The sequence below is a fragment of the Ranitomeya imitator genome, chromosome 1 (assembly GCF_032444005.1).
Source record: "Ranitomeya imitator isolate aRanImi1 chromosome 1, aRanImi1.pri, whole genome shotgun sequence".
In the NCBI taxonomy this organism is placed as follows: Eukaryota; Metazoa; Chordata; class Amphibia; order Anura; family Dendrobatidae; genus Ranitomeya; species Ranitomeya imitator.
This window is the reverse complement of record NC_091282.1, coordinates 981,517,826-981,662,004: the sequence shown is the minus strand read 5'-3', so window position 1 is coordinate 981,662,004 and position 144,179 is coordinate 981,517,826. Positions and strand designations below refer to the sequence as shown.

At 44.5% G+C, this 144,179-nt stretch overlaps 1 protein-coding gene across 2 annotated transcripts; it reads left to right on the top strand.

Annotated features, from left to right (window-relative positions):
• The first annotated feature begins 38,549 nt into the window (after positions 1-38,549).
• Positions 38,550-104,752, top strand: ANXA5 (annexin A5). 2 transcript variants are annotated; one of them, XM_069743882.1, is made up of 13 exons: positions 38,550-38,670; positions 44,254-44,286; positions 64,179-64,263; positions 64,947-65,041; positions 73,717-73,830; positions 83,510-83,600; positions 83,819-83,898; positions 87,259-87,315; positions 87,420-87,513; positions 92,165-92,260; positions 99,354-99,412; positions 102,257-102,379; positions 104,041-104,752. In XM_069743882.1, the coding sequence occupies exons 2-13, from the start codon at positions 44,278-44,280 to the stop codon at positions 104,101-104,103; spliced, it is 966 nt and encodes a 321-aa protein (XP_069599983.1). In that variant the 5' UTR covers positions 38,550-38,670; positions 44,254-44,277; the 3' UTR covers positions 104,104-104,752. The 2 variants fall into 2 exon arrangements, with proteins under 2 accessions (XP_069599983.1, XP_069599984.1); XM_069743883.1 differs by lacking the exon at positions 44,254-44,286 and having other exon boundaries at positions 38,562-38,670.
• The last annotated feature ends 39,427 nt before the right edge of the window (positions 104,753-144,179 follow it).

Here is a 144,179-nt window from a genome sequence, read left to right as displayed (position 1 = left end):
GTAGGGATGTGATGAGGAGGACCAGGATTTGGAGAGATATCACCACCAATGAGAAGGAGCAGAGAAAATGTTAGCAGGTGGGAGCAGGAGAGGGCATGAGGTGGCTGTCTGTGTTTGGTGACAGAGGATTGTATGTTGAGAAACAGTTCAGATGAGATGAGATGGATGGGGAGGATTGAAGAAGAGATGAACAGTTCCTTACTAGGTGTAGGGATTAGGGGAGTTTGCAGAAAGTGAAGGATTATAGGGGTGAGAGTGAAAACAAGCAGAAACATTGTCTACAGTGACTGTGTCCAGTTACCTTCAGTTCCCTTCTGGTTCAATTCTGGTTTTAAATCTACAGTAATCTTCACACTTTTAGGACACATGTCCTAGAAGTCATGTGAACTTAGCTTTATTGAAGCATATACAGTAGATAGATTAGCTAGATTGAAGAACGATGATCGTTATGGGCGATTTATTTACTAATGTAAAGAGACTTAAGAATTATGTTTTTCTATTTTTTTTTCTACACTCATACGATTTTACACATTAAATAATCATAGTTCTTGCTGTTTTTACTAAAAATATGCATGTAAGTCACATATTCCATGGGTGGAGAAGGTCAAAAGAATGCTTATATCCAAGTAAGGATCCATAGCAAATTATGAACTACTTTGGAATTTCCTTATTTCTACTTTTTCTCAGATTATACATAAAGGCAAGGAACACCCTTACAATAGAGGAACTCAAATAAAGTCATGAGTCACGGCAAGTGAGTCAGAGTCACATTTTCTCCTTTGACTTCAAAATTAGTTAATTGTGGATGAACCTACTTAAAAAAAGTAAAAAAAAAAATAAAAATTTAAATTAATAAATACTTTTCTCGCAATTCCTATTACTGTGACCAGTGGTAGCTATGGAGAATGTAAATATATATATATATATATATGTATATATATATATATATATATATTTTTTTTTTTTCTGTAAGGCAGTGATCGGGGTCATATGTGAGGGTCGCTATGTGTCCCCCAGGTGTGCACACATGCATATTGAGGCCATGGGTGTGCAGTGCAGTCACAGGTATAGCTGAGATTGCAATGCAGAATAAAAGAGAGTGTTGGTCTTGAGCAAGCTATTTGTCCAATGCAGATTTAGGAAAACCTGTCATGGGCTTTTATTTTTTTAAACAGACTACAGGAAGGTAGTGGGGTGGTCCGTTTCCTCTCCATCCGGGTTTTCCATGTGGCCTACAGCCACAGGTTCCTTGTAAAAACCCCTGCAGCAGAGGGTTGGGTGTGTCAGTTTGGTTTTTGCAAGAGTGCAGAGCAGAAGGCTCTGCCATAGCGTCAGCCTGTGTGAAGCTACACAGAGCCAAAAGCAGAGCCAAAAGTCCTGGCACCTTCACTCAGCGTTCACCGCGGTGCAGTCACCCACAGTAACCGGTCCCTGACTATCTTGTTTCCTGGCTGCGATCCGGAGGATCCTATTTACTTTTCTATTTGTGAGTATGCTGACCATTAAAAGAGACTTTGTTTTTGAACTTTCCTGGGTCACCGCCTGTCTGTAACACTGCACCAACCCCGCTGTATTACATATGGTGGAGAATGCGGGCGCTGCAGCGGTAGCAGCAGGAGCATCAGCAACAGCAAGAGGCACTGCAGTTGCAGCAGCAGCAGCTGGAGCATTAGCAACGGCAGCAGGAGCTACATAATCAGTGACAGCAGCAGACAACTAACCTGTTGATGCAGAAGATCGTGGCTCTACAAGAGACATCCACACCAGTAACCACGTTCTGTTCAGAGACCCTGTACAATGTCCGATCAGCGCTGAGGAAGATGAGTCCTGTGGATGACATGGAGGCTTTCCTCAGCGTTTTTGAGCGCACTGCAGAGCGGGAGAGCTTGGCGGTCACCCAGTGGGCTGAAGTGGTGGCCCCCCTTCCTGATGGGAGATGCCCAGAAGGCCTACCAGGACCTCAGTTGGCACGATGCACTGGACTATGAGAAGCTGAGAGGTGAGATCCTTGCCTGACTGGGGGTTAACACATGTGTACATGCACAACGGATATTCCAGTGGTCTTTTGTGGAGTCACGTCCCACCAGGTCTCAGGCATATGACTTGCTGCAGCTAGTAAAAAAATTGGCTCCAACCTGAGACCTTAACTTCTTTCCAGATGGTAGAGAGGGTGGTGGTCGATTGGCTGGTGAGGGCTCTGCCAGCAGCCATACAGCGTTGGGTGAGGCAAGGGGACCCGGACACTCCGGACCAAGTGGTTGGACTGGTTGTGCGGAACACAGCCACTCAGGACTTTATACGGAGCACTGCTCCACTTTGGCTGTCACGCAAGGCCCTGCCAGCCCAGGCGTTGGGAAAAGTCCACAGCCCACCACTGGGGCCAAACAGGACTGAGCCCATACTGAGGGAGTATCCCAAAGGGAGAGTGACAACCGACCCGTGTCCCTTAAATTGGCCCCAAGGTCCACTTGTGCTACAGTTATTAAGTGTTGGCGGTGCTAAGCGCTCGGACATATGGCTGCCAACTTCCCCCTGACAGCTGAACCCATGGACTGTGGGTATACTCACTGAGTGTCTATGTACGCCCAGCCCGTCTGCACCACAACTACAGGCAACGCCGGCAGCAAGCCTCAACTGTGCCAGGTACTCGTCAACGGGTACCAGACGGAGGCTCTCTTACACTCAGGGAACTTAGTGACTCTGTTTCATGGGTCCCTTGTTGCTGGAGACAACCTCAATGAACGGAAAGTGGGGGTGGTGTGTATCCATGGGGAAATCCGAGTACCCAACCGCGGTGGTTGCTTTTTCCACATCGTGTGGAGAAATCAAACGTGGTGGGAGTGGTGAAGACACTTCCATATGGGACTGTGTTGGGAAGAGACTTGCCTCTGTTCTGGTCCTTGTGGGAGACCCGGTCAACCCTCCCAAGGTAAATGTTTGTCCGGGCTCGGAACCCGGAGATCCCGAGTTGGAGATACTTGCCGTAGGGGGTCGCCAACATAGGGACAGAATGTAACCCCAATAGGCTCCCCCTAGAAGTATTGTCAGGAGAGGTCAAGGAGACCCCACCGATCCCCAAGCTGAAAGTGTCCCCTGGTAAGTTCAGGACAGCTCAGCTCCAGGATCCCACCCTGGTCCGGGCACGAGAAAGGGTGATGGAAATGAATGGAGTAGCTCAGCAACCAGGTGCTGAGACAGTTTTTATACTGGGTAGATAAAGTCCGGGATGACGTGGTGCCCCAATCCTACCTTCGGGTGGTGCTCGACATGGCTCACACTCACATGCTAGGAGGGCATTTGGGGGCCAAAATGATGCAGAAGCGCATTCTGCAGCATTTTTTTTTGGCCTTGGGTCTACGCACAGGTCCAGAGGTACTGTGACACGTGTCTGTTCTGCCAACTATCCTTACCCACCGCAAACTACCGAAGTACATTGGTACCTCTGCCCATCATTGAGGTACCATTTGAACGGATAGCAATGGATCTGTTAGGCCCCATAGTGAAATAAGCCCGGGGCCATCAACATATTTTGGTAACATAGTTAGCAAGGCCGAAAAAAAGACATTTGTCCATCCATTTCAGCCTATATTCCATCAGAATAAATCCCCATAAATCCCTTCTAAAGAACCTAATAACTGTACGATACAATATTGTTACGCTCCAGGAAGATATCCAGGCCTCTCTTGAACCCCTTGACTGAGTTCGCCATCACCACCTTCTCAGGCAAGGAATTCCAGATTCTCACTGCCCTAACAGTAATCTTTATTTTTATATAGCGCTAACATATTCCGCAGCGCTTTTCAGTTTTGCACACATTATCATCGCTGTCCCCAATGGGGCTCACAATCTAAATTCCCTATCACTAAGTCTTTGCAATGTGGGAGGAAACCCACGCAAACACGGAGAGAACATACAAACTCTTTGCAGATGTTGACTTTGGTGGGGATTGAACCCTGGACTCCAGCGCTGCAAGGCTGCAGTGCTATCCACTGAGCCACCGTGCACAGTAAAGAACCCTCTTCTATGTTGGTGGAAAAACCTTCTCTCCTCCAGATGCAGGGAATTTCCCCTTGTGACCGTCACCTTCCTTGGTATAAACAGATCCCCGGAGAGATATTTGTATTGTCCCCTTATATACTTATATATGGTTTTTAGATCTTTTTTCTAGACTAAATAATCCTAATTTTGTTAATCTCCCTGGGTATTGTAGTTCACCCATCCCCTTTATTAATTTTGTTGCCCTCATTTGTACTCGCTTTAGTTCCATTATATCCTTCCTGATCACCGGTGCATAAAACTGTACACAGTACTCCATTTGCGGTCTAACCAGGGATTTGTATAGAGGCAGTATAATGCTCTCATCATGTCTATCCAGCCCTCTTTTAATCCACCCCATGATCCTGTTTGCCTTGGCATCCGCTGCCTGGCACTGGCTGCTCCAGGTAAGTTTATCATTAACTAGGATCCCCAAGTCCTTCTCCATGTCAGATTTACCCAGTGGTTTCCCGTTCAGTGTGTAATGGTGATATTGATACCTTCTTGCCATGTGTATAACCTTACATTTATCATTGTTAAACCGCATCTGCCACCTTTCGGCCCAAGTTTCCAACTTATCCAGATCCATCTGCAGCAGAATACTATGGTATCTTCTCTTGTATTGACTGCTTTACATACTTTTGTATCATCTGCATATATTGATGTTCTACCAGATCGTTAATAAATATGTTGAAGAGAATAGGTCCCAACACCATATCTATAATATAACGCTGGGAGCGTCACTCTGTCCGAAGCCTCTATAGACTGCGCAAGCGCAAGCGCCGGCGCAGTCTGGGCCTCACAGAGCGACGCTCCCGGGAGATCGCGGTGTGCGTTCACACTGAACGCACACCGCGATCTCCACCACAGAAGCAGGGACCGCCAGGAGGGTGAGTATCGGCCTATATTCACCTGTCCCCGTTCCATCGCTGAGCGGCGCCATCTTCCCGGTCTTCGGCCTGTGACCTTCAGTTCAGAGGGCGCGGTGACGCGCTTAATGCGCGCCGGCGCCGCCCTCTGACTGAACAGGCACAGCCAGGAGACCGGGAAGATGGCGCCGCTCAGCGCTGGAACGCCGGACAGGTGAGTATAGGAAGTGCTGGGGGGCCTGAGCTGGCGGGCGATACCGGCACCTGACCCCCACAGCGCGCCGGTGTCCCCGCCTGCTCAGGCCCCCCAGCACTCGGTGCCGAGTGGGTCAGAGGCAGTATGGGAACGCAGGATGGAGCAGCACATAAGGATGGGGACGCAGGATGGAGCAGCGCATGACAGGATGGGGACGCAGGATGGAGCAGCACATACCAGGATGGAGACAATATACCAATATAAATGCTCGCCACCCGGGCGTAGAACGGGTTCAATAGCTAGTACCATTTATAACCACCCTCTGCTTTCTATCACTAAGCCAGTTACTTGCCCATTTAAACACATTTTCCCCCAGATCCAGCATTCTCATTTTGTGTTCCAACCTCTTGTGTGGCACGGTTTCAAAAGCTTTGGAAAAATCAAGATATACCACGTCCAATGACTCACCTTGGTCCAGTCTATAGATTACCTCTTCATAAAAACTGATTAGATTAGTTTGACAGGAGAGATTTCTCATAAACCCATGCTGATATGGAGTTAAACAGTTATTCTCATTGAGATAATCCAGAATAACATCCCTCAGAAACCCTTCAAATATTTCCCCAACAATAGAGGTTAGACTTATTGGCCTATAATTTTCAGGTTTACTTTTAGAGCCCTTTTTGAATATTGGTACCACATTTGCTATGCACCTGTCCTGTGGAAGAGACCCCGTCGCTATAGAGTCCCTAAATATAAGAAATAATGGTTTGTCTATTACATTACTTAGTTCTCTTAGTACTCGTGGGTGTATGCCATCTTACCTCTTCTTGGGTTAGATTGGTGACTCTTAATATAGGGTTTTCTTTGTCTCTCGGTATTTCACCTAGTATTTTTATTTTCCACTGTGAATACCGTGGAGAAGAAGGTGTTTAATATATTAGCTTTTTCCTCATCATCTACAACCATTTTTTCATCACAATTTTTTAATGGTCCTACACTTTCACTTTTAATTCTTTTACTATATATATAGTTGAAGAACAGTTTGGGATTAGTTTTACTCTCCTTAGCAAAGTGCTTCTTTGTTTCCTTTTTGGCAGCTTTAATTAGTTTTTTAGATAAAGTATTTTTCTCCTTATAGTTTTTTAGAGCTTCAACGGTGCCATCCTGCTTTAGTTTAAATGCTTTCTTTTTACTGTTAATTGCCCCTCTTACTCTTTGTTTAGCCTTATTGGGTTTTTCCTATTTCATGTCCTTTTATTCCCACAAGGTATAAGGTACAAGGTATATTTATTTCCACAAGGTCATAGTGGACCACGCCACACGGTACCCAGAGGTGATACCTCTCTGCCACACCTCAGCCAAGCTAATAGGCCGAAAAGCTATTTGCCATGTTTTGTCGCCTTGGGCTACCAAAGGAGATCCTTACAGATCAGTGGACTCCTTTTATGTCCAAGGTGACCCGGGAGCTATGTAAGCTGCTTCGGATTGAACAGCTACGTACGTCGGTGTACCACCCACACACTGACAGGTTGGTGGAGAGACTTAACAAGACTCTCAAAGCCATGCTCAAAAAGGTGGTCACCAAGGATGGGATTGGGATATGTTACTGCCCTATCTGTTCAGGCACCCGAGGGGACTACTGGATGTAGCCAAGGAAACGTGGGAACAGGAGCCCACTCCGCATAAGAGTGTCATCGAGCATGTGGCAAGCTTGTAGAACCGGATTGCGACAGTACAGCCCATAGTAAAGGATCATCTGCTGGATGCCCAGGCCGTGCAGAGCCGCACGTACAATAAATGAGCCACGGTCAGGACCTTTAAAGAAAGGGATCGGGTGTTGGAACTAGTACCCACCCCAGAGAGTAAGCTCATGGCCAAGTGTCAGGGGCCATTTGAGATACGGGGGAAGGTGGGAGAAGTGAATTATAGGGTGTACCAACCCAGCAAAAGGAAACCAAAGCAGCTGTATCATGATAACCTGCTAAAAGCCTGGAAGGAACGGGAATTTTTGGTCACAAAGGTGACTCTGGTTATACCAACAGGGAACTCTCTGGCCCCGGCCAGGGATGTGGCCAGGTATGGGGTTAAAATAAATGATGCCCTCATAAAACAGCAGCAACGGGAGGCTCGCGCTCTGGTGCAGCGGAGTACGGACATAATCTCAGAGCTGCCGGGCCGTACCTCGGTGATACAGCATCACATTCTCACCGAGCCCTGAGTAAGGGTACAGATGAAACCGTACAGAGTGCCAGAAGCCCGGAGGCAAGCCATTGCAGTCGAAGTTAAGCAAATGCTCCAGTTAAGAGCCATCAAGGAGTCCCATAGTGAGTGGGCTAGCCCCATAGTACTGATTCCAAAGCCAGATGGATCATTACGTTTTTTAAAACAATTTCAGAAAATTAAATGAGGTGTTAAAATTTGACCTCTATCCAATGCCCCGGGTGGATGAGCTAATTGAGAGACTGGGGGAGGCCCAGTACTTCACCACGCTCGATCTCACCAAAGGTTACTAGCAGGTCCCATTAACAGCATCACCAGAGGGTCACTATCAGTATGTCGTCTTGCCTTTTGGGTTACATGGTGCTCTGGCAACATTCCAGAGGCTGATGGGCATTGTGTTAGAGCCTCATCGGAGAGACGCGTCGGCATATTTAGATGACATAGTCATCTTCAGTGCGGATTTTAATACCCACTTGTCCCAGGTACAAGCAGTGTTGGAGTCTCTCAGAATTATGGGGTTAACAGCAAACCCAAAGAAAGGCGCAATAGGACTCACTTAAGCCCAGTACTTAGGGTATGCAATCAGCTGCAGGGTTATCAAACCCGAAGTAAACAAGATTAACATCATCCAAAACTGGCCCAAGCTGTTAAGTACCCCTAACTGACCTGCTAAAAGGTGAAAAGTCGGTGATGGTCCGGTGGAATCCTCAGGCGGAGGAAACATTCCAGTCCATGAAGTCGGCGTTGTGTGGACAGCCGGTCCTCATCAGCCCCAACTTCAAGGAAACATTTATCGTGCAGACAGATGCCTCAGAGGTAGTTCTAGGAATGGTGCTGTCACCTACTTGAGCAGGAAACTGACCCTGGCAGAGAAAAATTTATAGCATAGTGGAGAAGTGTTTGGCGATTAAGTGGGCCTTGGCGTCCCTACGCTACTATTTGCTCGGGCGTCAGCATCGTTGTGTCCCCCAGGATGTGCACACATGCATATTGAGGCTGTGGGAGTGCACTGCAGTCTCAGGCATAGCTTTGATTGCAATGCAGAGTAAGGCTGGGGTCAGACGAGTGTATTGCATCCGATGTGAGAGCATCGGATGCGATATGCTAATGACTATCAGCTCCTGCTCTGCTGCTAGCGAGAGCCGAGTGTCATGCGTCTGTGCTCCGAGCCTCTCGCACAGAAAGGATCGGAGCACAGCTGCATAGGAGGCGGAGAAATGAATTTCTTCATCTCCTCCATTGCCGAGGTCAGCGTATATCGCACATCACTCGGATGATATCTGAGTGATGTGCGTTGTCTCACTCGCACCCATAGACTTATATGGGTGCGGGTGAGCAGAGACTCGGCTGAGTGTCGGTGCGATTCACTCGCACGTTTTAAACAGCCAAGATAATAAACGATGGGAGCTGCCCATAGATGCCCCAAGATTGCCTTGCGCAGGTGTGTACTACGGAGGACAGAGAATGAACTTAAATCCAATATTGCGGCCATTATGCAGCCAGCGGGTAAGGAAAGGGTGAATCAAACACTCGAAAACTCCGCCCATATGACCCAAAACCAGTCCTGCCAAATTCAGGTGACAGGTTCCCTTTAACCTCTTAGGCTATGTGCACACGTAGTCTGGGTCCACTGCGGATTTTTCCGCAGCGGATTCCAGCAGATTTGATAAATCCGCAGTGGAAAACCGCTGCGGATTTATCGCGGATTTACCGCGGTTTTCCTGCGGTTTCCACTGCGGATTTACAACTGCGGTTTTCCATAAGGACAGTTGTAAATCCGCTGCGGAAAACGCACAAAAGAAGTGACATGCTGCGGAATGTAAACCGCTGCGTTTCTGCACGTTTTTTTTCCGCAGCATGTGCACAGCGTTTTTTGTTTCCCATATGTTTGCATTGAACTGTAAACGCATGGGAAACTGCTGCGGATCCGCAGCTGCGGAAACACTGCAGATCCGCAGCAAAATCCGCATCGTGTGCACATAGCCTTAGGGTATGTGCACACGTTGTGGATTTCCTGCGGATCCGCAGCATTTTTTGCAGTGCAGAAACGCTGCAGATCCGCAAGTGATTTACAGTACAATGTAAATCAATGGCAAAAAAAAAAACGCTGTGCTGATGTTGCGGAAAATTCCGTGCGGAAACGCTGCTGATTAAAAGAAGTAGCATGTCACTTCTTTTTTGCGGATCTGCAGCGTTTTTGTACCCATTCCATTATAGAAATCCGCAGGGGTAAAAAACGCAGTAAATCCGCAAAAAATCCACAGCAATTCCGCACCAAAACCGCACAAAAAACAAATCCACACCTGCGTTTTCTGCCTAGAGATGCAGAATCTGCACCAGAAATTCCTTAGCCTAATCCGCAACGTGTGCACATAGCCATAGCGATTTTGGAAACATGAAGCAGTTAAAAGTCCCTCAAAAGCCGGAATATATGAACAACAATTCATAGAAACATACAAGTTCATCCACGTTTTTTTAGCACTTTTCAGGCAGGTTTCAGAGAAGACCCACCTTAAAAAAACGTGGTGCCCATACCCTCATATTTCTTGGTGGGGAGTTACTGTATTTTTAGCTTACAATATGCATCCTGATTCCGGTGACCATTACCCATAACGGACTCAAGTTAGTCTGCAGTTAGACTTTAGCTATTAGTTAGCTATGAGATTTTCATGTATGGTGAATTATACATAGAGTGGATATTGTTTCGGTAAAATTTTGTTCAGGACTTTGAGATGTTTATTTTGACTACTTGTGGTCCTGGGTTATTCACGTAAATCGCTTATTTATGTCACACATAATCAACCGTACTCAATTGTACATAAGTTCAATTTGAAAAGAGGTACCCTGGACCACTAGTACTCAAAATGACCTGCTCAATGTCCTGAATAATATTTGCCTAAATAATGATCAACTCTATGTGTAGTTCAGAAGTTATTCACGGAAATCGCTTATGTCGCGCAATCAAACGTACTCAATCGTACATAAATTCAATTTGAAAAGAGGCACCCTTGACCACTAGTACTCAAAATGACCAGCTCAATGTCCTGAATAATATTTGCCTAAAAAATGATCAACTCTCTGTGTAGTTCAGAAGTTATTCACATAAATCGCTTATGTGGCACATAATCAAACATACTCAATCGTGCATAAATTCAATTTGAAAAGAGGCACCCTGGACCACTAGTGCTCAAAATGACCAGCTAAATGTCCTGAATAATATATGCCAAAAAAGTTATCAACTCTATGTGTAGTTCAGAAGTTATTCACGTAAAACGCTTATGTCGAGCATAATAAAACGTACTCAATCGTACATAAATTCAATTTGAAAAGAGGCACCCTGGACCACTAGTACTCAAAATGACCAGCTCAATGTCCTGAAAAATATTTGCCTAAAAAATCATCAACTCTATGTGTAGTTCAGAAGTTATTCGCGTAAATCGCTTATGTCACGCAATCAAACGTACTCAATTGTACATAAGTTCAATTTGAAAAGAGGTACCCTGGGCCACTAGTACTCAAAATGACCAGCTCAATGTCCTGAATAATATTTGCCTAAAAAATTATCAACTCTATGTATAGTTCAGAAGTTATTCACGTAAATCGCTTATGTCACGCAATCAAACGTACTAATCAAACATACTCAATCGTACATAAATTCAATTTGAAAAGAGGTACCCTGGACCACTAGTGCTCAAAATGACCAGCTAAATGTCCTGAATAATATTTGCCAAAAAATAATGAACTCTATGTGCAGTTCAGAAGCTATTCACGTAAATCGCTTATTATGTCGCACATAGTCAAACGTTCTCAATCGTGCATAAGTTCAATTTGAAAAGAGGCACCCTGGACCACTAGTACTCAAAATGAACATCTGAATGTCCTGAATAATATATGCCCCAAAAATTATCAACTCTATGTGTAGTTCAGAAGTAATTCACGTAAATCGCTTATGTCGCGCAAAATCAAACGTAATCAATCGTACATAAGTTCAATTTGAAAAGAGGTACCCTTGACCACTAGTACTCAAAATGACTAGCTCAATGTCCTGAATAATATTTGCCAAAAAAATTATCAATAGTGATGAGCGAGCACTAAAATGCTCAGGTGCTCCTTGCTCGGGTTAAGCAAATTGGAATACTCGGGTACTCGGCCAGAACAACCAGTCCAATGTAAGTCTATGGGAGACCCGAATATTTTTACCGCGATCCACACCGGGGGTCCTTTAAAGGTCTAAAAACATCTGAAAATGATGGGAACACTGCTCAAATGACACAGGGACCTCATGGGGATCGCCCCTGGAAGCATTCCTGAATCCTAGTTCACAGCTTTAATCAATTTTTTCTGAGATTCATGCCATTTTTCCCACTGCCACAAAAAAACACATTAATATGTCAAGCAGAGGCGTAGCTAGGGGTTCAGCTCAGGGGGGGCCAAACATGTGAGTGGGCCCCTAACAGGCGGACATATCATTAGTGCAAACTATGTGGCAGCACATGGGCCCAAGAGTTAAGGGGGCCCTTTTCTACCTCTAAATAAGGTGCAATTTTGTATTTTTAGAAGTTCTTGGGGTGCAAAGGGCCCATATATTGTTCTTGCACATAGGCCCTTTTCTGTCTGTGTCCACAGACAAAATAAATCTCTATACAATAACCAGCACTGATATTACCGCCATACGGTAATACCATATAGTGGCAGAGACCAGTCCTGCATGACATAGAGAGATCTCAGCATAGTTATAGATGGTGACTTACAGAGGACTTTCTCCCGGTGGAGCCATTCACTTTTCCCTGACAAACTGTGTATACTATTACTTCAACATTTTTCAGTCACCGCTCTTTGCATAGAGAGCGGCGACTGTAACTGATGCCCCGGGACTGACTGACAGCCGGTACAGCACTAACTGCCACCCAGTAGTTAGACTTCAATGCTTCATAAGTGCCTACTTAATATTTAGGAGTCCCCCTATGTACAGTAATAATGGCCCCAGCTTCGCTGATGAGAGCAAGAGGTCATGTGACGATTTTCTTCTATTGAGAGAAGTCAAACTTGTCTAGTCAACACGTGCAAATAGCAAACACATGAGCGCCTGATCACACCAGTGGTCTTGGGGTCTCATGACGGCAGGTGCACCCCATCATGATTTGGCAGTCTGTAGAGTGACTGCAGACAATTATCCCAAGCCTTTAATAACTTAAAGGGAACCTGTCACCCCCCCAGGGCCTATTAAGGTAAAAGAGCCACCTTCTTCAGCACTAAGGCTGCATTCTGTGAAGGTGGCTCTTATGTTTTTGATCCGTAATAACACTGAAATATTCACTTTTATAAATTGTGCGCCATACCTGTATTGAGTCTGGGGGTACGTTTTCTCCCCCTGACTCAGCCGCCTCGCAGCCGTTCATCATCCCACCGAGCACCGCCTCCTTTCTGTCTTGTGCCGTCACCGGCACTCTGCAATTTCTCGGTCATGCGCCGTGCGCGCTGCCTTGGAACTTATATCAAGTGATGTAAGTAGATTGCACCTGTGCACAGCGCCAGATTCCCAGCCCCGCAGTGTGAATAAATCATAACACACTGCAGGGCGGGATCTCGGGCCTCCGCTACACACAATATCAGTACATCAGCTGATGGGAGTTCCAGGGCAGCGCACACGGCGCATACCCGAAAAATGAGAGCCCAGGCATCTGCGCCCGGTGGGATGATGGACGGCTGGGAGGCGGTTGTGTCCGGGGACAAAAGACATACCCCCCAGACTCAATACAAGTATGGCACGCAATTTATAAAAGTGAATATTTCAGCGTTATTAGGGATCAAAAACATAAGAGCCACCTGTATTACTAAAATAAAGCGCTTTGAAACTTTTCAAAAATACCTATCTTTGTCCATGGAGGCAGGTCTGAAGCCTCCTCTGTGAAGCGCCCAACTGCCGTCAGTCATCTCTTCTGGGGCGATGGTCGCCGCCCCCTGCGCGCTGTTCTTCTTAAATCCGGCGCCTGCGCCGTGCGTGCCTTCCTGGGGCAGGCGCATTGAGAATTGGCAGTCATAGCTCAATGCCGGGTTCCTGACGGCGCCTGTGCGGGCAGTGCGGCCACCCTGTTACTGAATCCCCGCCCCGCACTGTGTTATGCATTATGCACAGTGCGGGGCTGGGATTCCTGGGCAGATTCCTGCACAGACCGACGCTGGAAGGCGGGGAACCTGGGGAAGGGTCTGACAAGTGCAGTGCGCATGCCCAGGAATCCCAGCCCCGCACTGTGCATAATGCATAACAGGGTGGCCGCACTGCCCGCACAGGCGCAGTCAGGAACCCGGCATCTGAGCTATGACTGCCAATTCTCAATGCGCCTGCCCCAGGCAGGCACGCACAGCGCAGGCGCCGGATTTAAGAAGAACAGCGCGCAGGGGGGCGGCGACCATCGCCCCAGAAGAGATGAGAGACGGCAGTTGGGCGCTTCATAGAGGAGGCTTCATACCCGCCTCCGTGGACAAAGATAGGTATTTTTGAAAAGTTTCAAAGCGCTTTATTTTAGTAATACATGAACACAAAACTAAAAGAGCCACCTTGTTAGAATGCAGCATTACTGCTGCACAAGGTGGCTCTTTTAGTTTATAACGGCTGGAGGGGGGTGACAGAGCTCTTTAAACAGTATAATAATCATCAGCCCCCCAGTGCCCCCTCACCCACGTCAGCCCTCATAATACCCTCAAACTCTCCCATTCACCCCCACAGTGCCCTGTCTCCCTCCCACAATACCACCACCCTCTCTCATTTACCCCCACAGTGCCCTGTCCCCCTGCACACCCACAATAATCCCCATCGTTTCACATTTACCCCCACAGTGCCCTGTCCTCCTCTCCCACTTCAGCCCCTACAATACCACAATCCTCTCACATTCACCCCCACAGTGACCATGAAATGCCTAAACCGAATTACTCTAATAAATTCCATCCCCACTTACTGATGAAGTTTTCAGGCAGCCAGTGATGAGAACCAGGAAGTGTCCAGAGAGATGCAAGGAGGGCACTAGGACCCAGCGTGCCTCAGCCAAACCAAGCGTGCACAGCCAGAAAGTAACTGCATCTGCTGCTGCCAGCAAGGAAGAGACTCCTCGGGTGAGACCACATCGCACTCTGCACGGAGGGGGGCTCTGCAGCCGACATTGTGCTGCTCTCTCCCTGACACCTCAGACTCGGCAGTGGATCTCCTGGTGGGCCCCTTCAGGTTACTGGGCCCGGGGCAATGGCCCCCTCTGCCCCCCCAGTAGCTATGCTACTGATGTCAAGGTACATCCTTTGCAGGTGAATGACTTGCCTGTAAAGCCAAATATTTAACTCCAAGTTCAGACGCAGCGTTTTTGAAGCATTTTTCAACTTTAACATTGCTTTCAACCACTACAAATGCATTCACTGGGAAATGTCATTGTAACATTTAACAACCCTAGCTGGCCATGTGGTGTGTGTGACACATAAGCAGACCCATCTTGTTTCATTTATGAAGGAAGGACTCTTAAAGTCACAGAGCCTATTTTTACTGGTGCATCAGGTGGCATTAATCTTCTTAAAGGGCCATTATTAAACTGTGGGTCTCCTAAGTTGTTGTAGCCTACGCTGTGAGTGGATGAGCTGCCAAAAATTACGATGCACAACCATAAGATGTCCAGGGGGGGATGCCTGAAAAAGTGTTGTATTGAATTCAATGCCTGCCCTGCTACCAATTCATATGCACCCCAATTAGCCTTTGAGCCCATATACTGGATGGGCCCAGGAAAATCCACTTCACAATATGCATTTTGTACTCCGTACTCTTTTGTTTTAGACATTAGCAGCAAAGCCAGCCCTGCTGCATAGTCAGTCATATGCACCCCATTACGCCTTCGAACCCACATACTGGATGGGCCCATGAAAATCCACTCGTATTTTTTAATGGTATGATTTGTCCCTCTTTGCACAATTATTTACAGGAGAATTTTGCAATTTTATTTGACATGTTTTTAACACTAAGGTTCAGAGATGGCTTTAAAAAAGGCATATACTTGCAATACAACGCAATTTTATTGCAAACTACAAAATTCAAGGAATAGTATGATTGAATAGTGTGAGTACGTACACTTTTGTATATGTTAACATACAAAGGTTAATAAGTACATGTAAGGATTACATAAATATAATGATTAAATATGAAGATTACATACAGTATACTTAGATCATCACCAAGAGGCTTTTAAACATCATCTGTCTGGAATATCAGAGAAGAAACACCAAGACAGAGAACCCCTGGGAGATTACCGACACTGCTGGGGCATCCCCAATTATGCAGGTATCAGCAGACTGTACAAGTACTGGTACCCCAGTTTTGGCATCTGTCTTAGTCATGTTTCTCTGGTCTTATATAGTGATTTACGCTATGTAGTAACTCTAGTTAGGCCTTTAAGTGGCTACTTTTCAAGGTTTGATGAAACTGAGATTTCATGGAGTCATCAGATGAGGGGCCGTAAACCCCTTGAAAATAAAAGCCACACGGATTTAGATCAAACCACCACAGGCATATTTTCAGTAAACCTTAATGTTTTACAATGACAAACAGCAAACACATAGAGACTTAGAACTGTTTGTGACGTGAATAAACAAACATTTATCAAGATTGTGTCACTATGAGCATTGTCTCACATCTGTAAATGTTTTACAAGAAATGCAGCTATGTGATTGTCTGAATGCATTCGGTATACAGTATTTCAATTTTGTTTACAAATCGCCATTTGTATATTCGCCATTTGTACATTTGAGGCAGCCAAAGTTATGGCTCTCAAGGAGAGAAACTAATATAGTGGGAAAAAGCTATATTTTTAATGAACTACTGAGCCAAACTAACAGCATTGTTTTATCAAATTTATATGAAGTGTATTGTGTCCAATGTTAGCAACCAGGCAACACAACAAGGAGCTTTTCAAGTGAGCTCTTTAAGGTACACAAATGTTATGAACTCTTTGCCAACAAGGATGTGGTTTCACCAATGTGGGGTACCTTTTTTAAAAATATACTATTGCCATCACAGCCCCCCTTGCCCAAACTTCACCGGCCTATAACAGTACAAAGCATGTTCACCATGGTGATCTAGTGGCAGTTAAAGAAGAGACATTGCAGGATACAGAGTTAAGAATTAGGCCCAATGAAGTGGTGTGTGTCTCTGAGACTTGTAATGCAGTACATGATCTCCCAAACAATTCTCCAATGGTGGTACCTTTTTTAAAAATAGGCTAGTGCCATCGCAGGCCCCTTGCCCAAACTTCACTGGCCTATAACAATACAAAGCACATTCACCCTGGTCATCTAGTGGCAGTTAAAGGACACATTGCAGGAGACAGAGTTAAGAAGTAGGCCCAATGTAATGTCATGCCCAATTCCCCAATGTGGGGTCCTTTTTTAAAAAATTAAAACAGTGCAATCCAGCCCCCTTGCCCAAAATTCACCATACAGAGCACGTTCACCCTGGTGATCTAGTGGCAGTTAAAGGACACATTGCAGGATACAGACTTAAGAAGTAGGCCCAATGTAATGTAATGCCCAATTCTCCAATGTGGGGTCCTGTTTTTACTAAATAAAATAGTGCCTTCACAGCCTCCGTGCCCAAAATTCACCTGCCTATAACAGTACAGAGCACGTTCACCCTGGTCATCTAGTGGTTCTGGATGATGAGGATGAGGAGGAGGAGGATAACAACAAACAGACAAAATCTGGAAGCGTATACCCATGTGTGGTTGTGAAGAGGTGCATGAGAATGCACCTCCCCAAAAGAGAGAATGTATTTGAGGTTATGTTTCGCTGTTTTCACTTGATGGTGTACAGAAGTCTTTCCCAATCCAGCCCTTGTTCATTTTTATAAGAGTCAGCCTGTCAGCATTTTTAATTTACAGGAGGATGCACTTATCTGTTATAATTCCACCAGCGGCACTAAAAACCCGCTCTGACAGAACGCTAGCAGCAGGGCAGGCCAGGACCTCCAAGCCGTAGAGAGCCAGTTCATGCCACGTGTCCAGCTTGTATACCCAATAATTAAAAGGCACAGAGGAATCACGGAGGACGTTTGTACGATCTGCAAGGTACTCCCTCACCATCTTCACATTCATTGCACTTCTTGTGACAGCACCCCTTGCCTCTGTGCCATCACGATGGGAGGGTCTGAGAAAACTGTCCCAGAACTTTGCCATTGTTCCCCTGCCTGAGCTGGATTGCACTTCTGTCTCTCTCGCTTGGACTCCTTGGTTGTACAATAAACTCTGACGTCTGCTGCCAGCGTTCTCACATGGGAATTTTCTAAGTAATTCCGCTACAAGGGCCCTGTGGTACTGCAACATTTAAATACACCTCTCTGCCTGTGGTAGAAGAGATTGAAAGTTCTCCTTGTGGCGTGGGTCTAGAAGTGTCACCAACCAGTAATGAGTGTCACCCAAAATTTTTATAATGCGAGGGTCACGTGAAACGCAGCGCAACATAAAGTCAGCCATGCGTGCCAGACTGCTAACAGGCAAGACTTCCGTGTCCTCACCAACAGGATGACTGACCATGCTGTCCTCCTCATCCTCATCCTCCCTGTTCTCAGGTCATCCCCGCTGAACAGACGGTATGACAGCTGTTTTTGTAGTACCGTCTATGCGCATGAAAGTAGCTCCTGTTCTTCCCCCTCCTCATTGACTACCAATCCACGATGAGAAGACATGAGGCTGGGCTGAGTGTAATCCCCCTGTATGCTTCCTTGCTCCATGTCCTGATGCTCTGTCTGCAATGCATTCTCTTTAATTGTAAGCAGAGAGGTTTTCAGAATGCTGAGAAGCGGGATGGTGACGCTAATTATGGTGTCATTGCCGCTCTCCTTCTTGGTGCAGTCCTCAAAGTTTTGGAGAATGGTACATATGTCGGACATCCATGTCCACTCCTGAGGTCTTATGTATGGAGTCTGAACAGAATATCGACGGCCTTATTGATGTTGGTAGTTGTAACGGGGTCTACCAAGCTGGGGTACCTCTTTCAGTACCACCCTCGTGTTTCAGGAGGTCCACTCTGCTTTGGCTGGAGTCTGAATGAAGGACGCTGGCTGGAATTGCTTGGTTACTTGGGCGCATATAAAAGATCACTGCTTCTCCACGTATTTCCAGTCTGACAACACTTTACTCACAGGACACAGAATATATCACACAGATACAGAGGGCGGGCCAATAGAAAAGCGGCAGGCCAGACATACATTACAATAGCCGCAGGTGGCTGGAGCCTGCCGATATTTACTGTGGGAATTACAAAGGTGGGGGGCGGACAAAAAGGGGAATATCGTGACCCCACTGCCCAGGGGCGCAGCCTGTGGGCTGATGCATTAGGGACATGCATCTCACATGGAACCTATTATACATACATATAACTGCACATATTCTGGGTGCTGAGTGGTTCCGTAACACGTAACACGGCTCCCCTTTTCAGTGACTCGATCGGCATACACTGATCCTTAACGGATCGGTTTGGGGATAACCGAAGTTTATGGGGTTGGTACAAGTTCCGTTTGTCGACTTAGTCCATCGGCGTTACCCTTTTGTTTGCTGGGTCTGTAGTGGATGGTGAAGTTGTAGGGCTAAACTATACCGCAGCAATCTGGCGTTGTCTCCGAAGACCCGATTAAGCCAGACTAGGGGATTATGGTCCGTTAGGAGGGAAAACTGTCGTCCATACAAATATACAAATATGGTTGCAACTTTTTGAGTGCCCATACTAGCGCCAGGCACTCCTTCTCGATGGCCGCATAGCTTACTTCACGGGGCAGTAGTTTCCGACTCAGGTAAGCTACCGGGTGTTCTTGGCCGTCCGGCCGACTTGGCTCAGTACTGCCCCCAATCCAAACATAGAAACATCTGTGTGAACAAGGAAACGTTTAGTTGGATCGGGTGCGGCCAATACAGGGGTATTGGTGAGGGCGTCCTTTAGTTGGCGGAAGGCTTCCTCACATTCTGGGGTCCAGGTTACCTGGCGGGGTTGGTTCTTACGGGTAAGATCAGTGAGGGGCTTGGCTACGCTGCTGTAATTGGCAACGAATTTCCTGTAATACCCCACTGTCCCTAGAAACGCCATGACCTGGGTTTAGTGCGTGGGGTGGGCCATTTGGCTATGGCCTCAATCTTGGCTGGTTCTGGTCGCTGTTTCCCACTTCCCACCCAATTACCTAAATACTGAACCTCTGCTTTACCCACGTGACACTTGTTTGGGTTCAGGGTGATTCCAGCCTTGTGGATCCTGTCCAATACTGTCTCTAGGTGATTTAGATGCTCTTCCCATGTCGCACTGTAGATGGCTATGTCGTCCAGGTAGGCACAAGCATAGTCCTGGAGACCATCCAGAAGCCGGTCAGCCAGCCTCTGGAAGGTCGCCGGGGCATTCTTCATCCCGAATGGCATAACTCGAAACTGGAATAAGCCGAACGGGGTGACAAATGCCGACTTGGGAATAGCGTCAGGACTAAGGGGAATCTGCCAGTAGCCTTTGCATAGATCGATGGTGGTCAAATACTTTGCCCCCTCCAGCCGGTCTAACAACTCATCCACACGCTGCATGGGATATGCATCCGTCACTGTTTTCTCATTGAGCTTATGATAGTCTACACAAAACCGTGTAGTCCCATCCTTCTTGGGCACTAACACTACGGGGGATGCCCAGGGACTATCTGACTCTTCAATGACCCCTAAATGCAACATCTCTTGTATCTCTTGTCGCATCCCCTCTTGTACAGACTCAGGGAAACGGAAGGGGTTTTGTCGCAGGGGGGTCTGATCCTGCGTATCAACCTTGTGTTGTGCCAGGCGAGTGTACCCTGGTCTCCCCGAAAACATCCTCTGTCGCTGCCTCAACAACTTCTCTGCTTGCTGTCTCTCCCGGGGGCCTAGGTCTTCACCCAAGTGTACCTAGTCCCATGTTTTAGACTGAGTCCTTTCCCCTAAGACATCCGGCAAGGGAAGTCCGGCTAAATCCTCTGCTTCAGGTGCACAGATGGTGACTACCTCTTCAGGGCGCTCCCGGTAGGGCTTCAGCATATTCACGTGGAACATGCGGATATCCCTGGGGTCATCACAATCGGCAACATTATAGGTTGTGTCGGCTATTTTCCCCACTACCTGGTAGGGCGCCTGCCATGCAGCTTGGAACTTGTTCTGCCTAGTGGACTCTAACACCAGGACCTTCGGTCCTGTTTCCAAGGTGCGCTCTCTGGCCCTCCAATCGTACGATACGCGCTGGCGCCACTGGGTCACCTGCATGTTCTCACGTACAGCCTGGGTCAGCTCCTGTAGGCGGTCCCGGAATTCCAGCACATAGGGTACAATAGGTACCCCTTCTATGAGGCCCTCCCCTTCCAAGTGTTCTAGCACTAAGTCTAGGGGTCCCCTTACCCTTCTCCCGTATACCAGCTCGAACAGGGAGAACATCGTGGATTCTTGGGGCACCTCCCAATAGGCAAACAGGAGGTGTGGCAAGAATTTCTCCCAGTCCCTGTAGGTCCTGGTAAAAGTCCCAATGAGTTGTTTTAACTTCCTTTTAAAGCGTTCACACAACCCATTGGTTTGCGGGTGGTACGGGGCGCTTCTAATGGACTTTACGCCGCACAGCTTCCACAGTTGGTTGGTCATCTCTGCTGTAAACTGGGTACCCTGGTCAGAGATAATCTCCCGGGGAAATCCAACCCGTGAGAAAACCTGGAACAGAGCGGCCGCCACCGTCTCTGCCAGTATGTTAGGTAACGCAACCGCCTCTGGATACCGTGTGGCATAATCTACCACTGTCAATATATACCTTTTCCCTGATGGACTGGGTTAGGCTAACGGCCCTATCAGATCGACCGCTACTCGGCTAAATGGTTCCTCCACAATGGGGAGGGGGTGTAATTTGGCCTTGCATCGATCTCCCCTCTTGCCAATGCGCTGGCAACTGTCACAGGTCTAGCAGTACTGACGAACATCATAGGTTACCTGTTATGATCTGGTGGTTTAGGAGCAACATGGGACGAGCTCTGAAGGAGGTGGTACCTGCACTGACCGCAGTCCCTAGAGGTAGCCGTGGGAAGCTCCTGTCACTCCCTAGGCACCTCGTCACAGCCTGAGAATTAACTACCCCTAAAGATAGAAACAGGAAAACTATCTTGCCTCAGAGAATATCCCCAAAGAATAGATAGCCCCCCACAAATAATGACTGTGAGTGGAGAGGGAAAAGACATACACAGAATGAAACCAGGATGTAGCACAGGAGGCCAGTCTAGCTAGATAGATATGACAGGATAGAATACTGTGCGGTCAGTATTAAAAACTACAAAAATACACACAGAGTTTACAAAAATCTCCACACCTGACTAAAGGTGTGGATGGTAAATCTGCTTCCCAGAGCTTCCAGCTTAACTGAATTAATCCATACTGACAAGCTGGACAAAACATAGAATGCGCAGAACGAATAAGTCCACAACAAGTGGACAGAAAAGAGCAAAGCAAGGACTTATCTTTGCTGAACTGGTCAGGATATCAGGGAAATCCAAGAGAGATGTGAATCCAACCAGGAACCATTGACAAGTGGCACTGGCTGAAGGGAAGAGCCAGGCATAAATGGCCGAGCAGAAAGACAATCAGTGGAAGCAGCTGCAGACTGCTAAATCCAAGGAGCAGCCATTCCACTTAAAACCACCAGAGGGAGCCCAAGAGCAGAACTCACAAAAGTGCCAACTACAACCACCGGAGGGAGCCCAAGAGCGGAATTCACAACAGTACCCCCCCCTTGAGGAGGGGTCACCGAACCCTCACCAGAGCCCCCAGGCCGATCAGGATGAGCCAAGTGAAAAGCACGAATCAAATCGGCGGCATGGACATCGGAGGCAACAACCCAAGAATTATCCTCCTGGCCATAACCCTTCCACTTGACAAGATACTGAAGCCTCCGCCTCGAAAAACGAGAATCCAAAATTTTCTCAACGTCATATTCCAACTCTCCCTCAACCAACACCGGGGCAGGAGGATCAACCGAGGGAACAACGGGCACCACATATCTCCGCAACAAAGATCTATGGAAAACATTATGAATGGCAAAAGAGGCTGGAAGAGCCAAACGAAAAGACACCGGATTGATAATTTCAGAAATCTTACAAGGACCAATAAACCGAGGCTTAAACTTAGGGGAAGAAACCTTCATAGGAACATGACGAGAAGACAACCAAACCAAATCCCCCACACGAAGCCGGGGACCAACACACCGACGACGGTTAGCAAAACGTTGAGCCTTTTCCTGAGACAACGTCAAATTGTCCACCACATGAGTCCAAATCTGCTGCAGCCTGTCCACCACAGAATCCACACCAGGACAATCAGAAGGCTCAACCTGCCCCGAAGAAAAACGAGGATGAAAACCAAAATTACAAAAGAAAGGTGAAACCAAAGTAGCCGAACTAGCCCTATTATTAAGGGCAAACTCAGCCAATGGCAAGAAAGCCACCCAATCATCCTGATCAGCAGACACAAAGCATCTCAAATAGGTTTCCAAGGTCTGATTAGTTCGCTCAGTTTTTCCATTAGTCTGAGGATGAAACGCCGAAGAAAAAGACAAATCAATGCCCATCCTAGCACAAAAGGCCCGCCAAAATCTAGAGACAAACTGAGAACCTCTGTCAGACACAATATTCTCCGGAATGCCATGCAAACGAACCACATGCTGAAAAAAACAATGGAACCAAATCTGAGGAGGAAGGCAACTTAGGCAAAGGTACCAGATGCACCATTTTAGAGAACCGGTCACAAACAACCCAGATAACATCTTCTGGGAAACAGGAAGATCTGAAATAAAATCCATGGAAATATGCGTCCAGGGCCTCTCAGGGACCGGCTAAGGGAAAAGCAACCCACTAGCGCGGGAACAGCAAGGCTTGGCCCGGGCGCAAGTCCCACAGGACTGCACAAAAGCACGCACATCGCGCGACAAGGAAGGCCACCAAAAGGACCTAGCAACCAAATCTCTGGTACCAAAAATCCCAGGATGACCAGCCAACACTAAACAATGAACCTCAGAAATTACCTTACTTGTCCATCTATCAGGAACAAACAGCTTCCCCACAGGACAGCGGCCAGGCTTATCAGCCTGAAATTCCCGAAGCACCCGCCGCAAATCAGGGGAGATGGCAGAAAGAATCACCCCTTCCTTAAGAATGCCAACCGGCTCAAGGACTCCAGGAGAATCAGGCAAAAACCTCCTAGAGAGGGCATCAGCCTTAACATTCTTAGATCCCGGAAGATACGAGACCACAAAATCAAAACGGGAGAAAAACAGGGACCATCGAGCCTGTCTAGGATTCAGCCGCTTGGCCGACTCGAGGTAAATCAGATTCTTATGATCAGTCAAGACCACAACGCGGTGCTTAGCTCCCACAAGCCAATGTCGCCACTCCTCAAACGCAACAACTCCCGATTGCCGACATCATAATTGCGTTCCGCAGGCGAAAACTTTCTGGAAAAAAAAGCACACGGTTTCATCAAAGAACCATCAGAATCCCTCTGAGACAAAACGGCCCCTGCCCCAATCTCAGAAGCGTCAACCTCAACCTGAAAAGGAAGACAAACATCCAGCTGACGCAATACAAGGGCGGAAGTAAATCGGCGTTTAAGCTCCCGAAAGGCCTCAACAGCCGCAGAGGACCAATTCGTCACATCAGAGCCTTTCTTCGTCAAATCAGTAAGGGGCTTAACCACACTGGAAAAGTTGGCAATGAAACGGCGATAGAAATTAGCAAAGCCCAAAAATTTTTGAAGGCTCTTCACAGATGTGGGTTGAATCCAGTCATGAATAGCTTGGACCTTAACAGGATCCATTTCCATAGACGAGGGAGAAAAAATAAAACCCAAAAAAGAGACCTTCTGAACTCCGAATAGGCACTTAGACCCCTTCACAAATAAAGCATTATCACGAAGGATCTGGAATACCATCCTGACCTGCTTCACATGAGACTCCCAATCATCGGAAAAAATCAAAATATCATCCAAATATACAACCATGAATTTATCAAGATAATTGCGGAAAATATCATGCAAGAAAGATTGGAATACAGATGGAGCATTAGAGAGCCCGAATGGCATCACGAGGTATTCAAAATGGCCTTCGGGCGTATTAAATGCAGTTTTCCATTCGTCACCCTGTTTAATACGAACAAGATTATATGCCCCTCGAAGGTCAATCTTAGTAAACCACCTAGCCCCCTTAATCTGAGCAAACAAATCAGAAAGCAAAGGCAAGGGGTATTGGAATTTGACCGTGATCTTATTAAGAAGACAATAATCTATACAGGGTCTCAAGGAGCCATCCTTCTTAGCAACAAAAAAGAAACCCGCTCCCAATAGTGATGAAGACGGCCGAATATGCCCTTTCTCCAAAGATTCCTTAACATAACTCCGCATGGCGGCATGCTCTGGCACAGACAGATTGAAAAGTCGGCCCTTAGGGGACTTACAACCTGGAATCAAGTTAATAGCACAATCACAGTCCCTATGTGGAGGAAGGGAATTGGACTTGGGCTCATCAAATACATCCTGGAAATCCGACAAAAACTCAGGGACCTCAGAAGAGGGGGAAGAGGAAATTGACATCAAAGGAACGTCACTATGTACCCCTTGACAACCCCAACTAGTCACAGACATAGTTTTCCAATCCAGCACCGGATTATGTTCCTGTAACCATGGAAAACCCAGTACAACAACATCATGCAGGTTATGGAACACCAGAAAACGGCAATCTTCCTGATGTGCTGGAGCCATGTACATGGTCATCTGCGTCCAGTACTGAGGTTTATCCTTGGCCAATGGTGTAGCATCAATGCCCCTCAAAGGAATAGGGCTCTGCAAAGGCTGCTGTCACGCCCGCACATACTTACCCATCTTCTTCCATCCAGCGGCGCACTCGCGATCCCGTTCCTCGCCGCTCTGCTGCTTCTTTCTCTGGCTCCCGGCGTCCAGCGTCTTTGCGCATGCGCGGTCGCGTCTCCTCCAGCGCTGAGCCCTCTGGGAGGTCGCGACCCGATAGCTCCGCCCCAACATGGCGGCGCCCATCGGCTATTTCTTCCCGGCGTCTTCCTAGGTAAGACGCCTTTGCTTTGTAGGTGCACTGTCTGCCGTCAGTGTCCCTATGCCCTAGGCTCCCCTGTACCAGTGTCTTTTCTCAGCCCAGTCTTTACTTTGTCTCAGTATCCTGCCAGTCCGTGTTCCTGCTGTGTCCTGCCTGTCCGTGTTCCTGCTGTGTCCTGCCTGTCCGTGTTCCTGCTGTATCCTGCCAGTCCGTGTTCCTGCTGTGTCCTGCCAGCCCGTGTTCCTGCTGTATCCTGCCTGTCCGTGTTCCTGCTGTATCCTGCCAGTCCGTGTTCCTGCTGTATCCTACCAGTCCGTGTTCCTGCTGTATCCTGCCAGTCCGTGTTCCTGCTGTGTCCTGCCAGTCCGTGTTCCTGCTGTACCCTGCCAGTCCGTGTTCCTGCTGTGTTCTGCCGTTCCGTGTTCCAGTCATTTTCAGTTAAGTCTTGTTTTCCTATTATTCCCTGCCATCCTTATAGCCTGTGGTTTCCTTCTTTATCTTGGGTCGCCCCTTTGGCTCTAGCTGTTGTGTCTCCATTCCCTCGAGGTCCTGCTCCTAACACTCCCTGTATAGGGGGTGATTACATCTGGTCCGCTCGACCTCGGGGGCTCTAGAGTCACGACCCAGAGGGTCCACTCTCGGATTTCTGCCCGAGTACTTACAGTAAGCAAAGGCCATGGACCCCGCTGGGGCCTCTGCTGCGCAGAAAGAGCTACTCTTTTTGCGAGAGAATCAGTCCCGCATGATGTCTTTCATGAAAGCTATGGATTCTCGCTTGTCCACGCTCCAGTCCTCCGATCCTGGCAACGCCGCTCTACTCGTTGGCTTGCAGCAAGAGTTAGCTCAGCAGCGTGACACCCAGGCCCCTATACTTAGTTATATGTCTTCTATTGACGACCGGCTGCTTTCCATCCAGACAGCCGCTTCTACGTCTGCTCCTGCGTCCCACCCTCCACCCCGCTTGGCTAAACCGCCTCGGTACAATGGGGATCCTAAGTCCTGCCGAGGATTTCTAAACCAATGCCGTCTTCACTTCACTTCACTTCACTTCGGTCCAAAGTTGCGTTTTTGATTTCCCATCTGGAGGGTGACGCCTTGGCATGGGTTAACCCACTCTGGGAGAGAGACGATCCCCTAGTCTCCCGGTTGTCTGAATTTTTGGAGACTTTCCGTCTTGTCTTTGACGAACCTGGACGTCTGGCCTCTACAACTGAAGCTCTATTTTCTCTCCATCAGGGATTGTTATCCGTAGGCCAGTACGCTATTCAGTTCCGCACCCTCTCCTCTGACTTGGGCTGGAACAATGAGGCGTTGGTGGGTGCTTTCTGGCGGGGGCTCTCTGGGCGCATAAAAGATGAGTTAGCTGGTCGGGACACCCCTACTGTTTTGGAGGAATTAATTTCCTTAGCTACCCGTATTGACCTTCGGTTCCAAGAAAGCGCCCGCGAGCGGAGATCTCTTCGCCCTTCTTCTGCCACCCGTAAGCCACTCAGTCCTCAGCCTAGAACCTCCTCTCAGGCGTCCGCACCAGAACCTATGCAAGTGGACCGTCTTAAAATGTCCGAACAACGTCGTAAAGAGAGGCGCACTCAGGGGTTATGTTTTTACTGCGGAAGTTCTGCTCATTTATTGCGCTCTTGCCCTGAATGTCCGGAAAACTCCTCCGCCTAGGTCAGGTAAGAGAGGCCTCCCTAGGTGTATGTGATTCCTCTCAACCCCTTACTTTGTCCGTTCTTTTGCATATTGCGGGCAAGGGCATTTCTCTAGATGCGTATGTGGATTCGGGCGCAGCAGGGAATTTTATCAGGTTGGAAGAGGTTTTGAAATTCTCCATTCCAGTCAAAACCTTAGAGGCTCCTGTGGTTCTTGCATCTGTGGATGGTAAACCTTTACAAGAGACCATTACTCAAGTAACACTTGAGGTGGAACTTCAAGTTGGGGCTCTGCACAAGGAGAGAATTGCATTTTATGTTTTAGCGGGTCTGTCTCATCCTATGCTCTTAGGTTTTCCTTGGTTACGGTTCCACGAGCCCGTTTTAGATTGGCGCAATGGCAATATCTTGCGCTGGGGTGAGCTTTGTCGGGAATGTTGTCTGCTGCCGGTGCGTCCTGTGGGGTCTTCCTCTAATTCTTCTCCTTCCTCTTCTCTTCCCGCTTTACCCTGTGTCTACAGCGCTTTTTCTGATGTCTTCAACAAGAAGGAGGCTGAGGGCCTTCCGCCTCACCGTCTCTATGATTGTCCCTTAGATCTCGTGCCAGGAACTAATCCGCCCAGGGGCAGAATCTATCCTCTCTCTCCTGCTGAGACTCAAGCTATGTCTGAGTACATTCAAGAAAATCTTGCTAAAGGATTCATTCGCAAGTCTTCTTCACCGGCTGGAGCAGGGTTTTTTTTCGTGAAGAAGAAAGACGGTTCTCTCCGCCCCTGCATTGATTATCGAGGCTTAAACAACATCACGATGAAGAACAAATATCCTCTGCCACTCATTCCGGAACTCTTCGACCGTCTGCGGGGTGCGCAAATTTTTACCAAATTAGATCTACGTGGCGCATACAATCTGGTTCGTATTCGTGCAGGCGACGAGTGGAAGACTGCCTTCAATACTCGTGACGGTCACTACGAATACTTGGTTATGCCGTTTGGTCTCTGCAACGCCCCCGCGGTTTTCCAGGAATTTGTGAACGATGTATTTCGGGATCTTCTCTACTCCTCAGTCGTGGTTTACCTTGACGACATTCTCATCTTTTCTCCGGATCTCTCCACTCACAGGCGAGATGTCCGCCGAGTTCTGCAAAGGCTAAGAGAGAATCATCTGTTCGCTAAGATTGAGAAGTGCGTCTTTGAACAATCTTCTCTTCCCTTCCTTGGGTATATTGTCTCAAGATCTGGCTTAGAGATGGATCCAGAGAAGGTTTCGGCTGTCCTGAATTGGCCTCGTCCTCTTGGAACAAAAGCAATCCAACATTTTCTTGGCTTTGCCAATTACTATAGACAATTTATTCCTCATTTTTCTTCCATGACCAAGCCTATCTCTGCCCTAGTTCGCAAGGGAGTCAATTCCGGTCTTTGGACCCCTGAGGCTGAAGAGTCCTTTCTGTCCCTTAAACAAAGTTTCGCTATGGCCCCTGTGCTTCATCGTCCTGATGCTAATAGACCGTTTGTCCTTGAGGTCGACGCATCCTCTATTGGAGCTGGAGCAGTACTTTTGCTAAGATCTTCGTCCGGACGTTTGGTGACCTGTGGTTTCTTTTCTAAAACTTTTTCCGCTCCTGAGCGTAACTACTCTATAGGGGATAAGGAACTATTGGCTATCAAGCTAGCCTTGGAGGAATGGCGTTATCTTCTTGAGGGGTCTCTTCATCCATTCACCATTTACACAGACCACAAGAATCTGGCCTATATTCAGTCAACCCAAAGACTAAATCCACGACAAGCCAGATGGTCTTTATTCTTCGGACGATTTGAGTTTGAGCTTCATTTCCGACCCGGAAATAAGAATGTCAAAGCAGATGCTCTTTCGAGATCCTTTCAGCCTCAGGACATTGAGGATTCTCCGGCTCACATCATTGATCCTACGAAGATCGTCACTCTTGCTCCTCTAAGAGTGATTTCAACTCCTCCTGGCAAGACTCTTGTGGCTAATCAAGACAAGGAGAGAGTTCTACGTTGGGGTCACTCCTCCAAAATTGCAGGACATGTAGGAGTCAAGAAAACACTTTCTCTTATCTCTCGGCACTACTGGTGGCCATCTCTCCGACAAGACGTCACCAAATTCATCGCTTCTTGTCCTTCTTGTGCTAAAAATAAAGTTCCTAGGCAGCCTCCTTCCGGTCTCCTGCATCCTCTGCCTGTACCTTCCGTTCCTTGGAGTTTTATAGCTATGGACTTCATCACTGATCTACCTTGTTCCTCGAATTGTTCTGTCATCTTGGTTGTTGTAGATCGGTTCTCTAAAATGGCTCGCTTCATCGCATTGCCTGGTCTGCCTTCCGCTCCTGAGTTGGCAAAGATCTTTTTACACCAAGTCTTCTGTCTTCATGGTTTCCCACATCATATCGTCTCTGACCGTGGAGTACAATTTACCTCACGTTTTTGGAGAGCTCTCTGCAGTCTATTAAAGGTTAACTTGGACTTCTCTTCCGCCTATCACCCTCAGTCCAACGGACAAGTGGAGCGAGTTAATCAAGTTCTGACTACATATCTGCGACATTTCTCCAATGCACACCAAGATGACTGGGTCTCTCTTCTCCCCTGGGCTGAATTCTCTTACAACAATCTTCCCAGCGAGTCTTCCTCCAAATCTCCCTTTTTTGTAGTCTATGGTCAACATCCGAACATTCCTCTTCCTGTTTCTCTCTCCTCGGGGGTACCGGCAGCGGATTTCTTGTCCCGGGAATTCTCTACAATTTGGAATGAGACCAAAGTGGCTCTTGAGAAAGCTAGCCTTAATATGAAAAAGTTTGCTGACAAGAAGCGTTTGGATGCTCCGCCATATTCTCCGGGTGATAAAGTTTGGCTCTCCTCTCGCTATATCAACTTAAAATTCCCTCTTGCAAACTGGGTCCTCGCTATATTGGTCCGTTTCCTATCTTGAGTCGCATTAATGATGTCTCTTATAAGTTGAAGCTACCTGCCTCTTTGCGCATTCCCAATGCCTTCCATGTGTCTCTTCTCAAACCCGCAGTCTTTAATCGTTTTCACTCCGCTACCTATCCCTCTCCTCAGCTCTGTACTTCTGATGGAATCTTTAACGTTAAAGATATTCTTGCCAAAAAGGTAGTTAGGGGTAAAACTTATTTTTTGATTGATTGGGAGGGATTTGGTCCTGAGGAGAGGTCCTGGGAGCCTCGAGAGAACATCAATGCTCCCCTTATCATGAAAAGATTCCTTTCTAGCCTTAAAAAAAGGGGGACTAAGGAGGGGGGTACTGTCACGCCCGCACATACTTACCCATCTTCTTCCATCCAGCGGCGCACTCGCGATCCCGTTCCTCGCCGCTCTGCTGCTTCTTTCTCTGGCTCCCGGCATACAGCGTCTTTGCGCATGCGCGGTCGCGTCTCCTCCAGCGCTGAGCCCTCTGGGAGGTCGCGACCCGATAGCTCCGCCCCAACATGGCGGCGCCCATCGGCTATTTCTTCCCGGCGTCTTCCTAGGTAAGACGCCTTTGCTTTGTAGGTGCACTGTCTGCCGTCAGTGTCCCTATGCCCTAGGCTCCCCTGTACCAGTGTCTTTTCTCAGCCTAGTCTTTACTTTGTCTCAGTATCCTGCCAGTCCGTGTTCCTGCTGTGTCCTGCCTGTCCGTGTTCCTGCTGTGTCCTGCCTGTCCGTGTTCCTGCTGTATCCTGCCAGTCCGTGTTCCTGCTGTGTCCTGCCAGCCCGTGTTCCTGCTGTATCCTGCCTGTCCGTGTTCCTGCTGTATCCTGCCAGTCCGTGTTCCTGCTGTTTCCTGCCAGTCCGTGTTCCTGCTGTATCCTGCCAGTCCGTGTTCCTGCTGTGTCCTGCCAGTCCGTGTTCCTGCTGTACCCTGCCAGTCCGTGTTCCTGCTGTGTTCTGCCGTTCCGTGTTCCAGTCATTTTCAGTTAAGTCTTGTTTTCCTATTATTCCCTGCCATCCTTATAGCCTGTGGTTTCCTTCTTTATCTTGGGTCGCCCCTTTGGCTCTAGCTGTTGTGTCTCCATTCCCTCGAGGTCCTGCTCCTAACACTCCCTGTATAGGGGGTGATTCCATCTGGTCCACTCGACCTCGGGGGCTCTAGAGTCACGACCCAGAGGGTCCACTCTCGGATTTCTGCCCGAGTACTTACAGCTGCAAGGAAAAACCACAGCGCCTGGCGAATTCTAAGTCCATTAAGTTCAGGGCAGCGCCTGAATCCACAAATGCCATGACAGAAAAGGACGACAACGAGCAAATCAGGGTCACAGATAAAAGAAATTTAGGCTGTACAGTACTAATGGTAACAGACCTAGCGACCCTCCTAGTACGCCTAGGGCAATCAGAAATAACATGAGCAGAATCACCACAGTAAAAACACAGCCTATTCTGACGTCTGAATTCCTGCCGTTCAGTTCTAGTCAAAATCCTATCACATTGCATAGGCTCAGGACTCTGCTCAGAGGACACTGCCATATGGTGCACAGCTTTGCGCTCGCGCAGACGCCGATCAATCTGAATGGCTAGAGACATAGATTCGCTCAAACCAGCAGGCGTAGGGAAGCCCACCATAACATCTTTAAGGGCTTCAGAAAGACCTTTTCTGAAAATAGCAGCCAGAGCATCCTCATTCCATTTAGTGAGCACAGACCATTTCCTAAATTTCTGGCAGTATAATTCTGCCGCTTCCTGACCTTGACACAGGGCCAACAGGGTTTTTTCTGCATGATCCACAGAATTAGGTTCGTCATACAATAATCCAAGCGCTTGAAAAAATGCGTCTACATTCAGCAATGCCAGATCCCCTCATTCAAGGGAGAATGCCCAGTCCTGAGGGTCACCACACAGCAAGGACATGATGATTTTAACTTGCTGAATGGGATCATCAGAAGAACGGGGTTTCAAAAAAACAATTTGCAGTTATTTTTAAAGTTCAAAAACTTGGATCTGTCCCCAAAAAACAAATCAGGAGTAGGAATTTTAGGCTCCAAAGCCGGAGTCTGGACAACATAATCTTGGATACTCTGTACTCTTGCAGCAAGTTGATCCACACGAGAAAACAAACCCTGAACATCCATGCCAGAGCATAAATCCTGAACCACCCAAAGATCAAGAGGAAAAAAAAGACAAAACAGCACAGAAAAAAAAATGGCTCAGAATTTTTTTCTCCTTCTTTTGAGATGCATTTAATTCATTTGTGGCCACTTGTACTGTTATGATCTGGTGGTTTAGGAGCAACATGGGACGAGCTCTGAAGGAGGTGGTACCTGTACTGACCGCAGTCCCTAGAAGTAGCCGTGGGATGCTCCTGTCACTCCCTAGGCACCTCGTCACAGCCTGAGAATTAACTACCCCTAAAGATAGAAACAGGAAAACTATCTTGCCTCAAAGAAAATCCCCAAAGAATAGATAGCCCCCCACAAATAATGACTGTGAGTGGAGAGGGAAAAGACATACACAGAATGAAACCAGGATGTAGCACAGGAGGCCAGTCTAGCTAGATAGATAGGACAGGATACTGTGCGGTCAGTATTAAAAACTACAAAAATCCACACAGAGTTTACAAAAATCTCCACACCTGACTAAAGGTGTGGATGGTAAATCTGCTTCCCAGAGCTTCCAGCTTAACTGAATTAATCCATACTGACAAGCTGGACAAAACATAGAATGCACAGAACGAATAAGTCCACAACAAGTGGACAGAAAAGAGCAAAGCAAGGACTTATCTTTGCTGAACTGGTCAGGATATCAGGGAAATCCAAGAGAGATGTGAATCCAACCAGGAACCATTGACAAGTGGCACTGGCTGAAGGGAAGAGCCAGGCATAAATGGCCGAGCAGAAAGACAATCAGTGGAAGCAGCTGCAGACTGCTAAATCCAAGGAGCAGCCATTCCACTTAAAACCACCGGAGGGAGCCCAAGAGCAGAACTCACAAAAGTGCCACCTACAACCACCGGAGGGAGCCCAAGAGCGGAATTCACAACAGTTACCCTCGGCCAAAAGAAGTTTTGTGCCAGACGATGCCTGGTGCGACTGACGCCGAAGTGCCCGGCCAAGGGTATGTCATGAGAGATTCGCAGTAACTCCTGCCTATACTTCTTGGGAACTATCAGCTGTCGTTTTATAGTAGGGCTTGTCCCTGTGTGGTGCTGCTCTGTGATCCAGTAGAAGAGTCCCTCCTTCCATACAAACTGTTCTCTTTCCAGTACCACTCTCTCCTCCTGTGCCTTCCCGCAATATCCCTCCAATGAAGGATCCTCAAGTAACTCCCTCTTAAATTCATCTGGGGTGGCCCAAGAAATGTGTCTGGCTATGGGAATATGTGTAGGGCTGGGATGTCTTACCTGGGCCTCCTCTGAGTGTGATTCCGCCTCCGCAGCTTGAGCTTGTCTTCGGGTGGTCACAGGATATGTCTCAGCCAGAGAGGCAACCGAGAAGGCAGACAACATGGGCCCCAAGTCATTTCCCAGCAAGACGTCTGCAGGCAAATCCTCCATCAAGCCGACCTCAACAAGGCCATCCCCGACTCCCCAGTTCAGGTGAATCCTGGCAGTGGGCAGTCGATGTATAGCTCCCCCTGCTACACGGACTGCTACTGTCCGGTCCGTCTTCTCTTGGTCCCGGACAAGATGAGGCTTCACAAGGGTTAAAGTTGCCCCGGAATCTCTTAGTCCCTGCATACGTTTCCCATTAACCCACACGACCTATCGATGCTATTGTCGATTATCTGCCCAGGCTGCCTGCACGGGGTCTACTTCATGCAGCACTTCCTCCATCTCTTCCACCCCTTGGTTAGTCGTAGCCCCCAATGTCGAGTCAGCTTCGCCTTGGTAGCAGTGTACAGCAGCCCGGCTGAAGATAACTGTTCCCACCTTTGGCAACTGGGTATGCTGAGTCCGTTTGGGACATTGTCTTTGCAGGTGGCCCAGCTGACGGCAGGTGTGGCTTCGCGCCCCAGGGGGACTGTGGTAGGCCGGGTTTCTAGCTGGTCCCCCTACAATCTTCGGTGGTTTGGGGCCCTCCAGGTCCATGGGCGAACCCCTAGTGACCATCTTTGATCCGGACAATTGAGGCCTCCTGGCATCATGATGTTCATCGGCCAGACGAGCGGCTTCCTCAAGAGTCGTTGGCCGCCTGTCCCGAAGCCATTCCTGTGTCTCGGGGGTTAGTCCATTAAAGAATCGTTCTAACAAGAAGAGCTGGAGGACGTCCTCCTTAGTGGTTGCTTGGCTCCCTTGTACCCCCTGTAGCAGTGACCGCCGTAATTTACAGGCCCATTCAGCGTGGGTGTCGGTTACGCATTCTATAAGTCCGCTGAACTTTTGGTGGTATGCATCTGGTGTCAGCGCATACCGGGCCAAGATCACTTCTTTGATCCACTCATAGTCCATACAGTCCTCATCAGGTACCGTGCAAAAGGCGTCCGCTGCCCGGCCTGTCAGCTTGCTGGCCAGAATCTGAACCCGTTCCTCCGGCTTCACTTGATGCAGGGCACATTGCCGCTCAAAGTCCTGCAGAAAGCCATCAATGTCTTCCTCTGCCTCTCCCAACTGTCGGAAGGCATTATACTGGATCTTTTTGTGGCTTACTGTTGAAGGTACCTGGTTGAAGGCCAGAGCTCCCCCTGCTCGCTGACTCTCCTCTCTCCACTCTGCCATCTCCATCTTGGCCAGCTCCGCTTTGGTCCGCTCTGCCATCTCCATCTTGGCTAGCTCTATCCTGGTCCGCTCGGCCATCTTTTCCTTCAGATCAGTACGCACATCAGCCATCACCTCTCGTATGATCTCTACTGCAGGTTTTGGGCCATAGAACGCCAGTCTGTTCTTTACCTCCCTCTGGAATTCAGTCTCCTCCATGTTCACATTGGGGGCGCGCTGCACTGTCATGTTCCATGATGGCTGTTATCAAATCTACTTTTGCTTTGTTGCTGGCGATCAACCCTCGGGCTTCCACCAGATCTTTTAATGTAGTCCTCTTTAACTTCTGGTAGTTGTTTTCCATTCATTCCTTTCCTCATGTAGAAGGGGTATCATATCCCGATGTCTGCCACCAGTGTAACGGGGTCTACCAAGCTGGGGTACCTCTTTCAGTACCACCCTCGTGTTTCAGGAGGTCCACTCTGCTTTGGCTGGAGTCTGAATGAAGGACGCTGGCTGGAATTGCTTGGTTACATGGGCGCATGTAAAAGATCACTGCTTCTCCATGTATTTCCAGTCTGACAACACTTTACTCACAGGACACAGATTATATCACACGGATACAGAGGGCGGGCTAAAGAAAAGCGGCAGGCCAGACATACATTACAATAGCCGCAGGTGGCTGGAGCCTGCCGATATTTACTGTGGGAATTACAAAGGTGGGGGGCGGACAAAAAGGGGAATATCGTGTCCCCTCTGCCCAGGGGCGCAGCCTGTAGGCTGATGCATTAGGGACATGCATCTCACATGGAACCTATTATACACACATATAACTGCACAACATATTCTGGGTGCTGAGTGGTTCCGTAAGGCTACGTTCACATTAGCGTTGCGCCGCCCTGCGTCGGCGACGCAACGCGCGACGCATGTTAAAACGCGCGCAAACGCGCGCAAAAACGCGCGCGTTTTGCGACGCGTGCGTCGTTTTTGACAAAAATCGGACGCACAGAAAATGCAACTTGTTGCATTTTCTTGCGTCCGACGCTAGCGTCGGAAACGACGCACGTGGCGAAAAACGCCACCCAAAAAACGCACGCGTCCCCTATGTTAAACATAGGGGCGCGTCGCCGCTGCGTCGCCGCTGCGTCGCCGACGCAACAGCGGCGCAACGCTAATGTGAACGTAGCCTAACACGTAACAATAGTCAACAACTGCCCTCTTCTGCTCACAAAGCCTTTCCAACATAAGCAGCGTAGAGTTCCAGCACGTGGGGACATCAAACACCAGCCGGTGAGCTGGAAGTGGCAAATGCTGCTGAAGCACGGCAAGGGCGGCTGAAGCTGTAGCTGACTTTCTAAAATGGGCAGACAGACGGCGTACTTTCACTAGCAGATCCGGCAGCTCTGGGTAGCTTTTCAGAAAACGTTGAACCACGAGGTTAAGCACATGGGCCACGCAAGGTACGTGTGTGAACTCACCTTGCCTCAGAGCCGCCACCAGCTTACGGCCATTGTCACACATGACCATGCCTGGCTGTTGGTTCAGCGGTGTCATCCAAACATCTGACTGCTCTTTCAGCGCTGTCCATAACTCTTCTGCATTGTGCGGTCTGTCACCTATGCAGATTAGCTTCAGCACAGCCTGTTGCCGCTTGGTTGAGGCAGTGCTGCAGTGCTTCCAGCTTCTGATTGATGTGTTGATTTCAGATATGGAGGATGAAGAGGAGGAGGAGGAGGTGCAGGAGCTGTTGACTGTGGGGGCAACCCTGATTGACGTAGGGCCAGCAATCCTCGGCGTGGGGAGGATGTGTTCCATCCCAAGGTCCGACTGGGTCCCGGCTTCCACTACTTTAACCCAGTGTACCGTCATTGAGATGTACCGTCCCTTCCCACAAGCACTTGTCCATGTGTCCGTGGTTAGGTGGACTTTCCCTGTAACAGCATTGTTGAGGGCACGGGTAATGTTGTGGTACACATGCTGGTGTAATGCCGGTACGGCACACCGGGAGATATAGTGGCGACTGGGGGCCGAGTACCTTGGGACGGCCGCCGCCATTAGGTTGTGGAAGCCTCTGTCTCAACAAGCCTAAAAGGCAGCATTTCTAGCGCAAGCAGAAGAGAAATATTAGAATTTAGGACTGTGGCCTGTGGGGCGTTGGCTGAGTATTTCCTTTTGCGTTCCAAAGACTGGGTTATAGACAACTGAAGGCTGTGCTGGGACAAGGACGTGGACGGTCTTGATGATGGTGATGGGTCTCTAAAGTCCGCCAAAAATGCTGGGTGGAGACACCAGTTACCGTCAAATAGTCCCGGAAATGCTCGGTGCTCGCCGAATACACTGAGCATAGTGATACTCGGGCGAGTAAGGAGTAGTGGCGAGCACGTTCGCTCATCACTACTTATGTACGATTGAGTACGTTTGATTATGCGCGACATAAGCGATTTACGTGAATAACTTCTGAACTACACATGGAGTTGATAATTTTTTTTGAAAATATTATTCAGGACATTGAGCTGGTCATTTTGAGTACTAGTGGTCAAGGGTACCTCTTTTCAAATTGAACATATGTACAATTGAGTACGTTTGATTATGTGCGACATAAATAAGCGATTTACGTGAATAACCCAGGACCACAAGTAGTCAAAATAAACATCTCAAATTTACCCAAACAATATCCACTCTATGTATAATTCACCATAAATGAAAATCTCATAGCTAACTAATAGCTAAAGTCTAACTGCAGACTAACTTGAGTCCGGTATTACCTATAAGGGATCACTCACATGGCTGAGTGCTGTGCAGTGTAGTGATTTATTATCGGATAGCACTCAGACCAGTGTCGTTTCATGAAGCCGCTCAGATCTGTGATTTAGTTTTTTTTCATGCCAATTCGCCATGAGAAAACAATCGAAGCATTCTGCAAGTGGCCATGAGACTCGGCTCACATGTACCCATACAAGTCAATGGGAGTGTGTGAAACATTGGACTGCACTTGGATGTCATCAAAGTACGATTGCTGCAGACAGAGACAATGGAGAAGATGGAGAAATTTGATTCCACAGTGCACTGACACTCGGATGAAACACTGACCGAGTCTGAGCTGAGAAGTATTTGCATAGTCTGCCTGCATGAGAGAATCGACGGCCGCGTGACCCCTTCATAGTCAAACATTCTGCCAGCAACAGGGAGCAGCGACCAAGAAAACGTAGGTGATGGGCAAACACTGCCCACGCTGGACCTTGTGTCCGGCAGGGCGTCATGTGTAACATTATTTCACCATGTGCTGTGTATTATGGCTGCCGTCACACTATCAGTATTTGGTCAGTATTTTACATCAGTATTTGTAAGCCAAAACCAGGAGTGGGTGATAAATGCAGAAGTGGAGAATATGTTTCTATTATACTTTTCCTCTATTTGTTCCACTCCCAGTTTTGGCTTATAAACACTGAGGTAAAATACTGACCAAATACTGAGGTGTGACGGCAGCTTATCGCTGTATATAACGCATGTATTCGGAGTGTTGTACACAGAGTAGGCAAGTACACGGGTGTGTACCGGAAACAGACCAGGAAAATGTCTCATTTTTGAGCGGCTTAAAAAAAATGACTATAATAGCACAAAGTGTCATGTGCCTGGATATACTGAGTGCCCAGTGTGAGCTCACCCATCAGGAAATAGCCGCCCGCTGCCACAGTCCCACAAATGACTCCATGACATAACAGGGAGCAGCCCCTTCTAGCCAAACTGGCAAATGTTACTGAAATGGTTAAAAAGGGCTGGAGATGTGAGCAGGGCAGGCAGGGAAGTGCTGGTGATCAGGGTGTGGCAGGCAGGCAGGGAGGGAGGGAGCACTTCTACTTCTAGCTGCACACTGGGCTTTGGCTGCCTCTCCTCTCTGCTGCTCGGTCCTCAGGAGCATCTCCTTGCTTATTTCTTGCCATAAACCACAGTAAGTTTCCTTCTACACTTATTGTCTTGATTTCAGGAAGCAAAGTGTGCTGGGCTGAGGAGGCAGCACCCTGGCATGGGGCCCATGGCCCTGACCAGGCAGCAGAGCTGGGCTCCTAGTGTTTGGGGAATGAGCAGAGCTCAACAGCTGACTCTACAACTTGGCCATTGTGAGTGTTTTGTGTTATTGTCGAAAGTAGTTATGAGGTAAAAGCAAGTGTGTGTGTGTGTGTGTGTGTGTGTGTGTGTGTGTGTGTGTGTGTGTGTGTGTGTGTGTGTGTGTGTGTACATTGGCCATGGAAAAGCACTTTGTAACTTTTGATTTGGTGTGCTGCCTCAACTTCTATCTATCTATCTATCTATCTATCTATCTATCTATCTATCTATCTATCTCCTCATGGAGCATAAATATAGTGGGTGCAAGGGATAGAGCCCCACTGGAGTCTGGAGATGGAGAGCCCTTCTTTGCCCCGTGTATGAAGACAAAACTACAGTAGCCCTGTTCTAGGTGGGGTCCATGAGCTTCATCCTACTCCTCTGCCAGCCTCCAATGTAACCTTGCGCTGTACCTTGTGGTCCCAATCTCCACATCCAGGGAGGGGCCCTGTGAGTTATTGGAGCTTTCCCACATCCACAGATGATGGTGTATTCACACTTCGGCTGGAGCTACGCTAACATTGGCTGTTACATACAAGTAATGGGGTGACACGGTGACCCCCGAGGGTGCTACAACTGTGATAAGCAAGTTGCCAAACCTCCACCATGGCTAAGCTTCTTGTGACTTGCTTGTTGCAGTCACCGTATCCTCTGGGTCCTAATTAATTTTGTGCTGCGATAACCAACTAGTTGTATGATGGGCATTGTGACCAAAGTTGCTGTGTAGCCCCCCAGTCTAGTCCCATTGTGGAACTGTGGTTTCTGAAATTAGCCCCCTGTATGGCCTCGTTCACATATCTTGTTCCTCACATACGTGTCTGTTTTATCGGTTACAGGGAGGGGGTCTCTTCTATTCACTACTTAGGGAAAACCCGCACACGGTTGGCATGTGAGTGCGATCAGTGTCAGTTTTTTTCTTCCATGCACTCCTTCACATGAATGTGACTTGCATACACAGGTCTGGAAAAAATAAAATTAAAATATGCACTTTTTTTTTTTTCCACCATCAGTCTACAAAAAAAAAAATCTGGAGATGTGAACATAACATTTGAATGTGTCCATGTTCCGTTCTTTACAAAAAAAAAAGTGAATGATCCCCCAAGAAACCATGTACGTACACAAGTGCATGTTGTTCCTGAAACAAGCGTTTATTGGCGCTCATTTACCTTCCTTTACATGGAGCAATCATGGCCACTATATGTGACGGAGTGATCGGTAGTCCGTACACTCTCATTATTGTCCGCAGCACATCCCTGTATATGCACGAGGTGCTGTGCTGGTGGCAAACAATGTTCTTACTGTCTGACCGGTCATCAGCCCTTTAAAAGGTGTTTTTACAAAGTTGTGGCTCAAATTATGATGATAATATTATTCAGAAAAAGCTGCATGTATCAGAATGGGAGGTTCCTGCTTTTCTCGTATTTTATGCATTTAGTATCAGATTAAAGCCCCTTTTACATGGCATTATTTAGATCCATATTAAGCCGGAATCAGGAGTGGAATCTACATGGAGTAAACACTTTGGGCCCATTCCGATATTGGGGATTTATTGGGCACTCGTCCAGCAGAACCTGCACTCAGCATATTGTAGGACGGCGCTGCTGTCTAGAAAATCAGGTTGTGTGCCTGCTTTCCATGTAGGAGTCGTATTACTGTAAGGTTACACCTGAGCAGGATACAAGGCAAGAATAATGGTTTCTGTAATGTACACTCTGCTGGGGCCCATGACTTCTCTGCTTATTAGTATATTAAAGGGATCCTGTCACCAGGTTCTTCCCCATATAAAGTGCAGGCAGTGTCTTTCAGACCTCTGTTACAGTATTCTAGAATGCTGTATTATGTCGCCAGTCAGCACAAAAAATAGCTTTTATTATACTCACAGGTGGCTCGGTCCAGTCTGACGGGCATCTCTGGTCTTGATCCGGCGCCTCCTTCTTAAAATCTCTCCTGCTTCATGTAGATCACACGTCCTACATCGCACTCCCGCACAAGTGTACTTCTCTCTGTCCTGCCGATCAAACTACTTTAACCCCCTCAAGGACGAGGGGTATTTCCGATTTTGCCTTTTCGTTTTTTGCTCTCCTTCTTCCCATGGCCATAGCTTTATTTTTTGGTCAAATAGCCATGTATGGGCTTGTACAACTCGTCCTTCAAACAATTTTTGAACGACACCATTGGTTTTACCATGTCGTGTACTAGAAAACACGTAAAAATAATTCAAGTGCGATGAAATTGCAAAAAAAAAATGCAATCCGACACTTTTTTTTTTTTTTGGTTTGGCTTTTTTACTAGGTTCACTAAATGCTAAACCTGACCTGCCATGATTATCAAGGTCATTACGAGTTTGACACCTAACATGTCTAGGTTCTTTTTTTTTTTTTTTATCTAAGTGGTGAAACAAAATTCCAAACTTTCTTATAAAAAAAACACAAACCATTTCTGATACCCATAGCATCTCCATTTTTCATAATCTGGGGTTGTGTGAGGGTTTATTATTTTGCGCGCTGAGCTGTCGTTTTAATGATACCATTTTGGTGTACGTTCTTTTGATCACCCATTATTGCATTTTAATTTAATGTCGCAGCGACCAAAAGAAATTCTGGCGTATTGACCTTGTTTCTCTCTATACCGTGTAACGATCAGGTTAGTCTCTTTTTTTTTTTTTTTTTTTTTTTTTTTTTAATACTTTTGGCATGCTTGAGAAGCTGCCATAACTCGACCGACTCTGCTAAATACAGGTGATGATTAGATCACATGTGAATAGTAGCATTACACACTGGCTGAGTGCTGACCATCAGGCGGCGCTCATAGCAATCTGGCAGTGACAATCACAGAGGTCTTCAGGAGACCTCTGGTTGTCATGCCAACCCATCAGCGAACCGCGGTCATGTGACACGGGCACCGATGGGAGGAGGTAATGACGCGCTTCCTGCACGTACATTAGGGGCACATGTCAGCTGATCAGATCATCTGTCATGTGCTGGAAAAGGGACGGGCTCTGGGAAACAGGGGGGGGGGGAGGCGTCCAATGACGGACTATGTCTGTCATTGGACATTAAGGGCTTAATGCTCATGCGTGAGGGAAGGCCAAAGAGCGACAATGACCCCTAGGTAAAGCTGGCGCATGTTTACTATAGTACTCTGCAGGGCAGAGAGAAGTGTACCCGCACAGGAGCGCGATGGAGGACACTGTGTGTGACGTAGGACGCGTCATCTACATGAAGCAGAGACTGAGGGTATGTGCACACGATCAGGAATGGCTCAGTGTTTGTTCAGGATTTGACGCAGGTGAAATCTGTATCTGAGGTCACTGGCAGGTCACATGCGTTTTTGATGCATTTTTTACAGCATACGTTTTTGATGCGGTTTTTTTTTGTCACTTGAAATAAAGCTAATTGAAAGTTTCTTCTGGGAAGGGGGAAAAAAAAGTGATTTCCTGTCTGCAGATATATTGGGATATGTTCCCATGGTCAGTAAACGCTGCGGGTTGGACGATGCGTACATCCACAGCATCCAACCCACAGCGTCCACTTGTTACAGCATAGTGGATAGGATTTCAAGAAATCCCATGCCCACTATGCGTGCACTGATGCAGAGGCGGACATGCGGTGCGTCTTTCCAGACCGCAGCATGTCAACATATGTAGCAGAAACACTGTCTCCGCTGTGTAAATTAGCCATAGACTTTCATGCAGTAAAGCCACATTATCTTCCTAATCAAATGCATATTAAGTGCAGGAACGCAGCTTACTACGCATGTGTACTAATTTAAATAAATGTGAATCTTTCGACACAGCCAGAAGTACATGACACAGGAAGTGGAGGAAAGCACAGAGAAAGGCCCCCTCCTTTTTAAATTAAAAAAAAAAATAATAAATTGTGTGGGGTCCCCCTATTTTTAACCAGCCAGAGTAAAGCAGACTACTGGGACTGGTATTTCAGGCTGGTAAGGATCCAATATCCATGAACTTTACAAGCCTGATAATACCAGGCCGCAGCAGTCTGCTTACCTTGGATGGTTAGCAAAAATAGTGGGTTCCCCTCCAAAAAAAATAGTGTGGGGTCCCCCTATTTTTAACTAGCCAAGGAAAAAGGCAGCTGTGGCCTGGTATTCTCAGGCTGGCGAGTCCAATGGATTTTGGCTCTCACCAGCCTAAAAATAGCAGCCCGCAGCTGCCCCACAATAGGCACATCCAAAGATGTGCCAATTGTGGCACTTTACCCTGCTCTTCCCACTTGCCCTGTAGCAATGGCAAGTGGGGTTGATGTCACCTTTTGTATTGTCAGGTGACATCAAGCCCACGGCTTAGTAATGGAGAGGCGTCTATAAGACAATTATCCATTACTAATCTTATAGTTATATGGTAAATAAACACACAGACACTTTATTCTGGGTATTTTAATTGAAATAATGACAGACTCCTTTTAATAGATCTTAACTAAACCATACTTACCGCATCGCCTATTCCACCAACGCCCTTGTCTCCTGGAAGAGAATTAAAATTAAAAGGCAACAATATTCTTACCTAAGATATGCATACTGTCCTACTACATTTGAATTCCTTTGGCTGAACGGTGGCATTATACCACCATTCAGCCTGAAATCCAGAACACAACTGAGCTTGAAGATGATGACTGGAGATAACTCGGTCCCCGGCGGACACGTGCACTGCAGTTCAACTGATCGCAAGAACTACCTTGTACGTGTACTTCTGGCTAAAACAGGGTACACCATTATTTAAATTAGTACACGTGTTGTAAGCTGCGTTCCCACTCTCAATACGAATGTGACTAGGAAGATAATGTGGTTTTAACGCATCTAATGGAAGTATATGGGTTGTTTACGTGGCGGAGACTGAGCATCTCCACTACATAAATTGACATGCTGCGGTCTGGAAAAACGCGCCACATGTCCGTCTCCGCAGGGAAGCCGGAGGCGTCTCCGCACACATAGTGGAGATGGGATTTCTTGAAATCCCATCCACTATGCTGTAACATCTGCTTGCTGCAGTTTGTACTCAGCGTCCAACATGCAGCGTTGACTCAGTGTGAACATACCTTGATCGTAAAAAGAAGGCGACTGAGACGCCCACCAGACTGCGCTGTCTGGAAGTATAATAAATGCTATCGTATTTATGCCTGGGGGACATATACTGTATAAAACATTCCAGTATGCTGTAAAAGACGACTGAAAGACGCAGGTCATTCATTATTTGGGGAAAACTTGGTCATGAGTTCCCTTTAATGTATCTTTGACTTTCCTGTCATTCTCCTGAGGAGCTTCCTGTTAATAAGCAACGCTGCATATTTCATGTATTGTCTCACAGCTGATTACATGCCAGAAATGTAGGCTTTTCTCCAAAGACCTTGATTGAAGACAATAGCCATAGCAGCTTTTCCTCTAAACTCTTCTGTTCTTCCTTCTACAGCCCCAGAAGCACATCAGAAGCAAAATGGCGATGGTGAGCTGCCCTTCATTTATTATTGCCAAATCAAATGTTGTATGTATTTATACTGAAAAAAAAACGAAATAATTCAGCTCACCCTTAGGCCGGCCTCACACTAGCGAGTTTTACGGACGTATGAGCGCATAAAATACGTTCGTAAAACTCGCCTAACAAACGTCCCAATTATTCTCTATGCCCCTGCTCCTATCTGCCGTATTTTACTGATCAGTATTATACGGCTTTCTACGGCCGTAGAAAATCGCAGCATGCTGCGTTTGTCACCGTATTGCGCAAAAAAAAAATCTCCAATGAAAGTCTATGGAAGCCCCAAAAATACGGATTACACACGGACCAGCAGTGTGACTTGCGAGAAATACGCAGCGCTGTAAGAGAGAAAAGCCAGCAATTCAGTGCGGTGTACAGTAAAATCACACTGACAGCTGACATTAGAATGGGTAGAATAAGTGTACACATAGAATAGATATACATACATACATACATACATACATACATACATACATACATACATACATACATACATACATACATACATACAGTTAGGGCCAGAAATATTTGGACAGTGACACAATTTTCGCGAGTTGGGCTCTGCATGCCACCACATTGGATTTGAAATGAAACCTCTACAACAGAATTCAAGTGCAGATTGTAACGTTTAATTTGAAGGGTTGAACAAAAATATCTGATAGAAAATGCAGGAATTGTACACATTTCTTTACAAACACTCCACATTTTAGGAGGTCAAAAGTAATTGGACAAATAAACATAACCCAAACAAAATATTTTTATTTTCAATATTTTGTTGCAAATCCTTTGGAGGCAATCACTGCCTTAAGTCTGGAACCCATGGACATCACCAAACGCTGGGTTTCCTCCTTCTTAATGCTTTGCCAGGCCTTTACAGCCGCAGCCTTCAGGTCTTGCTTGTTTGTGGGTCTTTCCATCTTAAGTCTGGATTTGAGCAAGTGAAATGCATGCTCAATTGGGTTTAGATCTGGAGATTGACTTGGCCATTGCAGAATGTTCCACTTTTTGGCACTCATGAACTCCTGGGTAGCTTTGGATGTATGCTTGGGGTCATTGTCCATCTGTACTATGAAGCGCCGTCCAATCAACTTTGCAGCATTTGGCTGAATCTGGGCTGAAAGTATATCCCGGTACACTTCAGAATTCATCCGGCTACTCTTGTCTGCTCTTATGTCATCAATAAACACAAGTGACCCAGTGCCATTGAAAGCCATGCATGCCCATGCCATCACGTTGCCTCCACCATGTTTTACAGAGGATGTGGTGTGCCTTGGATCATGTGCCGTTCCCTTTCTTCTCCAAACTTTTTTCTTCCCATCATTCTGGTACAGGTTGATCTTTGTCTCATCTGTCCATAGAATACTTTTCCAGAACTGAGCTGGCTTCTTGAGGTGTTTTTCTGCAAATTTAACTCTGGCCTGTCTATTTTTGGTATTGATGAATGGTTTGCATCTAGATGTGAACCCTTTGTATTTACTGTCATGGAGTCTTCTCTTTACTGTTGACTTAGAGACAGATACACCTACTTCACTGAGAGTGTTCTGGACTTCAGTTGATGTTGTGAACGGGTTCTTCTTCACCAAATTAAGTATGCGGCGATCATCCACCACTGTTGTCATCCGTGGACGTCCAGGCCTTTTTGAGTTCCCAAGCTCACCAGTCAATTCCTTTTTTCTCAGAATGTACCCAACTGTTGATTTTGCTACTCCAAGCATGTCTGCTATCTCTCTGATGGATTTTTTATTTTTTTCAGCCTCAGGATGTTCTGCTTCACCTCAATTGAGAGTTCCTTTGACCGCATGTTGTCTGCTCACAGCAACAGCTTCCAAATGCAAAACCACACACCTGGAATCCACCCCTGACCTTTTAACTACTTCATTGATTACAGGTTAACGAGGGAGACGCCTTCAGAGTTAATTGCAGCCCTTAGAGTCCATTGTCCAATTACTTTTGGTCCCTTGAAAAAGAGGACGCTATGCATTACAGAGCTTTGATTCCTAAACCCTTTCTCCGATTTGGATGTGGAAACTATCATATTGCAGCTGGGAGTGTGCACTTTCAGCCCATATTATATATATAATTGTATTTCTGAACATGTTTTTGTAAACAGCTAAAATAACAAAACTTGTGTCACTGTCCAAATATTTCTGGCCCTAACTGTACATACATACATTAGATTGTGGCCCGATTCTAGCACATCGGGTATTCTAGAATATGCATGTCCCCGTAGTATATGGACAATGATGATTCCAGAATTCGTGGCAGACTGTGCCCGTCGCTGATTGGTCGAGGCAACCATTATGACATCTACGTCGATACTGTGCCCGTCACTGAATCAGAAACGTGGGATTTCTACATCCTTTATGACATCATCATCGCTGTGCCCGTTGCTGATTGGTTGAGGCCGCCAGGCCTCAACCAGACGCGGGATTTCCAAGACAGACAGACAGACAGACCCTTAGATAACTTATATATATAATAGCTATTGAACCCATTCAACGCCTGGGTGGCGAGCATTTATATTGGTATATGGTCTCCATCCTGGTATGTGCTGCTCCATCCTGCGTCCCCATCCTGTCATGTGCTGCTCCATCCTGCGTCCCCATCCTGTCATGTGCTGCTCCATCCTGCGTCCCCATCCTGTCATGTGCTGCTCCCATCCTGCGGCACCGTTCTTTAATTTGCTGCTCCCATCCATATGCCCCATACCCTGCTCCATAAGATGCTCCATAGCATATGCCCCGTATCAGGTGGCGAAAGTAACAAATAGCTGTGGCATGAAGTGCCACAGCCTCATGCCACAGCAATTTGTTATTTACGCCACCTGATTCCTTTCCGCCGCCATTTTCTTGGTCCTCCTGCTGGCGGAATCGGCGCCTGCGCAGCCCACGCTTTCCGGCGCCATTTTCTTTAAGACACACTGCAGTGTGTCTTAAAGAAAATGGCGCCGGAAAGCGCGGACTGCGCAGGCGCCGATTCCGGCAGCAGGACCAAGAAAATGGCGGCGGAAAGGAATCAGGTGGTGTAAATAACAAATTGCTGTGGCATGAAGTGCCACAGCAATTTGTTACTTACGCCATTCCTTTCCGCCCATTTTCTTCGTCCTCCTGCTGCCGGAATCGCAGTCCGCGCTTTCCGGCGCCATTTTCTTGAAGACACACTCCGGCTCCTCTGCCTGTGACTGGTAAGTCAGAGGGCGGCGCCGGCGCGCATTAAGCGCGTCATCGCGCCCTCTGAACTGTCACAGCAGAGGAGCCGGGAGACGGAGCCGCACGCAGCGCTGGAACGGGGAAAGGTGAATATACTCACCCTCCTGGCGGTCCCTGACTCTCCGGTGGAGATCGCGGTATGCGTTCAGTGCTTACGCATACCGCGATCTCCTGGGAGCGTCACTCTGTGGGGGCCAGACTGCGCCGGCGCTTGCGCAGTCTATAAAGGCTTCGGACAGAGTGACGCTCCCAGCGTTATATTAGAGATATATATATATATATATATATATATATATAACTTTTTTTACACATGGATCCCTTGTATAGCCGTATGTCGGTTTTGCAAGCCTGCGATAAAACCACGCAGTACGGATGCCATACGGATTACATACGGAGGATGCCATGCGCAAAAAACGCTGAAACACCCTGCCTACGGAGGAGCTACGGACCACTATTTTGGGGACTTTTCAGCGTATTACGGCCGTAAAAAACGGACCGTATTTTCATACGCTGAGTGTGACGCCGGCCTTTTGATGGTATTCTCACAGCCCATGAGAATTTTAATGCGAGCATGGAGACGTCTCTGCTTGACGCCAAGTACTTGTGCATTGAAATGAAGGTATCCAGCTCAGGAAATAAAATCAAAAGTCTTTATTTGAGCAAGTTAAAAACTAAGCTGCTTGACAAACCGGTGCATACCGAAGGAAGGGATGCCTTGAGTAACTGGACGCGTTTCGAACACGTATAGTCTTCTTAGTCCTCAGTTTCAACCTCAGTTGGTGAAACTGAGGACTAAGAACACTATACGTATTCGAAACGCGTCCAGTTACTAAAGACATCCCTTCCTTCGGTATGCACCGGTTTGTCAAGCAGCTTATTTTTTAACTTGTTCAAATAAAGACTTTTGATTTTATTTCCTGAGCTGGATACCTTCACTTTCATGCACATGTGTGGGAAGTACTAAATAGAATGAAGAAAAAGAATGAACATAACTTATAGCTCCAAAGAGATGAAGAGGTATTACAGATTTCTTATACATCTTGGATATGAAACGAACATGATTTATATGTAGACAGTTAGGAAATCACAGATCCCATATAAACGGGTGTATTACATTCCCTGAGCTTTATAGGTGGGGAATGAACATGAAATATATGTTAATAGGAGAATTAACATATTTCATATAAACCGGTGTATATTACATTCTCTGAGCTTTATAGGTGGGGAATGAACATGAAATATACAGTATATTTCATGTTCATTCCCCACCTATCAAACACAGGAATACAATCTACACCTGTTTATATGGGATGTGTTCATTCTCCTATTATCTACATATATTCCATGTTCATTCACCACCTATGAAGTTCAGGGAATATAATATACACCTGTTTATATGGGATATGTATTGATTTCCTAATTGTCTACATATAAATCATGTGCATTTCGTATCTAAGATGCATAAGAAATCTATAATGCCTCTTCATCTCCTTGGACCTATAAGTTATGTTCATTCTCTTACTTTATTCCTTTTCATTCTTTTTAGTACGTCCCCACATGTGTCTATACTACAAAATGATGGTTTGAGTCAGGGATATACCGTAGTTCTGTATCTATGGTGCCCCTTGTGAGAGAAAGCATGTAAGACCAGGTTCGCTCGTTGCAGAGTTGGTTAGTACGGATTTTTTTTTTTTTTCCACGATCTTAAATAAACACTAAAGAGCTGTGACGCATGGAAATAAAATATTGAGGCTGAACATCTATAGGCTACGACAACATAAAGCTAAATGCTACAGGCCAAGGGCTTTTCATCTGGCTATATGGTGCCCGTGTACAGCTTTGTATTTTGGCGACTTTTTCCCCTAGAATCAGCGCTCTGCAATATAACATCTAATGAAACGGGAGACTATGACCTTGCTCGGGGACAGGATTTTTTTAAAGTTTATTTTTTAAAATGTATTTTTATATTTGGAGACAGCATCTTTCATCCTACCACACTGTCTGTTGTGACCTACAATTGGCTCATCAGCAAAGTGAGAATGAATATCTGGCTACGGCAATTCGGAGGCTGCTTGAATGGTGACTTTTCCACACAGAGTAAATTGTGGTGTGTGGGCTTTTCTTTTCCCTTTTTTTTTTATTTTTCCCCCCCCCCCTGGCAAATACCATATGATTCATAGTAAAATGTATTTGTGTAAAGTCAAGGGTATATCAAGGTTCAATAGCTCCCTATATATGGCTGTGTGTTATATCATTTGGTTTTGTTCAATATGGAACTTTTTTAGGCAGGATTAAATTGTACCTGTAGCTTCAGGATAAGCATGTGTGTTAACACTATTTCTGGCCATTATGCCTTGAATCGTATAGTCTCTTCCCTTGCATATTCTCCCTTGCATATTCTATCTCTGGTTTTCAGTTTTTGAGATATTAGGTCTTTTTTTTTTTTTTTTATATTCACTAAACATAGACGAGTGATTCCAGCCTCCTGTCTCTAACAGCAGTCTAGAGTACATCCTACAGCAGGACTAAGCAGTGTAGCTGTGAATTCAGCCATAGGGGTTGTCCGGTCCTAAACTACAAATCTGCAGTCACTATGTGACTGCAGACTTGAGTTCTCACATCGTACGCTTTATGCTCCAGTGCTGGCTGTTGTGTGAGTGCAAGTGTGCGATGTACATACTTCTGGACACATTTTTGACTAATGGGCACAGCCTCGCTCAATGCAAGTGTGTTTTTAATTGAAGTTGAAAACAGTCTAATTTGAATGTGGTCGGGAGTATGCATATAACATACTTGTGATTGCTGGCATCGGACAATCCTCACAGCGTACAATGTGACTGTAGACTTGTAGTTTAGGACTGAACAACCTCTTTACTAAAAACCTGAAGCGTGTTCTGCTGCGCCTTCCCTGCCCTTTCCATATTGCCATAGACTTCATTAGGCAGCGGAAGACCATTCCTCTGCAAGGTGGTAGTCTGTCTGGTCTTGAGCAGGATATTTTAGCAGTTTTTCAGTGAATGATGCATACAAAGGAAGGGGTCAGAAGTTTATACATGAAGAAAGAAACTTTGTCATTTTACCTTATTTGCTTATACTATTGATTTAGGCAGTTTGTTGAAACTGTGACCATTTACCATGTTGTGACCAAACTACACCCCTGGTGCGGTTTTTGTTTTGAAGAACAATGAAACTAGTTTAAGCTGCAGTTCCTTTTTTAAAAACAAAACAATAAAAAAAAAATTAATGTCTGCTCGGTTTATGCTGGAAAACGTCACATCTCAACCATTGTGCCGCTGCAGTGTAAACCCACCCTAAGGTCTCATTCACACATCCGTGTTTGACATGTCCTATCAGTTTCTTTTTACAGATAAAACTTATACTCATTAGAATATATGGTGCTTTTCACTGTCTGTGCAACCTCATGGAGACATCATGTCTGCTTTGTTTGTTTTTTTTTCTTCTCCCAACTGCTCTGATTACAAATCTAAAGGTACCGTCACACTTAGCGACGCTGCAGCGATACCGACAACGATCCGGATCGCTGCAGCGTCGCTGTTTGGTCGCTGGAGAGCTGTCACACAGACAGCTCTCCAGCGACCAACGATCCCGAGGTCCCCGGTAACCAGGGTAAACATCGGGTAACTAAGCGCAGGGCCGCGCTTAGTAACCCGATGTTTACCCTGGTTACCAGCGTAAAAAAACAAACAGTACATACTTACATTCAGCTGTCTGTCCCTTGCCGTCTGGTTCCTGCACTGACTGCTGGCCGTAAAGTGAAAGTGAAAGCACAGCACAGCGGTGAGTCACACAGCGGTGACTCACCGCTGTGGCTGTGCTCTGCTTTCACTTTACGGCCAGCAGTCAGTGCAGGAACCAGACGGCAAGGGACAGACAGCTGAATGTAAGTATGTACTGTTTGTTTTTTTACGCTGGTAACCAGGGTAAACATCGGGTTACTAAGCGCGGCCCTGCGCTTAGTTACCCGATGTTTACCCTGGTTACCAGTGAAGACATCGCTGAATCGGTGTCACACACGCCGATTCAGCGATGTCTACGGGGAGATCCAGCGACGAAATAAAGTTCTGGACTTTCTTCCCCGACCAGCGATCTCCCAGCAGGGGCCTGATCGCTGCTGCCTGTCACACTGGACGATATCGCTAGCGAGGACGCTGCAACGTCACGGATCGCTAGCGATATCGTCTAGTGTGACAGTACCTTAAGCGACGCTGCAGCGATACCGACAACAATCCGGATCGCTGCAGCGTCGCTGTTTGGTCCCTGGAGAGCTGTCACACAGACAGCTCTCCAGCGACCAACGATGCCGGTAACCAGGGTAAACATCGGGTTACTAAGCGCAGGGCCGCGCTTAGTAACCCGATGTTTACCCTGGTTACCATCGTTAAAGTGAAAAAAACAACCACTACATACTACCGCTGTCTGTCCCCGGCGCTGTGCTTCTCTGCACTTCTCCTGCACTGGCTGTGAGCACAGCGGTGACGTCACCGCTCTGCTTTCCGGCTGACCAGCGCTCACAGCCAGAGCAGAGAAGCACAGCGCCGGAGACAGACAGCGGTAGGTAAGTATGTAGTGGTTGTTTTTTTTACCAAGCTCTGGCACCGGCACTCCGGAGCGGAGCGTGCGGCTGCACAGCAATACATGGAGCCGCACGCTCCGGAGTGCCGGTGCCAGAACTTTTTAACCTGCGAGACTCGGCCGTATCTCGCTGTAGTGACTCCGGCCTAAATCTCTGAAACTTACTATATCAAGCTTGTGTTCAGTGGATGGCTGACATTTAAACTTCCATATTGGTTGTAATTCAATTTTCGCCGGATAAACAATCTTCGACAGATCAGGCGAACGACGGATGAAACGTGAGGCCATCCATCGCAATCCGTCGCTAATACAAGTCTAAGAGAAAAAAACAGATCCGGCGGCATCAGTCGCCGGATCCGTGTTTGTTTTTTTTTCAAAATTCGACGGATTGTGACTGATAGCAAAAAACTGATGTGTGAAAGGGGCCTTACTCGGCTATGTTGGGATAAGGGGCGAAGTAAAATAAATCCCTCCCTAATGAGGCTAACTTATATTTTGGAATATATATATATATATATATATATATATATATATATATATATATATATAATCTCTATATATCTCTATTCCTGAAGAGCCCGGCGTTGCCTGGGCATAGTAAATATCTGTGGTTAGTTATAGCACCTCACTTCTCTTATTTTCCCATCACGCCTCTCATTTTCTCCCTCACTCCTCTCATTCCCCCCTAACACTTGTCATTTCAACCTCACATCTGTCATTTTCTGATCACTCCACTATTTTTTCCTCACTCCTCTCATTTTGCACTCACACCTTTTCATTTTCACCTCACACCTCTCATTTTCACCTCAGTATATACATGTTTGTCATCTCCCTTATATATAGTATACATCTGTATGTCATCTCCTGTATATAGTATATACCTGTATGTCATCTCCCCTGTATATAGTATATACCTGCTGTGTCATCTCCCCTATATATAGTATATACCTGAATGTCATCTCCTTCTATATACAGTATATACCTGTTTGTCATCTCCTCCTGTATATACCTGTGTCATCTCCCCTGTATATAGTATATATCTGTGTGTCATCTCCTCCTGTATATAGTATATACCTGTAGGTCACCTGCTCCTGTATATAGTATATACCTGTCATCTCCTCCTGTATTAGACCTCGTTCACACGTTATTTGCTCAGTATTTTTACCTCAGTATTTGTAAGCTAAATTGGCAGTCTGATAAATCCCCAGCCAACAGGAAGCCTTCCCCCTGGCAGTATATATTAGCTCACACATACACATAATAGACAGGTCATGTGACTGACAGCTGCCGTATTTCCTATATGGTACATTTGTTGTAGTTTGTCTGCTTATTAATCAGATTTTTATTTTTGAAGGATAATACCTGACTTGTGTGTGTTTTAGGGCGAGTTTCGTTTGTCAAGTTGTGTGTGAGTTGCGTGTGGCGACATGCATGTAGCGACTTATGTGAGATGAGTTTTGTGTGGCAACATGCGTGTAGCAACTTTTTGTGTGTCGAGTTGCATGTGACAGGTTAGTGTAGCAAGTTGTGTGCAGCAAGTTTTGCGCGTGGCGAGTTTTGTGTGGTGCCTTTTGAGTATGTGCAAGTTTTGTGTGAGGCAACTTTTGCATGTGTTGCAACTTTTGTGCATGTGGCAATTTTTCCTGCGTGTGCAAGTTTTGCGTGTAGCGAGTTTTCCATGAGGTGAGTTTTGCACTTGTGGCGAGCTTTGCAAGAGCCTAGTTTTTGCATGTGGCGAATTCTGTGCGTGGTGAGTTTTGAGCGGCGACTTTTGTGTTTCGACTTTTATGTGGCGAGGTTGGTGTATTTGTGGTGAAATGTGTGCTGAGGGTAATATGTGTTCAAGCACGTGGTAGTGTGTGGCGCATTTTGTGTGTGTGTGTTCATATCCCCGTGTGTGGTGAGTATCCCATGTCGGGGCCCCACCTTAGCAACTGTACGGTATATACTCTTTGGCGCCATCGTTTTCATTCTTTAAGTCCCCCTTGTTCACATCTGGCAGCTGTCAATTTGCCTCCTACACTTTTCCTTTCATTTTTTCCCATTATGTAGATAGGGGCAAAATTGTTTGGTGAATTGGAAAGCGCGGGGTTAAAATTTCACCTCACAACATAGCCTATGACGCTCTCGGGGTCCAGACGTGTGACTGTGCAAAATTGTGTTGCTGTAGCTGCGACGCCTCCAACACTTTTCCTTTCGCTTTTTTCCCCATTATGTAGATGGGGGCAAAATTGTTTGGTGAATTGGAACGCGCAGGGTTAAAATTTCGCCTCACAACATAGCCTATGACGCTCTCGGAGTACAGACGTGTGACTGTGCAAAATGTTGTGGCTGTAGCTGCGACGGTGCAAATGCCAATCCCGGACATACATACATACATACACACACACACACACACACACACACACACACACACACACACACACACACACACACACACACACACACACACACACACACACACACACACACACACACACACACACACACACACACACACACACACATTCAGCTTTATTTATTTATATATATATATATTTTATTTATATTTTTATATTATTTTTTTGTTTTCTTGTCTAGACTAGAACTTTTTGATTGCTAATAGCTTGCTAATAAATATATAATGTATATAATTTTTTTTAAAGCAAAACTTTAGCTTTTTTTTTTTTTAATGTTAACCGCCATGTTTCCTCGGAGCTCTGCTGAGATCTGCTTGTGTTGACATCTTCAGTTCTCGATAGAAAAGCAGCTGAGCTCCATTACTAGGACAGTTCCCAGTGTGATCAGTAACCCCATCAGTGCTGTAGTATAGAAATGTACTTGTCCAAGTTCCTAATAACATACTGTCTGACTTTACCATCGGAACAGTTTTAGTGGAACAGTTTATAGTTCTCTAGCATGTAGGTCAAAGCAAATAAAACTGAAAGCTGGAATTTTGAGAGGGTACACCCCGCCTTTCCTTCGGCTGTGTCTGGCACCGCAGCTCAGCCTCATTAAAGTAAAAACTACATGTAGTAATCCAGTCAGAAAAACTTTTGGGAACACGTAAGACCTCGACTAGTGCACACGAATTACCACACTGTAATAACTCCATTCAATTGCTATAGGTTGTGACAAGAAATCTTTCCTGGTTTCTCAAAACTCAACTGCATATAAAAAATTGAAGCACTATCAATACGTAAAGTGCCACTTCAGCTTTATTTTTTTGTTGTTTCAGTGCTGGAGTGGTGTTACTAATGCAAGATCACTGCACCTAGTAGTGTACTTGCCATTCGCTGTCTTCAGCTCTTCTCACTCTGGTCCAAAGGCGCCATTTTTGTGACCGCAAGGTCTGACTTAACAGAAGTCACGTCACAAGCTCTCAATGTAAGTCTATGAGATCCACAATGAGGCCTGAAGGAGGCTGTCAGACTTGCCTAGATAAGTGACCTCCGCCTCACTCCGTAAAACACTGTAGAGATCTGGTAGGTCACAAACTGTTGGAGACCGACAGGAGTGCGCTGAAGACAGGCAAGTATGAGAGTAGAGGCAGGGAACTTAGGCTAGGTCAACATTGCGCTAGGTGAGTCCGTCTAACGGACACATTTTTAAGTAGTAATAACGCAATGTAACGCACATACAAACGCGCCCATAGACTTGCATTGTCTGACGCATGCCAAAATTGGCATGTTTGTCACATAACGGTTTTTTTCTGACGGACCTTGGAACGCGGCTTGCAGCGTTTTCGGGTCCGGCCAAGTTAACGCAATACTAACGGAAGCGTTAATTCTGCCATAGAAGGCTATGGCAAACGCAGCCAGACGCAAATCACGAAAAATTTCCAAAATGGAACCATACGTTTTAATAGCGTTTGAGGGTGGTCCATGTGGTCATGTGACAGGAAATATGAAATATGATTGCGGCCATTAAAGGAGGAATATCCCATTGCACACATTTTTCCTGAGGCCTTGCTGCACGTGAGAAAGTGTCTTGCAAGACATCACAGGAAATGTAAGTACATTACTATATATTATATATTTCAGTATACATCATGGAAGTCTATTGTCCGTCGGATGAGTCTGCACCCACACCCGACGCTGACAAAAGGAGGAGAAAAAAAAACAAAACTATTGACAGTGACAAACGGATACTTCACGAACGGACATCAAAATGAGAAACGCGGTCACATGCGTTAACGCAAGCGTTAACGTGACGCCGATTTTTCTACAATTTTGCACATTTTCTGTACATGCGTTTAACGGATCCGTTTAACGACATGTACTTGACGCAATGTGAACCTAGCCTTATATTTGTAACACCACTAAGCGCTGCAATAAAAAAAAAATTGCTTTTAACCTGCAAATATGGGGTTAATAGCATTCTAAAGTCGTGTGGCTGCCGAGAGGAAATTAACTTTTAATAGTCCCACCAACCTTTTGGTTTTGTTAGGCTACTTTCACACTTGCATCGGTACGCGGCCGTCGCAAAGCTTTGGCGCGACATACCGACGTACGTTGTGCAAATTCGGCACAACGTGGGCAGCGGATGCAGTTTTTCAACGCATCCGCTGCCCATTCTAAGAAATGGCAGATCCGATGTATGAAAAAAAAAAAACGTGACATTGAACATTTTTTTTTTTTTTTTCCGTGACGACAGTCCGCCAAAACACGACGCATCCAGTGCACGACGGATGCGACGTATGGCGATACGTCGCAATCTGTCGGCAATACAAGTCTATGGGGGAAAAACGCATCCTGCGGGCACATTTGTAGGATGCGTTTTTTTTTTTCTTTCCCAAAACGACGCATTGCGACGGACAGCAAACGACGCAAGTGTGAAAGTAGCCTAAGTCGGGTGTCAGTTGGTGCTGTGGTTACAGCCACCACTTGCTCTGTAGAAGGCTGTGACTGAACCTGTGCACCCCTATGACTGAAAGCTGAAGGCTCCCATGTGGAACTCAAAATAATCGGGCAGCCAGACTTTGTGTGCCAGCTGCCATAAGGTAATGGCAATATAATCATTTGTACTAAAGAAGCAAGGTTGATCGGATTACTGTGTATTTGTCTCATTTTTAGATGAGTGGCTTTGTTAACCTCATGTAATTTTAACCTCTTCCCGACCTGTGACGCAGCGTATGCGTCATGAAAGTCTGTGCCAATCTGACCTGTGATGCATATGCATCACAGAATGATCGTGTCGTCCCTGCAGATCGGGTGAAAGGGTTAACAATTTCACCTGACCTACAGGAACAGGGGGAGTGGTACTTCAGCCGAGGGGGGTGGCTTTGCCCCCCACGTGGCTACGATCACTCTGACTGTTGAAAGTGAAACAGCAAATCAGAGCAATTTGTAAAATTTCACCAGTCAAACTTCTGAAATATTACAATCCAGCCATAACCGATGCTGCAATATCATATCATCGGCCTGGAGACCCTGATCCACCCCCGCCACCGACTGAGAGTGGCGATCTGCCGCTGCCTTTAGCCCAGCTCTCCCTCCGTTTCCCCCCCAAAATGGCAGGCACATGTGCAGTGCGCCTGCCGAATCGGCCGGCGGATTCATTCATTCAATGCCGGTACATTTTGATCACTGTGATCCAACCTCACAGTGATCAAAATAAAAAAAAAAATACCCCCCCATCACCCCCACAGTAGGGAAAATAAAATAAATGAAATATTTATTTCTATTTTTCCGTTAGGGTTAGAATTAGGGTTGGAATTGGGGTATGTGCGGATTCAGCTGTGGATCCGCAGCGGATTGGCAGCAGTTTTCCATGCATTGTACAGTACTATTTAAACCTATGGAAAACCAAATCCGCTCTGCTCATGCTGCAGAAAATACCGCTCGGAAACACTGAGTTGTATTTTCCACAGCATGTCAATTCTTTTGCGGATTCCGCAGCGTTTTACTCCTCCTCCTCAATAGGAATCCGCAGGTGTAAAAACCGCAGGTAAAATGCAGTGTGTTTTACCTGCGGATTTTTCAAATCCGCAACGTGGGCACATATCCTTAGGGTTGGAATTAGGGTTAAGATTAGGTTTTGGGGTGTGTTGGGGTTAGGCTTGTGGCTAGGGTTGTGGTTGGGGTTGGGATTAGGGTTAGGGGTGTGTTGGAGTTAGAATTGAGGGGTTTCCACTGTTTAGGCACATCTGGGGGTCCCAAACGCGACTTGGCTCCACCATTGATTCCAGCCAATCTTGCATTCAAAAAGTCAAATGGTGCTACCTCCCTTCCGAGCCCCAACGTGTGCCCACACAGTGGCTTACCCAAACATATGGGGCATAAGCGTACTCTACTCTTGCTTCATTAGCGTTCCTGGCGCCTGCGCATTGAGTTTTTTTTTTTTTTTTTCCAGTGGTGCGCAGTTGCGCTGCCCTTCGTACTTACCGTACATTGCGAATTGAGATACTAATTTGGCTTTTATCCCAAGTCATATTGCACGACTCTTTAAAGGGTTGATTGTGACTTGTAGGATCGCTACTTCCAACAGGTGGCGCTATAGAGTTTAAGTCCTCTTTTTCTCAGAAGAGGCAATTTGCATATTACATTTCCCAGAGGAGCATTGCACGGCGAATAAGCCTCCTTACCTTGACAAGCCAGAGATGGTATGTCACTCTCCATAAGGAGAAACGTTACCCCTTAGACTCCTCCACCAGTAAAGTAACACTTCTGCTCAGTCAGTGCTGTTCCAGCAGTGTTGGCACTCTCTCTCCCAGTTCTTATGTGAGATTGTCACACGAGCCCTGCACCAGATTCACTTTCCCGCTTTTGGACGTATCATACATCAAGAGGAAGTGAGCGGACCCCATAGTAATCGGTGTGGTCCCACTGGTGCATGCTGCCTTATCTCACAGTATTGTGTATATTTTTATCTGCATAAAATCGCACACAAAGATCGGCCTATAAACTTTAATGTGGACTGGTCTGACATGGATCAGAAATAGGACTAATTAGTGACACACTGATATTAGGAGGCTGAGTTTGTAGCCTCCATTAGGACATCTCTGCTGACAGTTCCTGATGTGTTTATTCTGAGACATTAGCAACCGCATGCGCTAATGATGATGATTTCTGTGGTTTCATCGTGCTCCCTGAAAGAACTGCAATCCTTGTTACCGAGCTCAGCGTTCTCAAATCTTTGTGCTACCGAGATTCTAAAACGTATTAATTCTTCTCCATAATGGTCATATTTGGGTCCCACCCATGAAAGTGATCTTGTACTGTAATTTTCCTAATGACTGCCTTCACGGCTCTAATGAGCCTGCAGCTGCTTATTTCCGTTCCTCAGAGAGGATACTGGTGATGCAATAAACTGTAAAATGTTTACTTCGGATCCCTGAGGCGGAAGCAGGAGAACCTGTCTGTGCTGAAATCACAATGTGCCAACATCACCGTATTAAAGGGGATGTCCACTCTAAAGTAAACTCTGTAGTTACTGTGGGCCTGTGGAATTGTACTGTGTGCTATGCTCCCACTGATGATTCCCCTATATGCATTGTCATGTGACTTGCATACTGACTAGACCCCCTACACTTCTCTACTAGGGGAGAAGCCAGATGAGACTTGTCAGCATGTGACCACATATATGCAAATCGCAGACATGGGGTCATGTGACTGATCACCCGCATGAGGAATTGCATCGCACACTCCTCGTTTGGGAATCTGCTATAACACAGGCCGAATTCTGGTGTATGTAGAAAGCATTAAAAATTCACATTTTCGCTAAGCAAGGCTGCCCTGAAATGTTACCATGCAAAGTGTGCGGAGCTGGGAGGTGGAGGGGCGTGGCAACCCACAATCATCAAATTCATGATGGATGGCGCCATGCCTAAAGCCACAAATCTTATGCCATGGCTGGAGCAAGACTTGTGGCGAGGTGATACCTCTTCATACATGCGTGCGCCTCTTAACGAATCGGGTGCCCCACCCTCCTCCAGGCTCCCTTAACGAGGCTGGTATGAAGATTGCTGCTTTTGATGAATCTGGGACATAGACTACAAACATCTGCTTCTTAATGTAGTGACTGTAGCTGTCATATGTTGGATATAGAAGACTGAACTCGAATTCTTGTTTTCTTTCAACTTAACTTTTTTTCTTTTAATTATTAAAAGGAATGTCATTTCCCCCCCCCCCCCCAAAAAAAAAAACAAAAAAAAACAAAACAAACGTTTTAGGCTATATTCACACTGCGGATTTTGCTGCGGATCCGCAGCGGATTTGACCGCTGCGGATCCGCAGCAGTTTCCCATGAGTTTACATTTCAATGTAAACCTATGGGAAACAAAAAACGCTGTGCACATGCTGCAGAAAAATCCGCGCGGAAACGCTGCGGATTACATTCCGCAGCATGTCACTTCTTTTCTGCGGATTTTCACCTGCTCCAATAGAAAACTGCAGATGAAAATCCGCAGAAGAAAACGCAGTAAAAACCGCGATAAATCCGCAGTAAAAACCGCGATGGGTTTTCACTGCGGATTTTGCAATTCTGCTGCGGAAAAATCCGCAGTGGAATCTGCAGAGTGTGAACATAGCCTTAAGCTATTGTGGGCATACAAGTTAGAATCCAAACCTGTACACCTCATAGCTGCTGTCGTCTTCCGGTCTTCTTTTTAATCCTTTGATATAAATGAGTTATTCTGAAGTAGCGGTGACTCTCCAGTGCCCATAGAGGGGGGGGGGGGGGGGGGGCGGATCAGGTGCGTAGAATTGGGCTATTGCAGGGCTCAGGTGCGGGGTCACCAGTACACGTCACAGGCCACAATGACACTGATGGGAGGGTGGTATGATAAGACTGGAGGCAGGGGTTTCAGCCATGCATGGCACACCCAAAGACTGGAAGAAATTAACATAAAGGGTTAGACGATGAATTCTCAACAACAATACTACAGCTATGAGGCCTATTAGAATGGTTCAATCACCTATATGCCCGTATTAATAACTTAAAAATGTCCCAGGGGGTGACATTCCCTATAATAATGCAAAATATTGAGCACATTTTTTTTTTTTTTTTTTAATGATCCACCATTCTACCCCTCCCCCCTCAAAAACAAACAAACTATGAATAAACTATCAACTGCGTGTTGCTACTCTTGTATGAAAAAACCACATGTGATCACACACTCTTCTCGCATTTCTAATTCAAATGGAACACAAGTGTTAACTGAGAAACGTCAGGGGACTTTTTTTTTTTTTTTTTCCTAACAGTCTCATGGCCCCGGAAGTAATTGATGTATTTATGTATCTGCACCTCCTTAGTTACATATTAGCTGACTTTTCAGATTAGTCCTGTTCTGTCTCAAAAGTGACTAAAATGACTGGGAACTTAGGCTCACTCTTATGATTGTACTTTTTTCCTTTTATATTAATATATATATATATATATATATTTTCATGGCCATAAAGCAATGATTGTGATAAATATAACCTAATACCTGCTAAATCCCCAGCTACTCCGGTGCCTCGACTCTGATTCTGTTCTAATTGTCCTGTAGGAATGATGCGCCAACCACGTATAGGTGACTGCTATAAGCAGTCGCTGGCCTCAGAAATAAGGGTAGCATGTGACTGCTGCGTCCAGTCATTGGCTTCAGTAATCATATGGTTAATGCATCATCGCAGCAGACCGTCAATGAAGACTGGTCACCTCTGAAGTAGTGGTAGTTGTAACAGGTGTGTGGAAGTAAATTTATCATATTACGGCACTTTAATATTTTAGGAACAATACTTTACTGGAAAAGGCTGATCATCAATGTTTGCAGGGTTGTGAGGACGCTGTCCAGTCTGGGCACAGTAGCCTATCCAAACCTTCAGCTCTTCAGGATAGCTTAAAACTGTGTAACTCTTTTTCCAGTGCCTAGGTTCTCTGCTCCTTGCTTCCTCTTCCGGACATGTGACCGTTGCAGCTAATTGCCAGTCTCAGAACATCTTGTTCTGCCAGAAGAGGAAGCAAGGCGACCTCCGAGGGACCTGGACACCACTTTGGAGAAGCAGGAGGTGAGTAAGTACAGTCATGGCCAAAATTTTTGAGAATGACACCAAAATTATATTTTCACATGATCTGCTGCCCTCTGGTTTTTATTAGTGTTTGTCTGATGTTTATATCACATACAGAAATATAATTGCAATCCTATTATGAGTACCAATAGCTTATATTGACAGTTAGGCTATGTGCACACGATGCGGATTTTGCTGCGGATCCGCAGCGGATTTGACCGCTGCGGATTCGCAGCCGTTTTCCATGGGGTGTACAGTACAATGTTAGCCTATGGAAAACAAAATCCGCAGTGCACGCGATGCGGAAAAATCCGCGCGGAAATGCGACTGAAAAAAAGGAGCATGTCAATTCTTTCTGTGGATTCCGCAGCAGTTTTCAATATGCACCAATAGTAAAGTGCTGTTGAAAAACCCGCAGAGGAATCCGCAGAATAAACCGCATGAAAATCCGCAGTGAAAACCGCGCAGATTTTGCACTGCGGATTTTCCAAATCCGCGGCGGAAAAATCCGCGACAAAATCCGCGTCGTGTGCACATACCCTTAGAATGAGTTAATGCAGCAAGTCAATATTTGCAGTGTTGACCCTTCTTCTTCAAGACCTCTGCAATTCTCCCTGGCATGCTCTCAATCAACTTCTGGACCAAATCCTGACTGATAGCAGTCCATTCTAGCATAATCAATGCTTGCATTTTGCCAGAATTTGTTGGTTTTTGTTTGTCCACCCGTCTCTTGATGATTGACCACAAGTTCTCAATGGGATTAACATCTGGGGAGTTTCCAGGCCATGGACCCAAAATCTGTTTTGTTCCATGAGCCATTTAGTTATGACCTTTGCTTTATGGCAAGGTGCTCCATCATGCTGGAAAAGGCATTGTTGGGCGCCAAACTGCTCTTGGATGGTTGGGAGAAGTTGCTCTAGGAGGACATTCTGGTACCATTCTTTATTCATGGCTGTGTTTTTAGGCAAGACTGTGAGTGAGCCGATTCCCTTGGCTGAGAAGCAACCCCACACATGAATGGTTTCAGGATGCTTTACAGTTGGCATGAGACAAGACTGGTGGCATCGCTCACCTCTTCTTCAAATAAGCTGTTTTTCAGATGTCCCAAACAATCGAAAAGGGATTCATCAGAGAAAATGACTTTGCCCCAGTCCTCAGCAGTCCACTCCCTGTACCTTTTGCAGAATATCAGTCGGTCCCTGATGTTTTTTCTGGAGAGAAGTGGCTTCTTTGCTGCCCTCCTTGAAACCAGGCCTTGCTCAAAGAGTCTCCGCCTCACAGTGCGTGCAGAAGCACTCACACCAGCCTGCTGCCATTCCTGAGCAAGCTCGGCACTGCTGGTAGTCCGATCCCGCAGCTGAAACAGTTTTAAGATACGGTCCTGGCGCTTGCTGGTCTTTCTTGGGCGCCCTGGAGCCATTTTGACAATGGAAGCTCTCTCCTTGAAGTTCTTGATGATGCGATAGATTGTTGACTGAGGTGCAATCTTTGTAGCTGCGATACTCTTCCTGTTAGGTCATTTTTGTGCAGTGCAATGATGGCTGCACGTGTTTCTTTAGAGATAACCATGGTTTACTGAAGAGAAACAATGATACCAAGCACCAGCTCCTTTTACAGTGTCCAGTGATGTCATTCTTACTTAATCATGACTGATCGCCAGCCCTGTCCTCATCAACACCCACACCTGTGTTAATGGATCAAGCACTAAAACGATGTTAGCTGCTCCTTTTAAGGCAGGACTGCAATGATGTTGAAATGTGTTTTGGGGGTTAAAGTTCATTTTCTGGGCAAATATTGACTTTGCAAGTACAGTAACTGCTGTTAAGCTGATCACTCTGACATTCAGGAGTATATGCAAATTGCCATTAGAAAAAATGAAGCAGACTTTGGAAAAATTAATATTTGTCTCATTCTCAATTTTTTTGTCCATGACTGTACACTTACAGTATTTTTTTTATTTTTAGAACACGTAGCATTATTTAAAAAAAAAAAAAAAAATTTACTTGCTGGTCATAAAAGGCATATCACTTGTAATGTGTTTATTTTTAAACTAGCATTCCGGTTATTTATTTATTCCTTTCTCTTTTAGTCCGCAAGAGGAACCATAAAGGATTTCATTGGTTTCAATGCCAATGGTGATGCAGAGGCTCTCCGCAAAGCTATGAAGGGATTGGGTAAGCTTTCTGTGATGCATTGTATAAGCTTCTACTGTATTTAAAGGGGGGTTTCCTGAACTATTAGTTTTTGGGCCCTTAATAATAAAAAAAAACCCCACAAAAATAGGCAGGAAGTTGCTAACTGCTGTCTCAGTGGTCATTGACCGCTCCTGCCAGAGATCCTGCTGCTCCCATCAATAGAGCAGCTCTTACTATTCCAGGCTGCCCTGTTGATGGGGAGTGACTGTCAGTCAGCATGACATCAGCGCTAACTACCTGTCAGCAGAGAAGACAAGTGGCTGTTCTGTTAACGTGACGTCAGGGTAAGCCGTAGAATCACTGGCAGGAGCGGTTTGTGATAGCTCTGGACTGTCAGGTAGTTGGCAACTACCTCACTGTTAGTTCTTAAACCCATAGTAAAATAAATAAATTGGCTCTCGATAACCCCTTCTTTAAATACAGTTTAACACTTTGCCATCGTAGCTCTGTAGTTAGAATCCGTTTCCATTTGCAGTAATACGCTGTTGTCCGCTATTCGCACCATTCTGAGTTTTGACTGCCTTGTCTGGTCCCTGTGTGGCTTGTGATCAGAGCAATGTCTGAAGGGGGACAGTTGGCTGCTCATCTTAACAGCCATGCCAGCCCCATTCTCTTATTGCATACCAATCGATAACAAGTTTTTTGCTTCTATTAACTCATAGGTACTGATGAAGACACAATTATGAAAATCCTCACCTCAAGAAGCAATTATCAGCGTCAACAAATTGGTGTTGCTTTTAAGACTTTATTTGGAAGGGTAAGATTATTATGGTGCATAGAAAATGAACGCTGTATTTAAAATCACGTACTGTATGTCTCATAGTAAATGTTGAGCTAGGTTTATCAATGGAGTTATACCAGTATTATTCCACAACTTGTGACTACAACAAATGGCCGTGCCTGTCAAATTACCCACTGACTTGTGTACAAACATTCTCCCTTCGTAGTCTGTGTACTCGGCCATATTTCACAACCTGCAGCACAACATTGAGTAACACTGTACACTTTATCTGCATACCGACAGTAAATGTCTCCCATTCTGTAGGAGCGCAGAGCATTGCGGTGTGGTGCGTGTGTCTCTACAGTTGTGGCCCAGATCATTAATGGAAGGAACCATAGTCCAGTAGTCGTGTTTCTCTTTAAAGACAAAAATCAATGAGGTGCAAAAAGTTTCCTCCCTGAAAGTGTTTGGATTTCATTCCCTTCTCCCAACTCTAGTTTTCTGGTGTAATGTGAAAAAGACAAACTTGAGCAAATATGGCCTGAACCAAAAGGTAAGACTAATAGGCTATTTGCACACGACATTGCGGATTTGCCTGTGGAACTTTCTGTGCGGATTCTGCATCTCTTGGCAGAAAAAGCAGGTCAAAATCTACGCCTTTTTTTTTTTTTTTTTGCGGCTTTACTGCGTTTACCCCTGTGTATTTCTATTATGGAATGAGTGCAGAAACGCTACAGATCCGCACAAAGAATTGACATGGTCCTTCTTTTAATCCGCTGCGTTTTACGTGTGGACTTTTACGCACCAATAGCACAGTATTTTTATTTTTGTTTTGCCATTGATTTACATTGTACTTTAAATCACTTGCAGATCTGCAGCGTTTCTGCGCAGAAAAAACGCTGCAGATCCGCAGGAAATCTGCAATATGTGCACATACCCTATACAGTATCCCTTTTCTGCCACTCAACACTTTTCTGAAAAGTGGGTGCTGATTAAAGCAGGTGCAAAAAGATGTCCTATAATATATCTAATATATAAAGCTGAATGTGTGTATGTCCGGGATTGGCATCTGAACCGTCGCCGCTACAGCCACAAAATTTTGCAGTCACACGTCTGGACCCCGAGAGCATCATAGGCTATGTTGTGAGGTGAAATTTTAACCCCGCGCTTTCCAATTCACCAAACAATTTTGCCCCTATCTACATAATGGGGGGGAAAAAGTGAAATGAAAAGTGTTGGAGGCAAATTGACAGCTGCCAGATGTGAACAAGGGGGACTTAAACAGTGAGAGCGATGGTGCCAAAGAGTATATACTGTACAGTTGCTAAGGTGGGGCCCCGACATGGGATACTCACCACACACGGGGATATGAACACACACACAAAATGTGCCACACACTACCACGTGCTTGAACACATATACCACCCTCAGCACACATTTCACCACACATACACCAACCTAGCCACATAAAAGTCAAAACACAAAAGTCACCGCTCAAAACTCGCCACGCGCAAAACTCGCCACATGCAAAACTTGCACCCGTGGAAAAATTGCCACATGCACAAAAGTTGCAACACATGAAAAAGTTGCCTCAAACAAAACTTGCACATACTCAAAAGGCACCACACATAAAACTCGCCACGTGCAAAACTCGCCATGCACAAAACTTGCTGCACACAACTTGCTACACTAACCTGTCTCATGCAACTCGACACACAAAAAGTTGCTACACGCATGTCGCCACACAACTCATCTCACAAAAATCGCCACATGCATGTCGCCACATGCAACTCAACACACACAACTTGACACATGAAACTCGCCCTAAAACACACACAAGTCTGGTATTATCCTTCAAAAATAAAAATCTGATTAATAAGCAGACAAACTGCAAGAGCAACAAATGTACCATATAGGAAATACGCCAGCTGTCAGTCACATGACCTGTCTATTATGTGTACAGTCATGGCCAAAAGTATTGACACCGCTGCAATTCTGTCAGATAATACTCAGTTTCTTCCTGAAAATGATTGCAATCACAAATTCTTTGGTATTATTATCTTCATTTAATTTGTCTTCAATGAAAAAACACAAAAGAGAATGAAGCAAAACATTGATCATTTCACACAAAACTCCAAAAATGGGCCATACAAAAGTATTGGTGTTGTGGATTCTGTTTTTGGGCTCCCTCTGGTGGTTACAGATGGTACTGGGTGACTTGTGTTCTCTGCGGTCTCTGGTGTCCACCTGTTCTATCAGGATATGGGAGTTTCCTATTTAACCTGGCTTTCTTGTCATTTCCTCGCCGGCTATCAATGTAATCAGTGTGTCTTGTTACCTCTGCTTCCCGCTTCTGTATTCTTCAGGACAAGCTAAGTTTTTGATTTTCCTGTTCCACGTTTTGCTTAATTTTTGTCTTAGTCCAGCTTGCAGATATGTGATTTCCTTTTTGCTGGTTGCTCTAGTGGGCTGATATTACTCCTCATGTTCCATGAGTTGGAACATGAGTTCAAGTAATTTCAGGATGGTTTTTTTGTAGGGTTTTTCGCTGACCGCGCAGTTCACTTTTGTATCCTCTGCTATCTAGCTTTAGCGGGCCTCATTTTGCTGACTCTGTTTTCATAACTACGTATGTGCTTTCCTCTCATTTCACCGTCATTACATGTGGGGGGCTGCTATTTCTGTGGGGTGTTTCTCTGGAGGCAAGAGAGGTCTGTGTTTCTTCTAATAGGGAAAGTTAGTTCTTTGGCTGGCGCGAGACGTCTAGGAATCATCGTAGGCACGTTCCCCGGCTACAGCTAGTTGTGTGTTGAGGTTCAGGATCGCGGTCAGCTCAGTTTCAATCACCCTAGAGTTTGTTTTGTTTTTTGTGCTTGTCCTTTTGTGATCCCCTGCCATTGCGATCATGACATATTGGCACCCTCAGCCTAATACTTGGTTGCACAACCTTTAGCCAAAATAACTGCGACCAACCGCTTCCGGTAACCATCAATGAGTTTCTTACAATGCTCTGCTGGAATTTTAGACCATTCTTCTTTGGCAAACTGCTCCAGGTCCCCGATATTTGAAGGGTGCCTTCTCCAAACTGCCATTTTTAGATCTCTCCACAGGTGTTCTATGGGATTCAGGTCTGGACTCATTGCTGGCCACCTTAGAAGTCTCCAGTGCTTTCTCTCAAACCATTTTCTAGTGCTTTTTGAAGTGTGTTTTGGGTCATTGTCCTGCTGGAAGACCCATGACCTCTGAGGGAGACCCAGATTTCTCACACTGGGCCCTACATTATGCTGCAAAATTTGTTGGTAGTCTTCAGACTTCATAATGCCATGCACACGGTCAAGCAGTCCAGTGCCAGAGGCAGCAAAGCAGCCCCAAAACATCAGGGAACCTCTGCCATGTTTGACTGTAGGGACCGTGTTCTTTTCTTTGAATGCCTCTTTTTTTTTTTTTTTTTTTTTTCTCCTGTAAACTCTATGTTGATGCCTTTGCCCAAAAAGCTCTACTTTTGTCTCATCTGACCAGAGAACATTCTTCCAAAACGTTTTAGGCTTTTTCATGTAAGTTTTGGCAAACTCCAGCCTGGCTTTTTTATGTCTCGGGGTAAAAAGTGGGGTCTTCCTGGGTCTCCTACCATACAGTCCCTTTTCATTCAGACGCCGACGGATAGTACGGGTTGACACTGTTGTACACTCGGACTGCAGGGCGGCTTGAACTTGTTTGGATGTTAGTCGAGGTTCTTTATCCAACATCCACACAATCTTGCGTTGAAATCTCTTGTCAATTCTTCTTTTCCATCCACATCTATGGAGGTTAGCCACAGTGACATGGGCTGTAAACTTCTTAATGACACTGCGCACGGTAGACACAGGAACATTCAGGTCTTTGGAGATGGACCTGTAGCCTTGAGGTTGCTCATGCTTCCTCATAATTTGGTTTCTCAAGTCCTCAGACAGTTCTTTGGTCTTCTTTCTTTTCTCCATGCTCAATGTGGTACACACAAGGACACAGGACAGAGGTTGAGTCCACTTTAATCCATGTCAACTGGCTGCAAGTGTGATTTTAGTTATTGCCAACACCTTTTAGGTGCCACAGGTAAGTTACAGGTGCTGTTAATTACACAAATTAGAGAAGCATCACATGATTTTTCAAAGGGTGCCAATACCTTTGTCCACCCCCTTTTTTATGTTTGGTTTGAAATTATATCCAATTTGGCTTTAGGACAATTCTTTTTGTGTGTTTTTTTTTTTTTTTTTTTTTTTTTTTTGTTTCATTTAAGACAAATTCAATGAAGATGATAATACCAAATAATTTGTGTTTGCAATCATTTTCAGGAAGAAACTGAGTATCTGACAGAATTGCAGGGGTGTGAATACTTTTGGCCATGACTGTATGTGTGAGCTAATATATACTGCTAGGGGGAGGGCTTCCTGTTGGCTGGGGATTTATCAGGCTGCCAATTTAGCTTACAAATACTGAGGTAAAAATACTGAGCAAATAACGTGTGAACGAGGTCTAATACAGGAGGAGATGATATACAGATATATACTATGTACAGGGGAGATAACACACAGGTATATACTATATAGAGGAGGAGATGACATGCAGGTTCATACTATATACAGGAGGAGATGACACAGATATATACTATATACAGGGGAGATGACATACAGGTATATACTATATACAGGAGGAGATGACATACAGGTATATACTATATACAGGAGGAGATGACACACAGGTATATACTATATACAGGAGATGACATACAGGTGTATACTATATATAAGGGAGATGACAAACATGTATATACTGAGGTGAAAATGAGAGGTGTGAGTGCAAAATGAGAGGACTGAGGGAAATTAGTGGAGTGATCGGAAAATGACAGATGTGAGGTCGAAATGACAAGTGTTAGGGGGAATGAGAGGTGTAAGGGGGAAAATGAAAGATGTGATGGGGAAAATGAGAGGCATGATGGGAAAATAAGAGACGTGAGGTGCTATAACTAACCACAGATATTTACTATGCCCAGGCAACACCGGGCTCTTCAGCTAATAAATATATATATATCTATCCTCACGTCTCTTATTTTCCCATCATGCATCTCATTTTCTCCCTTACACCTCTCATTTTCCCCTAACACTTGTCATTTCGACCTCACAACTGTCATTTTCCGATCACTCCTCCTCACTCCTCTCATTTTGCACTCACACTTTTTCATTTTCACCTCACACCCCTCATTTTCACCTCAGTATATACATGTTTGTCATCTCCCTTATATATAGTATACACCTGTATGTCTTCTCTTGTATATAGTATATACCTGTATGCCATCTCCCTTGTAAATAGTATATACCTGCTGTATGTCATCTCCTCCTGTATATTGTGTATATACCCATGTGTCATCTCCTCCTGTATATATTATATACCTGTCATCTCCTCCTATATATAGTATATACCTGTATGTAATCTCCCCTGTATATAGTATATACCTGCTGTATGTCCTCTCCTCCTCTATACCTGTGTCATCTCCTCTTTTATATAGTGTATTATATACCTGTATGTCATCTCCTCCTGTATATAGTATATACCTGTGTCATCTCCTCCTGTATATAGTGCTAAATTGGCAGCCTGATAAATCCCCAGTCAACAGGAAGCCCTCCCCCCTGGCAGTATATATTAGCTCACACATACACATAATAGACAGGTCATGTGACTGACAGCTGCCGGATTTCCTATGTTACATTTGTTGCTCTTGTAGTTTGTCTGCTTATTAATCAGATTTTTATTTTTGAAGGATAATACCAGACTTGTGTGTGTTTTAGGGCGAGTTTCATGTGTCAAGTTGTGTGTGAGTTGCATGTGGCGACATGCGTGTAGCAACTTTTTGTGTCGAGTTGTATGTGACAGGTTAGTGTAGCAAGTTGTGTGCAGCAAGTTTTGCGCATGGCGAGTTTTGCACGTGGCGAGTTTTGTGTGGTGCCTTTTGAGTATGTGCAAGTTTTGTGTGAGGCACAAAAGTTGCAACACATGCACACGCGGAAAAATTGCTACATGCAACTTTTGCAAGTTTTGCGTGTGGCGAGTTTTCCATGAGGTGAGTTTTGCATGTGGCGAGTTTTGAGCGGCGACTTTTGTTTTGACTTTTGTGGCGAGGTTGGTGTATGTGTGGTGAAATGTGTGCTAAGGGTGGTATATGCGTTCAAGCACGTGGTAGTTTGTGGCGCCTTTTGTGTGTGTTCTCATATCCCTGTGTGTGGTGAGTATCCCATGTCGGGGCCCAACCTTAGCATCTGTACGGTATATACTCTTTGGCGCCATCGCTCTCACTCTTTAAGTCCCCCTTGTTCACATCTGGTAGCTGTCAATTTGCCTCCAACACTTTTCCTTTCACTTTTTCCCCATTATGTAGATAGGGGCAAAATTGTTTGGTGAATTGGAAAGCGCAGGGTTAAAATCTCGCCACACAACATAGCCTATGACGCTCTCGGGGTCCAGACGTGTGTGACTGTGCAAAATTTTGTGGCTGTAGCTGCGACGGTGCAGATGCCAAATAGAGAGAGATATATATATATATATATATATATATATCACCACACACACCTTTATATATTAGATATATGTAGCAGAATTCATCACATGCCCACTTCTACCGCAGATTGTATCTGCTATATAGACAGTCCGAAATGTATTACCTTCTAATCCACTTGTGTCAAAATCTGATTGACAATGGTCTTTAAAGTTTTCCACGTTATAGTATGACCATAACCTGTACAAACACAGGCACAGAGTAGTCATTTGGGGTGACTCTGGATAATGGGTGCCTGTGACAGCTCAAAACATGGCTATAGAGCAGGGGTTGGCAACTAATTTTCCCAATGGGCAACATGAGACCGACTGTTGTGAGGGCTGAACCATTAGGCCGGAACTAATTCTACTCCATATTAATATCGATTATATTAATTGTCACTTAATATTGAGCGGAATTAAGTATGCTGCCATCCCCCTATATATCATTTGAACCCAAGTACAGCCCCTTATATACTGTAAGATACCCCCACATGCAGCATAATGTCCCCATTGCCCCCCCATGCCCACCCAAACATCCCGTACACATGGGGAAAAAAAATAACATCCTAACCTCTGTCCCGTTCCCCAGCGCTCTGCTGCTCTCCGTGCCTCCGGTGCGCTGACTCTCCGCAGTACGCACTGACGCGATGAAATCATGTAATCACGTCAGCTGTTTCACATGCGAATCGGTGGAGGAAGTGGCCGGAGGCCCCTCCTCCTCCAGAAAAGTAAGCGCAGATGGAGCTAGCTAGTGGGTGGGCACGGTGTGGCCTGTGGACCTCTGCTTTCCAGCCCCCTGGCTGTCTTGTTCTACGGGCTGGAATGACGCAGCCAGAAGGACGGATGTGGCCCAAGGGCCGCACTTTGCCCAGGTCTGCTAAAGAGCGATGAAGAGGAGGCTAAAAATAAGTAAAGAAATTCAACAGATGGTTTGATGGCACAGCAGTGATGAAGAAAAAAAAATACTGGTTACCATCAGTTTGCACTCCATCAATATAGGTTATGGTTGCTTACACATTACCAAGGATGTATTTGCATTAACTAACTTGAATGGGGTTGGATATAGTCTTGGGAGACCTCCGTGTGATACACGTCTTTTTGCTTTTGTAGAAGTGATCATATTTTTCTGGTGAACAAAAAATCAAGGGCACTTGATAAACGGCACCCACCCTCTTAATTTCTATGGAAGTAATAAGGAAGTGCTTGCTTTTTCTTGGACTATTTCTGCATTTTGACTAGTGTTGCTCATCTGAGTCTGCGCTTACCTAATTACTAAATGGTTTGTCTACTAATGTTATATTGATTTTAATATCAGATTGGTCGGGGTGCATCCCCTCCACAGTCGGCTGTTCCCGAAGTTCAGTTGCAGAACCGCAAGGCCACATTCACACGTTCTGTGTTCACCCACTCCTGATTTTTGCTTTTCCTCTGATTGTTCCACTCCTGGTTTTGGCTTACAGATACTGATGTAAAATACTGACTTAAGAGTGTTGTCCACTCAATTATAAGACCTTCTAAAGACTAGATGTGTGTTTTTTTTTTTTTTTTTTTTTTTTTTTTTTTATGTCATGAGTTGCAAAACCATATTATTCAAATTGATTTGTGACTGTGCACAATTTCTAGAGTACTGCTGCAGGTGCATTTGTTTAATCTATTTTATTATGTAATCCTAGATGGTGGCCCGGTTCTAATGCATCGGGTATTCTAGAATATGCATGGCCATGTAGTTTATTGCCCAGCCACGTAGTATATTGCCCATCCACGTATGTCACAGGTTAAAAAAACAAAACCTATACTCACCTTCCAAGGGCCACTTGTAGTTCGATCACATGACCGTGACGTCATGGCAGGTCCTTCTCGCGCATGGAGCTGAACCTGCCGCTTGCATGGAGCGGTCACCGGAGCGTAGCCAGGAGCGGGAAAGGTGGCGGATAAGGGGGAGTAGGGAGGGACTAATCGGACTGTGGCCGTCGCTGATTGGTCGCGGCAGCCATGACAGGCAGCTGGTGAGACCAATCAGCGACTTGGATTCCATGACACAGAGGCCGCGACCAATGAATATCCGTGACAGACAGGACAGAAGGAAGTGACCCTTAGACAATTGTATAGTAGATATTTTTAACAATATTGTGTTTATAATGCAACAGGATCTTGTTGACGACCTAAAATCCGAACTTACTGGGAAACTTGAGAAGGTGATAATTGCACTAATGACTCCATCCAATCTGTATGATGCATATGAACTCCGACATGCTATCAAGGTACGTAGCTTATGCCTTAGAGTGAACTTTCACCCTCTATTTCAAGTGGTAGGTGAATGAATATAACAGTTTGGAGCACTTCCCTTCTGCACCACTAAACAATGAATGTTACTGTATATGTTATTCTTGAGAACAAAAACCCATCTGGATGCATAAGTGTGTAAACTGACGTTTTGTTGGCAAATTTAAAAAGACAAACCTATTTACCCACCAGCAGCATGGAATGTCCTCAACTCCCTTTTCATGTGAAATTTCTGGTCTTAGGAGCCGTGGGCCTGCAGCAGCTGGGATACTATGCCTTATCACTGTGTGAACACAACTTTATCAGATTAGCATAACCTTTTTTAATCTTTAATTGTTAGCCCAGATGGTCTTTTCTCTGCTCCCTAGTTTTCTATCGCTGTATTTGTAAAGGTACCTTCACATTAAGCGACGCTGCAGCGATACCGACAACGATCCGGATCGCTGCAGCGTCGCTGTTTGGTCGCTGGAAAGCTGTCACACAGACAGCTCTCCAGCGACCAACGATGCCGGTAACCAGGGTAAACATCGGGTAACTAAGCGCAGGGCCGCGCTTAGTAACCCGATGTTTACCCTGGTTACCATCCTAAAAGTAAAAAAACCAAAACTCTACATACTTACCTACAGCTGTCTGTCCTCCAGCGCTGTGCTCTGCACTCCTCCTGTGCTGGCTGTGAGCACAGCGGCCGGAAAGCAGAGCGGTGACGTCACCGCTCTGCTTTCCGGCTGACCAACGCTCACAGCCAGTACAGGAGGAGTGCAGAGCACAGCGCTGGAGGACAGACAGCGTTAGGCAAGTATGTAGTGTTTGTTTTTTTTACTTTTAGGATGGTAACCAGGGTAAACATCGGGTTACTTAGCGCGGCCCTGCACTTAGTTACCCGATGTTTACCCTGGTTACCAGTGAAGACATCGCTGGATCGGTGTCACAGATGCCGATCCAGCGATGTCCACGGGAGATCCAGTGACGAAATAAAGTTCTGGACTTTCTTCAGCGACCAACGATCTCCCAGCAGGGGCCTGATCGTTGGTCGCTGTCACACATAACGATTTCATTAACGACTAGCTGAAGAGCCCGGCTTTGCCTGGGCATAGTAAATATCTGTGGTTAGTTATAGCACCTCACTTCTCTTATTTTCCCATCACGCCTCTCATTTTCCCAATCACATCTTTCATTTTCCCCCTCACATCTCTCATTTTCTCCCTCACTCCTCTCATTCCCCCCTAACACTTGTCATTTCAACCTCACATCTGTCATTTTCTGATCACTCCACTATTTTTTCCTCACTCCTCTCATTTTGCACTCACACCTTTTCATTTTCACCTCACACCTCTCATTTTCACCTCATCACCTCAGTATATACATGTTTGTCATCTCCCTTGTATACTATATATATCTGTATGTCATCTCCTTTATATAGTATATACCTGTATGTCATCTCCCCTGTATATAGTATATACCTGCTGTGTCATCTCCTCCTGTATATAGTATATACCTGTGTCATCTCCCCTGTATATAGTATATATGAGTGTCATCTCCTGCATATAGTATATACCTGCATGTCATCTCCTCCTGTATATATATGTACCTATATGTCATCTCCTCCTCTATATAGTATATACCTGTGTCATCTCTCCTGTATATAGTATATACCTGTGTGTCATCTCCTCCTGTATTAGACCTCGTTCACACGTTATTTGCTCAGTATTTTTACCTCAGTATTTGTAAGCTAAATTGGCAGCCTGATAAATCCCCAGCCAACAGGAAGCCCTCCCCCTGGCAGTATATATTAGCTCACACATACACATAATAGACAGGTCATGTGACTGACAGCTGCCGTATTTCCTATATGGTGCAATTGTTGTAGTTTGTCTGCTTATTAATCAGATTTTTGTTTTTGAAGGATAATACCAGACTTGTGTGTGTTTTAGGGCGAGTTTCGTTTGTCAAGTTGTGTGTTGAGTTGTGTGTGGCGACATGCATGTAGCGACTTTTGTGAGATGAGTTTTGTGTAGCAACATGCGTGTAGCAACTTTTTGTGTGTCGAGTTGCATGTGACAGGTTAGTGTAGCAAGTTTTGCGCATGGCGAGTTTTGCGCGTTGCGAGTATTGTGTGGTGCCTTTTGAGTATGTGCAAGTTTTGTGTGAGGCAACTTTTGCATGTGTTGCAACTTTTGTGCATTTGGCTATTTTTCCGCGTGTGCAAGTTTTGCGTGTGGCGAGTTTTTCATGAGGAGAATTTTGCACTTGTGGCGAGTTTTGCAAGAGCCTAGTTTTTGCATGTGGCGAGTTCTGCGAGTGGCGAGTTTTGAGTGGCGACTTTTGTGTTTTGACTTTTATGTGGCGAGGTTGGTGTATTTTTGGTGAAATGTGTGCTGAGGGTAATGTGTTCAAGCACGTGGTAGTGTGTGGCGCATTTTGTGTGTGTTCATATCCCCGTGTGTGGTGAGTATCCTATGTCGAGGCCCCACCTTAGCAACTGTACGGTATATACTCTTTGGCGCCATCGCTCTCATTCTTTAAGTCCCCCTTGTTCACATCTGGCAGCTGTCAATTTGCCTCCTACACTTTTCCTTTCATTTTTTCCCATTATGTAGATGGGGCAAAATTGTTTGGTGAATTGGAAAGCGCGGGGTTAAAATTTCACCTCACAACATAGCCTATGACGCTCTCGGGGTCCAGACGTGTGACTGTGCAAAATTTTGTGGCTGTAGCTGCGACGGTGCAGATGCCAATCCCGGACACACACACACACACACACACACACACACACACACACCCACACCCACACCCACACCCACACCCACACCCACACCCACACCCACACCCACACCCACACCCACACCCACACCCACACCCACACCCACACCCACACCCACACACACACACACACCTTTTATATAGTAGATATCGTTGCTACGTCACAAATAGCAACGATATCGTTAACAATATCGTTATGTGTGAAGGTACCTTTACTGCAGACCATTTTAAAATCTTGCAGCACAGATTATAATCTGTGATTATAAGTTTCCAAGACTAAACACCTGAAGACAACTACAGATTTGAATCTATTCTACCTGTACTAAAGAATCTGTCAGCAGGATTTCACCAAACTATTTATATGTGGATGCAGCTCTTTCAAAGAAAAGGTTGAACAATACATCTGGGTATGTGCACACGTATTCTGGTCCACTGGATTTTTCCGCAGCAGATTTGATAAATCTGCAGGGCAAAAACACTGCAGATTTACCGCGGTTTACACTGCGGTTTTACAACTGCGGTTTTCCATAGGAGCAGCTGTGGAATCCGCAGAAAGAAGTGACATGCTGCGGAATGTAAACCGCTGCGTTTCCGCGCGTTTTCCGCAGCATGTGCACAGTCTTTGGTTTCCCATAGGTTTACATTGAAGTGTAAACTCATGGGAAACTGCTGCAGACCCGCAGCTGCGGATCCGCAGCAAAATCCGCATCGTGTGCACATACCCTTACATGTCCATGCTGTTATTGAGAAAACGTCTTTTAAATTGATATGCAAATAAGGCTAAAGAACTGTGGTAGATCTGAAGCCTGTCACTCCAGCACTATGCCCGACACTGCTTCTTTCTGCTTGACTGACTGCTCCTTTTGTCTGAGGTTTCCGTGCATTATGAAACGGATCAGTTGAAAAACTGAACATGCACTAAAAACTGCAACACATGACAAATTCAGTCAGTTTATGGTGCTTTTTTTTTTGTTTAAAATTTAGGTCTATAGGTTGAACAACCTTTCACGACTGTATTCACTTCTGCCACAAATACAAGCAAAGAATCCTAATAATGTACCTTTTCAGAGTTATAAAACAATTCTAAATCCAATAATGAATTACTTGTTGTGACCAGTCCTGGTGTATATTAAGATTTTGGGTGGAATAATCCCTTTTTCTTGTGCAGTTTTGTACTATGTGCCTTTTTAAAATATGATCAATCCATGAAGATTAGCTCAATTATTGTATGATACTTGTTTGACTCCCTAAACTCTGATTTCCTCTTTGAATGAAGACTTTCTTTGTAAGAAACTTCTTGACGTATATTGTGTGTAAACAGTGGGTATGGAAAGTATTCCGACCCATTTAAATTTTTCACTTTGTTTTATTGCAGCCATTTGGTACATTCAAAAAAAAGTTCTCTTTTTTTTCTCATTAATATACATTCTGCACCCCATCTTCACTGAAAAAAAAACAGATGTAGAAATGTTTGCAAATTTAATAAAGAAAAACTAAAATATCACATGATCATAAGTATTCAGACCCTTTGCTCAGACACTCCTGTTTAAGTCACATGCGGTCTATTTCCTTGTGATCCTCCTTGAGATGTTCTACTCCTTCATTGGAATCCAGCTATGTTTAATTAAAGTGATAGCATTTGATTTGGAAAGGCACACACCTGTCTATATAAGACCTCACAGTGCATGTCAGACCAAATGAGAATCATGAGGTCAAAGGAACTGGCCAAGGAGCTCAGACATAATTGGGGCAAGGCACAGATCTGGCCAAGGTTACAACAGTTTCTGCAGTACTCAAGAGTCCAAACTGCACAGTGGCCTCCATAATCCTTAAATGGAAGAAGTTTGGGACCACCAGAAGTCTTCCTAGACCTGGCCGTCCAGCCAAACTGAGCAATCGTGGGAGAAGAGCCTTGGTGAGAGGTAAAGAAGAACCCCAAGATCACTGTGGCTGAGCTCCGGAGATGTAGCAGGTAGATGGGAGAAAGTTCCACTAAGTCATCTATCACTGCGGCCCTCCACCAGTAAGGCCTTTATGGCAGAGTGGCCCGACGGAAGCCTCTTCTCAGTGCAAGACATACGAAAGCCTGCATAGTTTGCTATTAAAAACATGAAGGACTCATAGACTCTGAGAAATAAGATTTTATGGTTTGATGAGACGAAGATGGACCTTTTTGGTGATAATTCTAAGCGGTATGTATGGCGAAAACCAGGCACTGCTCATCACCTGCCTAATACAATCCCAACAGTGAAACGTGGTGGCCACATCATTCTATGGGGATGTTTTTAAGCTGCAGGGACAGGAAAAATGGTTCATTGAAGGAAACATGAATGCAGCTAAGTACAGAGAGATCCTGGATGAAAACCTCTTCCAGAGTACTCTGGACCTCAGACTTAGCTGAAGGTTCATCTTCCAACAAGACAATTACCACCAAGCACACAGCTAAAATAACAAAGGAATGGCTTCAGAACAACTCTGTGACCATTTTTGACTGGTCCAGCCAGAGCCCTGACCTAAACCTAATTTGAGCATCTCTGGAGAGACCAGAAAATGGCTGTCCACCAACGTTCACCATCCAACCTGATGGAACTGGAGAGGATCTGCAAGAATAAATGGCAGAGGATCCACAAATCCAGGTATGAAAAACGTGTTGCATAATTCCCAAGAAGACTCATGGCTGTTCTAGCTCAAAATACTGAGTAAAGGGTCTGAATACTTATGGCCATATGATATTTCAGTTTTTCTTTTTTAATAAATTTGCATAAATTAACTACATCTCTGTTTTTCAGTCAAGATGGGGTGCGGAGTGTACATTAATGAGAAACTTTTTTTAATTTACCAAATGGCTGCAATGACAGTGAGAATTTTAAAGGGGTATTAATACTTTCTGTACCCACTGTACATAATGACTAGTCATTAAAGTGACGAGTAAATTTGTGGCATATGGTACGCAGCAGTTCATTAGTAGGGTGGGAAGGGACTCCATTCATTTTGTGTGTAAGTATCACATGTGGAGTCTGCTCCATTACCAGTAGATCTGACTGCCGCAGTTTGACCCCTAAGATACCATGGTCAGGGTTGCCATCTGTCTAGAAATCTCAGGACTGTAAAATAAAAAATTGGGTTCATTTTTGCACTCTGTATTAAAAAAAAATAAAAATAAAAAAATTATATATATATAAGTGTGCCCTAAAAACTCATTTGTTCAGACTGGCCTACCGCCTCAATGCATTAACCTAACGATCCCTGTGTGGCCTATTTATAATAAAAAAAAAAAAAAAAAAAAAGGTTCCTCGCATCATGTTCTCATACACTTTATCAGTATTAGCCCTCTGTGTCTGTACTGCTACATACTTAGGCAGGTAACTGGTTCATGCAGCTTTACATGAACACCTGAGCCTTACACTATAGCTGGTCCGAATAACTAAAGCAATTGTTACCATCCACCTCTCGTGTCTCCCCTTTTCCCCATAGTTTGTAAGCTTGCGAGCAGGGCCCTCACTCCTCCTGGTATCTGTTTTGAACTGTATTTCTGTTATGCTGTAATGTCTATTGTCTGTACAAGTCCCCTCTATAATTTGTAAAGCGCTGCGGAATATGTTGGCGCTATATAAATAAAATTATTATTAAATATATATATATATATATATATATATATATATATATATATATATATATATATATATATATATATATATATATATATATATATATATATATATATATATATATATATATATATTTTTTTTTTACACTGGTTGGACAAAATAATGGAAACGCCTAACCTTTTGCCATCATCTTTGAACATGTGAGAAACATGCAAACCGTGACGGATGGTAATGTTTTGTAGTTGATTATTTGTGATGTGTATGTAAATTAACTGTTTGTTTTGCTGAATTATAAGAACATTGATGAGAACCTGATACCAATGGCAGACCTCTCAGATTTTCAAAGAGGCCAAATTGTTGGTGCTCGTATGGCAGGCGCTAGTGTAACAGAAAGTGCTCGAATGCTTGGCGTGTCAAGAGGTACTGTCTCCAAAGTAATGACTGCGTTTTGAAAGAGAAGGAAAAGTGTCCGCAGCAAAGCACAGGTCTGGCTGAAAGTAGAAGTTGACTGAGAGAGACTGTCTGACTCTAAAGTGAATTGTGAGAGAGGATCGCAAGACCACGGCTCCAAAAATCACTGCTGAGCTCAATGAACACCTACAGAACCCATCGTCGGGAGCTGCACAAATCTGGACTCCACCGATGAGCTGCAATTAGAAAACCGCTACTCTCGATGACAAATGTTTCCAAGCGTTTAGAGTGGTGTAGAAACCTCCAGTATTGGTCCCTCGAGCAGTGGAAACATGTGATATTCTCAGACGAATCATTGTTTTCCCTATTTCCAGCCCAGTGTAGCCTTGGAGACAGCCGAAAGAAGCATTCTATCCAGACTGCCTTCTCCCACCCGTAAGGCTGTGTGCACACGTTGCTGATTTTTTTTTTTTGCGTTTTTTTTTTTTCGCTATAAAACCGCAAAAAAAACAGCATACATTATGCATCCCATCATTTAGAAAGAATTCCGCAATTTTTGTACACATGATGCGTTTTTTCCCCGCGGGAAGAAACGCATCGTGGTAAAAAAACGTAGCATGTTCATTAATTTTGCAGATTTTTTGCAGATTTCCCACTATATAATGCATTGGGAAATGTCCGTAAAAAATCTACAAAAAACACATGCAGATTTCTTGTAGATTTCTTGCAGAAATTTCCTGAGAAAAACCTGAAATTTTCTGCAAGAAATCCTGAACGTGTGCACATAGCCTAAAACATGGCGGAGGTTCTGTGGTGATCTGGGGTGCTATTTCATGGAGATCTGCCGGGCCAATGATATCCCTTCATGGAAGAATTAACAGCCGAGATTATTTAGGCATTTTGAGCGACCAAGTGCATCCAATGGCTAAAGCACTGTTCCCGGAGGGGAACGCCATCTTCCCAGATGATGATGCACAAAGTCATACAGCTAGAATCGTACATTCTAATGAAGTTGAGCATCTCATCTGGCCCCCACAATCCCCAGACCTTAACATAATTGAGCATTTATGGTTGATATTAGAGAGTCAAGTTAGACGTCGATTTCCTCCGCCATCGTCGCTCAAAGAACTGGAGGGTGTTAACTGCAGAAAGGGCTAAAATTCCTTTGGAAACAATTCACACCTTGTATGAATCCATACCTCAGAGAATTGAGGCTGTAATCGCCGCAAAAGGTGGACCTACACCATATCAAACTAACTTTGGGTGGTGTTTCCATTATTTTGTCCAATCCCTGGATAGATGGATGGATAGATAGATAGATTTGTATAGATTATTACATAATCATCATTTTACATTTTTCAGTGAATGCAGCTGATTTCTTCATATCAGAATTTTGGTATTTGGATATGTATCGGTTATAATCACAATGATTTATGAGTTTCCAATGTGTCCGTAAAAAAGAAAATACAGTCAAATTGGCAACTATGGCCATAGTGAACAGTGACCATGGCATCTAAATAGACATTTCTATGTACACCACTGCTTCAATGTCATACTTTTTAAAAAATAAATTACTATTCTCTTTGTGCTGTTAACCTGTAGATAGACCTATATTAAAATTTGAGATTCCTCAGTGGTTTTTTTTTTTTTTTTTTATATGGCTAACTGGAAAGATAACAAATGGCAAGATTCTGAGACCACTCAGGACTTTGTATGACTTAGTAACTATACTATAGGTACCCAATATCCACACAGCTTGAAAAAGACCAGCATATATATGGTCGAAACGTTGCTGATGCTATATGGCTGAATAAAGATTTCTTTTGGACTATTACACCCGGTGGAGCGCTGTTCCTTTGTGTGGATATTGGAGTTCTACCCAGGAGAGTTCCCTGGCTATGGAACGAGCGCCCGTATAAGTGAGTGTCGGTCATCTGTTTGCTTTATATACTATAGGTACAGTCACACTCAGCGACGCTGCAGCGATACCGACAACGATGTCGATCGCTGCAGCGTCGCTGGAGAGCTGTCACACAGACAGCTCTCCAGCGACCAACGATCCCGAGGTCCCCGGGTAACCAGGGTAAATATCGGGTTACTAAGCACAGGGGCGCGCTTAGTAACCCGATGTTTACCCTGGTTACCGTTGTAAATGTAAAAAAAAAAAAACTACATACTTACATTCCCGGTGTCTGGTCATGTCCCTCGCCTTCAGCTTCCCGCACTGACTGAGCGCCAGCTGTAAAGCAGAGCGGTGACGTCACCGCTACACAGCGTGCTTTACGGCCGGCCGACACTCACCAGTCAGTGCGGGAAGCTGAAGGCGAGGGACATGACCAGACACCGTGAATGTAAGTATGTAGTTTTTTTTTTTTTTTTTTTTTTTTTTTTTTTACATTTACAACGGTAACCAGGGTAAACATCGGGTTACTAAGCGCGCCCCTGCGCTTAGTAACCCGATGTTTACCCTGGTTACCAGTGAAGACATCGCTGAATCGGCGTCACACACGCCGATTCAGCGATGTTAGCAGGAGATCCAGTGACGAAATAAAGTGCTGGACTTTCCCCAGCGACCAACGATCTCCCAGCAGGGGTCGCTGTCACACATAACGATTTCGTTAACGATAGCTGCGTCACAAAAAGCAACGATATCGTTATGTGTGACGGTACCTTTAGTCTGAGACCTGAGTAGCCTCGAAACCTTGCACTGAAATCTGGTTATGTATCCCTTATCTTTAGTGTTTCTATTGGAACACTTAGTCACATATATGCATATGATAGATCTGCAATTTTAATTTTATAGAACTTTTTTTTTTTTTATTTTGGACAAGTTTGAATGTTTATTATTATTAGTTATATTATGTTCCATGTTTTCCAGGGTGCTGGCACTGATGAGAACGTGCTCATTGAAATTCTTGCTTCAAGAACTCCAGTTGAAATCAGTCATATCAAAAAAGTTTATAGAGAAGGTACTGACTAACTGCTCTTGCACAGTGAGAGATATATATACACGCGCGCACACACGCCTCAGTCACATGTGAATATCCATTTTGAGGTAGCTTTATTTGAATATGCTGTCCTATGCCAGGAAAGTGTATCTAATTCATGTAATATAGTGAATAGCTGTTACATAAAGCGATTAAAGGAAAATATATTAATGTTTTTTTTTTTTTTGTTATTGCCGTAGAGTATGAGCGTGAACTGGAGGACAGCATCACTGGAGATACATCTGGTTACTTTCAGAGAATGCTGGTTGTCCTTGTCCAGGTTAGTCTTTTCAAGTCTTACCGGTATATTTTTTTTCTTCATGATTTTATTATAGAGCTTCATTTTCCTGTTTTTATGCAAAAAAAAAGTCAAACTTCTGCTCTGACATAGGAAAGTCTTCCATCAACACAACTTTTCTTCTTTATGACAGTAATTTAAAATTTGTCATGTTAAATGTCATATGTTGCTTCCTAAATTTTAGACTTTAAGACTTTAATTAGATTATCTTCTAATCCAGGATTACGAGGTTGTCAAGTTTCTGCCCATCTTGGGGGAATTTGACATGCCAGTAATGTCTTTGAGATGCGAGATAAATGCATGTGAAACTCTTCACTTCCACGAGTGATGTTTCTGTAACTCCCCTCTACATCCATTTTGCCTGCATCTGATAATGGCTTTATTAAAGGGAACCTGTTACTCCCAAAATCGAAGGTGAGATAAGCCCACCGGCATCAGGGGCTTATCTACAGCATTCTGTAATGCTGTAGATGAGCCCCCTGATGTATCCTGAAAGATGAGAAAGAGGTTAGATTATACTCACCCAGGGGCGGTCTGGTCCGGGGCCTCCCATCTTGTTATGATGACGTCCTCTTCTTGTCTTCACGCTATGGCTTCGGCGCAGGTGTACTTTGTCTGCTTAGTTGAGGGCAGAGCAAAGTACTGCAGTGCGCAGGAAAAAATCAGAGAGGCCCGGCGCCTGCGCACTGCAGTACTTTGCTCTGCCCTCAACAGGGCAGACAAAGTACGCCGGAGCCGCAGCTCCACCAAAGTGGCTTTCATGCCCCACTGTTTTTTTTTTTTTTTTTTTTTTTTTTGTTTTTTTTTCTCCCTCTTTATAAACTAACCCAGTGATTTTGTTTTGGAATCCACAACATGTCTATTATCTTTGTAAACTGAATAGAATTGCATTAGATGCGGAAAATCTGCATGTAAAAAAAAATGCATATACTGTTTGTGCATTTCTGTTGTGTAAAATGCACAGACTATAAGATGTGTGTGTCTGCAAAAAGAAAACTGATATAAAAACGAGCATGGGGGGGAAAATAAAAAATAAAGATAAGTAACCTAATTTAGCTGATGGGTACAGAAAATCTGCAACAGGAAATATTCATTGTGGGAATGTAGCTCTTAGATGTGAAGCATTCAGGAGATTCCTTTTATGCAGATAGTGGTGGGTCTAATCTTTTGGGATTAGACAAGTTTTTGTTCCCATCTAAAACGTTCCACACTCGTTCACATGGATGTCATCAGTGTGACATGTGTCGGAGATTCGGCGGTACTATTTGCGCTGTTACAGAGTGCTGGAGGCAGCGCTCATCATTGTCCCCAGAGTTCAGCACGAGCAGGGGATGGAACAATGTTGAGTTGTATTCAGCCCCCACTTTCTATCGAGTGTAAAATGAAGAATAAAATAACACATACTCTCCTTAACACTTACTCCCCTGAAGCCATTGTCCCCTGTGTAAAAAAAAAAAAAAAAAAAAAAAAAAAATAAATATATATATATATATATATATATATATATATATATATATATATATATATATATATATATATATATATATATATATATAATTTTATTTATTCTCACCTGCTTGAAGTTGAAAGAATCCAAAGTGTCCCATGCCATGAAGTTGAAAGAATCCAAAGTGTCCCATGCCATAATCCATCTGTAACACTTGCTTTTCAGCGCGAGCGGTGGCCTGAGGCGACCACTAATGCTGAAGAGCAGGGAGAATGACTAGCTGCAGCAAGAGTGGGCCCCTGAACTGTGCTGACCTCGGTGATATCACCATGAGACTCACCAGCACTGTATATAATGTCATCGGTGATCATTGTATTTCCTGTATTCTATAATATACTATGTATGAGATCACCAGTGGTAATATTAGTATTGTGGTTTTTATTAATTATCAGAAAGGTATTAGTCGGTCACTATATGGTGGTAGTATGTGTTATGATCGCAGTGTTTTTCCCTTGTATGTGATTTTATTGGGTCACTATGTGGTAGTAATATGTGGTTTGGCAGTGCTGTGCATCTTATGCATATTTGGCATGTGGCAGCTAAGAATTTAGAGAGAAGCACGCACAAGAGATATATGTATGTGTGGAAGTATACATGTAATACAGTGACTTCTCTAGGTGAAGTCCTTCATCTACACTTTTCTTTATCCAGTGCAGACCGCTATCACTTCTTCCAGCCAGGACTTGTCTCTACAGAAAATAAGACAGTTATTAATATCTGATCACTTCTAGTGGACATTCCCCACGTTTTCCACAACCACTACACTACGTCAGATGAATAAAAGTGACCGTGCTGCCCTCCACAGTAACAGGAACTCCCTTTGGTCCCCTATGGCAAATCATATTCTCAAAAGTAAAATATTATAGCTGTAATAATGTCTCCTGACTTGCCCCTACAGTAATTGTTTCCCAGTTGCCACCATAAATCAATAATATACGATGTATGTTCCTCATTCTGTCCCTTACAGTCATTGTCCGTCCCCCCCCCCCAATCAAGGCTTTTATATGCTTTAATATGTTACTCATTCTGTCCCTTACAGTCATTGTCCGCCCCCCGCCCTCCTCCCCCCAATCAAGGCTTTTATATGCTTTAATTTGGACCCCTATGTCCCCATATTGCTTGCTCTTCTGACGCTCGCTCTTAAAATATATAAATAAAAATTAACTTAACTGCCGGGACTGCTCTGTTCCTGCACGTCGATGATACAGACGCACATTCAGTTAAAACTGGTGGGCCCCCGTCTTCAGTAATGGAGCACTGCATCTTGCCGGTTTGACGAGCCAGCTGCAATTTGAAAACAAGTTTCCCCGAACCGATGAGAACAAGTTGAATCCCACCTCTGCAAATAAGCAACAGAACACAGCATACATTATTAAAATATACCAGCTATAGAATCTGTGGCCCTGAACCTCCTTCCTGAAGTATAATGCATGGAGAGATGAGACGTGCAGATTCCATATACCGGTACTGTAGGTCTTTAGATCACGGCCATTATCTTACAGGACGCCCACAAGAGGTCCATGCTCTGCAAGATCATTATCTTGGAGGCCGCTGTTCTGTAATTGGCTACAGAACACAAATCCGGTCCAGGCTTACTGTGCGGAACTACAAGTGAGGAGAAACCTAAGAAATGCTTTTATGGAATCGGAGTTTCATCTATTCATGCTTTCAGATTGTCTCACGGCTGCTTCTTTTAGAGGTGTAATGTTTTATTCAAATTCTTTGATTTTTACTTTCATGAATTTTTCTTTGTAGTGTGTTTGTAACTTTTTGTAGTGGGATCATTATGTATATCCTTACATATCAGCATAGATAAATGTTCTGTATCTCTTCAGGCAAACAGGGACCCTGACTCCAAGGTGAATGATGCTCTCGTTGAGAAGGACGCTCAGGTCAGTGAGTTCTCTATTGAAGAGCGAACGAAAATAAATGTTGCATTCGTCCCCTGAAGATATTTGTTCGAGATTCTATCTAATAAATTTCATTTTTCTGCCAGGATTTATTTCAAGCTGGTGAACTTAAATGGGGTACAGATGAAGAAAAGTTCATCACCATACTGGGAACACGCAGCATTGCCCACCTAAGGAAAAGTAAATTGACATTTGTGCTGTTTTTCCTTGTGTGTCTGTGTGATGTATTTATACACATGTTATAATCACTCTCCTGCTGAGATGCAGCAGCCTTGTGCTTTCATTGTGAATTCTACTTGGCTTTCCTCAGAGGCACATTGAATACTTAAACCGACCCTATCTGAAAATGTACGCGTTCATTGACTACACCATCTTGCTGATGGGACAGTGTCTTGAGTAAGAAAAATGTAATATTTTGTGCAGTGTTGGGTTTCTCCATGCTTAGAACAGCAGAGCTGCGGGCCCCGAATCTGAACTGATATTATTCTTTATAAAATGTGTGTAATCTACACTGCAGTGCGTATGTCGGAAGCACAATACATAATTTTTTTACGATCTGATATTGGAGCTAGAAAGGTAAACTACTGAGGTTTTTATTAAATAACAAGTTTATAGCTAATGCCTTAACACTGTATGTATGTATATTACACAATATATGGTCCATAGAAGGCTCAAGTTCCTCTACATAATTGTATAAGTATCACGTGATTCATAATATTTCGTTGATATGCTTTCAGTAGGGGTTTGACAAAGTTTGCATCTCAATACTTTTTTTTTTAAAGATGTTTATCTTATGCAGTCCACTTAATGAAAAGTTAAGCAAGTGATTTGGTTTACACAGTATGTGCGGTGCAGAGTGTTGTATTACTGCCCCACTGACTCTTGAAGTGTTATCATGTATAAATGTACTTAAATTTTGATTGCCTTCTTTATAACGGAACCAGTCAGTAAGATTTTACCCAAACAAATGTTGTGCAGGATGAAACTTCTTCTGCAAGGATACCTTCATCACCCTCCGACACTTTATGCCAAAATGTGTTTTTTCTTAACGTGCAAGGTATAATCCACTGTACTGGTGAGTGTATTTCTGCACTTGCAGTCTGTAGCTCCTTTATGCTTTTCTTCAGTTGTTGATTTACAGTAGACAGAGGCTGTGCTGTAAGTCACCTTTTCTCTCTAGTTTCACTCAAGAAGTGAAGAGCTTCACGGAGTGAGAAGTAATAAGAGGCCGATCACATAGTTTACTGCTTTGTATATCTGTGTCCTTGGCGCCTCTTCACTTCTCATCAATGCCGCCCTCCACTTCTTCAATTACAGTGGAGAGGTAACATCATGCTTTAGAGTCTGTCTCCGCTATCAGTAAGGAAATGGGAAACAGAAGACTAGGTGCACCAATACGCCACCAGTGCACTTGAGCCTAACTGGTGTATGAGTAAAACCTTTTTAATACAACAAAGTACTGGAAGTAGGTGCAGTATGTATAATTGTAAGTGTTTCACCCTGCCCTATCTTGTGCTAAATTTGGTCTAGTGAAATTCTTTGAAAGGTTCCCTACAATAGAAATGAGCAGTTGCTGAACTATAATGGACCTGTCCCATCCTCAAAAAAGTACGGCAAATCCTTTAAAAAAAAATCTATGAGCTTCCCTGCTTCTGCCGCTATTTTTCCATTTTGCGCTGTCACTCCATTGCAGAGAAGTTCACTTTAGTTGCATTTGGAGCACACTCTGAAGAGGCCCAGTTGCACGAAAAACAGATATTTTACGGTCTTTGGAGGGGTGTGCTCTTTCACCCCTCCCCTTCCCAGACTGCCAATGACTTCTCGGCAGCTGATCTAGAAATCAATCACGCAGATGCTGCCAAGATGTGATTTGGAGCAGTGAAAACACTCTCTGAAGAGGTGACCAGTTGGTCTACATGTAGAGATTTCACACACTACACTACACTCCAGGAGAGACAAATGGGAGTATTTTTGCAGTGGAGTGACTTGATGCAAAACTAAAGAGCAACAGAATGTGGGGAGCTCTCGGATTGTTACAAGTTACCGTAACTCAATTTATTTTTTCAACTTTGTTTTAATATCTTAGCCAAATCAGTCTGGCCTTTTATTTTCTGAGAGGCCCTGAGATATTAAATGATCAGGTCTACCACTAAAAATTGGTATGGTCCAGCTTGTCTTCTCAAGTATATGTAAAGATTTAATTTTACTTGTAAAATATCCAGCTTTAAGTGAACTTGCACTTGATTTAAAGCAGTGTTTCCAAACTCCAGTCTTCAAGAGCCAATCCTGACAGCAAGATCTGTTGGTGGCTCTTGAGGACTGGAGTTGGGAACACTTCCTTTTAAGTGTTCATTTGTGGAGAGTTCAAAGGCTTCTAGGCAACTATTGTGAACATGCATGTTGGCATGTGAAAAACATTGGGTATGGCAAGCACCAATTGAGAACCTTTTGGCTGAAATCTTGATTTATTATGCTGCAGATTTATTTGCCTAGAACCAACCCCTCCCACATAACTGGAGACTCTGTACTGAACTCTTATAACCCTGAGGTTGTGTATAATGTGCAGGATTTCAGCCTTGACTTGGTATTTAATGCCAGAAATGAACACAGAACTCTCAGAGACAAGCCAACGTAGCAGGAAAAGTTTCCAGTATTAGGAAATTCTTAGTGGCTTCACAGATGGAAAAGATTAAAATATCTCTGGCGTTAGTTTTCCGTATAACAAGTTGTTCCATGTGGTTAGAAAAAAGTTTGGGCTACGTATATAAAAAAAATGCTAGTTTTACACAGGGAGGCTGAGTCTTTTTGGTTTTATTTTAGTTTTTTCTTAAATGATAAAAATATATCTTAATTCAGTTACTTGTTAACCCCCTTCCCTTCAAAGCAAGTTTTCACCTTCCTGGACAGGCCACATTTCTTTTAAATCTGAGGTGTTACTTTAGGTAGTAATAACTCTGGAATGCTTTTACATATCCCAATGACTTTGAGGTTTTTTTTATTTTTTCATGACATATTCTAATTTATGATGATTGGTAAATTTATGCCGGTATAACTTGTGTATGAAATTTTGACATGGAAATTTTTACGCCCTAAAAAAGTTGCAGTACAAAATAATTTAAATAACTTTTACCACAGTGACCTATGAAGGTGTAGGTTGCAGCCTTTATCCAGGGTCTACATAGAGGCATGGAGTCTTGATTGCGGTTGTAAGCCACTTCTTATGCAACTTATGCATTCTGCTAATAGGGGTACGAACATATCAACTTATTGCCTAAGGTTTGATATGAACGACAGCAACATTTGGTGAATTTATTAAGAGTATGCGATAATATAGTTCTTATACCCGTACGTAGGTTGATTTCACACACAACTGTGTTATATATAAAAAAAAAAAAAAAAAAAAAAAAAAAATCTCCTTTCCCACCTTGGTATTAATACAGCTGTAGTGTTCTGGCATAATAATGATGGGTAACTGTGCTAGTGTCCAAAAAGCACAGTGACTAACGATATAAAGGACTGAGGATCCTCTGGGTCCCATAGTGACTTGGTTAATTCACTTTAGTTAGTTTTGAAACTTTATTAAAAATCTTTTTAAAGTACCATATACTCGAGTATAAGCAGAGACCTCTAATTTTGCCACAAAAAACTGGGAAAACTTAATGACTCAAGTATAAGCCTAGGGTGAAAAATGCAGCAGCTACTGGTAAATGTCAAAAATACACAGATACCAATAAAAGTAAAATTAATTGAGACATCAGTAGGTTGTGTTTTTGAATATCCATATTGAATCAGGAGCCCCATATAATGCTCCTTAAAGTTTGATGGGCCCCATAAGATGCTCCATATTTAAAATATGCCCCATATAATGCTGCACAAATGCTGATTATGGCCCAATAAGACATTTGCCGTTGCTGCAATAAAAAAAGAGAGAAAATCCTCACCTATTGTCGCTCAGGCCCCCGGCACTTGCTATACTCACTTGCTCCCCATTCCGCCGCTGCGTCTTCCTCTGTACTGACTGTTCAGGCAGAGGGCGGCGTGCACACTAATCGCGTCACCGCGCCCTCTGACCTGAGCATCAGTGCAGAGGACGGGGAAGACGCGGCGGTGGAATTGGGAGCATGTGAATATCGCGCACTGCGTTATACTCGCTTGGTCCCTGCACATCCCTGGTTCCCCGGAACCGGCAGCTTCTTCCTGTAGTGAGCGGTCACATGGTACCGCTCATTACAGTAATGAATATGTGGCTCCACCCCTATGGGAATGGAGTGGGGTCATATTCATTACTGTAATGAGCAGTACCATGTGACTGCTCACTACAGGAAGAAGCTGCTGGCGAACCAGGGACTGCACCAGGAGCAGGTGAATATGATTACACAGCCCCCGCTACCCCTCCCCACCCGACCCCCCCTAGGTATGACCCGAGTGTAAGCCGAGTGGGGCAATTTCAGCCTAAAAAAAATGGGCTGAAATTCTCGTCTTATACTTGAGTATATACGGTATATTACTTTTTATTCTGATAAGCTAATCCTTTACTTCCGGACCACGACTGAGGTGCGATGCTATTAAAATGAGGTATACGGTGGTTCAAAGATATGATCACACGTAAAGATGAAGCACTGATGCGGTTTATTTTCAAAACTCCTCATCGTGATCAAATCACAATGATCGATGGATAGAGAGATATTGAAGTGTCTTTTTTTTTTTTTTTTACATTTTTCCAGTGAAGTGTAATCCTTAACATTTGGTTAGCAGTGTTACATGTTGTGACTACAGAATTGTCACATCAGAATATTTAACTTCTTTTTTTGTTTTTTTTCTTCTGTTTCAGCATTTGATAAGTACATGACCATCTCTGGGTACCAGATTGAAGAGAGCATTTGCCGGGAGACATGCGGTAACCTAGAAAACCTTCTTCTTGCCATAGGTAAGGATCTAGTCTCTAAATTTCTCTTTCCGCTGTCTTAACATGATACAGCAGCTACAGGTAAAGCCATTAAAGGGGTATTTTCATCTCCAAGATCCTATCCCAATATGTTGTAGGTGTAATAATACTAATATTTGCAAATGTCTCTAATTAAAAATGTAGTATAGCTCTCCTGTTGAGGTATGTCCCCTACCCCATGTGCAGAACATTGGCGTAGCTTAGGATGTTTGAGAGGGGAATACTCTAAGTCCCAATGTTAAATTAACTTAGCAAATGGTTTTTCTTCTTTCTGGAAAATATAAAATATAGGTCTACCTTTTTTTTTCCCATGGTGTACTTGATAGAAATAAATAAAATGTTATTTTATTTTAAGAAGTTCAGGTTAAGTAGCCCGATCTGTGGTCCATAGTGCTGACATGTGGACATAAGTCCATTGTATCGTATATGCGGATACAAGTGCTTCTCCCAAAACTAGAATATTATCAAAAAGTTTATTTCCGTTCTTCACTACAAAAAGTGAATCTCCTATATTATAGTAATTACACAGTGATCTATTTCAAGTGTTTATTTCTGTTTAACCCCTTTCTGCCATCTGACGTACTATTGCGTCCATGTGGGGTGGGCCCTACTTCCCAAGGACGCAATAGTACGTCATGCCCTTTAATGCGACACTGCGACTTAAGTCGCAGTGATCGCATTAAAATTCCGACGCCATCTTACCTGCAGGAAGATGGTGTCGGCATCCTAGGGCCTGTCGCCGCCCCCCCGGCCTCCCGATCGCTGTGATTGGCTGCTCAATTCTGAGCAGCCAATCGCAGCCTTTCTCATTGTTTCAGCCAATCAATTTGGCTGAAACAGTGAGGTCCCAGCCTAGGATCGAGTACAGATGTACTCGATCCTAGGCCAGTGCCTGGCAATGCCAGGCATGGGCCCAAACCCCGCCGGGATTGGCGCGGTCGCGATAGATCGATCGCGCCAATCGCAGGGCACAGCGGCGGTGTTACCGCTCTGTGCCCTGCCCCTATCTGCGCACTCTGCAGCCCCGGGCCATGGCTCCGGATCTCCTGCCATGGCTCCGGAGCATTCAACTCTGATTGGCGCGATCGACGATCACATCGATCGCGCCAATCGCAGGACACAGCGACGGTGTTACCGCCGCTGCTGTGTCCTGCCTACCTGCGCGCTCTGCAGCCCCGTGTTCCCAGTCTGATTGGCGCGATCGATGTGATCGTCGATCGCGCCAATCACAGGGCACAGCAGCGGTGTGACCGCGCTGTGCCCTGCCGGTGCCCTGCCGGTCACCTGCCGGTCACCTGCCTGTCACCTGCCTGTCACCTGCTGGTGACCTGCCGGTGACCTGCCTATGATCGGAGCTGTGAGCTCCGATCATAGGCTGGTGCATAGCAACACCAGCGTCACCAGGGCCTTCTTTGATTGGTGGGATCGATGTGATCATCGATCCCACCAATCACAGGTCACAGCAGCGGTGTGACCGCTCTGTGACCTGTCTCACCTGCCCCTGACCTGTGTAACTGCTCTGAAGGAATCCTCACACTTGGTGAGGATTCCTTCAGAGCGGTCACGCTTTGAGATCCCCTCCTGTGCTGAGACTTGTGGTGCCACAGTAGCCTGTGACACCACAATTCTAGCTAAAGAAAGAAGAGAGAAGAAAGAAGAGAGACTACAAACCGTAAGTGTTGATACCCCGATCCCGGCCCGATCTCTATTCATCCCCCCTTCTCCCGTCCCCCCTTCTCCCGTCCCCCCTTCTCCCATCCCCCCTTCTTCCATCCCCCCTTCTCCCATCCCCCCTTCTCCAATCCCCCCTCCTTGCGCCGTATCCGTGCCCAAATTTAGCAGCCGCCGAGCGTTGATTGGTGACGCAGTTCACCTATCAACACTCGTGCTCGCTTTTTTTCCCCATCCCCGTGCGCTCCCCCAGCCGCCGCGTCTAATCTGTGCCTTCCCTTTTCTTTTTTTTTTCTTTCCCCATCTCCGTGCGCTCCTCCAGCCTCTGCGTCTAATCCGTGCCTTTTCTTTTTTTTTTCCCCCATCCCCTTGCGCTCCCCCAGCCGCCGCATCTAATCTGTGCCTTCCCTTTTCTTTTTTTCTTTCCCCATCTCCGTGCGCTCCTCCAGCCTCTGCGTCTAATCCGTGCCTTTTCTTTCTTTTTTTTCCCCATCCCCTTGCGCTCCCCCAGCCGCCGCATCTAATCTGTGCCTTCCCTTTTCTTTTTTTCTTTCCCCATCTCCGTGCGCTCCTCCAGCCGCTGCGTCTAATCCGTGCCTTTTCTTTCTTTTTTTTCCCCCATCCCCTTGCGCTCCCCCAGCCGCCGCGTCTAATCTGTGCCTTCCCTTTTCACATCCCCGTTCGCACACCCAGCAGCCACCGAACTCTGATAAGTGAACCGTGTCACTTAGAGCTCTCGTGCCTGGCGTTTTTTCCACATCCCCGTTCGTACACCCAGCAGGCGCCGAAATTTGACGCGGTTCACTTATCAGAGCTAGGGCCTGCTGTTTTAGACTTTTCCTTTCACAGGTATTTTTTTCTCCCCTTTACTTTTTCTTTCCCTTTAGCTTTTTCTTTTAAGAATAGTTTGCACCAAACACTATCCCCCCACACGTACACATAGTTCCCAATAAATTACACCCAAGCACCATACTCATAAAAAAAATGTCCCGCTCGTCCCGTTCGTCCCAACAGCGCTATTCAGCGGAGGAGGCATATGCTTTCCTTGCCTCCGACACTGATAGCGAGGGAGAGGATCCCACTTTTCATTATTTTTCTGATTCTTCCTCATCCTCTTCCTCCTCCTCATCTTCCTCCTCCGGCCCTGCGGAACCGCCACGCAGACGCCGCAGGACAGAAGAAGTGCCCATCATTCATGAAGATGAAGATGAGGCAGGGCCCACTCCTGAAGATGAACCAGCGCGCCCCTCTTCGGACCCCGTATGGACCTCGCCCCCCGAAAATTACGAGCCACTGATTCCTGATTTTGTGGCAGAATCAGGAATCGGTTTTGACACCACCGGCCTCACAGAAATAGACTTTTTCAAAGTCTTTTTCTCTGAGGATTTTGTTAACCTCATGGTGGAGCAAACTAATTTGTATGCTCGTCAATTTTTGGAGCAAAACACCAGTTCATCATATTCTAACTGGTCTCCTGTAGACGCAGTTGAAATGATGCAGTTTTGGGGCCTGATGCTTCATATGGTGCTCCTGAAGAAGCCAGAAGTTCGGCAATATTGGAGTGTTGATATTTTATTCAACACTCCAGTGTTCCGAATGGTCATGGTCCGAACGCGTTTTGAGGCCATCCATAAATTCCTGCATTATTCCGATAATGCACAGTGTCCCGCACGAGATGACCCCAACTTTGACCGTCTGTTCAAAGTTCGGCCTGTCATCGAACACTTCAACAAAAAGTTCGGTGAAGTGTACGTGCCCAAAAGGGACATCTGCGTGGATGAGTCCTTGGTTCATTTTAAGGGGCGGCTCAGATTCCGTCAATACCTGCCCAGCAAGAGGGCCAGGTACGGAATCAAACTCTACAAGCTGTGTGAGAGTACCTCAGGGTACACCCACAGCTTTAGAGTCTACGAGTGGAAGGACAGCAGGATTGAACCGCCTGAGTGTCCCCCTGTCCTGGGAGTGAGTGGGAAAATAGTGTGGGATTTGGTGCACCCACTGCTGGATAAAGGTTATCACCTCTACACTGATAACTTTTATTCCAGCATCCCACTCTACAAATCCCTCTCTGCGCGAGGTACCGCAGCCTGCGGTACTGTCCGCAAAAATCAGAGAGGCCTCCCAAAGACGCTACTTGGGCAGATGCTCAGAAAAGGTGAGAGCAGAGCCCAATGTAGCGACCACCTGCTGGTGGTCAAGTACAAGGACAAGAGGGATGTCCTTCTCTTGACCACCATACACGGTGATGGCAGTGCCCTCAGCACTGTACGGGGTACCTCTACACAGGTCTGCAAACCGGACTGTGTACTGGGGTACAACAAAAGCATGGGGGGCATTGATCTCTCCGATCAGCTCCTCCAACCGTACAGTGCTTTGAGGAAGGCCAAGGTGTGGTACAAAAAGCTGTCCGTGTACATCGTACAAATGGCAATGCTCAACGCTTTCCTGCTGTCACAATGTGCACGCCACAGCGATACGTCGTACCTTCAGTTCCAGGAGGTAGTGGTTAAGGCCCTGTTATTTGGCACGAGGGAAGGAGCGGGCCCCAGTACTTCCGGAACTGAAGGTGCTCGTATCGTACCAGGTCAGCATTTCCCGGGGGAGGTCCCGCAAACTGCAAAAAGAGGTAGGTCGCAAAAAAGGTGCCGAGTGTGTTACAAAAGGGGAATACGCAAGGACACCACTTATCAATGCGACACCTGCCCCGAAAAACCTGGCCTGTGTATGAAGGATTGCTTCAGATTGTACCACACCTCCATGCACTACTAATTTACTTTACAGGAAACAGTAGATTAGTTCCAAAAAGGGGGCACATCTATGTAAGTTCATTGGGGGTCTAGTTTACAAAATGTCACTTGTGGTTTTTTTTTTTTACTGTTTGGGCACATCAGGGGCTGTGCAAACGGAACATGATGTCCGCGTACCATTCCATCAAAGTCTGCTTTTCAATGCGTCACTACTTCCCTTCCGAGCCCTGAAGTGTACCCAAACAGTAGTTTTCTCCCACATGTGGGGTATCAGCGTACTCAGGACAAATTGGACAACAACTTTTGGGGTCCAATTTCTCCTGTTACACTTGGGAAAATTAAAAATTGGGGACTAAATGATCATTTTTGTAGGAAAAAATAGGATATTTTATTTTCACGCCCGGGCGTTATAAATTTAAGTGAAACACTTGGGGGTTCAAAATTCTCACCACACACCTAGATAAGTTCCCAATTAGGTCTAGTTTCCAAAATGGGGTCACTTGTGGGGGATTTCTACTGTTCAGGCACATCAGGGGCTCTGCAAACGGAACATGATGTCCGCGTACCATTCCATCAAAGTCTGCTTTTCAAAGCGTCACTACTTCCCTTCCGAGCCCTGAAGTGTACCCAAACAGTAGTTTTCTCCCACATGTGGGGTATCAGCGTACTCAGGACAAATTGGACAACAACTTTTGGGGTCCAATTTCTCCTGTTACACTTGGGAAAATTAAAAATTGGGGACTAAATGATCATTTTTGTGGGAAAAAATAGGGTTGTTTTTTTTCACGCCCAGGCGTTATAAACTTTCGTGAAGCACTTGGGGGATAAGTGCTCACGACATATCTAGATAAGTTCCTTAGGGGGTCTAGTTTCCAAAATGGGGTCACTTGTGGAGGTTTTCCACTGTTTAGGCACATCAGGGGCTCGCCAAACGTGACATGGCGTCCGATCTCAATTCCAGCCAATTTTAGATTGAAAATGTCAAACGGTACTCCTTTCCTTCTGAGCCCTGCCATGCGCCCAAACAGTGGTTCCCCCCCACATATGGGGTATCAGCGTACTCAGGACAAATTGGACAACAACTTTTGGGGTCCAATTTCTCCTTTTACCCTTGAGAAAATAAAAAATTGGGGACTAAACGATCATGTTTGTGGAAAAAATAGGATTTTTTATTTTCATGCCCGGGCATTATAAACTTTCGTGAAGCACTTGGGGGATATAAGTGCTCATGACACATCTAGATAAGTTCCTTAGGGGGTCTAGTTTCCAAAATGGGGTCACTTGTGGGGGGTTTCCACTGTTTAGGCACATCAGGGGCTCGCCAAACGCGACATGGCGTCCGATCTCAATTCCAGCCAATTTTAGATTGAAAATGTCAAACGGCGCTCCTTTTCTTCTGAGCCCTGCCGTGCGCCCAAAAAGTGGTTCCCCCTCACATGTGGGGTATCAGCGTACTCATGACAAATTGGACAACAACCTTTGAGGTCCATTTCATCTTTTTACCCTTTGGAAATTAAAAAAATTATTGCTGAAAGATCATTTTTGTGACTAAAAAGTAAAATGTTAATTTTTTCCTTCCATGTTGCTTCTGCTGCTGTGAAACACCTGAAGGGTTAATCAACTTCTTGAATTTGGTTTTGCGCACCTTGAGGGGTGCAGTTTTTAGAATGGTGTCACTTTTGGGTATTTTCTGCCATATAGACCCCTCAAAATGACTTCAAATGTGAGGTGGTCCCTAAAAAAAATGGTTTTCTAAATTTTGTTGTAAAAATGAGAAATTGCTGGTCAAATTTTAACCCTTATAACTTTGTAGAAAAAAAAAATGTTGTCTCCAAAATTGTGCTGATGTAAAGTAGACATGTGGGAAATGTTATTCATTAACTATATTGTGTCACATATCTCTCTGGCTTAACAGAATAAAAATTCAAAGTTGGAAAATTGCGAAAATTTTCAAAATTTTCGCCAAATTTCCGTTTTTTTCACAAATAAACGCAAGTTATATCGAAGAAATTTTACCACTATCATGAAGTACAATGTTACAAGAAAACAATGTCAGAATCACCGGGATCCGTTGAAGCGTTTCAGAGTTATAACCTCATAAAGGGAGAGTGGTCAGAATTGTAAAAATTGGCCCGGTCCATAACGTGCAAACCACCCTTGGGGGTAAAGGGGTTAATGTTGATGAATATGGCTTAGTCAATGAAAACCCAAAAGTCATTATCTCAGTAAATTAGAATACTTTATAACACCAGCTTGAACACACATCTGCAGCTGTTTCAGGAGACTTTTCAGAATAAGTTGTGTACATGAGGAATTACACCATTTTTTGGACAATAGATACCGTATATCATGCATTTTTCAAATTTTTTTTTTTTCCTCTTTGCAAGCAGTAGGCACCAGAAGCTGGTGGAATTTCCTTGCTTGTATACTTTAGGCCCTTTCTTCATAGTCTTTGTATAGGCACCATCAGTAATCTTCTCTCAATGAAAAAAGATCTGTGGACAGATTTGAGCAGTTTGAGTGAATGATCACTGTGTAGAGAAAAATGACTTTCAACAGAAAAATCACTTTTTCCACTTAAGTGAAGATGATAAACTTTGTGATATTTAAAAATTAATATTCGGCAATGACTTGTTTTGCTTTGTATTTGTTTTCAGTGAAGAGTGTCCGAAGTGTCCCTGCGTATCTTGCAGAAACTCTGCATAATGCAGTAAAGGTAAGGTACCGCGACCTAAAAAACTTATTACACGGTATTTAACCCTGTATCTGAATTGGAGCGATTATGATTTGCGCAGCATGGAACTGATAAATGACCGAATGGGCGTCAGGTATGGATGCCAACACTAAAGCTGCCTAACCTAAAAGGGATGTGCCATGACACATTTTGGTGTTTTTAAAAGCTTTTAAATAGGTATAAATGTTCACAGAAAATGTTTAAAGTTGATTTAACGTGAATAAAAAATGCCTTCTGGTTCGCTTGTGCTCCGTTCATGTCATAGTGAATAGGAGAAATTGTGGGAGTGATCACAAGAAGGCCCATGGGACCGCAGCTGGCAATCACTGCCTTTATAGTGGCCTCCCCCAATAGTCCCTTAAAATATGGACCAACATGAAGCTGGAATGTAATGTCTTCTAACACTTGTGTGCTCATTAATTCACCTCTAAAGCACTCCCCCCTATGTTACTCATCTTGTGCTTGTGTGTGTATAATATATATTGTGTACACATTCATTTAGCATAGATTTCTCTTAGATTCACTCAATCCCTCACACTCCTTTTCCCATGTGTCAGTCCTTTCCCAGGCCAGTGTGTACACATTGCAGATTCATCTGCTCCACTTCAGAGCAGCTCTTCCTCTTCCGGTTGTTCTGCTAAGATGCTACTGTCGGCGTCATGCCGATTGCCAGCCGGCTTCCTGGGATTAGTCAGTGTGCAGCCGGCTGTGAGTCAGCATGATGTCTGCAGTAATACCCTGTCAGTGCGAAGCGAAGCCATTGCTGTCAGCATCTCAGTGTAAGCCGCTGAATTGCCGGCAGGACAGCGCTGTGCCGGAAGAGATGGGCTGGCTGAGGCGGCGGAGGATCCTCCTGCTTACCTGAGGCAGAAGGAACGGCGCATGCTTGGCCCCTAGAAGAGGGGGTTTGATGGGCTGACACAGATGCCAGTAGTGCTAACACCAGGGGGCGCCGTACTAGCGATCAAAGGTATTTTGCTTTTAAATGGGGCTTAATTTTGAATAAGTTTTTTACTATTTTCAAATAATTTCTTTACATGTCTACAGCATTACTTTGTAGCATAGTAACATAGTCAGCAAGGCCGAAAAAAAACATTTGACCATCCAGTTCAGCCTATATTCCATCAGAATAAATCCCCAGATCTACGTCCTTCTACAGAACCTAATAATTGTATGATACAATATTGTTACACTGCAGGAAGACATGGTGGCACCACCCCTTTAACACAGAGTTCAAAGTTTATAGAACAATGACTGTATGAAACTCCAGTCTTGATGGCTTGCGGTAGTAAAGCATGACACATTTTATTGAAGTCTCTTAATAAATGTGGTGCCCCTTTGGGCTGTCCATGTGCCAGAGAACTAAATCTGCTCCAGCCATGTACTTGTGTAGATGTGTCGATTTCAGATACAAGGGTGTGTGGGTGATGCTGGGATCTCAATGTCAGTGGATATACAGGGAGCTTTAGATACTTTCTATACCACCTCTTTGAGCCACTGTTTTTTTTAACTAGTGTATAATATGCTATTATATACAGTAAGGGCAATGAGGTGACTAATAAGCCCTATGCAGGGTAGAAGGAAAAGCATCCCCATAGTCTGCCTATCTGTGCAGGACCCTGTATACTGTGCTGTCCTATACATACAAGGTAACGCTGCAGACTGCCTTATACCGGAGCCAGACTTCAGATAATATAAGGGCACATGTATGATCTCTCACCGTGTGCTGGCATGTTGGGTGCCCTCTAGTGGCCACAAGAAACATCAGCATGTAACTGTATTTTGCAGATCTGGTGACATAACCAAGTACCGTATAAGAAAACCAAACTGAACTCGTAATGTTCTTTCTTTGTAAATGTGAATTCAATATTGTGCCAAGCTTTTCTATGTAAGACAAACTAGTGTGTAATTGCAGAGCAGTGAGTGAAGTTATGTCATTTTGTAAAGTTGGTTTATGTTGAGATTTAATGTCTCTGCTTTCTATACACAGTCACAATATTCGTACACTAATGTATAATGTCTTGTCCATCATATGGACAAACACTGTAGGGATAGAGCGCACCAGACGATAAGGTGATACTGTTATAGCCTGGATCTGATATCTCGTTCTATCCTCACCTGTGTGTATTCACAAGTCCTGGGAAAGCTCCCTAACGGATGCTGCTGCCCCGAGGCTGGGGATGACCTCCACTAGGAAGCTTGAAGGTGGGGGGAACTAATTAACCCGCTAATCAAAATAGAGATCCTTAATCCAATGATATAAAGACATGGTTCTCGTGTCACAACGTGTTTCTACGCCGGACTGGCATCATTCTCAAGTGGTCATTTGGTTTTTCGTGAGAAAGATGACGCCAGTCCGGCGGGGAATTGATTGTGGATTAAAAAACGCTTCTTTATATTATTGGATCAAGAATCATCATTTTGGTTAACAAAGCTCAAATCCCTGAATTGTCTTTAGCATTGCTTGGAAAAGGCTGTCCGTATGATGGACAAGGTCTTGTGTATTGTTATATATCGGGTGAATTGGGGAGGGATACAAATTTTATCTCCGTACAGGATCTGTCAATGGCCCAAAAGCCAAATGTGGAGGGAGCTGCACAGGAAAGAATGAATGACTCTTTTATTACAGACTACAGACCTTTGTTCCAAATTGTACATTGAGCACCCCCTAGTGGTGGTGATAAAAATTACAAATTCTGATCCCTTTTTTTTAATTTTTTTTTATAAATATTGAGGTGCTCAAAGGTGGATATGAACGCATGAATGTGCACTCCAAGTTTTTTTTCATGACGATATTCATGTTGGTCTCCATTTCTCTCTATGCAGGGAGCTGGCACTGATGATTCCACTCTGGTTAGAGTTATGGTTTCCAGGAGTGAAATAGATTTGCTTGACATCAGGAAGGAGTACCGAAAGAATTTTGGGAAATCTCTGCACCAGGCAATTAGGGTAAATAATATTAATTACAATTATTTGCAATCGTTAAGTATTTTGATGCAGAACAGACAGCATTAAAAGGACAATTATAATTTTCAATTCTTGGATAGTTTCTTTTCATTCTGTCTGCTACCAGCTTAAATAGAATTGTCCTGCATCTTGGCTGTCACTATAACCTACAAGTTATTAAAAAAAAATTGATATCGTATATTAAAGGGAATCTGTCAGCAGGTTTTTGGTATGTAATCGGAGGGCATCACTATGTTGATTCTTTTCTAGTCTGCTTGCAGTTATCTCTTCAGCATTCAAAGGACTGCTAGATCTGCAGTACTCCATACAATTACTCCCATACCACTGATTGGCAGCTTTCTGCCTACACACAGTGTTCTCGGAAAGGTGCCAATTGGTGGTAGGAGCAGAATTACTCAGCTCATGAATATGGAGGACTACATGGCAGCAGGTTTACTAGTCCTGTACTGATAATCTTCTGCTGATACCAGTGATTTTATTGAAACTGCAACAAGCAGCCCAGTAAGTGACACTTTGCTGGAATCGGGGTCTTTGACCCTACATTATGCTGCTCTTCAATTACATAGCAAAGCTCTTGTGACACATTCCCTTTGACTGTGTATCCAACCTTCTACAATTAGGTCCAGAAATGTTTGGACAGTGACCAAATCTTTTTGTTCAGGGCTCTGCATACCACCATATTTTATTTTAAATGAAACAACGGACATGCAATTTAAGTGTAGACGGGCTGCTTTTGATTGAATCTGAGCAGAAAGTCTCGCCCTGTACACTTCACCTGGCTACTTCTGTTTTCAGTCACATCATCAATAAATGCTAGTGACCCAGTACCATTGGAAGCCTCCACCATGTTTTACAGATGATGTGGTGTGCTGTGGATCATGGGCAGTTCCCAGTTTCCTCCCTACTTTCTTTTTCCCATCATTCTGGTACAGGTTGATCTTAGCTTAATCTGTTCAAATGTTTTTTCCAGAACTGGGCTGGTTTATCTTTCATTTTTTTTCCAACGTCTAATCTAGCCTTTCTATTAAGGCTGATTGAAGGTTTGCACCTTGTGGTGAACCCTCTGTGTCTGCTCCCTTGATGTCTTCTCTTTATGGTAGACTCTACTTTCTAGAGGGTATTCTTCACTTGGGTGGATTCTGTGAAGGGGTGTTTCTTAACCATGGAAAGTATTCTGCAATCCACCAATTGTTTACTGTGGACGTCCAAGCTCATCAGCCCATTAAACTCATTAATGAGCTTTTGAGAACTGTCCAACTTACTTGTGGTCCTTTTTTTTTTTTTTTGAGGTAACTACATATTAAAGTGCTGTAATTCCTAAACCCTTCTTCCAATTAGGATGTGAATACCCTCAAATCAAAGCTGAGAGACTGCACTTTAAGCCCATGATAACTACATCTTGATCGTTTTGGTAAATGGCTAAAATGTCAATTTGCGTCACTTTCATAATATTTCTGGACCCAACATATGATCATGATATTGTAAACATTTTAAGTGAAATGTACCGTTTTAAAAATTAGCTATAATGCTCGTTTTTCTATGTTTTAACTGCTAAAACGTTGTGCAGTACCCATCAAAGAACTTGATGCAGGCAAGTAAATGTTCTTTTCTGCGTGACTCATTGAAGATTATCTTTCTTGCAGGGTGACACATCTGGAGACTACAGGAACACTCTCCTTCTTGTATGTGGTGGGGACGATGAGTAATACTGTTCCTAAGAGGCAACCATGTGTAAAGCCTGTATATTACACGAGAGCACTTACTATATCTAATCGCTAAGATCATTGTTGCCCACCATATTGTCCCATAGTCTCTGGGTTTGACTAGTGCTGCATGTTCACTTTCATCCTGACCCTTATTTTATCCCGAACTAGGATTACTGTAAAATCCTTTCATGATGTGTTTCAGTAGATCAGTTGGGTGTCTGGGTCTTGGGGGATGGAGGGTAAAATATATGGTGAAATGTGCCTGCCCTGTACTATGTGAGCCCGGCCTTATTTGTAGTTTGGGGTAATAGTTGAGGTGCTAATACATTCCAGTCACAGCAGACATTAATATTTATATAATGTAACCGGGCTTCTAGTCATGTCCTCAGTTGCATTGAAGCCAGTAGCTGCCATTTCCCATCACCTGAGACCCCTCCATTTCAGATTAGACATGTATTTCACTCTATGAAAATCTGTTCTGTAGATATTCTGGTTATCTCACCTTTTCTACTGCTTTTCACAGTATTAGGTCATGAACATAGTTACAGATGTTGCACTAACCCGAGCCCAGCCTGACTCGTTCATGCACATGGAATCATCTAAACTTGTACTTTTCCTTTTAAGAGAAATAAATATCCTAAAATAATAATGAGATTCGGTGTGATTGTTTTTTATTTTTATTTTTTTTTTAATATAATATTAAAATCTATCTCACGTCAGATTTGTAGATATTCAGAACAAGGCAAAACCTGAAGGCTTACAGCTTGCTTGCATCACAAGCAGGGAACGCTTCTTGCTGAACCAGTTTGTTAACCAGATCAGAAAAATAATTGATTAGCTTTGACGATTATGGAGTGTGAAATCATTTATTTATTTTTTTTATTTTTTTTATATCCTTTTAGATAGCACTATTTACATTTATAAAGCGTTTGCTGTATGTGTTTATATAAGCATACACCATACATTTTCTAAGTAAATATATTTATAAAGGTTCTAGTGACATGAAATTCTCACCAGACGTTGGTAACAACCCATCCAATCCACACAGGCAAAGAAAATCAAACCATCGGTGTCCAAAAATTAATTTGTGTAATAATGAGACATTAACACTGGAAAAAGTATTGAACATTCTTCCTGAAATGTAATGCTTCGTAAAAAAAAAAAAACTTTCGTTGATGACCGCTTCCAGACTTCTCTTGTATTGAGAAACTAGTCACATGCCTTGCTAAATCTGTTTTTTTTTTTTCCATTCATCCATACAAACTCTTCAAATCCTGAAGGCTCTGTGGGCTGGTCCTATGAGCACTGAGCTTTAGATCCTTCCATAAATTGTCTATTGGATTCAGGTCAAGTGATTGGGCTATTCTAGCATCTTTATTTTCTTTCTCTGAAACCAAGAGTTTCCTTGGCTGTGTTTTGAATCGGTGTGGCTGAAATGTCCACCCTTGTTTCATCTTCATGACACACAGCCAATGTCCTTTAAAGACCATGTTCAGAGGAAAGAACAAGGAGTCCTGGTAGTAATAATATGGATGCCGCAGAGCATTAATCTCAACAACATTGAGTCTGTCTGGGACTGCATGGAGAGATTGATTTTTCACCAGCCTACATCCACAGAAGAGCTGTGGTTAGTTCTCCAAGATGTTTGTAACAGCCTCCCTGCAGAGTTCCTTCAAAAACTGTGCAAGTGTACCTAGGAGAATTGATGTTCAACTATTAAAATAATTAATTTTGAAAGCATTCATATTTTACATTAGTTCTACAACTGCCTAAAATAGCTGCACATTTAAAGTAATACCCATTTTATTGTAGACATCCACCTAGTAGCACATTGATGTTTGACAATCCCATCCCAGCAGCAATTTAAAGGCATATTGTGCTTCGTGCTGTCTGCACCAGCTGAGTTTAATGATTTGGCTGTAACACTGCCAACATGATCAATGGGGTCTTGTACCGGAGAGGCAGTGCTGTAACCAGGGAGGGTGAGTAAGATCTAGCTTGCTTTATTTATTTTTTAACAGGCAGGCTTAGTATTTGTAAAAGTAGACAAGCCAGTTAGAAGCTGGAGCCTTTTTTTTTCTAGTAGCCTTCCACGACAGCCCAGGAGGTTGTCTCCATACCCTAATGGGGGACAGGAAGCACGAGGTTAAAAACCCCTCCCATTAACCAGTGTCTTTCCTGTCCCCCATGGGGCATGGAGAGGTTCCTGGTGCGCTGCGCGGCCAGCTCTGGCAGTGTACCTTATTTATCTTGGCCAGGCATTGGTGGTCAGGCTCCCAGGGCTTCCTCCTCTGTTATGTTCCCGTCTCTTCGGATTCGGGACCGCATTCCCGGTCCTCCTGCGTCCCCTTGCGGGGATAAAGCGGGCCGGTGATCCCATCCTGGAGGCCTCCCTGAGCTCTCCGGTGTCTCCCCCTCCTGTGCGCGCTGTTCGGCGACCCGGAAGTCACGTGGTGCCTTCACTTCTGGGTCGGCGCTCCTGCATAGGAGCGATATTCTGTCCGGCGTTATGGACTACCGAACGGCGTGTGAGGCACGCTGCATCCTCGCATGCCTGCCTGGGACTGCGGAGGGGGAGGGGCGGCTAATTGCCATGCGCTGGTGCAGTCTTATTTTCTATATAAACTGCAAAGACGTCTCAGGTAAGCCTGCTTAAGCATGGATTTGTCTTGCCCTGCAGCTGCAGAGCCCAGCGCTCCTCAAGCCCCAGTAAGGGATGGGTCCCATTTAAAGGTAGATTCAAGTATACCTTCTTATACCGCTTCCTCTCTCATTTCAGGGAGACAAGCCTGGCCATAAAACCGTTACTAAACGCAAATGTGCTACCTGTAATGTGAAAATGCCCTTAAATTGGAAGAAAAAGTTGTGCCAACCCTGTACGGACAAAGTAATCCGGGCGGAACACCCTTCACTAATTGAAGAAATACGTTCCCTGGTTAGACAAGAGGTCCAGACCTTTGGCCACGCTCGCCCCCCCCCCCCCTCCACCGCCACCACCATCCTCACCTGGTCCATCACTTCCCAAAAAGAGAGAGATCCAGGAATATTCTGGGTCAGAGTCGGAAGGTTCTTATACGTCATCTTCAGGGAAATGGGAAGATGTGTTGCCCCATAAATCTGCGGAAATCAGAAAATATTTTTTTTCCTCTGAATACATTGAGGAATTGGTGTCCGCAGTGAGGAATACTATGGGGCTAAAGGAGGAACCCGTTCCTCAGTCTATACAAGACGAGTTATTCGGCATACATACTGAAAAACAACCTGGTTTTCCTGTACATGATTTACTAAACTCGAGAGCTATTTCGATGGTCCCGGTAAACGAGCAAGGAAAGGGGCATTATTCCCGTATTTTTATGGTAAAAAAGCCTTCCGGGCAAGCTCGGATCATAATAAATCTAAAAGCTCTCCACCAATACATTACTTACCGCAAATTCAAAATGGAGTCGGTAAAAACAGCCATCCCTCTGATAGCTCCTCATTCATATATGGCAACAATAGACCTCAAGGATGCCTATTTCCATATTCCAATGCATCCTCGTCACAGGAGATATCTAAGATTTGCGGTCCAGTTCAATCACAAAATCTTACATTTCCAATATAATGTTCTCCCCTTCGGGATCTCCTCGGCCCCAAGGGTTTTCTCCAGAGTCATGGCGGAAGCTGTATCTCGTATCAGGAACCAAGACGTTGCTATAGTGCCGTACTTAGACGACCTTTTAATAATTGGTCCTTCCGCCGAAATTCTCAGAATTTCCAAAACTCTGAGCATCCTACAGCTTTTGGATTGGATACCCAATCTGAAGAAGTCTCATCTATTACCATCAAAGGTGATAAAATTCCTCGGAGTCCTTTTGGACTCGGGAAATCAAAAATCTTTCCTACCAGAGGAACCTGATATCCAAGGTCCTAGACTTCAAAAAGCAACGGTCTCCTACTCTGCGGACTGCATTGTCTCTTCTGGGGTCAATGACTGCTTGTGTACAATCAGTCCAGTGGGCTCAAGGCCACTCCAGAGTTCTGCAGGCACATATCCTAGGAAACTGGAACGGAAATCCAAATTTCCTGAACAGAAGAGTGTACACTCCAGGGAAGGTAAAAACCTCGTTAACCTGGTGGGCGATCCAAACAAACTTGCAAAAAGGAGTGGACTGGATACAAGATCCGCTGATGACGGTGACAACGGATGCCAGTCAAAAAGGCTGGGGAGAAGTTGTCTCGCAAATCCCATTCCAAGGTCACTGGAATCGGAAAGAAAGCTCCAATTCTTCCAACTTTGGAGAATTGATGGCAGTGGAGAAGGCCCTTCTAGTTGCCAGCAGTCTGATTGTAGGTCAACATGTCAGTCTACTCAGACAATATGACGACTGTAGCACATCTAAAACACCAGGGGAGTCCGAAGTTCAACCAATTGAGAGCAATATCAAACAGAATTTTTTGCTGGGCAGAGAAACATCTCCTCTCACTATCAGCAATACACCTCAAAGGGTCAGTAAACGTTCATGCGGATCTCCTAAGTCGTCACGATTTACAACCAGGAGAATGGAGCCTGAAGACTGATGTTTTCAGAATGTTGACGGACAGATGGGGACTCCCCGACATAGATCTTCTAGCATCAAGCCAGAATGCACAGGTCAAGAACTACTTCTGTTGTGAATTCTGTGGCAGAGCTCCCTCCTGTGGTCACAAGTGGTACTTCGGCTGGTTCTCTCTGTGAGCTTCCGTTGGTGGAGGAAAGTGGTACTGCGGCTTCTGAGTTTCCTTCCTCAGGTGATGTGGTGAAGTCGTTAGGTGCTGCTCTATTTAACTCCACCTAGTGCTTTGATCCTGGCCTCCAGTCAATGTTCTAGTATTGGACCTGTTTCCTCCTGGATCGTTCCTGTGGCCTGCTGCTCTGCATAGCTAAGTTCCTCTTTGCTATTTGTTTGCTGTTTTTTTCTGTCCAGCTTGTCATTGTTTTTTTCTGCTTGCTGGAAGCTCTGGGACGCAGAGAGTGTTCCTCCGTGCCGTTAGTTCGGTACGGAGGGTCTTTTTGCCCCCTTTGCGTGGTTTTTGTAGGGTTTTGTGTTGACCGCAAAGTTACCTTTCCTATCCTCGCTCTGTTCAGAAAGTTGGGCCTCACTTTGCTAAATCTATTTCATCTCTACGTTTGTCTTTTCATCTTAACTCAGTCATTATATGTGGGGGCTGCCTTTTCCTTTGGGGTATTTCTCTGAGGCAAGGTAGGCTTATTTTCTATCTTCAGGCTAGCTAGTTTCTCAGGCCGTGCCGAGTTGCATAGGGAGCGTTAGGCGCAATCCACGGCTGCCTTTAGTGTGGTTGGAGAGGATTAGGGATTGCGGTCAACAGAGTTCCCACGTCTCAGAGCTTGTTCTTGTTTTTTGGGTTATTGCCAGGTCACTGTATGTGCGCTGACCTCTGTCCATTGTGGTACTGAATTACCTTTCATAACATACTTCTCTCTAGACCAGGGGTGTCAAACTGCATTCCTGGAGGGCTGCAAACAGGTCATGTTTTCAGGATTTCCTTGTACTGCACAGGTGATAATTTAATCACCAACTCATTATTTGTTTAGGTGATTAAATTATCACCTGTGCAGTACAAGGAAATCCTGAAAACATGACCTGTTTGCAGCCCTCGAAGAATGCAGTTTGACACCCCTGCTCTAGACCCCATAGACAGGTCTCAAGGAGTAGATGCCTTTGCTCATACATGGAGGTTCCAACTAGCATACGTGTTTCCTCCAATACCGTTACTTGCAAAGACCCTCCGGAAGATCCGAGACGATCAGGTCCCGACTATCCTAGTAGCTCCGGCATGGCCAAAGAGGAGCTGGTATCACCTCATCAGAGAATTGAAAGTGGATGGACCAGTCTTCAAACATCAGAAGATCTACTCTTCCAGGGCCCCTTTTATCATCTGAACCCGCAAAAATTCAAGCTGGCAGCCTGGCTATTGAAGCCCAGGTATTAAGAGCTAAAGGACTTTCAGAGTCAGTAATCTCTACTTTACAGAAATCTAGAAAACCTGTCACCAATGCTATATATAGCAAAATTTGGAAGAGTTTCTCCTCGTGGTGTCATCCTCCTAATCCTGACCCTTTCCATCCTAATATCGCACAAATATTAGATTTTCTACAAAAATGATTGGAATTGGGGCTGAAGCCAAGTACCCTAAAAGTTCAAGTGTCAGCTTTGAGTTCTGTCTTCGACCAAGACCTTGCAGGTCATTGTTGGATAAAAAGGTTTATGGTCTCATCATCAAGACATGGTACAAAGATTTGTTGTCTTGGACAATCATGGGACTTAAACATAGTTCTAAAGGACCTTATGGCTCCTCCATTTGAGCTGTTATCATCTTGTTCCTCACAGCTTCTGTCCTGCAAGACCGCCTTCTTAGTTGCAATTTCTACTGCAAGACGAGTGGGGGAAATACAAGCCTTTTCAATTAGAGAACCTTATTTTACCATAAGGGATGATTCCATTGTGTTCCGACCAGATCCATGTTTTCTTCCAAAAGTAGTGTCAGAATTTCACCGATCACAGGATATAGTCCTCCCATCATTTTGTCACAATCCTTCAAATCCGGAAGAACACAGATTTCATACCTTGGATGTACGACGCATAGTATTACACTACTTGGAACAAACTAAATCCATCAGAATTGACATTCTCTTCGTTCATCTATCTGGCCGAAACAAGGGCAAAAAGGTAGCGAAGAGTACCATTGCCAACTGGATAAAAAAAGGCCATTACTGAAGTATATCTAGCTCTGAATATTGCGGTTCCTGCGGGCCTAAAGGCTCATTCTACCAGATCTACTTCCGTCTCTTGGGCTGAAAGGGCTGGTGCTTCAACAGAGCAGATTTGCAGGGCTACAACATGGTCTTCTCTGCACACTTTTACTAAGCATTATAGATTGGACTTCTGGTCCAACCGGGATCTTGTCTTTGGCCTGAAGGTTCTTCAGGCTGTGGTCACTCCCTAAATACAGAATTGGTTGGCATTCCTCCTGGGCTGTCGTGGAAGGCTACTAGAGAAAATAGAATTATTCTTACCGCTAATTCGGTTTCTAGGAGCCTTCCACAACAGCATTAATTCCCTCCCGATGTTCTTGGATTTTTTTTTCTGAGAACCTAAAAGGTAACCGGTGCTATGGGTTCAGTTGTAATGGTTAATGGGAGGTGGGAGGGGTTTTTAACCTCTTGTGCTTCCTGTCCCCCATTAGGGTATGGAGACAACCTCCTGGGCTGTCGTGGAAGGCTCCTAGAAACCGAATTAACGGTAAGAATAATTCTATTTTTTTTTTTTTTCCCCCTTGCTACTCCTAGGATCATGTTCCTAGGATCTATCCATAACTGTGATCCTTGTGGCATGTTTTTCCAGTCACCTATCACAGCAGAGAGGGGATCTGCCCTTCAAGGCGGTTCCTCTCTCCACATCAGTGGTTTCCTGTCCTTGATGGAGGAACCTTCAGGATATGTGCACACGTCAGGATTTCTTGCAGAAATTTTCCTGACAAAAAAGACATTTCTGCCAGAAATCCGCATGCGTTTTTTTCACGTTTTTTCATGCGTCTTTGGTGCGTTTTTTGTGCTTTTTTTTTTTTTCCCCCAAATGCATAGAATAGCGGGAAAAACGCAGAAAATCCGCAAAATTAATGAACATGCTGCTTTTTTTTTACCGCGATGCGTTATTTTTGCAGAAAAAAACGCATCCTGTGCACAAAACATGCAGAATGCATTCTAAATGATAGGATGCATAATGTATGCGTTTTTAATGAGTTTTTATAGCGTTTTTACCGCGAAAAAACGCAAAAAACCTGAACATGTGCACATAGCCTCAGTCGTCAGCAGCAGGAGATGGTGGCACGGCAGCAGAAGAAAGGAAGAAAAAGACAAGTTCCCAGACCTGGGCTGGTCGGTTGGCGCAGGGCAACGTCTCTGTTGCGGCTGGTGCTGGAAGCGCTGTGGGGTGCGCGATGGGGGTCTAATCTGTCGTGCCATCACCGCATGGTTAGCCAGCAGCCTTGCGTCCTGCTGCGGTCACAGAGCGTTGCCTGAAACCGGAAGTCGTGCTCTGACGCGTGCGGGACCTTTCACCCGGAGCACTTCCGGGGGTGGGTACCTGAAGCTGCAGGAGCGCGCCGGTTGGCAGATACCCTACAGCACAGTACTTAAGGGTGGATTGCCTGCCAGTCAGGGGCACCAGTGTAGCGATGGATACGCAGCAGCCCTCTCCACAGCAGCAGCATTTCGAGCTTGAGCAGCCACAATGACCCCTGCATCAGAAGCGACCACACTAGGATAAGAGCATCGGTTGCTCCAGTGGGGCACGCAGGTCCAAAGATTTTAGGACAAGTGGCACAGCTCTCAAGATGGAAGATTCTGTGGTCTCTAAGGCTAAGTGCACACGTTGCAGAATTGCCGCGGAAATTTCCGCGGCAATTCTGCGCCTCCTGCTGCGGGTATATCGCATACGGAATTGGCATGCATATTCCCGCAGAAAACTAGCGTTTTGCAAGCCTAATTCGCTTGGAAAAAGCTTGCAGAATGCTAGCGATCTGTAGCATCGCTTGGAAAACAGATTGACAGGTTGGTCACACTTGTCAAACAGCGTTTGACAAGTGTGACCAACTTTTTACTATTGATGCAGCCTATGCCGCATCAATAGTAAAAGATAGAATGCAGGGAAGTAAGCAGATCAATGCATACCTAGGTGTGTGGAATCCCCGCGATTCCGCAAATTTAATGAACATGCTGCGTTTTTTTTCTGGAATGCGAATCCGCTCAGGAAAAAAATGCAGCATGTGCACAAAAAAATGCGGATTGCATTCTATTAAATAGGATGCTTAATGTGAGCGGTTTTTTTTTGCGCTTTTTATAGCGAAAAACCGCAAAAAATCTGCTACGTGTGCACACAGCTTAAAGGAGACTTTTTGGATGATATTCTGCCTCCTGTTCCGGTACCCTTCAATTTCCTCTGAGGGGTGAGTGAGCTATGAGAATGTCATTTTAATAATGTGAGTCTCTCACCTTCTCTGTCCTCTTGCTTTTCTGGTAAGCTTCCTCTAGAATAAGCACAGAGAAATCGAAGCACAGTGCTTGTGCTCTGTCCTGTCAGGGTCTAGCTAGTACATGGCCCCAGAATGTCTTAACTCTGACATTAACATCATATCCAAAATAATGGCTGATAGACTGGCTTCCATTTTACCTCACCTCATATCTCCCGTTTAGGTACGTTGTGAAAGGTCGCTCGGCCACATTGAACATCAGAATAGTACTACTGGTACTGGATAAGATTCATTCCTCCTCTGACTTGAAAGGTTCGACTGCGATCATCTCATTAGATGCAGAAAAGGCCTTTGATAACATTAGGTTGGGAGTGGTTATATAGGGTTTTAACCAAAATGTCTTTAACAGGCCCCTTCTTTAAAGGGAACCTGTCACCTGAATTTGGCGGGACTGGTTTTGGGTCATATGGGCGGAGTTTTCGGGTGTTTGATTCACCCTTTCCTTACCTGCTGGCTGCATGCTGGCCGAAATATTGGATTGAAGTTCATTCTCTGTCCTCCGTAGTACACACCTGCGCAAAGTAATCTTACCTTGCGCAGGCGTGTACTATGGAAGACAGAGAATGAACTTCAATCCAATATTTCGGCCAGCATGCAGCCAGCAGGTAAGGAAAGGGTGAATCAAACACCCGAAAACTCCGCCCATATGACCCAAAACCAGTCCCGCCAAATTCAGGTGCCAGGTTCCCTTTAATTACATACGTAATTTATATTCATCTCCAAGGACTCGGGTATACACTCCGGGTTTTTTGTCAACTCCCCCCTTGAAAAAGGAACGAGACAGGGATGTCCGTTGTCTCCACCTCCTCTTCAACTTGGCTCTGGAGCCCTTAGTCTGCATTTTATCAGATCTGAACACTTTTTCGGGAATCCAAATTGGTAAAACCATTCAGGCTGCCTTTTTTGCGGATGACATCATTCTATTTATGTCCGATCCTACTCCACATCTGCCTATAATGCTTGACTGACTTAAAAGTTTTGGTTCTTACTCTGGCATTAAAATTAATGGGAAAAAAACAAATACTTCCACTAACTGAGGGGAGTAAAACTTTACTCAACTAGGTCTTTGGGAGATATAACCTTTTGCTTCATCGTATATAACCTATTTTGGAATTAAAATAGGCCGATTACCAACATCTCTATATACCCAAAATTATCCCTCTTATTAAAAAAAAAAAAAAAAATACTCAGCTAAAGGCATTGCAGGATTTACCTTTATCTTTTATGGGGAGGGCACTCCTGGTGAAAATGATTAGTACAGCCAGGCTCATGTACCAACTACAAATCTTACCATTACTCCTGAAACACTCCTGATGTCACTATACTCAATAGGGCCTTCAGCCACGTTATATGGAGGGGTGAACGTCCTAGAATTAGTCTCTGCAAACTCGTGGCGTCTAAGAACGACGGAGGTATCAATTTTCCAAGCATTCAAAGCTAATCTTGCCTGCCTCTCACTATAATAATAGACTGGCTTCACAAGAGACATACATACTCTGATTACATGCTGGAATCTGACTATACCTATCCATTTAATTTAATAGCCCTTCTCCATTCCCGGTTTGCCTCGTTACTCCCAGGAATTAAAAGATCCGTTTTTCTGAGCGATACTATCTCCACTTGTAAGGCAGTAAGGAAAAAATTTGGTTTATCTTTTAGTCTCAAAACGCCTTCCTCTGTGGCGTAATCATAAATTCCCTCAAGGTAGGGAAAATAAATTTTTCTTGAAATGGCAGCTGGCAGGGGTTGATAATATCTTGCACCTTCTTCACCCAGCTGAGCAGACATGGCTGACATGCACAGAGTGGCTGGAGAAATATAATCTACCTCTCCAACATTATTTTCAGTTTGAACAAATCACTCTCCATTATGGTCAGCTTGAGGGACGTTACCTTTGAAGTTGCCCAGAATGAGTTGGATGTCATTCTGTTGTCATCTGGGTACTCCCTCCAATATTGGTTCTGTATTGAGGTCCAATTTATTGGGGGTCCACCTGGACTTTTAAGCATTGAAAACAACAGTTGGACGATGTTGAGTCATAGTAAAATCATGGCAAAGTGGAGCGTTTTCAGGAAGCACATTATAAATGAAGTATGGAGAAAAACCCAATATAAAATTATGCATGGGGCCAGCTATGGCTCACCGACATATGACACTATTAAAGGTACAGTAAATGACACCAATAAAACTTAACATTTACTAAATTTATTTATAAACCAGTACAACATGCACGACCTAAAAACACGTATGGCTGTTAACAAAGATACAAATTGCACCAATTCCCTATAGGGCCAACTATCTGTACCCTACCTTGCAGCGGAGGTTGGCACCCTATAAAACCTGCACATTGGCGCCCCCGCTTAACGTAGACTGGCTCCAACTGTCCCTGGCAGGCCCTGTCGTGCGGAAAATAGGATACCACTCAGCAGACCAGACAAAACAAAACAGACAAATGTCCCTGGACTAACATTGTGCAAAAGATGTGCTAGATGGAAAGACTTTTTGCACATATATGAAGGCTGATAGAGACCGGCAGATGCTGGATGGACATTGTTCCCCACTGTGGCAGAGGGCACATCGCTCCTCAGAATAAAGTTGCAGCGCCCCAGAGATCTGGTTGTTGCAGTATGACACTCTGCCACTAAGGGGAGTGATGGTACGTCTGATGGCACTGAAGGAATTCTACTGACCAGGTATCACCAGCACACATTACACTTCACACTCTGGCCACTAGGGGGATAAAAAAGCTTTATTTATTAGGCCACTCCTCACACTGGTAAAACAAGGGGTTGGATAAGAAGTTAGTCAGAAGCTGACTGGGTTGGATTCAGGCAGCATCCCGTGGCAGGGGGTGTTGCAGGGAGAAGACACAGGGGGGTCCCTGTCAGGTGTGGGAACCTGGCAGGTGCCTAGTGAACAGAGCAGAACGTTATGGAACCGCGCCTGCACACCCCGCGGCGGTATCCTAAGAGAGAGACACGAAGGGAAGGATATTGTGGAACAGTGAGAAACGAGATCAAGCACAAAGGAGAGCCAGTAGAAGTCGTGCCGGGAGACCGAGGCAACATCCTACTGAGGTGCGTGGCCGGAACACCGCGGGAGTAACTGACTCTAGGCCTTACTTCAAACTCCGCAGGACAGTTAATTATAGGTTGGCTGTCTACCTTAAATTTCCTACGAAGACATAGGGGGCAACGCGTGGAGAGGGGCGTCTCTAGAGTCCCGGAAGAGCTCCGAGCCTTCCCGTCATACGGGTGCGTCCTAGCCATAACATACCTGGGGGACGAGAAACCATTAACATCTGGAACAAGCGAGAGAGAATTAGAAAGAACGAACGAGAACAGCAGTTGTGAGGACTATTCCGAATGCTCAACAGGGTAGCACTACAACACACAGGTGTTAATGGTAGGCACTGATTTCCACCTGCAAAGGGAACTCTGGAAGTGCCCATCGGACCGGCCGGTCTCAGATAGCCCTGTCAAGCGTGCTCTGGATTGAGGATCCTGAAGTCTTCAGTAAAGAGGTAAAGTGATTGCAACCTTGTGTCCTCGTTATTGACTGCACCTCACACCATCACCATCTACCTTAATGGGAAGCCCTGGGGACATACTTCACCTGTGGGAAGGTATACCATCCAGCTGCCATTCCATCACCCCAGCGGACCCTACAGCAGCGTCGGTCACCCTGACCGAACCCCACAGGTGGCGTCACGAAACCTTGACAGACTCCTATCACCTTTTATTGGATGCCCCTTAGCAGGGTCACGGACCAGGTCTAGCCACCGTGACAGCCTCAGAACCGAATCAGAGAGGCCCGGTACTGAGAACTCGTGGCCCTGTGTCTGGGGGCGCTCCATAGTCAGATAAGTTAAAATTTTCAGTTATGTTATGGGTATGTCTCCTGATGAACCTACATAGGGGAAACGCGTCGAGCACAGCATACTCAGTTCTGTAAATAAGCTAACATACTTGGTCATATTTATCTAAATGTCACTGGGTTTAGATCAGTTTGCACTTTTTTGCACTATCTTTGCACTTTAGCTTTGCCTCATAGGCTCGCCTGCCTTGGTAATTTTCACCATAGGCTATTTTGGTCTGTTCCCTTCTTCTATTATAGGTTCTAATAGGGACAGACGACTAGAGCAGGGGCGCCATTTGCGCAGGAATATAGGGTGCCAACCCTCGCAGGCAGGTAGGGCGCATCTTTAGGTACAGCATAGGGGTATTCAGTACATGGCCGGAGTATAGGTCTTAATGTGCAATATAGTATACGAGTGTTCAATATACACACTTGTTGCACAGTCTTGTTTCTGTACAATAGATGTGCCTTAAATATATGTGCAAAAAGTCTTTCCATCTAGCACATCTTTTGCACAATGTTAGTCCAGTGACATTTGTCTGTTTTGTTTTGTCTGTCTGTATGGTCTGCTGAGTGGTATCCTATTTTCCGCACGACAGGGCCTACTAGGGACAGTTGGGGCCAGTCTATGTTGAGCGGGGGCGCCAATGCGCAGGTTTTATAGAGTGCCAACCTCCGCTGCAAGGTAGGGTACAGATAGTTGGCCCTATAGGGAATTGGTGCACTTTGTATCTTTGTTAGCAGCCATACGTGTTTTTAGATCGTGCATGTTGTACTGGTTTATAAATAAATTTAGTAAATGTTAAGTTTTATTGGTGTCATTTACTGTACCTTTAATAGTGTCATATGTTGGTGAGCTGTTGAAAATAGGACACTTTATTTGATATTCTGTGAGATATATGGGGCCATCTATGCTTTCAATATATCCAAAAAAGATCCTCTTTCAATTAGACTAACAACATGTCCTAAATGTCTCCTTACTAATTCTGATCTCATGCAAGGCCTTTGGGCTTGCCCTTTAGCCGTTTCATTTTGGCGACTAGTTTCAAACTTGGTTAATGGAGTTTGGGGTACACCCTGTATCCTTTTAAATATTGGCTTAATCCAGACTACACCCTCCAATTGCATGCTTAATCAAAGAGTGTTTAAATTCTTTTCAATATAAAATAACAACTTTTATTAACATAAACGAATACAGACAAATACAAAAATTAAAACAATGCCTCAGAACCAGAATGTTTATAATTGCAGGTAGGCGTGAAGCAAAATCTAGTAATAGCTAGGGAGCAGATAGGTAAGATTTTTCAATAACAGAGCATGCTGAGAAAATACCTCCACTAACCCCAAACTCATGAAAAATTTCAATGTTGAAGTCACCAATTAATAATAACAACAATGTCTACGAGATGAAAAAATGGAGGCTCAAACCGCATGCTCTATTATAGAATTACCAGAATATATATTAAACACAAGTGCTGTCAAATTTGTGCAATAGACAGAAATACAGATTAAACACCCGTACATGTAATAATAAGCGTGTTTAGACCAAACATATAATTTTATTGTACCGACATTGTTCACCAACAGAGCATGCTGAGAAAATACCTCACCTAATCGTCACTATAAAGAGTTTAGATGTTGAAATCAACTATTATTGATGTTATATCAACATAATAAATTATACCAACTCCAATGAGACGAAGAGGTAGAGGTTCCAAAACCGCATGCTCCGTTGAATAGCTGACACGAAAAAGACTAGGTGCTACCAGAAATGGTCTGCACCAAGCCTGTATGACGATCTAATATCACAGAGTGTAGCAGGTGCAGCAGAAAAAATATATATGAACACAGCCGCCTAGCAATCTAGATGTCGACACGGTGTTATATTGCACCATAACTCTGCATACACCTGTGATGTCAGTACACAGGATAAAAAACCTTAACAATACATATCACCTATAAAGAGCGATGCTCCCCGCTGCCCATCACACGTGGCACGCCGATTCCTGGGACTGGTCAGGAACTAGCACACGATTTAATAAACCTGACCACCCATCGATTACCTGCAAGGTTTTAATTATACAGAACCCCTCAGGCCAAAATCTGGACTTTTAAAGTGCTAACTACCAGGCCTTGTCCCTGTCCTCTATGAAGGAACTCCAGGATTTCTCTTAGCGGCACTTTTCCTTCTAGAGTACACCTCGTGGATGATAAGAATTTTTTCCAAGTCCTACCATAAATTCTTGTAGTGACCGATTTACTACTAGTAAGTAAGGTAGAGACCAGGTTGACAAAAAACCCCTTACCCTCTAGCACTGACCTCTTAAGTTCCAGGCTGTTAAGTACAGACCAGTAACCTGAGGATGGAATACAGGCCCCTGAGCTACAGGTGCTCCCTCCCTTCTTCTTTCCTTCCCTTGATGGTGGAATGTGATATGTGATGTGTTATGTTCTCCCTTTTTTTTGCTCAATAAAAAGTTAATTGGTAAAAATATTCCCAAACTGGGTCTCTTTTACGGCCTGCTGCCATTATAAGGAAAGAATGTAATAAACCTCAGATCGTACACACAAACAGATCCAGACTTGTCTGTCTGTGGCTATGCTGCAGTATTGTGCTCAAAGTTTCACTTTCATTTTCTTGTCTGCTTGCCCTTCCTCCTCCTCACACTTAGATTCACATTCTTCTTGTGTTGTGCAGATCTATTCCACTCCAAACAATCAGAAACATATTGTCTAACTTCTTGGACTTGGCACTGAAGGGGTTGATTCTGTATTCATAGATTTGTAGAACAATAGGATTAAGGTCTTTTTCTCAACTCTGTTCATGTTGTAACATTTTTGCCGTGAAGAAGAGGCTGGGACCTCTGCGGAGTCAAATTCAGTTAGGTAGAAACTTTGATTTAAATCACTGATTTAAATCAAGCCTTACTGACTAGTGATTTAAATCGTGATTTAAATCAGTTAGATTTAAATCAAATCCACCCTGCTCACTTATATAGTGCCATTAATTCCACAGCGCTTTACAGACATTATCATACGGCATCATGAAGGAGGTCAATTGTACACCTGTGTGGTGGTAGTGTCATCGCCTTCTTTTAATCGAAGACATCCACGTAAGCCTAATAAGCAGGAGGCAGGCCAGGTAAATTTGATGGAGTCGCTGGAGGTCTGGCAGGATGAATAGGGACAAGGCACCTCTCGTGACAAGCCTGACCACAACAGAGTACTTCTTCGGATCTACAATCTAAGACAGGCTGGTGTTTTTATAGCCATGACAGGCCCAGGAGCAGGGGATGGGACAGACCACACAATAAATAGATTCTCTACAAGTGCAACATTCTGACACGAAGTTCCACAGCCTCATAAACTCAAAAGAACGTTGTCAGAGATTTCCCAACAGATTCTGTAGACGTTTGATCGGAATTTGATACTGTTCCTCAACGCCATGTTGAATTAAATTTCCTGTGGAACCAGGACTCATGCAGATTTGCCAAAATGAATGTTGGCACAGGAAATGGATACTGACAGTCAGTGAAGGAGAGGAGTGGTTGTCACCAAGGGTAGCCTCTCCAATAAATCCCAGGATCTGCAGTTTCCCATTTTTTCAGGGCAGGAGAGGATTAAATGTTTGGGACAGTGAGATAGAAACACCTTCCCTCAGCACGATGGACCTCTTGGTGTTGCTTGGCCAGCTTCATCCAGTCTATTTGCATGGACTCAGAGGAGGGTGCCGAAGCAGAGCTCTGCGGCATGATTGGGCTTTTAAAGATAAGAGCCAAGCACAAGGTTTTCTCTTGTGTGTCACCTGCTTGGAGCGCTCCTGAAACTTGATGTCAATCTGAATTGCCAGGGACACCAGGTGTCCAGGCAGGCACTGGCAGGTGCAAGCTGCATCGGCAGGTACAGGCGTTACTGGGAGACAAACTTAGAACAGGTGACCTGAGAACTAGCAAGCACGCAACAAGCAGAGTATACATGTTGCTCAGGTGGAGGTACCTTAAATGATGTGTCTCCCAGCTGTTGGCTGGGAACATTTTAGGACAATGCATGCTGTCCCTTTAAGAGGGCAGCAAAACGCCCATGCCCTAGCACAGTGCCCAGGGATCTGCGAGCCATGTGCAGGCCCTGGGCGGTGGCAGCAGCAGGAGGAAGTAAGTAAGGCAGAGTCATCTAGGCTGGGGGCACATTTAGTTAGGTGGTAGCTAGAGGAGCTTCCTTACATTATTCTCAGGAAGTGCAGTTGGGGTGCAGTCGTTACAGCAAAACTCATTGACCTATGTGGTCCTTTTCCAACGAAGACAGAGTTACCCAATTTGTCCTGTTGCTCATCTGTAACGTTCACCATAGGTAATGTGCTGCCGCCCATAACCAAAAATAATATGCAAAAGAAAACTGCAAGCTTATTTCCTGCTATCCTTTGTACAGAACTTTGATTGTCGGTAAAAAGGACTTTATTTTTGCCAACTTGTCTGGTTTCCTCATCGTGCGTTTAAAGGGATCAAGCTCCGTACAAATCATGTCAGAGCTTAACCTGAAGATGTCCACAGCAGCAACCCGACCAGACACACCCAATCAGGACCCTGTTTTTATGTAGCACACAGGGGTGTTGAAGATGAGTATCTGGACTACGCCTACCGCACTGTGCCACGCATGCTACACAAGGGGAAAAAAATGGTGGTTTCTCAAGCTTCCCCTATTAAGCATTCAGTGAAAAACATAACACATGGATGATATTTGAGTTCTGTCTGAATACATCTTTTTTCATAGACTCATTGACTTGCTTGGGCAGTTTATTCTGTAACTCGGATCAAAATCAGACATGTCTCCGTGTTTTGGTGTGAACCACACGGTCCATAAAAAACACAGATGTGAGCAACCCCATAGACCATAAGGGTTATGAAATCTGTGAAACGTGTAAAACAAGTACTTGAAAAACTGACGAGTGTGAGCTCTAACGCCAAATTCTGACCCTCCCATTAAGCATGAAGCAATAGAAAGCTGGATTATCTGACCATGCGGTCTCTTTCCATTGCAAAGTGAATCAATTTTTGTGCTCTTTTGCCCTCAAAGTTGTGTGCATACAGATGTTAGTTGGTGTAATCTGCCATTTTCTTGTCTGCACCGCCTGTTCGTCATAATGATTCTTGACACCCTCCTCTGGCCCTTTTCATTCATGAGATGCTTACGTTCAGAGGATTCCCTTTCTCTGGATATTGTTCCTCAAACTTTTTCTCGACTTACAGTACTCTCACTGTGACAAGAGAAAATGCCTCAACGTTGGTAATTCTTGAAATGGTGGGCCCGATTATGTTAGCCTTGAGGACCACGTCTCCTAAGTAGATCACTCGATGTTCCCATCTTAATGAGGATTCACACTGAAACTGATCTTGGAAAACTCAGTCATTTTTTTTTGTGATGTCCTCGTGTGTCACATGTCTAATTTTCACACAGGAAACCTCCAGTCAATTAAGTTTTGGTGTCTCTAATAGACATCCGGTTGCCCCCTGGCATATATATATATATATATATATATATTCACTAAAATGCTATAGTATTTGAGTAAAACATCGTTAACTGTAATTTGGGAGTGTGTCCCTATTTCATGCTACCCTCTTGAGGCGGCCGCAGTAATTTTCGGATGGGTTCATTTTAATTACAAATACTATTCATGTTTCTGTGGAGCAGTAGCCAGTCAGTTCTCAGCTTCCAATCCACAGGTAGGAATTGGTTGGCTGTGTAAATTTAGAAACTAATCCGCAGCATTGCACGCTTGGCGGTTCCAAGCGCTGTGGATTAGACTGGGGTGGAAAGAGATTATTTGCATAGCTCCGCCTACTGCAAAGGATTCTGGGTAAACCTGCTATTCTTTGTATTATGCTGCTTGCAAGTACTTTACGTTTCAGGAAAGCATCCACTATGTATTTCCTTTAAGTAGAGGGCTATTCGGTCTCTTTCGTCCCGCTACATTTAGCCCAACTTGGGTCTCTCCCTAAGGTGGCTAGCATATATGTACAGCTTCCAATAATGATTTTCATCTATTGAACTGTAGATGGCGCTATTGATCCAGAATCTAGAGCTCAGTGTTTAATGCTGCAGAGGAGAGTTTCTAATGTAATGTACATAGCAAAGTGTGGGGATGGTAGACTTAGGCTAAAACATGGCTTTTAATATTCTGAATAAAGTTAGTCAAGATAATAAAAATGCTAAATACCAGGCAATGCATATTAAAAGAGAAAATAAACGAATGCACGCTGATGTATTTTTTCATGTCTTTTCGCTACCTACAGTTACTATCCAGCTAGATAATAGGCTATCAGCGAATTGCATCTATAAACTTTTGCAGTTTGGCTTAACCCCCTAATGACCGCCAATGCGCCTTTTAACTGACTTGAGATATAAGAGAATAGTATCCCCATACAGGTGACAATCCAGTAGCTGTTGGCTGTCCACTATAGCCAACAACTTGCCGCATGAGTCATGATCAGTGTTTGCACCATCCAACTGTTTAACCCCTTAGATGCTGCTGTCATTTGTGACTGTATCATTATAAATGGTTATCAGAGTGTGGGAGCTCCCTATTTATCCCAATTGGTGCTTTCAGATCATGATTGTGTGGTCCTAATGTTTGCCATGGCAATTCACGACCAAATAGCGGCCTTAGATTCTGATTGCTGTAGTAATCTGTTCAGAAGTGAGAGGCATTTAGTGTTCTGACTCATGGATATGTAGAACGTAGTGGTGTCTGGATAGACCTTTCTTTTAGGCGCTTCCGTATTCACCTGTACTCACGTTCATACCGATTAATCAGACAGCTTAACTCAGCCACGATCTCATGTAAGAAGACTCCAGGAAAAGAGGGTTGCTTTAACTGAAATTCTTGTATTATGATGAAAGTAGCAGGTAAAAAGGAATATTCAACAGAGGACATGTAGTAGGATGCATACAGATGGAGGAATGATGACAAAATGGAGAATAAGGGCGAGAACAAACATACATCACAGGACTACAGTGAGAGAGTTGGGCCAAAATACAGGGAAAGGCAAACTTCTGCCTAGAAAGAAGGATCGAAGACAAGCAATGCAAACATTAACTGATTTCCCAAGTCGTGAGACATGACATTTAGGTAGTAAAACTACAACATTTTCATTTCTATCATGCCACTTTGCATTAATTCCTGAAAAGTACTGAAGGGTTAATTAACTACATGAAAATAAAAAATTCCTGCTCCATTTTTAAACCTCCTAAAATGCTAACAAAATAAAATAACATTTCACAAATGGTGCTGATGTAAAGCAGACATGAGGGAAATATTATTTATTAATGTTTTTCTATGATATGTTTATCTGGATTAAAGGGATAATCATTCAAAGTTTGAAAATTGCAAATTCTTTAACATTTTTCTCAAATTTGATATTTTTTTATAAATAAACACAAAACAGATCAACCTAAATTTACCAATATCATAAAGTATAGTGTGTCATGAAAAAACAGTCTCAAAATCACTGGGATTTGTTGAAGCGTTCCAGTTATTACCACAGAAAGTGACACTGGTCAGATTTTAAAAATTTGGCTCCATCACTAAGGGGTTAAGAAAAATAAAATTAGCACTCACGTGAACGATATGACTTGCTTATAGCAAGTATCAGCGATAAATGCACTATTCTAATACTTAAAGGGAAGGTACCGCATTTGTAGGTCATTAATAAATCACTGTAATGTAGCATAACATGCTGCTATAAGCAAGTTTGAAATGCATGTGAAACAGATTTCATGTGTTATATGAGTTTAACCCCTATCTGACCTCGGATGGGATAGTACGTCCAAGGTCAGATCCCCTGCTTTGATGCAGGGCTCCGCGGTGAGCCCGCATCAAAGCCGGGACATGTCAGCTGTTTTGAACAGCTGACATGTGCCCGTAATAGGCGCGGGCAGAATCGCGATCTGCCCTCACCTATTAACTAGTTAAATGCCGCTGTCAAAGGCAGACAGCGGCATTTAACTACCGCTTCCGGCCGGGCGGCCGGAAATGACGTCATCGCCGACCCCCGTCACATGATCGGGGTCGGCGATGCGTCTCCATTGTAACCATAGAGGTCCTAGAGACCTCTATGGTTACTGATCGCCGGTGGCTGTGAGCGCCACCCTGTGGTCGGCGCTCACAGCACACCTCCATTTCTGCTACATAGCAGCGATCAGCAGATCGCTGCTATGTAGCAGAGGCGATCGGGTTGTGCCTGCTTCTAGCCTCCCATGGAGGCTATTGAAGCATGGCAAAAGTAAAAAAAAAAAGGTGAAAAAAATAAAAAAAATATAAAAGTTTAAATCATCCCCCTTTCGCCCCAATCAAAATAAATCAATAAAAAAAAATCAAATCTACACATATGTGGTATCGCCGCACTATCGCCCGATCTATCAATTAAAAGAAAGCATTAACCTGATCGCTAAACGGCGTAGCGAGAAAAAAATTTGAAACGCCAGAATTACGTTTTTTAGGTCGCCGTGACATTGCATTAAAATGCAATAACGGGCGATCAAAAGAACGTATCTGCACCAAAATGCTATCATTAAAAATGCCAGCTCGGCATGCAAAAAATAAGCCCTCAACCGACCCCAGATTACGAAAAATGGAGACGCTACGAGTATCGGAAAATGGCGCAATTTTTTTTTTTTTTTTTAGCAAAGTTTGGAATTTTTTTTCACCACTTAGATAAAAAATAACCTTGTCATGTTAGGTGTCTATGAACTCATACTGACCTGGAGAATCATAATGGCAGGTCAGTTTTAGCATTTAGTGAACCTAGCAAAAAAGCCAAACAAAAAACCAATGTGGGATTGCACTTTTTTTGCAATTTCACCGCACTTGGAATTTTTTTCCCGTTTTCTAGTACACGACATGCTAAAACCAATGATGACGTTCAACAGTACAACTCGTTCCGCAAAAAATAAGCCCTCACATGAACAAATTGACGGAAAAATAAAAAAGTTATGGCTCTGGGAAGGAGGGGAGTGAAAAACGAACACGGAAAAACAAAAAATCCCAAGGTCATGAAGGGGTTAAAGAATGCACTGGGGGCTGACATCTTGGTTTTGCAGCAGTAGCAGGGCACTATCAGTGTCAGATTACAGCACCCCATGGACATAGGGTAAGCAACGGTCTATTATCTCCTATCTGTAACATTGCAGCAGCATTAGCAGTGAGCTGGGCATGCCTCTGTGGGCTGCACAACTCACTGCTGTAGGTGTGACTAGCTGCCATTTTATTATAGCCCTGTGCTATCTGCCGAGCTCCACTTACTCTCTATCGCAGGACAGAAGATGCCCTCACTTCTCCTCTGTACTCCAAGCAGGCACACATCCTCTGCTCCTCACATGCTGCCCTGTGTGCTTCTCCTGCTGTGTCTCTGCCTCCCCCTCACACACAGTCCCTGTGATCTCTGGTAAGCTGCACTCACAGCCTGCAGAGAGGGAGGTGACACCTGGAGAGAGAGCAGGGCAGCTGACAGGACAGGGATTAAGGTGGGGGAAGGGGGATGGCAAGAATGTTATTCACAAAAAATGCAGCTGAGTCCACTGTGTTCTGCTCCTCTGTAAACAAGCTGTGCCTCTGATGCAGTAACTGCTGGTGATAGCAGGTCACAGGGCACAAAATGGCTCTGCCCTGTGATGCTGCTCTTCATTCTTGCTTTTCCAGCAAAGAGTAAAGCTGCTAAATCTTACTATAGCTGCTTGAGGTCTAAAACGGAAAATGCTCCCCCTAGTGGTAAATATGTATATTTGTAGAAAAATATATAATATTTTTCATATAGAAATGTTTGCAAACATTGCATTAATACTCATACATTTTAATTACTATTTTAAGCTTAATTTCACAAAAAAAACAAAATACAAGAAAACTGGTGGCACCTTCTCTTTAAAGGGGTTTTCCAAGCCTCATTTATTTTTTGCTATGGGCCTAAGCAGAGTATAGCTTGGCATTTAGATCTGGGACCTGGCCCCTGGATCAAGAGTGCATTGCCCTGAATCTCCTAAACCTCAGTTAAGATTCTTTAAAGGGACTGTCAGCACATAATAACTGTTCAGACTAAGTCACATTGCTCAGTGCTTCATGGCGGAGTCAATCATTTTGAGTGCACCTTTCCACCTGCTTGTTTACCCCTCTACCTCCATTCCCCAATCTTCTTTGATTGACAGCTCTGGCTTCATAGAGCCATAGAATGGAGGAGATAAACAGAAAACATGCAGGTAGGAAGGTAAATTTAAGTGATTGGCCACGCTATGATGCACAAAGCGCCTGCATTTGGCTTGAACAGGTATTCTGTGCTGATAGAGTCCTTTTAAATTAGGTTTATTTGGGGACACAGCTACTTACATGTGCAGGGTGTGCCTAACACAGCCATGTGTGATGCTTGCATGTGATTAGCTGTGTATCTCCTCCTCTTCAGCGCCAGTGACATGAGATTTCCCCATCTATCTGCAAAGTATTAGCATATTGTCCATTTCAATATGGGAGAAATGGAAGAGGTGAGCGGGGCCAAGTATAGGAGAAGGGAGAAACTGCTCAGGCATATCTCCCAAACGTCCTGGATTCAGCGGGACTTTCCCGATTTAAAGGCTGTCCTGCCACATCAGAGCTTTGTCCCGACTTCTTTCTGATGTCATCATCACTCTGTGGCTCCTCCTGCTTGCTGGGGTGGGGCCATATCTCTCTGCTCTGACTTAAATTAAATAAACTCTTGCCTTCTTTTGTGATCAGTCTCAAAATCACGATCGTACGTTCACAAGTAGCAGCCCTAGCTATGAGCCACAGTCCACAATGAAAAACATAAGAGAATTTGTTAATCTTGAGCTGTATTGAAACAGTGAATCCAGAAGCAGATTGTACAGGTGCATATAGATACATTATACATAGCAGTGTGTTTCTATGTTCCTGGTATCTCAAGGTGAAGAAAAAGTCAGATTTTTTGGTTTCAGTAAAATTACTAAAAAGAATTAAAAAAAAAATACAGATTTTTTTTAGCAAGTCTCCCTGGGACATGAACTCACAACACCTCAATAATTGCAGATAGGAGCTAAAGCTATAAAGCCACAGGGTCTGCTGTCATCCTTAGGTGGATTTTGTATACTTGATCTGTATTAGTCACTAACCCCTCAGGCAGACTATACTAGTGCATTAAAAAAACTTTTAATAAAACAGCGTATTTCTAGTTCCCCATATTTTAGATAGAGAATAAGAGATCATTTTCTTCCTATAAAATTACTAACAAATAATGAAAAACAAAAATAATGTCATTTTCTCATTTTGTGAGTGTCCCTAGGATTCAAATTCACATCTTACAAGATTTCTTGCAGGCGCTAAAGCTACCTTGCCACAGGCTCTGCTGACAGCTCTGGGAGGATTTTGTATACTTCATCTGAATTGCAGGCAGTGACCTCCAGGCAGATCCTATTAATATACACAATATAGCTCTATGTAACGGATATAGCAATGACTCCGACCCAATGGGGGGGAGACTCTCAAGATATGCACATCAGTGGGAAAACCTCACAAGGTCCCACTGGGTCCTCAATGTTATCAAGGAGAGCCTATTGATCATCTCCTCCCTCCACAGGGTCTGAAGATCATTTCCCTTCCAGCTCCAAAAGATCATACAACACTGCTAGTAGGTCTCAGGGACCTTATAAGATCAAACGTGCTCTCCCCGGTTTCAGAATTGGAAAGGAGTCTGGGCCATTATTCTCAGTTTCTGGTATCCAAACCATCAGGCGAGGCCCGTATTGTTATAAATCTGAAGGGACTGAACCAATATGTAAAATACCGCAAGTTGAAAATGGAGTCTGTATGATCAGCCATTCCTCTGGTTGGGCCTCACTTCCTTATGTCGACCATCGACTTAAAGGATGCCTATTTCCATATCCCAACCCACCTGAGACACCGGAAATATCTCAGGTTTGCGGTGCAGGTGAGTCATCAGGTGGAGCACTATCAGTTCAACGTCCTTCCATTTGGCATCTCCTCAGCGCCGAGAGTCTTCTCCAAAGTAATGGCAGTAGTGTCATTTATCCCAAGACAAGGTGTCTGTATAGTACCCTACCTGGACGACCTACTGATGGTAGCTTCCACCGAGACAATCCTGAAATCCCATATGTCAGACACCCTAGAGATATTGAGGTCCCTGGGATGGATCCCAAACCTGAAAAAGTCTCAGCTGAGACCCTCCAAGACCAGAAAATTTCTGGATGCTACAAAACAGATGTCCTTTTTTCCGGACGACCGCCGTCTGACATTAATAGCAAAGGTCAAAAGCTTCAGGAAGATGAGATTCCCTACACTCTGGGAAGGCATGTCGGTCTTGGGCTCTATGACAGCCTGTATACAATTGGTGGCCTGGGCACAAGCCCACTCCAGAGTCCTCCAAGACCACATTTTAGAGAACTGGAGCGGTCATCCCGGTACTCTGAACAGAAGGATACACCCACCAGGTCGAGTGAAGGCCTCCTTAGCATAGTGGATGAATTGCAAAAACCTCCACAAAGGCATAAGCTGGACTCAGGTCCCCCTAACTACAATCACGTCAGATGCCAGCAGGAGGGGCTGTGGAGCCATGATAAATCATATTCCGTTCCAAAGACTCTGGGACCAGAAAATGAGCAGAAAGTTGTCAAATTTCAGAGAATTGAAGGCTGTGGAAGAAGCCCTTCTGGCAGCAAGTAGCCAGATTGCTGGACAGCACATCAGAATATATTTTTGGACAACATGACCACAGTTGCTCATATCAAACACCAAGGCAGTACAAGGTTCAACAGCCTGAAGAGGCTGCAGTCCACCTAAAAGGCTCTTCCAACATCCAGGCGGACTATCTAAGTTGTCAAGACATACACCCGGGGGAATGGAGCTTCAAAATACTGGTAGACAGGTGGGGCCTACCGGAAATCGATCTTTTTGCTTCTCACCAAAACACGAAGGTCGAATCCTTCTTCTCCTTAAACCCCAGAGACAATTCCAGGGGAGTAGATGCTCTAGCCCAGAGTTGGAATTTTCACCTGGCCTATGCGTTCCAACCAATTCCAATTCTGGCAAAAGTTCTATGAAAAATTTGAGAAGACCGGACCCCAACTATCTTGGTGGCCCTGTTATGGCCAAAAAGGAGTTGGTTCAACTTGATCATCCAACTACAGGCGGACGGCCCGATTCTATTACCAATAGAAGATGACCTCCTCTCACAGGGGCCCATTCTTCACTCAGATCCTCAGAGATGGAATCTAGCGGCGTGGTTACTGAGGCCCAAGTACTAAAAGCCAAGGGGTTGTCAAACCTAGTAATTGCTACCCTGCAGAGATCCATTCAGGATTCTATCCTCGCCTACTGTATCCTCACCCATCCCTTGTAGATTGTGAGCCTTCGTGGGCAGGGTCCTCACTCCTCCTGTACCAGTCATGACTTGTATTGTTTAAGATTATTGTACTTGTTTTTATTATGTATACCCCTCCTCACATGTAAAGCGCCATGGAATAAATGGCGCTATAACAATAAACAATAATAATAACCCAGGGAGCCAGTAACCAACGCCATCTACAATAAGGTCTGGAAGAAATTTACATTGTTCTGCCCATCTTAATGTGCAGAAAGTTAATTATCATGTTATTCAAGTTGTGGCCACTGGAGGTCATCAGTTGCCTACTTTTCATGTTGTTTACCAAACTTTCCCTCCTAAGAGCAATGTCTTATGGGTTAGTTCCGCCCACATTCTTCTTGTGAAGACAAGCTTCAGTAGCCATTTTTCCTCAGATCTGAACAGAGGCACACGTGCTCCTGTCTCGCTTACTTCCTTACCCCTGTCCTAACGGATCTTGGTACGTTTATAAAGGTTTAATGCATCTTATGTTTTGTGTTAGTATTTAAGCCTTATGCAGCTCCTATAGTCAGATATAGTTAGGCAGATGTGCTTTGCAGCTTGCAGTTAGGTTCAGGTGTACTCTGCATGTAGATAGATGCATTCTTGTATAGAATAGGGCAGTGCTGTTAGAATTACTGTGTAATGCTCTCTGTATAATTCTTGCTGTAATGTCCCAGTTATTTATGTGATTGCACCCTGTATGTGCATATACTGAAATGCTGTTATTCTTTACAGTTTTTCACCAGTAATCCACTATGATCAGTCATCCACTATGATTATTCACTGAACATCCTCTTTGTATATCAACATCATTCACTATTCGATCATCTACTATGAATACTGTCCACCATTGTTGTTCAACGTTATAGTTTTGGTTATCATCACCCTAATAAATAAGACTTAAGCATCAACACAGTCTGTTTACTGGGATGTGGATGAAGGTTTAGCCGTATGTTGGAATCCACACAGCATCCTACGTGGAGGAAGACAGAACAGTGAAAAACGAGACCGCCAGTCGCAGGCAGTGTTTGTAAAGTAAGAACAGATTAGCTGCCTTCAGTGAAACTGATAGCCGGTCGCAGGCTGTAGTTGATCAGACTGTACGGAACCACTAACACCCACACTGCTTCGCATTTGGGTACTACAGCAGCCGCCATACAGCCGCAGAACTATACTGCAGCCCGCCAAGAAGAGCTACATCATTCCCGCCACGCGGAAGCTCACCGCACATAGACTCAGTTTCCCGCCAAAACACTCAGCAGTACGCAGCTAAGCGCACAATGTCTCGAAACAGCACATCCTCACTCAAGACGAGGTCACGAGCAAGCTCTAGCAGGTCATTATTAGCAGAGCTGGCTGCTGTCGCTCGTGCTGAAGCTGAAGCAACCAAAGCGAGGTCTTCCTTCGCCGAGAAAGAAATGCATCTAAAACTGAGACAAGCAGAGCATGAAGCAGAAAATGCACGTTTGCGGGCAGAGCATGAAGCAGAAAATGCACGTTTGCAGGCTGAAACCACACGTTTGCGGGCAGAGCAAGAAGCAGAAGGTGCGCGCCTGCAAGTGTCTCTAGAAAGACTTATGGTAGACAAAGAGGCAGCAGCTGCAATAGCTAAGGCAGAGTACTTGGAAGCCATGAAGGATCCTGATTATGAGAGACGCAGCAACGTTCTTGGAACAGATCTAGAGCAGCAAGATCCAGCTCAGCGCGTCGCAGAGTACGTTCATCGACACTCCAGCATGGACAACACTCTAGATAGACTACAACGATCAGCCTACGCCGATTATCATCGATCCAACCCCGAACTTCACTACTACAAACAAGAAGACGTCCAACAAAGAGGAGTCGACCACAGCTACCATTCCACTGAGAAGAAGGTACAGCTCCCACCTCACCTTAAAGAGACATCTTCTTCACCAAAAAGGTACTATGCAGACTGTCCGAAGCCAAGAGCGTCTCACAGGTATGGTGATGCACCACACACTAGACATGGCTATAACATACCGGCTCGTACCAACACTGATCAAGCCACCATAGACTTGCAAAGTTCTTTGCCCACCGAGAACTGGTAACAAAAGGACTTGTAAAGTTCACTGACAAAGCCGAAAACTACAGGTCGTGGCGAGCTTCGTTCCAGAATGCCATTCAGGGACTGGACCTTTCTAGTAGTGAGGAGTTAGATCTCCTGGTAAAGTGGCTTGGAACTGAATCGGTCGAGCATGCTAAAAGACTAAGAGACATTAACATAGAATACCCACACATAGGTTTACGTAAAGTGTGGGAAAGACTTGACGAATGCTATGGGTCCGTAGAAGTAATAGAGAATGCTTTATTCAAAAGAATTGATGATTTCCCTAAGATAGGGCCCAAGGGTTATCAAAGACTTAGAGAATTGAGTGATTTATTGATAGAGTTACAGGTCTGTTATGTAGGCAATCCAGTGACACAGTGTGCCAGCAATCAGAGCACATACAGTGATCTGACAATAACCCAAAAACAATAGAACGAGCTCTGAGACGTGGAATCTCTGTAGACCGCAATACCTGAACCTAACCTAAACACAACTATAGGCAGCTGTGGATTGCGCCTGAAACTACCTATGCAACTCGGCACAGCCTGAGGAGCTGACTAGCCTGAAGATAGAAAAACAAGCCTGACTTGCCTCAGAGAAATACCCCAAAGGAAAAGGCAGTCCCCCACATATAATGACTGTTAGCAAGATGAAAAGACAAACGTAGGGATGAAATAGATTCAGCAAAGTGAGGCCCGATATTCTAGATAGAGCGAGGATAGCAAAGAGAACTTTGCAGTCTACAAAAAACCCTAAAGCAAAAAACCACGCAAAGGGGGCAAAAAGACCCACCGTGCTGAACTAACGGCACGGTGGTACACCCTTTGCGTCTCAGAGCTTCCAGCAAAATGAAATGACAAGCTGGACAGAAAAAGTAGCAACAAAAGCAAAAAGCACTTATCTAAGCAGAGCAGCAGGCCACAGGAAAGATCCAGAAGCTAAGATCCAACACTGGAACATTGACAAGGAGCAAGGAAGACAGAATCAGGTGGAGTTAAATAACAAAGCAGCCAACGAGCTCACCAGAACACCTGAGGGAGGAAGCTCAGAAGCTGCAGTACCACTTGTGACCACAGGAGTGAATTCAGCCACAGAATTCACAACACAGGTCGCCCAGAAGGAAGGTCACTTGGCTGGATTAACATTCTTAGACACTGCTAGGGGTGTCAATCCAATAGTACAAAAACTTCCTTACAATCTTCAAGAAAGGTGGATTATACATGGTTCATGGTAAAAACAAATTCATAACGTACCATTCCCTCCTTTTACTGTATTTGTTGAGTTTGTCACCCAGCAAGCCAAGATCAGAAATGACCCTAGTTTTGATTTCACTCTGTCATGTTCCACTACCCCTGGTGTCAAACCCAGTAAGACACCAGTGGCAGTCCATAAAACTGATATTGATTCCACAGGTCCTCCACACAAGACAACTAAGCCCCCTACGGAAGAGAGCAAACCTCAGGATGTCAGTAAGCAGTGTCCTCTACACAGGAAACCACATCCTCTACTAAAGTGCAGAGCCTTCAGGGAGAAGACTTTAGAGGATCGCAAAGGTTTCCTCAAGGAAAACAACATCTGCTTCAAATGCTGTGCTACAACCTCTCACTTCGCCAGGAACTGTTGAGCTAGCGTGAAATGTGCAGAATGCAGCAGCATGGATCACAATACAGCCTTGCATCCTGGACCACCTCCAGGAGTGTTGTCACAAGCAGAGGAGCACGATGAGAAACAGAAGAACACCGACGAAGACACCCCTGCGGTCACCTCTCAATGTACAGAGATCTGTAAGTGACTCAAAGGAGGAAGATCCTGCTCAAAATCTGCCTTGTCCGAGTCTATCCAACAGGCCACAGAGACAAAGCGCTCAAGATATATGCAATCCTAGGTGACCAAAGTAATAGGTCTTTAGCCAGGTCCATCTTCTTTGACAACTTCAACATTGTAGGCCCCGGTTCTCCCTACTCCCTGAGGACATGTTCAGGTACCGTCGAGACGGCGGGGAGGAAAGCAACCGGATACAAAGTGGAGTCCATGGATGGCCAGACCTGTCTGTCACTACCGACCATCCTGGAGTGCAACCAGATTCCTGACAACAGGTCTGAGATACCTTCACCAGAGGTGGCAACGTATCACCCCCACCTGAAGCGTATAGCCCACCTGATACCTGTGTTGGAACCAGAAGCGTCAATAGCTTTACTTCTGGGAAGAGATATACTACGAGTCCACAAGACTAGAGAATATATCAACGGCTCATGGAATGCTCCATACGCGCAGAGGCAAGACCTTGGATGGGTCATTGTAGGAGATGTCTGTCTAGGAGGAGCACACAAGCCGGTCTCAGTCATAGTAACATAGTTAGTAAGGCCGAAAAAAGACATTTGTCCATCCAGTTCAGCCTATATTCCATCATAATAAATCCCCAGATCTACGTCCTTCTACAGAACCTAATAATTGTATGATACAATATTGTTCTGCTCCAGGAGGACATCCAGGCCTCTCTTGAACCCCTCGACTGAGTTCGCCATCACCACCTCCTCAGGCAAGCAATTCCAGATTCTCACTGTCCTAACAGTAAAGAATCCTCTTCTATGTTGGTGGAAAAACCTTCTCTCCTCCAGACGCAAAGAATGCCCCCTTGTGCCCGTCACCTTCCTTGGTATAAACAGATCCTCAGCGAAATATTTGTATTGTCCCCTTATATACTTATACATGGTTATTAGATCGCCCCTCAGTCGTCTTTACCAGCACACTAGAAAATGGACGTCCATCTCTCTTCCAGCCGTGTCACAATAGTCTGCTGGTAAAGGAACTACCGAGCAGCACTCCCCTACCTTGCCCTTTCTCAGTTCCTATCAACGAAGACCACGCCTGTGAAGGTGAACAAGACCACATAGGATGTACAGTCTTCCACAGGACGAAGGAAGACAACAAGGTAGCGATGTCTATAGAAGACAAGATATTCCTGGACATCATGGACGAACAAATAGTCAAGGATACGTCGAATAGTTGGGTCGCACCTCTACCATTTCGACCTCAGAGGAGACACCTACCCAACAACAAGGAATTGGTCTATAGCAGATTCATCTCCCTAAGCCACAAGCTTCAGAAGTCACCTGAGACGAAGGAACATTTCTTTACCTTCATGGGAAGGATATTCCAGAACAACCACGCAGAGATTGCACCTGCACTTCGACACGGAGAGGAGTGTTGGTACCTGCCCATCTTCAGAGTGTACCATCCTAAGAATCCAGGTCAAATTAGAGTGGTATTCGACTCAAGTGCCAAATGCGAAGACGTGTCATTGAATGATGTCTTACTGTTGGGCCCAGACCTCAACAACAGACTTCTGGAAGTATTACTCTGTTTCCGTAGAGATTCAGTGGCATTTATGGCTGACATACAACAGATGTTCCATTGTTTTCTCGTGAAAGAGGAACACAAAAACTACCTGAGGTTCTTCTGGTACCGTGACAACGACCCGGACGAAGACATCGCAGAGTACCGGATGCGGGTACACATCTTTGGGAACAGTCCTTCCCCAGCGGTCGCAATCTACGGCCTCCGACATTCTGCCAAAAAGGGTGAAGAAGAGTATGGCTCGGACGTCAGGTCCTTTGTGGAAAAGGATTTTTACGTGGATGACTGTTTGAAGTCCACACCGACAAGTGAGGCCGCAATCAGTCTACTAAAGAGGACTCGTGACATGCTCGCTCAGTCTAACCTAAGGTTACACAAGATTTCTTCCAACAGCCGAGAGTTGATGGAAGCCTTTCCCTCTGAAGACTATTCCAGCGATCTAAAGGATTTAGACCTCAGCATCGACCCCCTTCCCATGCAGTGGAGCCTTGGATTGCTGTGGGACCTGAAGACAGATACCTTCACCTTTCAGATCAGCAAGGATGAGAAACCCTTCACGCGCAGAGGAGTTCTTTCCTTCGTGAATAGTTTATACGACCCCTTGGGGTTCGTAGCTCCAGTAACCATCCAAGGGAAGCTGATGCTCAGGGACTTCACCCAAGACACTAATGATTGGGATGATCCACTTCCAGCGGGAAAGGCTGACCTGTGGGCAGAGTGGAGGAAGTCTCTTGAAGCCCTGACCAACCTTCGTGTGAAACGACCGTATGCTCTTGTGCCATCCACAGAGGTCAAAATGCAAACACTTTGTATTTTCTGTGATGCATCAGTCAAAACGATTGCAGCAGTAGCGTACCTCAAATCGACAGACGTAAGCGGACAATGCCATATCGGGTTCGTTATGAGCCGGACGAAATTGGCGCCACTTCGTGAACACACGATACCCAGACTGGAACTCTGTGCTGCTGTCCTCGCAGTTGAGTTGGCTGAACTGATCTCGGATGCGATGAGCCTGAAGATCAAGGATGCAGAGTTCTACACCGATGGCAAGGTGGTACTGGGGTACATCTGTAACGAGACACGACGCTTCTACGTCTACGTCAGCAACCGGGTACTTCGGATAAGAAGATCCACCGACCCTAATCAGTGGCACTACGTACCTACTCACCACAATCCCGCGGACCACGCGACTAGATCCGTTGCTCCCAGTCATCTGAAGGACACTTCATGGTTCACAGGTCCTACCTCTTTGTACCGTTCGATGTCCCACATCAGCAGGCCTGAAACTTTCGAACTAGTGGGTCCAGACACAGACGAAGAGATCCGACCTCAAGTGTCTGCTGTACATACAGAGATTTCAAGCTGCCACCTCAAATCTCACCGGTTCAGCAGGTTCTCCACCTGGAAGTCACTTGTTCGAGCTATAGCTTGTTTATCTCATGTAACCCAGTCCTACAAGTCAGCACTACCTGATAGCCAGAGACCTTGTAAAGGTTGGCATCACTGCAGGCTTGCGTTTACTGCTCCCGACCTGGAAAGAGCCAAGGTAATAATACTTTGTGTCGTACAAAGAGAAACCTATGGCAGAGAAATAGACAACCTCAACAAGGGACAACCCATTCCTGAAGTCAGTGGGCTGAGGAAGCTCGATCCGATTGTTGATCAAGATGGGCTGCTGAGAGTCGGTGGCCGTCTTCAAGAAGCTGAGGTAGAAGTTTCAGAGAAGCACCCGGTGATAATTCCTGGACGTCATCACGTAACAACCCTGCTGATTCAACATCATCATGTCTTGGTGAGACACCAAGGCCGTTTGTTCACTGAAGGAAACCTAATGGCAGCTGGACTATGGATAGTTGGAGCTAAGAGAAGAGTGAGCAAACTCATCTTCGACTGTGTTACGTGTCGCAAACTCCGGGGCACATTCCAAAATCCGAAGATGGCCAATCTTCTACCCGACAGACTCAGTTCTGAACCTCCCTTCACCAACGTTGGACTAGATGTATTCGGTCCTTGGTCTGTGGCTACACGATGGACTAGAAAAATACTTACGGAAGCAAAGTGTTGGGCAGTTCTATTCACGTGTCTGTCCGTCAGAGCCGTTCATTTCGAAGTAATCGAATCGATTGACACATCAAGTTTTATAAACGCACTTCGACGCTTCATCGCAATCAGAGGCCCTGTGAAGCATATTCGTTCTGACCGAGGTACGAATTTCGTCGGAGCTGCATGAGAACTCCTAATTCCTTCCAATCTGGACATCACTAATGTGGAAAGGTATCTAGGTGAGCAAGGATGTACCTGGACCTTCAATCCACCACACTCTTCGCACATGGGAGGTGCGTGGGAAAGGATGATAGGGATAGCACGCAGAATATTAGACTCTATCTTCTTGCAAGCTAACACCAGACTTACACGAGAGAGTTTATCCACGTTCTTGGCAGAGGTCTCAGCCATCATGAATGCCAGGCCACTGACAGCACTTTCTAGTGATTCTGGAGATCCATCCATCCTTACTCCTGCAATGTTACTCACACAGAAAACCTGTGTCCCGAAAGCTCCACTTGGAGAATTCAATGACAAAGACCTCTACAGACGACAATGGAGGCAAGTACAAAGCGTGTCCAACGTCTTCTGGAATAGATGGAGGAAACAGTATCTCTCCACTCTGCAAACCAGGACAAAGTTGCAGAAACACCGCCAGAACATTCAATCTGGCGATGTTGTACTCGTCAAAGACAGTCAGTCACATCGGAACGAGTGGCCACTCGGCCTAGTCGTTAAGACCCTTCCCAGTAAAGATGGGAAAGTGCGGAAAGTAGAGGTCAGAGTGTGCAAGCTTAGAGAAAACAAACTGTTCCTCAGGCCCGTTACCGAGCTTGTATTATTATTTTCCCCAAAAGAAACTTATTGTGGCATCTGTTTACGCCAAGCGGGGAGTGTTCTGCCCATCTTAATGTGCAGAAAGTTAATTATCATGTTATTCAAGTTGTGGCCACTGGAGGTCATCAGTTGCCTACTTTTCATGTTGTTTACCAACCTTTCCCTCCTAAGAGCAATGTCTTATGGGTTAGTTCCGCCCACATGCTTCTTGTGAAGACAAGCTTCAGTAGCCATTTTTTCTCAGATCTGAACAGAGGCACACGTGCTCCTGTCTCGCTTACTTCCTTACCCCTGTCCTAACGGATCTTGGTACGTTTATAAAGGTTTAATGCATCTTATGTTTTGTGTTAGTATTTAAGCCTTATGCAGCTCCTATAGTCAGATATAGTTAGGCAGATGTGCTTTGCAGCTTGCAGTTAGGTTCAGGTGTACTCTGCATGTAGATAGATGCATTCTTGTATAGAATAGGGCAGTGCTGTTAGAATTACTGTGTAATGCTCTCTGTATAATTCTTGCTGTAATGTCCCAGTTATTTATGTGATTGCACCCTGTATGTGCATATACTGAAATGCTGTTATTCTTTACAGTTTTTCACCAGTCATCCACTATGATCAGTCATCCACTATGATTATTCACTGAACATCCTCTTTGTACATCAACATCATTCACTATTCGATCATCTACTATGAATACTGTCCACCATTGTTGTTCAACGTTATAGTTTTGGTTATCATCACCCTAATAAATAAGACTTAAGCATCAACACAGTCTGTTTACTGGGATGTGGATGAAGGTTTAGCCGTATGTTGGAATCCACACAGCATCCTACGTGGAGGAAGACAGAACATAAATCTTTCTGCCCACCTGACCCATCGACTCCACTTAGCCTGAATATGTCGTTAATTCTGAATTTTTTACAAAAAGGCTTAGAGATCAGCCTTAGGCCTAGTACCTTGAAGGTCCAGGTGTCTGCTCTCAGCTCTGTTTTTGACCAGGATCTAGCAGGTCATCGCTGGATCAAGAGATTTGACATCAGCTGTCAGGATGAACCCTAAGAGATAGGTTGTCTTTTCTGTACGTTTTTTTCTTTGAATGACGAGGTTGACAAATCGTTATCTTTGATCAATTATACTTCTTTTGACTCGGCGATTGATGTTCTTAGAAAGTACAGTCAGAATGCATTAATGTCTAAATCTGACATTAAATCGGCGTTTAGACTCCTTCCAGTAAATCCCTCTGACTTCAACATCTTGGGTTTCTATTGTGATATGTCCTTTTTCAATAAATGCTTTTTCCCTTTCTTGTTATTATTTTGAGACTTCTTCATTTTTATATTGGGTCATTCAATATGAATTCAATGAAGGTGTATTTTTACACTGTCTCAATGATATTTTTATTTATTGTCCCTTTGGACTCCCAGTTATGTCTTAATCTTCTCAACAAATTAATTCTATGTTTAATGATTTTGGGGTCCCCATTGCCTATGAGAAAATTGTATATCCTCTTAGGTCATTGGAATTCTTTGGTATAACCTTAGACTCAGCCAAAATGGAATGAAGGTTATCTCAAAACTTTGCAGCATCGTGAAGGTTTTTCTTTAAAAAAAAAAATAGTCACAATAAAAGATTTTCAATCTCTTTGGAGCATGTTAAATTTTGCCCTAAGAATTATTCCCATGAGTAGAGTCTTTTTCCAGACGTCTTTATGACACCACAAAAGGTTATCAGACTTCAGGCTCCCACATTAGACTAGGTCATTAATTAAAAGAGGATATTAAAATGTGGCTGGAATCCTTGTCAAATTTTAATTGAAGGTCTTGCTGGCAGAGATCCTTTGTTTCTGCAGACTCTCTACTTTTGCTATTTTCAACAAATATGGATAAGGGCTATGGGATTTTTTGCTTCTTATATTGGTCAGCTCAAGAATGGCCCGAGAAATGGGTACGCAATAAGGTTTCAAGGAATGCAGCCGTTCTTAACCTTTTTTCAATTTTGCTATCTATTTACCTTTGGGGCCCTTTCCTTGAAAGGAGAATTTTAGTCTTATCCTTTAACCAGTGTTTTGTTTTCTTCATTAACACGCTGTCATTAAAAAATAATTGGGTAGCTAGGATTATTAGACAGGTGATTTGTTTTTTACTGTTTAAAATACAACATTTAGCTAAAAGCCAAGCTATCTTTGAGCGATAATATGCTAATTCCTAACTGCCTTTGTCACCACCAGTGGACAGTTTTCTGCCAGCTGGCATCAGAAGCCGACAAGTAAGGAGCACCATGCCCACTTCATCTTTATGTAATAGTCTGGGGTTAATTCCATGTTTCATTGAAAAATCCCTAGCTAATAGAACATGAGCTGACTACTCAGTCACATGGCATCTGTGGGTGAATTTTTAGATCATGAACAGTTTTCACTATGCAGATTCTTGTCCTGAGCCAACTTTGAGGTTTTCGGAGTCTTTAATTATTAAGCTTTATGTAAGTCATTGGCTGGAGTCTTTCATATTAAAATTGGCAGGTAAAACCCCTTTAACGGGATTATTACCAGTAAAGTAATTTTTTGGAAGGGTTCAAGAGAGGCATAAACAAAGTGGATGATAGACATCCGATATCTTTTGCTTTATTAAAAGACCTTTGCTTAGTGTTGAATTCAATATGTACAGTGCCTTGCGAAAGTATTCGGCTCCCTGGAACTTTTCAACCTTTTCCCACATATCATGCTTCAAACATAAAGATACCAAATGTACATTTTTGGTGAAGAATCAACAAGTGGAACACAATTGTGAAGTTGAACGAAATTTATTGGTTATTTTAAATTTTTGCGGAAAATCAAAAACTGAAAGGTGGAACGTGCAATATTATTCAGCCCCTTTACTTTCAGTGCAGCAAACTCACTCCAGAAGTTCATTGTGGATCTCTGAATGATCGAATGTTGTCCTAAATGCCTAATGATGATAAATATAATCCACCTGTGTGTAATCAAGTCTCTGTATAAATGCACCTGCTCTGTGATAGTCTCAGGGTTCTGCTTGAAGCACAGAGAGCATCATGAAGATGAAGGAACACAACAGGCAGGTCCGTGACACCGTTGTGGAGAAATTTAAAGCTGGATTTGGATACAAAATGATTTCCAAAAATTTAAACTTCCCAAGGAGCACTGTGCAAGCGATCATATTGAAATGGAAAGAGTATCATACCACTGCAAATCTACCAAGACCCAGCCGTCCCTCTAAACTTTCATCTCAAACAAGGAGAAGATGACTGATCAGAGATGCAGCCAAGTGGCCCATGATCACTCTGGATGAATTGCAGAGATCTACAGCTGAGGTGGGACAGTCTGTCCATAGGACAACAATCAGTCGTACACTGCACAAATCTGGCCTTTATGGAAGAGTGGCAAGAAAAAAGCCATTTCTTAAAGATATCCATAAAAAGCGTTGTTTAAAGTTTGCAACAAGCCACCTGGGAGACACACCAAACATGTGGAAGAAGGTGCTCTGGTCAGATGAAACCAAAATCGAACATTTTGGCAACAATGCCAAACAATATGTTTGACGTAAAGGCAACACAGCTCATCATCCTGAACACACCATCCCCACTGTTAAACATGGTCGCAGCATCATGGTTTGTGCCTGCTTTTCTTCAGCAGGGACAGGGAAGATGGTTAAAATTATGGGAAGATGGATGGAGCCAAATACTGGACCATTTTTGAAGATAACCTGTTGGAGTCTGCAAAAGACCCGAGACTGGGACTGAGATTCCAACAAGACAATGATCCCAAACATAAAGCAAAATCTACAATGGAATGGTTCACAAATAAATGTATCCAGTGTTTGAATGATGAAGCCAAAGTTCAGACCTCAATCCAATCGAGAATCTGTGGAAAGAGCTGAAAACTGCTGTTCACAAATGATCTCCATCAAACCTCACTGAGCTCGAGCTGTTTGCCAAGGAAGACTGGGCAAGAATTTCAGTCTCTCGATGTACAAAACTGATAGAGACATACCCCAAGCGACTTGCAGCTGTAATCGCAGCAAAAGGTGGTGCAAGAAAGAATTAAGTTAAAGGGGCCGAATAACAGTGCACACCCCACTTTTCAGTTTTTGATTTTCCACCAAAATTTAAAATAACCAATAGATTTCGTTCAACTTCACAATTGTGTTCCACTTGTTGTTGATTCTTAATCAAAAATTTATATTTGGTATCTTTATGTTTGAAGCATGATATGTGGGAATAGGTTGGAAAGTTCCAGGGAGCCGAATACTTTCGCAAGGCACTGTATAAATGTTAGTGAAGCATGCTTATTTAGTTCAGCTTTTTGTTTAGACAGGGTAAATTAGGTTTGGTTTTCTTTGATGAAACTTTCTGATCTCTCATTTAAGGATTCACATATCCTTTTATTTATAAGAAAATCCAAGAGAGATCAGCTTGGGAGGGGTGCAACTATTATTAGACCAGTAGCTAATGCCAGAAGGTGGTTGGAATTGAGGCCTAAAGTCCCGGACCCATTGTTTATTCATTCCAGTGAGAAACCAGCCACTATATACAAATTTATTGCAGTTCTAAAAAAATGCTTGACTAAGCTAGGGAAAGAAAATTTAAAGATTACTTCTCACTCTTTAAGGATCAGACCTGCAACAGAAGCTTCCCGGTTAGGTTTAGGGGTCAAAAAAATTATGAATTGGTAGATGGGAGTCTAGAAGATTTAAACAGTATGTTGTCCAGAAGTTTGACTATTAATTGTTAATATTCGCTTTTCTAGGTCCTCTTTAAAGTATGGATTGTTTGATGGTTCATTTATACACTGGGCAGAGAGGAGAGCAAACCAGATGTCCTATACCAAAAACCTTTCATTTAGTTCTTCTTCAATACAGGTATGAAATAGAAGGATTTGATTCCAGAATAAAGTAAATTAGCATTTAAATGGCCTACTCCTGACTTAATTATAGTTCATTTAGTAAGGAACGATCTGGGGGAAAAAAAAACTAGATCATCTTGCCTTGATGAGAATGGATCTCTCCTTTTAATTAGAATTTAATAGTTCTTGTTTTGTTTTTTCCAAAATCGTTCCCAGACTGCTTTGGTCTAGGTCAACCTTATTATTTTTGGAGAAAATTCGATGGAGGTTTAATAAAGGAGTGGAGAAATTTTGTTTCTATTGAACGGGATTTCTTTCAGGCATATAGACTTAGAGGGTTTCATCCCTGGCACTTACAGGAACGATCTTGTTCATCTTTCTGAAATTGAAGATTCAAATTAAGAATGTCAATGCCAATCTATAATTGAGAAATGGCTGCGGCGGTTTTGAGGGGGGGCATGCCTCTTTGAGTCATGGCGTTTGGGAAAATCGCCTAATTTTCTGGGTGGATTAATTTAGTATTAATGGACTTTTCAGTTACCCTAAATAGACATCATTGCCATTATTCTTCCACACTTGTGTCTTGTTTTATTATT

Coding starts and splice junctions, on each gene's coding strand:
- ANXA5 (XM_069743882.1), top strand. Junction 64,264..64,946: donor CAAAGCTATGAAGGGATTGG/GTAAGCTTTCTG, acceptor ATTAACTCATAG/GTACTGATGAAGACACAATT. Junction 92,261..99,353: donor AAACCTTCTTCTTGCCATAG/GTAAGGATCTAG, acceptor ATTTGTTTTCAG/TGAAGAGTGTCCGAAGTGTC.